The following is a 144,179-nucleotide window of genomic DNA, read 5'->3' on the forward strand; positions in this document are numbered from 1 at the left end:
TTCCTTTCCTTTCCTTTCCTTTCTCTTTCTCTTTCTCTTTCTCTTTCTCTTTCTCTTTCTCTTTCTCTTTCTCTTTCTCTTTCTCTTTCTCTTTCTCTTTCTCTTTCTCTTTCTCTTTCTCTTTCTCTCTCTCTCTCTCTCTCTCTCTCCCTCTCCCTCTTCCTCTTCCTCTTCCTCTTCCTCTTCCTCTTCCTCTTCCTCTTCCTCTTCCTCTTTCTTTCTTTCTTTCTTTCTTTCTTTCTTTCTTTCTTTCTTTCTTTCTTTCTTGGCCCTTTCTTTACTCCTCAGGTGATGTATTTACCAGGTCCTGCCTGGTTTCATGGTTTCTGTCCCAAGGCCCCCCAGCTTTCTTCCCATGTGTAGACTATCCCACACAGCAAATCTCTGTGTGAACGGTTTCACAAAAGACGTCTGGAAAAGAAATGGCTTAAAATGCTCCATTGCAGTGTTCTGGCAAAAGAACTAATTGGCATTTTTATTCCAAAGAGGAAAAATTGCCTAATGACAAGAATCAGTGAGTAGTACCACCCATGCAAACTGCTCATTCTTGTCTCAGCTCAAAGGCCTTAAGTGGAGGGAAACGGCCCTTGTTTGCTCAGTGTTTTGTGAGGTAGAGTCGGGCTAATGCTGTTTAAATTCTGCACACAGGCCAATTAAAATCACTAAGCACTTCTATCCTTTGGAGGTTGTTGTTCCATCTGTTTTTTTTTTTTTAATGGTATTTTATGCTACCTAAAATGCACTTAGTTAAACCTCCAACTCCTGTCACATTAAAAGTAGAAAATGTGACAGGGAATTTTGCAAAGCCTTTTGCACAAGTATTTACTATAAATTTGCTAGAATATTTAAGAGTTTTAGGCATCGTTGAAAAATTGGCTAATTTTCTGAATTGAGTGGAAAGTAGATGGCTGTGATTTGGACCTTAATTCATCCAGTTGACAAGTTTTGGAAGTCAAAATGCCACATAAGTAGTCTAGGAGGAGAGGAAGGTTTTGTAAATAAGAGTAATGGAGGTGTGGTTTGGGTGAATGGGAATGACCTATGGTACTTTGGGAAAACCACGTCTTTGCTCACATGTGCTGACTTGATCTGTTTAATTTGATTATTTATAGCATATGAGGACTAAGTAAAGATATGCCTCTGCAGGTGGTTTCCCTTTGTGTGGCCTCTTCCTTTATCTTTGGCCCATGCAGGAGCCTCTCAGATATGAGGCGTGGAATAATGTTCCAGCTGGTTAGAGGATGCCATGAAACATGCATTTTAGGTGACAAAATGTGTCTTTGGTGTTTTTGATTCACACTGCTTGGGCTTTGCCTTCCCTTCAGTGGGTTCCTAATTCATGCTATTCTGTTGTCAGATTGATGGTCCCGAACAAGCTACTTTACATGTCCATATATGCTAACTGTTCTGGATATTAGTCTAAACTCAACATCAGTAAATCTTGGAAGCTGCCAGTGCTGGCTCTTGTTTATTCAATTTTTGGATTTATTCCTGTGTTCCTATGGAGGGGCTGGCCACTTCTTATCCCTTCTCTCTTACCAGCTGTTCTGAGATAAAAGCAAGCCTGGCCCTTGGATGTCCCCAAAAGATAGGCTTGGCCAACAGTCTCAGTGTGCCAATTAAGGAGGCAAGAAATAGTAAGAAGCAGAGAGAGAAGGAACAGGTAAGGAGATCCAGCAACTCCTGGAGCTTTAGTTTTACACAGAAGTGTGTGTGATGAAGCAGGCCCGGTCATGGTGTAGTCCTTGTAATCACTGTTCCCTCATTGTCTTCTCTCTGGTCTCACCTGCAAGTTGTCAGAACTGTGTGACATCTCTTTCTGGAAAGCTTATTTCTCCTCTGTCTAACACCAAGGCTACAGCCTTTCTCTTTCCCAAGCATAAGTTTCCTAGGGAAATCTTAGTCCTTTGGGGTGTACTTTTCCATAATCTGAAAGAAGTATATCTGTTTAAAACATCTTGTCTCCTGCTAGGATTGTGCCATCCCTCTCCTGTACTAGAATACAACGCTTGATATTCCAGCCATATTCTGTATCCTCTCCTGCTTTGTACAAGGCCTAGTGGAAAGGGTGGACGGAATATTTGTGTTGAACACAGGAACTAATTTCAAGTTGAAGAAATACACCTGAGGGCTTGATGCTAACAGCAGACCAGGTTGTTCTCTCTATCAACAAGCAGAGGATGGTGCTGAGTATCTACCTGATTCAATTAAGCCATTGAGAAAGGACAATTAGAAATTTCAGTAACATTTCCTCCCTGTTGGCATAACCTAGGACTTTCCTCTTTGATACTTTCCACTGCCTGTGGTTTTTTTTTTGTTTGTTTGTTTTTTCAGTGCAACTCTGAGAAAAGAGTGGCTTTACATAATATAAAACCAGCTGCTCCGCCTCATCCAGAAGCGCCTCTTAAGTGCCGGTTGCACATGGTGCTACGTGAGGGTCTCTGAGAAAAGGATTATGCAGCCTCAGCAAACACATGCACCAACAATAGAATTAAACTTTTCAGTTCCCATGAATGTTTCTCCAAGTGTTTGGAGTCTTAGGTTGGTGGTGGTACTTGGGATGAGAGCAAAGGGGGGGGGGTGCGTACTGGGTCTTGCTTCCATATGCAGGAGCTGGGTAGAGCTTTGTTTCCTGTGGAGTTGGCTTTCTTCTCACTAAAGCAAGCATGGTGCAAGTGGCAATGACCTGAGAGTGTGGCTTCTCTGGACTGCCAGAGAGTGCTTCCCTAAAGTCTTCTAGGTTGAGATGTCATCTATAAAATGATTTTACCATAAGAATTTCATTGTGTAAGTTATGAAACAAATAGAGATGGATATGATGAAACATCGTAGTCCCAGTACATGGGAAGCTAGGGCAGAAGAAGGTGCCTTTGTAGGCTACATAGTAAATTATAGTCTAGCTATGTAGTGACATACTGTCTAAAAAAAAAAAAAAAAAAAAAAAGAAAAACAAAAAACCGTATTTGTGCAGGAACTACAATTAAGGGGAGAAGGTAGTGTCCTCATCCATTCAGAAATCCGTCCCAGCTATCCTCTGTAATAGGGGTACTGATTAAACCCTAGGGATTTGCTGTCAAAGTTCATTGTTTGCCCTCTTGGAGCTCACCTCCTGTGTGTGTGTGTGTGTGTGTGGGGAGGGGTGACTTCTAACTAGAATAGAAGCCTGAAAACTAGAGCAATTGCAAACATTGTGGCTGCTAAGAAGAAAACAAAGCCAGGATTGTAAGGGGCTTCTGGAGAGACTACTTTCCTTCAAATTTGTGTTTTAGTTAATAGCACCAGGAATTCAAGTTTTAGACCCGTATTAGGTTTAGCTTAGTGATAGAGTAAAATGAAAGGAGCAAGCAGCAGGTTCTGGAAAGTTCATCCTACACCATCAGAAAGGAACAGAGGAGTTTGGATCAGGCTTTGAACAGCCTTGAATGGCTTGAAGTTGCAAGCGCGGTAAATTGCCATTTAAGGGAGATAGATGGTCATGACAACCAGTTTCCAGAAGACAGGATGCATTGTTTCTGGAGGTGGTGGTGTTTCAGGGACTTGAGAGCCCAGCATGAATTCCTGCTGGGCAGATATGTGCACAGTCAGTGGAGCTCAAGGTATTGTCTGTGGTAGTGAATTGCTTTCCAACCAGAGAATTAATGATGAGTTCTCAGTGCTAATATTGATAACACTTCATATTTTAGTTTCTTGCCATTCCCTGCCCCCCCCCAATGCCTTGTTCTTGCATATGACAGAAAATGCATCTGGCCCCTTTCAATATGGTGACCTCCACTCCTGCTTATTTCCTGAAAAGATATATCTCATGTAGTCTAGGCTGGTCTTAAAGTCATTGTGTAGTCGGAGCTGGCCTTGAACTCCTGATATCCTTGTCTTACCTCCCAAGGGAGGGAATTATTAGTATCCACCACCATGCCTGGCTAAAAGTAAGTAACGTTTGCTGGAGTTTTTTAGAGTAAAGAATATCACTTCAAAATTGCTTGAGTGGTACTGCTCTTTCACTCTCACCTACTGGGAAGAACTATAGGTGAGAAAGGAGAAAGTCAAAATGACCTTTAAGTTAGTCAACAGAAGCATGAAACACTTGCATTCTAAGCACCTTGTCTGTTTTTGCTTCTTCATTATTTCTTCCAAAACATGATATATAATACAGTTTTTGTCAATGATTATAGTTTTCTGAACAATTGTATGTGGTTTTGACAACTGCTGCTGCTACTGATATTACTACTACTACTACTACTACTTCTACTATGACAACGACTACTACTACTACTACTACTACTACTACTAGTAGTAGTAGTAGTAGTAGTAGTAAGACAGTCAGTCTCTCTATATATCCATGGCTGTTACAGAATTCAATACATTGACCAGGCTGGCCTCAAAATCACGGAGAACTTGCATGTTGCCCCTCTGCTAGTATTAAAGGCATGTGACACCACACCTGACTTCAAGGTCAGGTTGTAAAGTTGATCGTCAAGGCCTAGAAAACTTACTAGGAAGTTGAGACACAATCTACTGTTTTCAAAAGCACCTCAAAGCAAAAATACATCCAGTAAAACACGTGTGTGCCTGTGTGCGTGTTAATGGAGTTTGGAAGAGCTCACTACATCTCAGTGAGAGAAAGACCGGTGAATGAAAGAGTTAAGAACAGGGGCTAGGCAGGGCAGGGTGTCTCACATCCTAATACCAGTACTTAAAGAGATGAGGCGGGAGGATTGCCATGAGTCAGAGACCAGCCTGAACTACACTATGAGTTCCAGGTCGCCTTCCACTACTACGCGAGACTCTGTTTCAAAAACAAAACAAAACAAACCCAAAGCAAAATGCCTAACCCAGTACTTCTACCAACAAAAAGTTAAAAACAGATCCAAATGAGGTCAGGAGAAGCAGAGGCAAGGGCTGCACAGAGCTGTCAGACCCGCTTCTGGTCCCCTTGCTTGGTTTCAGAGTCAGCCAGTGCAGGGTGCATCAGCTCTTTAGTTCCCTTTAGTAGGCTTCCTCTTCTGATTCCAGTTTTAGAGCTATTGGCTTGGCAGCTCCTTTACATACAGTTGAATGTTTTACTCACTAAAGGGATATATATCAAAGGGACCATTTCTGTGCCTGTCTTCATGAAAGGCCAAGTGTGGACAGACAAGATTGGTGCATGGAAGTGCATCTTTTCTCGGCAGAGGGCTAAGAACACTTAACGTGCCATTATTGGAAAAATAAAAGAAGACAGAACAAAATAAAAACTAACCTAGCTAGACTTAGAAACTTTGCCATCCTTTCAGTTGTGTGAGGAATAAATGAAATTGTTTCCCCCTTGTGATTAGCTGCAAGGTGTGCATTAAAAGACAATAGTTCCGCTCAAAAGTTGCTTTAAGAGAGCTTTTTGTTCTTGGACAATAAACATCCTAATGAAAACCAAGCTATATGCAAATAAAGCCATTTCTGGTTTTTTTTTTTTTGAAATCATGTTTATAAGCACCACAAATACATTTCAATTGATAAAGGGAGCAGTAGGTAAAAATGTGTCCTCAAATCCTTCCTGCTCACTACCGACATACACATATTTTTTTCTAGTACATTGCTCAATTGTGAAATGTGGGAGAAAGCATGCAATAAACATTTTTTGCAGCAAATTTTAGTAAAATATCTGTAAAAAGAAGTCCAAATATACCAATGTTGAATATTACAATGTATTTGATTAATTTTTTCTTCTTTTAATACAAAATTGTCAGATAATCTTGTCCTGCAAAAATACTACATTTTAAAATTCAGTGTGGTGCTATCAGGCACCCCCGGTCTCTTCGAGCTATAAGTGGTACTGGGCTAGTACTGCTTGTCAAAATTTAATGAGAGGGCCCGTTCTAAAATAATTGAATTTTCATATCAGAACGAACCAGGATTACTCAGACAATGAAATTGCTGAGTCCTGTACTGTTACCAGCAAATACCTTTTGCTTTGCTCATGAAATCAGTATGTAAATGTTCAGGGTTTGTATTTAAGGCATCTTAGGCATTTGGAGTTGTAGTACTAGCAATAATTTCAAATGGTGCCGGTGATAAGTAGCTGGTTTTTTATAATGTTCAAAGTGTAATTTGTTTGGTGAATCAGGATAAGCATTTGGTTTATATTTTATATAAATGTTAATGCATTTGCAGTTTAATTATGTTTCTTAACTTTTAACGTTTCAGAAGTCAAATTTGAGGACTGGTCCATCAGATTGTCTTGCTTTCATAACATTCTGAAAAATGGGAGCACCCCCCAGGCAGTGAGTTTAAAAGTAAGAGGTGCTGGGGAAGTTGGGAATGGTATGTTTGGGGAGCCAAACCAGGAGCACTGATGATGAAGGAAGTAGGAGAAATGCCATGCCTTAGGTGTGTCATCCCCATTCCTGCCCTGAGAGCCCTCCATCAACAGAAGGAAGACACCTCCACCGAGTGACTAATTTATTTCTTTTATGAACGCTGAGTTGGAGAGCACCTATTGAATAAAGTAGTATAATTAAAAAAAAATTTAACCACGGTTCCTGTAACGCTGCAGTGATTGAGGGTACCAGAAGAGAATAAGAGCTCTCTCTACTGTAGCAGAGAAAGTTGCTTTAGGACATGTTATTTTCCATGATACTATTTTTAAAATGATCTGCAGATTATTAGCCTTTATGCAAATGCATACTCAATCAAAAGTTAGCTCTGTAATTTGCCAGTGAAAGCAATACTTGTCAAATTCATTTTTTCCTATGATATGGCTTGGTTTAGTTGAGAATATTGAATAATGCAGCTTTAGAGGCAGAAGAGGCAGCCTTTATTTCCTTTTTATCACAGGGCATAGGGGTGGTCAAACAACAGCCTATGAGCCAAATCCAGCCTGCTGACTACTTTTATAAATAAGCCTCCTTGGAACATAGTACAGCTCATTTACTGTGGTGATTTCATTTGTCCAGTTTCATTTCTGTTGCTGCAATGAAATAGCCTGAGCAAAATAGACTAATGAAGAAAGGATTTACTTCCTCTACAATCCCACGTTGCCATCCATTAGTGTGGGGAAGTTGAGGCAGGAGATTGTATCATCATATCTCGAAAAGCAGAGAAAGAACGACTGTGTGGATTCTTGTTTGTTTCTCCTCAGTTCCATTTCTTCACTCGGAATCCTGTCCTGGAATACCTGTATAGGGAATTTTGCATTTCACACTGGGTTGTATCTTCCTGCATTGTTTAACCACCAAGACAATCCTCACAGGTATGTCTACAGGCCAATCTTATCTACACAAATTCCTCATTAAGACTCTAGACTGCTGTTAAAGAGTACTGACTGCTTTTCCAGAGTACCACATTTCTGTTTCTAGCACTGACAAGCTAGCCCAAAATAGTCTGTAACTTCAGTTCCAGGGGAGATGAGGCCCTCTTCTGGCCACCTAAGATCCCAGGTATACACTTGGACATATACACACATTTGAGAAAAACACAGAAACAGAAAACAAAAAAACAAAAAAAAAATAAATAAATGACTTTTCTAAAATACTCTTCTCTCAGATACTTCTAGGTTGTGTCAAAGTTGATAGAGAATTGTAGCCTGCATAGATGGTGCCTTGAGGTGTTATGGTAGAGATGCTAGAGCAGGGAAAGTCTTAAATGTGCTTGCAGTCCTGATTACAGTAGATAGCCTTAGGATTGTCACTTCCTGATTTTCATTGCTGGTGGGGGCTGTGATCACAGTCAACACCTACTGAATGCCAGACTCTTTGGAACACTTTACAGTTGGACGCCGGCTTATTCCTCATAGCAGCCTTTTATCACAGCACTGTTACTATCTTCTTTTTATATGTGAACAGAAGGAAGCTCCGAGAGGGTAAGTGATGAGCCCATTCTCATTTGTCTTATGTGTAGTAGAATTGAGAAGTTTAGCTCAAGAATTTTTGTTTGGTTAGATAATTTTTCAAGTATATATAGAAATAAAAAAAAGAGAATACTGCATTACTAAGTAGACATCACTCAACTTCAGTAAGTAGTAGCATTTTAACATTTGTGTTTTCACTATTTTTCTTCCAAGTCTTCCCAATATTTTAGATCTGTAGAACAAATCAATATCATATCACTGCATCTACAGACATTCCATAGTTCATTCCCAATGGATAAGGACTTGAACAATAAATGGTGTGTCATTTGGATGTATAACAAAATTCACAGTAATTCCATAATATCACCTGTAGCAGTCAAAATTATTTTTTTTCCTGATTGTGTTACAGTTTTCTTGTGACCACTGGTTTGTCTAAATCAGCATCTAAGCAAGATTCATTTATTGCATTTGCTAATTAATTATCTAGCATGGCTCTTATAATAACATAATGGGTTTCACACTATACTTCTTTTACTTCTACTAATTATTAAAGACACAGGCTCATAAGAACTGTGGAATGACAGTGTTTCTTCAATTGCTTCTTTTTGGTGTACCACAGTCTCTCTTTCTCTACTATAGATCTAAAAGACTGATAAAATCGATTCACATGAAAGGGTGCTGTGTGCTTCCTCTTACATTACCTCAAGAAGCACAGAATGACTGGTTATCATCATTAATGTTACTGGAGTTTTGGGGTCAAAGCTGAAACTCAAGCAGCCTCAACAAGCCAGGCTTAGCCTCCTGTCCCCAACATACTAATAAAAGATACAACTCATAGTGAAAATTAAAGATTTGTTTACCATGGCCACATTGGGAAAAAGAAAAAAATAAGGGAGTCTCATTGCCCCAGATCCATTTTCAAGGGCTCTGAAATGAAGTTGAGGTTTCAGTAATGGGCAAGAGAATGGTTAGAAATTTTACCTCAGTTGCATGGTATGTGCCTAGCATACACAAAATGCTATACTTGATCCCTTGTTTATAATAAACTGGGCATGGTACATGCCTGTAATCCTAGTACTTGGGTAGGGAGGTGGAGGAAGGAAGATCAGATATTCAAGGCTATCCTTTGTTAGTGACTTAAAGTTAGAGGCTAGCCTGCAATACATCAGATGCCCAACTGAAAATGACAAACAGCAACAGTAACATTAAACATATGTGTATATAAATATATATGTAAACACATATACACACACTATGCACATGTATGCACACATATATACATGTGTATTTGCATGTATTTATGTATATATACATATATTTAAGCACACACACGATGTGTGTGTGTGTGTGTGTGTGTGTGTGTGTGTGTGTGTATAAAACAATGGAAAAAGAGCCGTGAATTTGTAAGAGAGCAAAGAGGGATTTAGAAGAAGGAAATGGAAGAGGGAAGTAGTGTAATTATATTATAATCTCAAAAATTAAGTAAATAATTAAAACCGTTTTGTCTTAATTAGTTGAAATTCTTCCAAGCAGAACTCCACCTTTTCAATTATTTGCTTACCTTATCCTAATGTGCAGTTTGTTTAGGAGAAACAAAATAAATATTTATTTCTCAGCTTTTTGATTAAGATTCATTGCCTTATTTTAGCAACTTTGGGGAGTAACTAAGGATAATACTATAATTAACAAACAACATAAACTGTGGATTCAAAAATACAATTTGCTTCAGAAATGAGAGTAAATAATTTTGCCATTAATACCATTGTGGCCTGTGAGAGTTACATGTTAGCCCTTGGCAAAGTGTACTTGCTCTGTGGCACAAGGCATACATACCCTGGCCATCAGGTAAACTTCATTTCTCAGACCGAGAATCAGATGTTTCTCTAGAAGTTTCCCTTTACAAAACAAATCTCTGTGAAGTAGAATGGGAATTGCAACCCTGGTCTGCCTGAGAGTTCTGTGTGATGAACATAGTAGAAGATGGATGCACTTAGGTCCATCAGTGAGATTTCAAGTGAGTTTTAATAATGTCTCGGTAGCTAAAGTGCTTGTGAATCAGCTAGGTCCTAATTCAGAGTTCTTTCCCAAGGTTTTGACTCAAATTACTGGCATCTTTTGGTATAAAAGTGTATGGCCTGAAGAGTCTCTAAAGCAAGCAACTGTCAGACGAAGCTAAATTTTGGAAGCCTATGGATTGTGTATGAAGACTCATAAGACTCAGGAAGTAAAAAAAAAAAAAAAAACTTACAAGTCACAGACAGTTAACAGAAGATTCACAGTGCTCTTTCCCAGGGTTATACTGATATAGAAAAATCTCAAAACATAGAATTGGTTTTATAAAGGGCCTACCAATAGAATTTTTTTAGGAGACATTAAATCACAGAAGTGCAATTTAGCTAAAGGAACGCTGCCTCCTAAATACCCCAAAGATAAGTAGTGTGCTAAGTGGCTTGTTAGAGATAAGTGAAATTGAAGATGCTAGGATGTAAATGTTTACTCACTAGGATTGATAAGCCATTCCGTTCTGATTCCTATGACAAATGAGATAGCACTGACTATCCATTAGTCCCTGATTCCCATATACCAAAGACATACCTCTAAGAGCAGTTTAGGGTGGGCAGTGTAGGCTCATAGACATCATTAATTTCAGATCTGTCATTAAGTACCTTATGCTTTTATCAGAGAAGACATAGTTCTGTGAGGTGGGCAAGATGACCCTGTGTAACAACAATCCAAAAAAAAAAAAAAACGAGAAAAAGAAAAAAGGATTAATACCAGTGTACTTAAAAAATAATTCTGGTCTGGCATGGTAGCATACACCTTTAATCCCAGCACTCGGGAGGCAGAGGCAGGTGGATTTCTGAGTTCGAGGCCAGCCTGGTCTACAAAGTGAGTTCCAGGACAGCCTGGGCTATACAGAGAAACCCTGTCTCGAAAAAACCAAAGGAAAAAAACAATTCTGCCAATATGTGATATCTTTGCTGTATAAATCTATTAACTGCTTAGGCACCTATACTTATAGTTTCCCATCTCTGCTTATATTTTTTGAAGTATAATGTAGGGTAGAGACTGGAAAGAGATTTAAGCATGACAGTGTACGTAAAATGTATAAGCCTACTATGTTTATAGAGGAAATCTTATGTTGGAGGTCAACTCTTATTTAGATATTAGCCCCAGTCAGCAAGGTGCTTAAGGAAGCTTTCCTTTGTGTTTAAGAGCGTGAAGTGATTTCTCCCTGAGAAGGCATAGTATTTCTATAGTCATACAAGTGACAACAATTGCCAGGGAAAGGAGACTCTCTAAACAGCCAATCTACTTGCAAAATATATAGCTAGTTCCAGGGAAGCAAATTTCCTGAGTCATCCCTCAACTGGGGTTGGCATTTTGGTGAAGCAATTAGGTGCCTTTGAGTCAACCATATTCCTATAACTTACCCCTGCTCCAACCTCCTGCATGTACCACCTGAAACCCACTGGGTAACTGGAACGGGTTGTTGTTCTGTACTCATTGACCTATCTAGAGTGAATACATTTTCATGTCTACTAAGGAAAAATCACACACACACAAACACACACACACATACGCACACGCACACCCAGGTACATAACATGCTTGTAGGTTTGTTTGTTTCTGTTTTGAGACAGGATCTTCAGTAACCCAGGCTGGCTCATGTTTACTCCTTAGCTGAAGATGATCTTGAATTAATTTCTGATCCTCCTGTCTTTTCCTCTGGAATACTGGGATTATGGGTTACTCTAGATGCAACTTAGTGCCTCTTGTGTGTTAAGCAACCAGTTTATCAATTGAGCTATATTATATCTCTAACCTCCTGGTATCTTTTTGTTTCCCCTCTCCTTTGATCTTCAGATCTCTTTTCCTCTATTTATCTTTTATTTTCAAAATGAGAATCAAAGGTTCTAGCACTTTTCCAAGGTCATAAAGCTAGTAAGTAGCAGAACAAGGATACACACTACATTCTTACAACTTAGCATCTCTTCCAGCACATCAAGAAAGTAACCCAGACACTATTGCATAGGCCAGCAAGATTTTGCTGAAGAGACCTGATATAGCTGTCTCTTATGAGGCTATGCCGGGGCCTAGCAAACACAGAAGTGGATGCTCACAGTGAGCTATTGGATGGGTCACACGGCCCCCAATGGATGAGCTAGAGAAAGTACCCAAGGAGCTAAAAGGAACTGCAACCCTATAGGTGGAACAACAATATGAACTAACCAGTACTCCAGAGCTCTTGACTCTAGCTGCATATGTATCAAAAGATGGCCTAGTCAGCCATCACTGGAAAGAGAGGCCCTTTGGACTTGCAAACTTTATATGCCCCAGTACAGGGGAACGCCAGGGCCAAAAAGTGGGAGTGGGTGGGTAGGGGAGCAGGGCGGGCGGGGGGGGGTATAGGGAACTTTCAGGATAGCATTTGAAATGTAAATAAAGAAAATATCTATTAGAAAAAAGAAAGAAAGTAACTGCCTCCTAGGATCCTAGGATGCTGTCTTTAGATAGACCAGCAGGGGAGGTCATTTTAAATTTCTCTGCAGGGGTAGCCAAAGGCTTTGGACCATTCTTTTTAGAAGCTAAAATGTTCATTTTCTTCAGTAGCTTTTAGGTGGTCAGACAGAAAGCCCAAAGTGTGGACTTGAGTGCCTCTTATTTTTACCATTTCTATTGCCCTTCATTTCTCCTCACAGCTTGAATGTGTGAGTTGTTTGAAGATAGAGAAGGCCTGATTACTCTCCTTGTTTCCTTTGCTATATGATGGGACGCTGTCAATGCATTTCACATTAGCATTTACTTAGCCGAGAAACACACGGTTTTTACTGGCTCGCATACCTATTAGGACATAAACATTTTTTTTCCCTCAAAACTTCTTCTGAATTGATTTCATCAGTCATTTTCCCGAAACATTAAACCTGGGGGAAATAACACTAAGAAAAAGTAAAACATGAAATGGAAAATATATACGTGAAGTAGAAAATGTCTTCTACTAACTCCAGGATATCTAAATTAGACCTCAGAGGAGGAATTATGGGGTGCTTTAAGGTCTTACACATCCCTTTTTGTATTTATAGTTTAGGCAAATGGAAGGAAAGATAAGAATGTCTCCATCATATATATCCTAAAACTTATATGAGAATTCACATTGGAAGACATAATATTTTTTTGTCTCATGGCTGCGGCACAATACTTAATACATTCAACTTAAGGGGAAAAAGTTTATTTAGGCTTACAGTTTGGAAGGCACAGTCCATCATGGTGGCAAGAGCTTGAAGAGGCTCGTCACATTATATTCACAGACAAGCAGAGGGTTATTGATGTTGATGTTCATCTCACTTTTCTCTGTTTATACAGCCCAGGGTCCCAGATCATGGAATGATTCTAATCACACTTAGGATGTGGCTTCTCAGTACATCCAATCTAGACAATCCCTGTCAAGCTGATAGTATTAACCATCATGGAGAGCAAGCATTTTATCCTCCCCCAGTGCAGGCACCTTTCATGCTCAACACTTACCAGAAACCTGGAATTAGAAGGACTGGGTTTGGTTTTGACTTTACCCTGATGACGTTCACCCTCAATCTTTCTGCACCTCTAACTTTTTACTTCCCAAAGGAGAGCAGAGATGGTATGTAGCCCATGCAGCCATGAGAATTGGTGGGATAACAGAATGTTTAGCACAGAGTATGACGAATAAGATTCCTTTAATGGTGGTAATTCTTCTATCCTTAATAATCAATGCCATTGTTGTTGATCATCATCATCATTACTACCATCTCATAAACGTGTGGATTATAGGACCAGAGAGCTAGATAGCTCAGCAGCTCAAGCTACTTGTCACACAAGCCTGATGACCTGAGCTTGACTGAGAGAATGATTTCACAGATTTCTCTGTCCTCCACATAAGCACCATGGCATGCATATCCATGTGTATCATTCACACACATGCTAATAATAAATGCACACAAGCAGGATAATAACTATAGCATAATATAACACAATTATCTAGGCTTTGACCTAGGGTAGTATAAATCAGAAATAATATTTGGATTTTCAATCTTGTGTCGTTGATTTTTTTGTGTGTGAAAAAATTGTGTGTGTTTCCTTAATAATGAACATTCAGGTAAACCTGCCCCCATCTGTATTCTTAAAACAAATCCCATAAAGGAGTATCTGTTACTCCCCTTCTAGGGTTTCAGCATCATGCCCAGTGTCCTTTGTAATCTTCTGTGCAATAATAACTCTAATGCCTCTTCTACATTTCTTTTTTCCTTCTTTCTTTCCTTTCCCCTTTTTTCTTTTATTTTCCTTTCTTTTCTTCCCTACTTGCCTCCATCCCCCCCTCTGTCTCTCTGTCCCTCTGTCTGTCTCTCTCCCTCCTTCCCTCCCTCCCTCCCTTCATTCTTTCCTTCTTGCACCTTCCAAGAAAGCTTTTACCCTTACACTCCATTAAAAGTGTTGTGGTCAGGGTCATCAACAGCTCTCACCTAACTAAATCCTTCTTGTTTGGTTGTTTTGTTTCTCTTTTCCCAACTGGCTGCTCCTTTTTCTTATCTGCTTCTGGATCCAAAACACTGGGCTTAACTATATTTATTACTTGTGTAGTATATTTTTCCTTTCTTTTTATAGACAGATTATCAGGAAACCCAGGCTGGCCTTGAACTCACTTGAACTGTAGCAAAGGATAATTCCTGATTCACCTGCCAAAGCTTTCCAAGTGCTGGGATTGCAGCACACATCAGCACATTCACCTGGCTTTGTTTGCTCTATTTTATTTCAGTTAGTACCTGACTTTAAATATTGTTTATCCTTCCCTTTCCTCTCGATATTTACAGGATCTGGTTTTGTGATTATAGGTCCTAATATGTTGGGAGTGTGCCATTTGTGCTTTTTGGCACACTTCTGCCCCTTCCAAAAGAAGCCTTTGGTTTACCTTCTGCTTATCTCCTAGATCCAGATTCCCCTATAGAACTCTTTCGTGAGTAGAATGTGTCTTTAAATGTTCCCCAGTCAAATGCAGTGGCAGTGTAAAAATATTTGTGTATGTCCTCAGATGTGGCATTGTCTTAGGGTATCCATTGATGTAAAGAGACACCATTACCAAGGCAACTCTTATAAAGGACAATATTTAATTGAGGCTGGCTTACAGGTTCAGAGGTTCTATCCATTATAATCAAGGTGGGATCATGGCAGCATTCAGGCAGGCATGAGACTGGAGGAACTCAGGGTTGTACATCTTGTTCTGAAGGCATCCAGGAGAAGACTTGTTTCCAGGGAGCTAGGAGAAAGGTCTCAAAGCCCATGCCCACAGTGACAAAAAAGTACTGGGTATAGGAATAGTTACTGTCTTTTTTTTGGCGGGGGGGGGGGGGGATTCAAAGTCGAATAAGACACAGTCCTGAAGTAGGCATATCTTTGTCAAATGAGACACCTAGACGCACATTATGAGGGAGACAAAACTGTGTACAGGAGTAGTGAGGGGTGGATAGTATGATCATAGTACTTAGACAAATTAATCACTAAGCTCTTTTCTACTACCTTGAGTAGGCATTCTTACACCTCTGAGCCTCAATTTTCCTACTGCAAAATAGAGAAGACAGCATTATCTATTTCATAGGGGTTGTCTCTATAACAATTAAATGGATATAGTAAAATATATGATGCACTTGAAGGAAGTATCTTTAGGAAATCCATTACTGTGTACAATTAATTATGATGTCAATAAAATACAAGAAAGGATTAGATGACATAACACATGTAAAAGAAGAGCACAGTAAGGACCTGATAAATGATAGCTATTATATCTTACTTGGAGAAGACATCATATTACACTTGATCCTTCTGCACTAGCATGGGTGGCATAGGGTCTTCCGGTAGATCTCTATAGATATTCTTATGGTTGGATCTTTGGTTTCTGCTCTTCTGTTCAGAACTGTGTTGCCCAACATCCCCCTGAGATTATGTGTTTCCTAATAGAGGGACTTAAGATAGCAATGAAGAGTAGATAAATTATCTCAAATTAAAACATTGTTTTTAAAAAAGTAGATAGGACCTTAGGGACAGCACTTGGGATTATCCTCTGCCTTCCACACTCATGTGCACAAGTGGCTACCTGCACTCACATGAACACAAATATGTATACACATGCACACAAAAATACAGGTAGTTTTATATTGACTGCATGGGGAAATGATATTTTAATAAATGAAGCTAAAGAGAATATCCTCACAATTTCATTTGTCTGTTTGCTTCCGTGTAACAACTGGATGATGCTAAGATTCATATGTGCCCTTACTGCATGTATAATTCATGTAGATCAAGTCTGATTGACACCACTGCCCTAACAGTAGCCTCGTCTCTACATTCTTCCCTTTAGGATTTGCTGAGATTCTCTTTATTCCTACTGTAGATGCCTCTTCTGCTTTCCTTCTCTTACCAGGAGCAGAGAGATCTGTCCTTCATAGTCGGCCATGACAGACCTGGACGTTTTATGACTTTCACGTTTTAGAGTGGGTTTTCCTCCTTGCTATCCTCATAGTTTTTGCTTTATCCCTATATCTTAGCATGGAACACATTGGCTTCTAGTTAGAATAGTTATAGGTCTCCCGTCACTGCTCTGTTGTAAATTCCAAGATGGCCCACGCTATTTCTAATTTGCACCACTTAACGGTAACCACAGTACATAGCAAGGGCTGAGTGCTTTTCAAGTACCACAGACACATAAAAATGACTCTCAGGCTTGGATTCCGTGGGCTTTTTACTCCCATCTACAGTTTCCAGTTTCTTCCTGAGATTTTACTCATGGTTGTTCTTCCTATGCTTGCAGCCAGCCTCTCGATGCAGCCTCTTGGACTCTCTGTGGTATGTAATCTGTCCCATGTGAAGCATAACAGATTTAACCAAAACCTCTGGCATGCCATGTGGATGGTATGTTTCATTGTGGGATTGATAATCTCCCTTGAGAGACACCTGGCTATATGACCAGTGTGTAGAGAGCAAGGCCTCTTGCCTTGGTTGCAGAAAATTTCCTCATCTGCTTTTTGGTGGGCATCCTTCCAAATTTATGGGTGATATTGCCATGTTATTTGTGGTGAGTAAATGATGCACAGAAAGCAGAGTGGGTAGATTATACTAGATGTGAGTTTCCTAGCAACATCATTAACTACGCTGGACCACCATTCAGTCAGCTCTGCCTCCTGTGGTCTGATACCATGGTGACACCACACTCTCTCTCTGGCCACTCCGTAAGCCTTGCACTTACTGAGCTCTGTCTTCGGAGGGACTGGGGAGATAGATCACTTAACAGTGTGCTGCTAAGATGCTAAAATGGATGCCAACTTTCTGCTTTCTTTTCTTTTCCCCTGAGGACTTTGACTGTGTACTGGTGTGATTTGTTTCCTGGGGATGGACAGACTTGTGACCTTTCTGGCTTATAAATATAGAACCTTTGATAAAGTACCTCATGTCTCTGACCATTATGTCTGAGACTAAAAGACTTTCTAGAATGGTTTTTAAAAATTCTAAAGGATTCATTTGTCTCAGACGTCCTCAAGTTTTATAAGGTTTCACAGTCCACACTGAAGTCCCTCTACTGTGCTCTAGTAAATGTCAAGAAGTTTTTGGTATGGGTTTGTGAAAAGGTCTTTAAACATCATTATGTCTGCTACATTCTTCTAACCTATACCTGGACTGCAGTGATTGTAACAGCTGAAAGGGTCTCAGTGCTACACCAGGCCAGTATGCCTAAGTCATAAGTTAGGGCACCTGTGTTTTCTACCACAGTACTGCTCTGTTCTGCTATCAGAGACGTCAGGGTCTCTCTGTCTCTGTCCCTCTGTTCCTCTCTCTCCCTCCTTCCTTCCCTCCCTCCTCCCCTGCCTCTTTCCCTCCTTCCTCCTCCCCCTTTCTCTTTTTTCTCTTACGCTGGTGACATTGCTCCAGGACTAACAATCCTCTGAGAGAAAGAAAGTGATATTATTAGAATGATGTTCTCTCTTTTTCCAAACTAAGCTTGGAACCAGAGGATTTCCAGATCCCTTTACAGCACAAGGTTTCTTTTTTCAAGAAACCACTCAGGCCCGAAAACAGCATTAGCATGGGCACAAAATTCTTTCCTCTGCCTGTGGTTCTCTTATGGTACTCTGAAAAGAATCCAAAGTTGGAGTATTTGGCTTGTGGCTTCCTGGCTAGAAGACACCTTGTTCTTAGAGTGTGGGATTTCCTGTACATTTCTGGAGTAGTTCCAGGTGCTAGGTGCTTTGAATCCCACCTTGTTTGTCTTTTCAACATCTCAGTATTTTATGTCTTGCCTATAGGGTATAAGGTCATTCTTGGAACATCTGCTAACTAGTCCCTGTCACATGCTTTCCCTCTTTCTTTCCAAAATAACATCACTTGTGTTTTTATAAGTACCTGTTATTTCAAGTGTTGGTCATTTTAGCCAACAAGCTAACTGTGGGGCGGGGCTTAGCATGAATGTAGGAAGGTAAGGGGTGTGAAACTGGCTAGCATTTCTACATTAGAATTGAAAATGTGTGAAAGATATTGTAATATTGCAAAAAGCAATTGGTTTTGGCTTAAACTGGAACATAACTTTTGGGACTTGGAGGTGAATTAGTCTTTAAATTTTTTACTAAAGCAATTAATTGCTCTGCAGTTTCATTGCTGGACATTACATATTTGAACTCCCAAAATTTTAGTGTTGAACACTTTTTGTAGTTTGTTGTGAAGTCTGTCTTGAATGAGCCTTCAGATTAGAGTTTGAGATCATATTAACCACTCTAAAGTAGGATCTTCTATGAAGTTCATTGCCTGATCTCTTCAGAAACTCTTCAAAGTGGTGCCTTCCACGGTAACATCACGTGTCATGAGAGGTTTTTCAGAATTTAAAGTTGAAATCCATTACAGTTAAACATGGTCCTAGATTCTGCCCTCTGTAGCTATATAAAACACTTTCTCTCCATGACAGCTCTTGACATTTGAAAAATACCTCTGGTTAGGCCTCTGCCTTTGCCCCATCGCTCTCTCTCTCCCTGCCTCCATCTTCTCTTTTTGTTTTCTTTTTCACTAGGAGGTTCACTCTGCAGGCCAAGCTGGCCTGGAATCTTCTCTCCTCCCTCCTCAGCCTCCCGAGTGCTAGGATTACAGCACAAGCCACCAGGTGTAGCTCTTCTAAGTTTTAGGACGGTGGGTATGCTCTGAGAAAAGCCTGTGCCTAGCATCTCTTATGGTTTGGACCCCTTTGAATGTTGATACCTTACCTAAGGTTTTTCAAGATCCTGCCAGAGGCTAAGAACAGCAATTGGTAGGCACTGGGTTTCTCAGGATTCTTTACAAGAGCAGTGAGGCCTCCAGTAGGGCTCTGGGTGAGCAGGTGCTTGCTGATGGCAAAGTTCTGTGTAGCAGCAGTATCTGATATATATACATATATGTATATGTATATGTATATGTATATGTATATGTATATGTATATGTATATGTATATGTATATGTATATGTATATGTATACGTATATATATACTTTGTGGTATGATTTTTTAAAACTAAAATTGTTTTAAACTGATTCCTTAAAACCTAAAAAAAAATTTACACAATGTTTCTGGGATAACTTTGTAGGTGGATTATGGCTATTGGCTATGGATCTTGCCCAATATTTCAGATCTTTTCAGTAGGTTTTAAATTTTGCTTAAATCAGCAATAGTCATTTTTGTTTACTTGTACTTAAGAAATCTGTATGGGACTAATTTATATTGTATATATTTGATTAAAATCCTCATGCCTGTGACAGTAACAACCACTAACCAAAGTATACAAGCTATCTGATAATACGCATTTGATATTTTTGAACCCAGCTTCAAGGCACATAAGTCCTGTAGAGATGCTGTAATAAAACACAGTTTAGATGACTTACCAAGAGAGACTGATTTTTCTCTGGTGGCTAGATATCAATTTTAAGGTATTAAAATAGTTGATATCTTTTTGCCTTTTAAAAATTGCAAATATATTTCTATTTTTATACATTATCATGATTATGGTTTCCCCTCCCAGTTCCTCCCCACCTCCCCTTCCCTCTGGATCCACCCCTTTCTGTCTTTCATTAAAAAAGAGCAGAAACCAACAACCAAACATGACAGAATAAAATATAATAAAATCAAGTACAAATTATCATACTGAATTTGGACATGGTAACCCAACAGGAGGAAAAAAGTCTCGAGAGCAGGAACAAGTCAGAGACCTTCTCATTCTCACAGTCAAGAGTCCCATAAAAATATGAAGCTAATAGCAATAATATATCCATAGAGGACCTGGTGTAGACCCTTTTAGGCCCTGTGCTTGGTGCTTCCATCTCTGTGAACTCATATGAACCTTGCACAGTTGATTCAGAGGGCCGTCTCTTGTCCTCCATCCCCTCTGCTTCTTACAAACTTCCTGTTTCCTCATCTGGATTCCCTGCGGACTGAGGGGAGGGATTTGATGGAGAATTCTAAATGCTCTCTTCACATAATGTCTGGCTGTGTGTGTCAGAATCTGTCTCTATCTGCTGCAGGAGGAAGCCTCTCTGATGATGACTGGATTAGGCACTAATCTGTGAATATAGCAGAATAGCATTGGGAATTATTCTATTGATTTTTTTTAAAGAATAGTATAATTTGATTGTATCCTAGGTCTCTCGGCTACTAGTCTCTGGTTCATGGCTACACAAGCAGTGTAGGGTACGGGTTCCTTTTTGTGGAGTGGATTTTAAGTCAAATTAGACTTTGGCGGCTGCCCCCCCCCCCGTCCCCAGTTCTGTGTAGGAGATTGTGAGTCAAAGGTTTTGTGGCTGACATGAAATTTGCAGGCAAATGGATAGAACTAGAAAAAAAAAATCATCCTGAGTGAGGTAACACAGACCCAGAAAGATACACATGGTATGTATTCACTTACAAGTTGAAATTAGCCATTAAGTAAAGGATAAACGAGCTACAATCCATAGGCCCAGAAAGGTTAGGTGTATTGGCTTGTATACGTTTGGCCCCAGGAGTAGAAAGGTGTGGCCTTGTTGGAGTAGGTATGTCACTGTGGGCTTGGGCTTAAGACCCTTACCCTAGATGCCCGGCAGTCAGTCTTCCACTTAGCAACCTTCAGATGAAGAGGTAGAACTCTTAGCTCCTCCTGCACCATGCCTGCCTGGATGCTGCTATGTTCCTGCCTTGATGATGATGGACCAAGTCTCTGAAACTGTAAGCCAGCCCCAATTAAATGTTGTACTTTATAAGACTTGCCTTGGTCACAGTGTCTGTTCACAGCAGTAAAACCCTAACTAAGACAATAGGTAAAGAGGAGGTGTCTAGGGAGGACATGTGGATCTATCTCCCTGGGAAGGGGAGATAGACTAGATTTTTATGGGCAGACTGGGAATGGGTAGGGGATGGAGCATGTTGGGGTGGGTGGGTGGGGTGTCAGATGGTCAGAGAAATGGGGTGGAGAGAGTACAAGAAGAGACAGCTGGAATTGGGGGGCTTTGGGGGGAACATTGTGGAAACCTAGTGCAGTGGAAACTTCTTGAAATCCATAAAGGTGACTCTAATGAGGACTTCTAGTAATGAGGGGTATGGAGTCTCAACTGGCAATCTCTTATAGCCAGCTAGGGCTCACAGTGACTTCTTGCCCAAGAAGATCCCATGAAAATCCTCCGAACAACCCAGGCTGTTGCAAATACAAAGGGTTGCTCTCCACAAACTGAAAGAGGAGGCTGATTGCGGAGGGCAACACCCACACAACTCACTGAACATGCAGAATGTGAGCTGGTACTTACATGGAGCCTTCACGCCTACGTTCTCGCCTCTTTGCTATGGGGAGGTTCTCTTCAGGCTAACTAAAAAGGAAACATGGACATAGTGGATATCTTATGAGGTCTCTCACTGACTTAAGGCAGCACTGTTTTCACTGGTCTGTAGGAATATATGCCTGTGTTTGAATTTCATTCTTTATGAGGATATCAGCTTTGTTGGCTAGTTTTATATCAACTTGGCACAATCTAGAATCATTGGGGCCAGGGAACTCTCACTGGAGAAAAATGCATCCATAAAGTTTGCCTGCAGGTAAACCTGTAGAGCATTTTCCTAATTAGTGATTGCTGGGTAAACAACCAGCTCACTGTGGGTGGTGCCATCCCTAGGCTGGTAGTACTAGGATCTATATAAAGGTAGGTTAAGCAAGCCATAGGAAACTATCTAGGAAGCAGCACTCATTCATAGCTTCTGCATTAGCTCCTGCCTTCAGGTTCCTGACCTATTGGAGTCCCTGTCCTGACTTTCTTCATTGGTGGACTATGATCTGTAGGTATATGGTAAATAAATCCTTTCCTCCCTAAGTTGCTTTTGGTCATGGTGTTTCATCACAGCCACAGTAGCCCTAACTAAGACACAAGTTGATACCAGGATAGTGGGGCATTGCTGTGACAGAGCTGACTGTGTTGCTTTGAGGAGGATTGTGGAAGGACTTCAGAACCTTGAACTAGAAAATCCATTGGGTATTGAGAGCTTAGTGAGTAGTTCTGAAGGAGCTTGGAAGATAAGAATGTTGAGAGTAGTGTAGACGATGGAGGACTGGCTTCTGAAGTTTTAGAGAGAAGCACAGACTCTACCAGGCCATTTAGGTGAAGAATCTGTGGTGTCTGCCCAGCTGGCTGAAGAGTTTGCTTTGGTTAACAAACTACCAGAACCATTAAAGTTAAACTTTTGTTTTACTAGGACAGTTGACACTGGTCATCTGGAGCTCAGAAATTAGCAGTGATTAAGAAGAGTCCAACATCATCGTGATGAAGTCATTGAGAAGTGTTTCCTGAAAGTCAGCACACAGAAGCTGTGTTCTAGAAGCTGCTAAGGTTGTTATCTTGTTCTGGCAGCTGAACTTGGCAGTGTAAGAGTCACTCAGGTGGTAGTGGTTTTGAAGGCATGAAGGAGTCAAAGAGATGTAGCTGAGGATTGGCAATGAGAGAGGCCATTGGAGAAGGTGCAGCTGCTGAGGAGCAGTTGAAGGCCCAAGATTGAAGGAGTCATGCATAGAAGTTGAGGCTTGGCACTGTGAAGAGAGCCCAGGAGAAGCTACTGGTGCATTGCACCCATGTTGGAGCAGTATTTTGGAGATGCCAGTACCATGGGATGACTACTAAGAAGAGCAGCAGCAGTGGGGTGGAGCCAGCCTAAGCTTAAAAGAAAAAACTGTGTGCACTGCAGTGGGTAGAGCTGGAGAAGTGACCCAAGTCCCTGGAGGAGCCCAGGAGATGGTGAGTAGATCCTAGACATTAAATAATGTGTTATTTACACTGTTGGGAGTATGGGTTTTGCTTTGATATGATTGTGACTGTTGATATGTTCTTGCCTGTTGAAGTCAGAAAGTATTTAACTTATTTTTAATTTTTATAGGAATCCACAATTGAGAAATCTTGAATTTTTAAAAGAGGCTTTGCATTTTCAAAGAGACTGGTTATTTTAAAGGGACTTTAATGTGTTTGGATTTCTAAAGACTGGGGATCTTTTAAAGTTATTCATGGTTTTATTTGTTTTTTTTTTTGTTTGTTTTGAGAAAGGGTTTCATTGTGTAACAGAGCCCTGATTACCCTGAACTCACTTTGTAGACCAGTCTGGCCTTGAACTCACAGATATCTGCCTGCCTCAGCTTCCAGAGTGCTGGTATTAAAGTCATGAGCCACCATGCCTGGCTGTTATTTATGTTTTAGATGTGAGATCTTGGGGATGATTGAGAAAGCAACATTTGTGGCTTAACAATTGATGTGTTTGTGTGTCAAGTTGACAAGGGGGTCAATTGTGCTGGCTAATTTTATGTCAACTTGACATAAGCCAGAGTCATTTGGGAATAGGGTATTAAAAGCGAGAAAATACTCCCTTCAGACTGGCCTGTGGGCAAGACTTTGGTGAATTTTCTTGATTGATGACTGATGTGGGAGAGCTCAGCTCATTGTGGGAACTGCTATCCTGGGCTGGTGGTCCTGCATTCTATAAGAAAGCAGGCTGAGCAAGCCATGGGGGAGCAACCCAGTATGCAGTACCCTTCTAGTGCCTCTGCATCAGCTCCTGCGTCCAGGTTCTTCTCTTAGATAAGTTTCTGCCCTGATTTCCCCCAGTGATGGACAGTGATGTGGAAGTGTAAGCTAAATAATCTCTTTACCAGTTGCTTTGGTCATGGCATTGAGGCATTTTATCACAGGAATAGAAACCTTAGCTGAGACACCAGCTGTACTGGGTTAGACCTCACCATCAGTGTCTTACCCCTTGTGTTCAATTATGGTTAAATAGTAAGGCAACTGGGGGATGGATAACTTCAATGTATAAATTTGAGACTTAAGCAATTAAGCCCCCTCATAACGCAACACTTTATAAAAAGGAAGATAACTTAAATTTATTTATTTCTTTTCTTTTTCTTTTTTATTAGATATTTTCTTTATTTACATTTCAAATGTTATCCCCTTTCCTAGTTTCCCCTCTGAAAATCCCCTATCCCCTCCTCCTCCGTCTGCTTCCCACCTCCCCTCCCATTCCTGGTCCTGGCATTCCCCTATACTGGGGCATAGAGCCTTCACAGGACCAAGGGCCTCTCCTCCCATTGATGACCAACTAGGCCATCCTCTGCTACAAATATAGCTAGAGCCACAAATTCCATCATGTGTTTTCTTTGATTGGTGGCATAGTTCCAAGGAACTTTGAGGGTACTGATTAGTTCATATTGATTCCCCTTCTATGGAGCTTCAGTCCCCTTCAGCTCTCTGGGTATTTCTCTGGCTCCTTTATTGGGGACTTTGTGCTCCAGTGGATGACTGTGAGCATCCACTTCTGTATTTGCCAGGCAATGGCAGAGCCTCGCAGGAGACAGCTATATCAGGCTTCTGTCAGCAGGCTCTTGTTGGCATCTGCCTAGTATCTGGGTTTGGTGGTTGTAAATGGGGGGATCCCCAAGTGGGGCAGTCTCTGGATGGTCATTCCTTCAGGCTCTGCTCCCAACTTTGTTTCTGTAACTCCATCCATGGGTATTTTGTTCCCTATTATAAGAAGGAACGAAGTATCCACACTTTGGTCTTCCTTCTTCTTAAGTTTCATGTGTTTTGCAAATTGTATCTTGGGTATTCTAAATTTCTGGGCTAATATCTCCTTATCAGTGAGTGCATATCATGTGTGTTCTTTTGTGATTGGGTTACCTCACTCAGGAGGATATCCTCCAGATACATCCATTTGCCTAAGAATTTTATAAATTCATTGTTTTTAATAGCTGAGTAGTATTCCATTGTGTAAACTTACCACATTTTCTGTATCCATTCCTCTGTTGAGGGACATCTGGGTTCTTTCCAGCTTCTGGCTATTATAAATAAGGCTGCTATGAACATAGTGGAGCATGTGTCCTTATTACAACTTGGAACATCTTCTGGGTATATGCCCAGGAGAGGTATTGCTGGATCTTCTGGTAATATTATGTCCAATTTTCTGAGGAACTGCCAGACTGATTTCTAGAGTGTTTGTACCAATTGCAATTCCACCAGCAATGGAGGAGTGATCCTCTTTCTCCACATCCTTGCCAGCATCGGCTGTCACCTGAATTTTTGATCTTAGCCATTCTGACTGGTATGAGGTGGAATCCCAGGGTTGTTTTGACTTGCATTTCCCTAATGATTAAGGATGCTGAACATTTTTTTCAGGTGCTTCTCAGCCATTCGGTATTCCTCAGGTGAGAATTCTTTGTTTAGCTCTGAGCCCCATTTTTTAATGGGGTTATTTGATTTTCTGAAGTCCACCTTCTTGAGTTCTTTATATATTTTAGATATTAGTCCCCTATCTGATTTAGGACAGGTAAAGATCCTTTCCCAATCTGTTGGTGGCCTTTTTGTCTTCTTGATGGTGTCTTTTGCCTTACAGAAGCTTTGCAATTTTATGAGGACCCATTTGTCTATTCTCGATCTTACAGCACAAGCCATTGCTGTTCTATTCAGAAATTTTTCCCCTGTGCCCATATCTTCCAGGCTTTCCCCCACTTTCTCCTCTATAAGTTTCAGTATCTCTGGTTTTATGTGGAGTTCCTTGATCCACTTAGATTTGACCTTAGTACAAGGAGATAGGAATGGATCAATTAGCATTCTTCTACATGTTAACTGCCAGTTGTGCCAGCACCATTTGTTGAAAATGCTGTCTTTCTTCCACTGGATGTTTTTAGCTCCCTTGTCAAAGATCAAGTGACCATAGGTGTGTGGGTTCATTTCTGGGTCTTCAATTCTATTCCATTGGTCTACTTGTCTGTTGCTATACCAGTACTATGCAGTTTTTATCACAATTGCTCTGTAGTACAGCTTTAGGTCAGGCATGGTGATTCCACCAGAGGTTCTTTTATCCTTGAGAAGCGGTTTTGATATCCCAGGTGTTTTGTTATTCCAGATGAATTTGCAGATTGCCCTTTCTAATTCATTGAAGAATTGAGTTGGAATTTTGATGGGGACTGCATTGAATCTGTAGATTGCTTTTGGCAAGATAGCCATTTTCACTATATCAATCCTGCCAATTCATGAGCATGGGAGATCTTTCCATCTTCTGAGATCTTCGATTTCTTTTTTCAGAGACTTGAAGTTCTTATCATACATATCTTTCACTTCCTTAGTTAGAGTCACACCAAGGTATTTTATATTATTTGTGACTATTGAGAAGGGTGTTGTTTCCCTAATTTCTTTCTCAGCCTGTTTATTCTTTGTGTAGAGAAAGGCCATTGACTTGTTTGAGTTAATTTTATATCCATCTACTTCAATGGAGCTGTTTATCAGGTTTAGGAGTTCTCTGGTGGAATTTTTAGGGTCACTCATATATACTATCATATCATCTGCAAATAGTGATATTTGGACTTCTTCCTTTCCAGTTTGTATCTCCTTGATCTCCTTTTGTTGTCGAATTGATCTGGCTAGGACTTCAAGTAGTATATTGAATAGGTAGAGAGAAAGAGGGCAGACTTGTCTAGTCCCTGATTTTAGTGGGATTGCTTCAAGTTTATCTCAATTTAGTTTGATGTTGGCTACTGGTTTGCTATATATTGTTTTTATCATGTTTAGATATGGGCCTTGAATTCCTGATCTTTCCAAGACTTTTATCATATATCATCAGGATGGGTGTTGGATTTTGTCATATGCTTTCTTAGCATCCTATGTGTTTTTTTCCTTTGAGTTTGTTTATATAGTTTATATATTTATATTGTTTATATAGTGGGTTACATTGATGGATTTACATATATTAAACCATCCCTGCATCCCTGGGATGAAGCCTACTTGATCATGATGGATGATTGTTTTGATGTGTTTTTGGATTCAGTTTGTGAGAATTTTATTGAGTATTTTTGCATCGATATTCATAAGGGAAATTGGTCTGACTGAAGTTCTCTTTTTTAGTTGGGTCTTTGTGTGGTTTAGGTATCAGAATAATTGTGGCTTCATAGAATGAATTGGGTAGAGTACCTTCTGTTTCTATTTTGTGAAATAGTTTGAGGAGAATTGGAATTAGGTCTTCTTTGAAGGTCTGATAGAAGTCTGCATTAAACCTATCTGGTCCTGGGCTTTTTTTTTTTTTTTTTTTTTTTTTTTTTTTTTTTTTTTGGTTGGGAGGCTATTAATGACTGCTTCTATTTCTTTAGGGGATATGGGGCTGTTTATATTGTTAATGTGATCTGAATTTAACTTTGGTACCTGGTATCTGTCTAGAAATTTTCCATTTCATCCAAGTTTTCCAGTTTTGTTGAGTATAGCCTTTTGTAGAAGGATCTGATGGTGTTTTGGATTTCTTCAGGATCTGTTGTTATGTCTCCCTTTTCATTTCTGATTTTGTTAATTAGAATGCTGTCCCTGTGCCCTCTAGTGAGTCTGGCTAAGTGTTTATCTATCTTGTTGATTTTCTCAAAGAACCAGCTCCTGGTTTGGTTTATTCCTTGAATAGTTTGTTTTTGTTTGTTTCTACTTGGTTGATTTCAGCCCTGAGTTTGATTATTTCCTGCTGTCTACTCCTCTTGGGTGAATTTGCTTCCTTTTGTTCTAGAGTTTTTAGGTTGCTGTCAAGCTGCTAGTGTGTGCTCTCTCTAGTTTCTTTTTGGAGGCACTCGAAGCTATGAGTTTTCCTCTTAGGACTGCTTCCATTGTGTCCCATAATTGGGATATGTTGTGGCTTCATTTTCATTAAACTCTAAAAAGTCTGTAATTTCTTTCTTTATTCCTTCCTTGACCAAGCTATCATTGAGTAGAGTGTTGTTTAACTTCCACATGAATGTTGGCTTTCTATTATTTATGTTGTTATTGAAGATCAGCCTTAGTCCCTGGTGATCTGATAGGATGCATGGGATAATTTCAATATTTTTGTATCTGTTGAGGCCTGTTTTGTGACCAATTATATGGTCAACTTTTGAGAAGGTACCATGAGGTGCTGAGAACAAGGTATATCCTTTTGTTTTAGGGTAAAGTGTTCCATAGATAGCTGTTAAATCCATTTGTTTCATAACTTCTGTTAGTTTCAATGTGTGTCTGTTTAGTTTGTTTCTAGATCTGTCCAATGATGAGAGTGGGGTGTTGAAGTCTCCCACTATTATTGTGTGCAGTGCAATGTGTGCTTTGAGCTTACCTAAAGTTTCTTTAATGAACGTAGATGCCCTTGCATTTGGAGCATAGATATTGAGAATTGAGAGTTCATCTTGGAAGATTTTACCTTTGAGTATGATGAAGTGCCCATCCTTGTCTTTTTTGATAATTTTGGTTTGGAAGTCGATTTTATTCAATATTAGAATGGCTACTCCAGCTTGTTTCTTTGGACCGTTTGCTTGGAAAATTGTTTTCCAGATTTTTACTCTGAGGTAGTGTCTGTCTTTGTCCCTGAGGTTGGTTTCCTGTATGCACCAAAATGCTAGGTCCTGTTATGGACCCAGTCTGTTAGTCTATGTCTTTTTATTGGGGAATTGAGTCCATTTATATTAAGAGATATTAGGGAAAAGTAATTGTTACTTCCTGTTATTTTTGTTGTTAGAGTTGGGATTCTGTTCTTTTGGCTATATGCTTTTAGGTTTGTTGAAGGATTACTTTTTGCTTGCTCTTTTTTTGTTTGTTTTGTTTTCAAAATTAAAAAATATTAGATATTTTCTTCATTTACATTTCAAATGCTATCCTGAAAGTCCCCTATACCCTTCCCCTGCCCTGCTCCCCAAACCACCCACTCCTGCTTCCTGGCCCTGGTATTCCCCTGTACTGGGGCACATAGTCTTTGGAAGACCAAGGGCCTCTCCTCCCAATGATGGCTGACCAGGCCATCTTCTGCTACATATTCAGCTAGAGACACAAGCTCTGGGGATACTGGTTAGTTCTTGCTTTTTCTAGGGCATTATTTCCCTCCTTGTGTTGGAGGTTTTCCCTTTATTATCCATTGAAGGGTGGGATTTGTGGAAAGATATTGTGTGAATTTGTTTTTGTCGTGGAATACTTTGGTTTCTCCATCTATGGTAATTGAGAGTTTTGTTGGGTATAGTAGCCTGGGCTGGCATTTGTGTTCTCTTAGGGTCTGTATAACATTTGTCCAGGATCTTCTGGCTTTCATAGTCTCTGGTGAGAAGTCTGGTGTAATTCTCATAGGTCTGCCTTTATATGTTACTTGACCTTTTTCCCTTACAGCTTTTAATTTTCTATCCTTATTTTGTGCATTTGTTTTTCTGATTATTATGTATTGGGAGGAATTTTTCTGGTGCAGTCTATTTTGAGTTCTATAGGCTTCTTGTATGTTCATAGGCATCTTTTTCTTTAGGTTAGGAAATTTTCTTCCATAATTTTGTTGAAGATATTTACTGGCCCTTTAAGTTGAAAATCTTCATTCTCATCTATAGCTATTATCCTTTGGTTTGGTCTTTTCATTGTGTCCTGGATTTCCTGGATGTTTTGAGTTAGGATCTTTTTGCATTTTGCATTTTCTTTGACTGTTGTGTCTATGTTCTCTATGGAATCTTCTGCACCTGAGATTCTCTTTCATCTCTTGTATGCTGTTTCTGATGCTCACATCTATGGTCCCTGATTTCTTTCCTAGGATTTCTGTCTCCAGTGTTGTCTCCCTTTGTGATTTCTTTATTGTTTCTACTTCCATTTTTAGATCCTGGATGGTTTTGTTCAATTCTTTCACCTGTTTGGTAGTGTTTTCCTGTAATTCTTTAAGGCATTTTGTGTTTCCTCTTTAAGGGCTTCTAGCTGTTTACCTGTGTTTTCCTGTATTTCCTTCTTAAAGTCCTCCATAATCATCATGAGAATTGATTTTAGATCCATGTCTTGCTTTTCGAGTGTGATGGAGTATCCAGCATTTGCTATGGTGGGAGAGTTTGGTTCTGATGATGCCAAGTAACCTTGGTTTCTGTTGCTTCTGTTCTTACATTTGCCTTCTGCACTTGATTATCTCAAGTGCTTGCTGCCCTCAATATATCTGATTGGAGCCTGTCCTTCCTATAATCCTGGTTGATTCAGGACTCCTCAGAATCCAGCTTTCTCTGTGATTCTGTGAACCTTAGATTCTGCCTGTGTCAGATTTCTTGGCAGTCAAGCTTCCTCTGAGACCCTGAGACCCTGGAATCCTAAGATCCTGGGCGTGTTACAGAACCTGAACGTGGTGTCTCCTCTGAGGACTGTGGGGCTGTCTGGTGTATTTGAAACCAAGGTATACCAGTATAGATCAGAAGGAACCCGAGCCTCTGGTCAGGCAGGGCTCCCATGTCCTTGCTCCTGTTGTCACAAGCCTGTCACAATTGGTTTGGAACAGATGCTGTGTTCCACTCACCAGTGATCCTAAGATCGTGTGGAGAGTCCTCTGGGGACTGGGGACTGAGTTTGTGCCCAAGGTGACCCAGAGCTTGCGCCGACTGGAAGGTTATTTATTTATTTTTATAGTTTGTGTATGGATACTTTTGCCTGCATACAACCATGCCATGTGCATGCAGTATCTGTGGACATCAGAAGAGGGTGTCCACAGTTCCATATAGTGCTGAGAACTAAACCCAGATCTTTATGCGAGCAACAAGTGTTCTAATTACTAAGCATCCCTTTTTATTGCTATATTTCATATTGTTGTTGGTGTTGCTTCAAACTATATATAGCCATGCCCACAAGTACCATTTCACTCTGCTTTTGCGCTATTTGCAATTATTATTTTGTGGCCTCTAAAGCTGTGTTTATATTGTTAGTTTACAGTTCTATTCTATGGGGTTGCTAGGAGAGGAATTTGTAATTTCTACAGGAGGGTAATACAAAAGAGAAAAGCCTTGGAAGATGTCTATAGCTCCAAATGTTTTTGACTTCAAGAAGTGTAAAAATTTCAGGGCACACTACAGAAACAATTTGCATGAATATTTGTGAACAGTTCCATCGAGTCTGACCCCTTGTCTAGATGGATCACTGTCTGGATGGGGATTGAGTTTGTGATACAGTTACTCATGTGCTACCATCCAGGACATTAGCATTTTAGGTGTGTTCTAAAGATTGATAGTCTCTGCTTTACTACTGTCACACTATATGTCTTAGCTACTGTTCTGTTGGTGTAGAGAAAACCATGACCTGCCCAGCAGTGGTGGTGCATACCTTTACTCCCAGCACTAGGGAGGCAGAAGCAGACAGATCTCTGTGAGTTCAAGGCCAACCTGGTTTACAGATTGAGTTCCAGGAAAATCTGGGCTACAAAGAGAAACCCTGTCCAAAAAAAAAAAAAAAAAAAAAAGCAAAAAAGTATCAAAACAAAATACCATGAACAAAGAAACATAAATAGGAGCATTTAGTTGAGGGTTTGTTTATAGTTTCAGAGGTTTAGTCTACTATTATATTAGGAAGCAAGCCACACACAGGAAGACAGGCAAGGTGCTGTTATTTAGCTGAGAGCTAATCTGATTTGATCTAAATCTGATCTGAAAGTTCCAGACAGACAGGCACACACAGAGGCACACAGAGACAGACAGGCAGGCAGGCAGGCACACTGAGACAGGCAGGCAGGCAGGTACACACAGACAGGCAGGCAGGTAGGCACACACAGACCGACAGGCAGGCAGGTAGGCAGACACAGGCAGGCAGGCAGGCACACACAGGCAGGCAGGCAGGCAGGCAGGCAGGCACACAGAGACAGGCAGACAGACAGACAGACAGACAGACAGACACACACACACACACACACACACACACAGACACACACACACACACACACACAGACACACACACACGGCAGGGAAGACAGAATGAGAAACAGAGACAGTGGCCTTATGTGGACTTTTGAAACCTCTAAGCCTACCTCCTATGAGATACCTTCTCAACAAGGTCTCACCTACTAATCATCGTCAAATAGTTCCACTCACTGGAAAACAGACAAATATCTGAGTCCCTGGGGGCTATTCTCATTCACACCTTCACACTTTATAAGAACATACACAGACAGGCTAACAGACAGACACAATTCATTTTGGAAATCGTGTCTATGCCTATACATTATGTTTATTATCAAGCTTGGTCATCTGCTTCATAAGTTCTTCCAGAGGATCAGGTTAGACTGGGTGAAGTTTTTTTTTTCCCTTAATCTTTGAAAATCATGTCTGAATTGAAATCTTTGTGCTCTTTTGTAGTATCTGAATTGTCAGAGCCTGCTGATTGTCTTTGTTTTCCATCAGTTTTATTAAAATACAATGTGTATATTAAGTGGTTCATATTTTAACCATTTTTTTTGCAAAGTACACATATTCTTCTAACCAGCACTTCAAACACAAGACATGCTTATCACTGGAAAGGCTTCTTTATCTCCCTCTATTTCTGCCTTCCCCTTGGAGTGTCAAATTAACTGCTGACTATACTATAGATTACCTTTTTAATATATTGCTAGATCCAGTGTGCCAGGGGCTGGAAAACTTTTGTTTAAAAGGAACTGTACAGCTTGTAGTCTTTGTGTCCAGATCCCAGTTCTCAGCATAGTATTGCTGTATATCAGAAATTCCTCCATCTTATTGAGTATTCAGCTCTCTGGGTGGAGAATGGAAAGGATTCATTTATCTGATGATGGGCATTTGCATTATTCTCTACCTTTTGGATATTATGAATGATGATGCTCTAAACACTAGTATACAGACAGACAGGCACACAGAGACAGGCAGGCAGGCAGGCAGGCACACAGAGATAGGCAGGCAGGCACACAGAGACAGGCAGGCAGGCACACAGAGACAGGCAGGCAGGCACACAGAGACAGGCAGGCAGGCACACAGAGACAGGCAGGCAGGCACACAGAGACAGGCAGGCAGGCACACAGAGACAGGCAGGCAGGCACACAGAGACAGGCAGGCAGGCACACAGAGACAGGCAGGCAGGCACACAGAGACAGGCAGGCAGGCACACAGAGACAGGCAGGCAGGCACACAGAGACAGGCAGGCAGGCACACAGAGACAGGCAGGCAGGCACACAGAGACAGGCAGGCAGGCACACAGAGACACACAGGCACACACAGACAGACATCTTTAATGCTGTAATTTCGCTTTACTTGGATTCAGTACTTGAGAATACAATTACGTTTTATGGTATTAAGTACACGGCCTAACTATTTTCAAGCTAATAACAATAATTAATCTCCACCACCAGTGAGAGGAATTCTAGTTATTCCATTTAGTAACCGTTCTTTAACTCTTTACTGATCCATCTGATCATGGTTTTAGTTATTCCCTTGTGACTAATAAGGTTTATTTCTTTTAAATAAAAATTACATTTATTTTATTTGTGTGAGAGTGAGAATGTGAGTGAACATGTGTGTGTGCCTGTGTGTGTATGTTTGTGCACATGCATGTGTGTTTGTATTTATGTATTACGTGTGTGTGTGTGTGTGAGTGCATATGTGGGTGTGTATACATCGGCATGTATGTGTCTGCACATTCCACTGTCAGAGAAAAGCTTTCTCTTTCTACCATATGGATCCTGAGGAAGGAACTCAGGTTATCAGGCTTCTCACCAAATGCCTTTACCCATGAGCCATCTCTCCCACCTCTTCAGCCCCTAGTCTCTATGAGTAAATTGTCTTCTCATTTAATTTACCTATTTTCTCAAGAACTACTTATTTATGTAAGTGTGGTTGGTTTTACATGCAGTCGCAAGAAATAATATAGTCCTTTATTTAGTTTTACCAACTAGTACCATATAAAACCGAATAATGAAAACTGGGATATCAACACTGCTGCAATCAACAGGCAATGTTTCTGTTGCTCAGAAGGCCCCTCCCACTGCTCTTTGCAGTGTTTTCTACTCTCTCTCATTAGTCCTAGACTTTTTGTCTTGGCCTGTGTTGGATCACCTGAGCCCATGCAAAGGTGAATGAAGATAACTAATCCTGGGAAGTTTTCTTTTAGCCTCCATAATGTGCTATGGCCTGTGTACCCACATGTGCACATCACACAATATAGACAAAATTGGAACCACTGAGCTGGCTCAGCTGGTAAACGTACTTGCCATCAGCCATTGCCTGGAGTTTGATGCCTAAGATCACATGGTGAGAGGAAGTAATTAATTCCTACAAGTTGTCCTCTGGTATCCACATGCTCACTGTGACTCATATACATATATGCACATACATCGACAAAAAAATCTGAAATTCAAAGTTTTTTTTTTTTTTTTATGTGTGCCTTTTCATGTTCTCAAGTTCTGATTTCTTTTTAGGTCATAAAAATATTTTGAATTTTACTGAATATTTCTGTGGAAAAGATTGTAGCTTGTCTTTTAACCAACTTTCTGTTTTCCCCACCCCCTTGGAATCATTAAATTAGCACACACAAATTACACACAGTATGAGGTTCTATCTTAGGTAGTAGTGCCTATACATATCATGTTATATCTAAAGTAATTTAAGCACATATGTCTCCTCAAACATTTTCATTGTCTATACTCCATTGTCTATGGTTTCCTTATCTATAGTAGCCATAGCATGCAATAGCACGCTGAAATGTCTTATTCCTCTATAACTATAATTTAGTCTCTGTTGAGCAGCTTTTCTCCATCTCTCCTCCTCAGTGCCCCCAACCTCTGGTACACATTGGAAAATTTCCATGTAAGATAATAATTGAGTTTCAGCTGTGTATTTCAATCAACATTAATAATACCATTCAGAATTATGTATAACTGAGAAGAAACTGAAAATTTACTTTTTACCTTTACAATCTATAATCTATCTTTATTGTGTATGTTCTATATGTGTTTATGTGTGTGTGTGTGTGGGGGTCAAACATGCATTGTGCACATGTGAAAGTCAGAGGACAGCTTTGACGAGTTAGTTCTTTCTTTCCACCCATACATGGGTTCGGAGGATTGAACTCATGTTACCAGGCTTGCATGGCAAGTGCCTTTACCTGCTCGGCGGCCATGACAGCCCTATAATGTATCTTTAAATAAAAGCCATTATCAACAGTTAATTTGCTTACTAACTTCTAGTAGAGGTAAATAACTGCAGGAATGGAAAGCAATCATCCAAAATTACCTAGACTTACTCATCATCCCACGCACCCCCACTCGTCATTCTAAACACACTCAAGCAAAGAGAACATATTTTCTAGAGATTATTCAGTAAATTGATTTTCTGAGCTAGGAGTAGCAGCCACATTTCCCTACTGCCAAATGTTTCTAGATCCTTTATGGTTTCTCCATGGGTCTGTCTGTTTCTCCTCTTGCCTTTGTGTATTTGTAAACACCATGGGTTTTCATTTTCTGTTTTACGGGATGGAGTTCAGACTGTCAATTATGCTATAGAAGTCCTTTACCGCCAAGCTACATCTATAGCATTTTCAGATCTATGTCACAGAATGTGTCAATTGACTGTAATGGACATAAGTGGTTGATAGATTCCTACAAAAGAAAATAAATGGGATTTGTGGCTCCATTTATCATCAGACACTATGGTAGTTTTCTTCACTCTAGTTGGTATTTATCATCTCATGAATACACTGCAAGTTCTTGAGAGCACCTGCATACATTGTTTCTTTACTGTTTGAATACATGATTATGTCATAGGTGTTTTCTTGATGTCTCTACCTTCTAGGCTTCTACTGTGGAGGTGTGAATGGAGACCTCTCATAGGCATATTTGCACACTTGCTTCCCAGTTAGAGCTGCTGATTAGGAAGGTTATGGTACCTTCAGGATTTAGAGCTTTTCTCCACAAAATGCATCATAAGGGGCAGACTTTAAGTACTCAGACCTGATGCTATTGGCAGTTTGTTCTTTCTGCCATCTTTAATATGTGATTGCTTAGGGTCCTGCTCCCATTGCCATGCTTCCTGCAATCAAGATGGATTTTTCGCTCTCTGGAATCATAAGTTTAAATAAACTCTTTCTTCAATAAGTCACTTTTGGTTATGATGTTTATCACAATAGAAAAGTGGAAAATACACCTTTCTGGTGTCTTCAGCTTATATGTAACTCTATTGAGAGATTAGGTATATCTTGTAATTGGCTAGCTTGAGTTTAAGGTGTTATTGTTTATGAATCTTCTGTTATATACCTTTATTCCTAGAGTTGGGTCTATTAGGCTAGGTATTTAGCCTAAATTCTGTTACTTACATGTTCAGAACAGAAGTGTTTCTTGGAAGCCTGATTGCTTTGGAGGATGGATATTGACTGTTTTTACTGTGTCCTCTTGCCAAGCAACACATTTTGTGGAGATGAGCCTCATACTTAGGGCCCAAGATTTTTCCAGCTCTGCCTTTCTTGGTTCATGAGTTTACTTGTGAGCACGCCCAAAATATGTTCCACTATGTTAGCACTGAAGGAGTCTAGAGAGAGAAATGCAAATACCAGAGTTGAGATTACTGGGAAGCGGGATCTTGTTCAAGTGTGAGGTAAAGAAGGCTTCTATGCAGATGGCATGGTTTCAAGGATGTCTGGTAATCCTACAAGCCATCACCTCTCCTCCTCCACCAAGGAATGACTTTTGTTAATTTTGAGGACACTAAATGAGAATGTTTCTGTATGGAAGATACCTCTCTAGCTTCTATTCTTTATGTGAAGTATTGAACCTTCATTATGAATAGAAGAATGGATACTAGAGAACACTGTTCTTCTCAGCACTCTGTACCCATTACTACATCCTATCCACACCCGTATTCTTATGGTGTATTCTGTTCTCTATGGGGTACCTGTACTTCTCCATTATCATGGATGGCTGCAAACTTGTATGAGTACTTCATCTGTTCATATCCCAGAATTGATACGCTCTTTCCGGACATACATATAAAATGAGCTGCTAAAGTTAATACCAGTAGAAAGTAAGAGTAGAAAGAGAATTCACCTGTAAGCTCTGAGATTCTGTCCCTTCTTCTCTACTGTTACATACCTTGACCCTTGATACCCATTGCCAACTGCTCCCCAGTTTATAGTTTCCTTTGCTGTAAATCTTTTTGTTCCATCCTATCCATGCTCCATGGCTACTCCATTCCTGCCTTATCCCAGGCTTGAGAGAGAAGTGTTTTGACAACTGAGTTGTTATCATCCTGCTTTGAAATGAGTTTTAACTATATCAGGGATAGAGAGTATCATGTATTTTAAGGGATACCAACCCATATCTGGCCCTTAACTTATATTGCTGATATGTAATGAACATTTCATCAGGTGTATACATAGAGATTCTGGAACTATGGCTAGAGAAATGAATTACTAAATTAGACACAGAAAAGCTTGCAATAAAGAATGTCTGTTTAGAGTTCTTCTGAACCTTTGTCCCCTGAGAGTGATTCACTCAGTCATGTGTCTTGCCTTTTATGCCCAGTTGTATTTCAGGTTTGGATTTTCTTGGTATCACTTAACTCAATTTCTTTAAAAATCTATTTTGTAATAAAATCTATTTATATGTAAACTTAGACCTTTTCTTGTTTGCCATAGAAGAATCCTCATTTATGTGTCAGCTGAAGTATGGGCTTTTATCATTTTGCTAAGAGGCAAAGAGTTACTAATATGGTCTCTTAGTCCTAAAAGAGTTTAATACTTCTTTGCTTATCTTTGATCAACTTAGTTATAGGACTCTAATTATATAAAAAATGTAACTATCATAATGTCAACTACATTTAACCTTCTTGATATCCCATGATTCTTTGCACTAAGGGCACAAGGCCAGGTCTTTGCTGACTGCTTGATAACTGAATGAGTGATTATTCTCCTTGTTAATAGACAATGATATAGAAAACTCTTCCATATGTACAGAATATTAATGAGAAGCTGCACAAGCTGAGATAAGACTATAAGATGCTGCAAGCAATCACTTATAAGAACATTATAAAAAATATTACTCATCAGGGATGTAGCCAGCTGGGGGGTCTGTGTGTGACGAATGAGGAAGAAAAAGGCTAGACATATTTAACCCACATGAATGACTGAACCATGTACAAACAAAAATATTTCTTCCATGGTTTCTGATATTCAGTTTTTTTTATTTAATTATTGTTAAACAAACTTTGTAAGATGATGTCATATTTTTGAAATGTGAAAGGAAAACCTGCCCGTTTCTCTATTTCTGATTCATTCTGTGCCAGGCATAGTGTGTCACAGATTTGCCCTTCATGAAAAATGACAGTCAGATGACTTCCGAAGAAACTTTGTGAATCTCAAACTAGCCTGGTGTGTGTGTGTGTGTGTGTGTGTGTGTGTGTGTGTGTGTGTGTGTGTGTAAAAAATTAGGTTTTTTTCCCCCAATTTTGTTTGTGCTTTGGAATATTGTCTCTAAAATGAAAAATCAGAAAAACCATTCTTCTGGTCTATATTTTTGGATGATATTATAAAAGGAAGGGAATTGTTCATTACATATTGTTTATTCTCCCATTCATTTCCCTTGGGCTCTGTATGTAGGATTTTTTTGAGGCAGGTCTTCTCTTCTACTCAGAGAATGTCAGAGATCATGCCATCCAGGTTTTCTCAATTGAGTAGCCTAGAGACCATTTTTGAGGCAGAAGAAATGATCCACAGTGTCAAGTGATATCAGGGAGCTATTAAAGTAAGTGTAAAATAATATAATAGATAACAGAATATGTAACATAAAATATAATTATGTAGTTTAAAGACGTAAACATAAAGCTAGTTTGTGTATGCTCCATGTACTTAGAACATGTGTGATGAAACCCTTGTCTTAAACCTTGTATACAGAGATTTTGTTTAGCAAGAACATACCCTTTGTCTCAAAACTTCCATCTTTGAATGTTTTTTTTAGTCTCACTATTGATAAGTATAATATTCAATGTAGTTTTCACTAAGCTATTAACACAAGTACAAACATGGCCAGAAAAAAATAATAGAATGGTCATAATTGATCAGAAGAATATACCTTTGGGATTTTTAAAAATAAATTACCAGAGAAATGAAAAGACAAAATTAGAGTATTTTCTAATAGAAAAAACATTCAAATTATTAACAATGGAAAAGTAGTGCTGGAACCAAAATTCAGAGATCATTTCTTGTTCCTTAATTTAGTAAATTTCTTAGAAAGACCCACTGCCCTTATTTGTATGATTTTATATTTATCACACCCAAGATGAAAAGAGAATAATGCTACATGTCATACTCTCTACCATAACACTTCAAGTTTTATATCCCTTAATACCTGGGAAATTTTCTATCCACTGTTAACTGTCGTTTTACATAAAGCTCTCCTGTTTTTGAGACGTCATTTTATTTTATGCTGCTACCATAGTATTCATTCATTTTACCAAGAATAGGAGTTAGTAAGGATGTTTCTGAAGAAAAGAAAAAGGTAGAAAAAAAGACTGGCTAGTTTAATTAACAGTAAGTTCTCAGATTGGTAAATATCTAGAAATGTTTTGATTTTAATATTAATTACTTGATTTCATAGGTTGTTAGTAATGATTTGTGATCAAATTTTATTTCCTGAAGATAAATGGTTAAACCAATAACTACATTGCCCTCTGGGTCTCATTTTTCCATCGTGTGTAAGTTGGGACAGTGTGTGAAATTATCTCTGGACTTTCAGTTCTTTGGTGGTGGTAGCAGTGATGTGTGTGTGTTTATGTGTTCCGTTTGCTTTGAGTCATTCTGATGTCCTAAATTTCAGAGAGAAGTAGAGTATTATATCATGAGGTACATGGATTCCAACTTTACTGTTTCCCAATTTTATACTAAATTCCTATTTCATTTAACTGTGGTGTTTTTTTTTTTTGAGACTCGGTCTCTTCTTTATTATGTAGCACTGAGTGTCCTAGAACTCATTAAATAGACCAGTCTATTTTCAAATATTACATGATACCCATTCATTCTCTCTCATATATATATATATATATATATATATATATATATATATATATATATAATTTGTTTGTTTAAAGACAAGTGCTCTGGCTGTTCTGAAACTTGCTATGTAGACCAGGTTGACTTTGAACTCACAGAGATTGCCTGTCTTTGCTTCTCGAGTGCTGGGAATAAAGGTGTGCACCACTATACCTGGCATTCATTTTTATTTTAATATGTTATTTGCAGGTTTGAAGGAAGACCATGATGCACATGTAGAATGCAGAGGGAAAGTGCAATGATATCTTTTGTTGTCGCAACTGAGTGGGTTTTGCGCTTTTGCTTACATGATGCCAAGAATGGTTGATAAGTATTTGAAAGGTCCATATGAAAACTGGAGGGCATTCCTGATTGGGAAGATGCTGGCTTGATAAACCTAGAATATGTATGAAACACTAAAAAGCAAGGAAACAGTGGGGAGTTTGGAGAAATACAGCAAGACTTTTGGAGAACTGCTGGGGTGTAAAGATCTTAAATGGTGGCAGGAGAGTTTGAACTTGACAGACAGACAGTCAGGAACTCAGCACAGTGTTCTGCTTCCTATGTATAGATGTTCCCAGCTGACCATCAAATAATAATGGTCACACTCAGCACCAATCAGGTAGGTTTGTTTTGTCCATACTTAGGTAACTATGTGATGTTGTCCTCTTAAGAAAAAAAAAACAAGCAAACAAACAAAACTACTTGGCACTATGTTCCCTATTATCGACTGCATTTGAAAAAAAAAACCAAAACACTTGTATTATTGTTCCCTCATCTAAAACATGAGGCCATGGCAATACATTGGTTACTCATGATACTCATTTTCATGTCCTTCTCCCTTCCTCTCCAAACATGCCCCATGGATAGTCTAATCTCATCACTGAAATGTGTCACAGCAGCGATTATCTCCATATGTGGAAGTGAGACAATGTCTATAGCTTGGGGAAGGACACCCCATACATCATTCTCCCTCCAACTTTAAAAAAGATTGTACTTGATTTCTAAAAGACTTTCATAGATCTGACATTCTGATTTATAGGTAGATTTAGCTCATGGAAAAAAATTGTGGATTTTAGAACGAAAATTATAGGAATTTCTCTTTTTCTTTCTTTTTGTTATTGTGGTCATTTTGGCTGCAAGTACCAGCATACTCGACTAGGAGTGACTGAAATATTAGGAGTACCTTATTACTCATATCCTCAGAGGGTGCTTTGAAGATTATTTAATTTAGTGACTTAATAGTGTCATTAGAACCTCTTAAAATGTCTCTATGTTAGAATAGGAATGTTGACACTGTCTCCTTTTTTGGCTGTGGGATGGTCACAGCATCTCCAGTCATCACATGTGTGTGGGGCAAGGGGCTGGGGCTGGGAAGTATGAGGCATGTTAAATGGAAGCCAAGAGAGGGCATCCTCTCCAGCCTCACTTTTGTTGTTATGGTTACAGAGGAATCCATCTCCCCCCCCCCTGACCCCAGCTAACTTCTTGAAGCTTCTCTTTGTCAAAAATATGAGACAGTTATACAGTCCCTTCTTAGCTGCAAGAATAAATTAAAATGCTGCAGGTATCTGGCATATCCAGCTTCTATAGTAGGAGGTGGTTTTGCCTGCATGGGAGACAGGGGAGGAGAATGGACATTGGGAAAGCAACTAATAGTGCCTGCCACACATGTCCCTTTTCTGACACTCATCTTAAGACTACCCGCTTCCTTTATGTAGCTCTGGCTAATTAAAGCTGAGTATTTAGCATAAATCAGGGCCTTTGTGAATTATCTGAATAATTAGTGTCATTGTAAGCATAGGGCGCTTATTTTATTTCATCTAAAAGTTTAATGATAAATGGTCTTCCATTGCCCAAAATGAGCTGCTCTGGGGCAGAAACTGGATTTTTTTTTTTTTTTTGGATTTGGCTTTAGGAGAATTACTTAGAATGTACAGGGTTTGTGATAAAGAGCAGCTTAAATTCTCATATATATTTTTTTTTTGCTTCAGAAATCTCTATCAACTACCAAAAATAAGACCAGATTAAAGAGGTATGTGAATATTTAATGCAAAATTAGGACTGTGTTGCTAAAAATCAGAAAGACTTTAGAGCTATGACCATGAATAAATTGTGAAATATCAGCTACAACACTGACCTAAAGAAGCTTTTCTGTTTCCCCAGCAACCTTGCACAGCATTAGCTTGCTTCCCTCTGAGTAAATTAAATGTGATTTTCAAGTACTACACTTCATTATTTCAGAAATCACAATACCTTGCAGAAATAAGAACATTTCATAAATCATATTGGAGTTTATTTTTAAGCCAGAGTAGAGACTTATTTGGACATTTTCTCTTAAATCCTCTAAATTTCCCAGTACTTATAAATTATCTTTATGATGAGGTGGTAAATGGGACATAGAATGCTTCATTTGCATAAAACAGATTAGTGATTGCCCAACTATATTTTTCAAACAGAGAATAAGTGCCAGGGCCATGAGAAAGATAAAGCCACATCTCAAATGAACTACCTAAGTTTATGATCAAAAGCTATAGACAATAAACCAACTACCCATTTTCTCAAGTACAGCTCTCACTCATGCAGCAGATCATGTGGAGACTATGTTTTCCTAAAGTTGGGGGACATATATGTATTACACAGATATGCACATATCCACATATATTCATTCCATATTGTATTATACCCGAAATGTTTTTGGAGAAATCATTATTTTTACAGTTTAACTTGTCTTCACCAATGTCATTGTGGATGCTGAAAAAATAACTTAAAATGAAAGTGACATAATTTTGTTTTTTAAACTATTAATAACAAGTTAAAAAGTGTCAGGTTTGCCTGTTTGTCACTGTCATTTTACTTTGCCCATTCAATTCATATCAGCGAGAAGCTAAACAAGTAATTGGCTGGCTTCTTTGCTAGATTTTGAGTAACAAAAAAGCAGTGGCTTCATAAAGTTTGGAAAAGTTCCTTCACTTTCTATTTCTGTGCAATAATTTGAGAAATATTACTCTTTGTTCTTCTTTGAAGGTCTGGTAGAATTCTGTCCTGACTCTATTTAGCTCCCCTTTTTACCCTGGTTGGGAGATGTATAATTACTGCTTCTATTTCATTAGGGTTAGTCTATTTAACTTGTTTGTTTCATCTTGATTTAGCTTTCATAGGTTGGATATATCAGAAAATTAATCTATTTATTTTAGGTTTTCCAGTTTGATGGAATACAGATTCTTAAAATATGTCCTTAGGATTCTCTGAGTTTTCTTGACTTCTCCCTCTTCATGTCTAATTTGAGTAATTTGGAACTTCCCTTTGTCTTTTGGTTAATTTCGCTTAAGTTTTCACAATCTCGATGACTTTCTCAAAGAACCAGTTCTGTATTTCATCAATTCTTTGTATTGTTTTCCTTTTGTTTTTATTTCATTGGTTTCATCTGTTTGCTTATTCCTCACCATCTGCTGTTGTTTGAGTAATATTTCTTCTTTTTCAAGAGCTTTCAAATATGTCAAGTTATTAATATAAGTTCTCTATGTGTCTCTGTCTCTGTCTGTCTCTGTCTCTTCTCTCAGATGTAGTCATTAAGTGCTATGCATTTGCATCTTAGAACTGCCTTCATGTATCCCAAGGGTTTGGGTACGTTTACATTTTCAGTAAGTCCTAAAAAGTTTTAAATTTCCTTCTTGATTTCCACCTTGACCAACTTTTCGTCATGTTGTGAGCTGTTGCATTTCTATGGGTTTGTATCCTTTTTGCTGTTTTGGTTGTTGTGGACACCCAGACTTAATCGTTGTGGTCAGATAAGATATGGGATACTATTTTAATTATTTAATTTGTTAAACTGTTCTTTGTGTTCTAATACGTGGTTGGTTTTAGAGAAAGTTCCAGAAACTGGCTCTAAGAAGGAATTATCCTTTAGTGCTTGGGTGGTATGTTATGCAGATGCTTGCCAGGTCTATTCGATTTAAGATGCTATTTTATTCCAGTGTGTGTCTGTTTAGTTTTTGTATGGATGACCTGTGTAGAGTGTGTGTTAAAGTTATCCACTACCACTGTGTTAGGGTTAATATGTCATTTTAGCTATAGTAGTGGTTAAAAGAAAAAAACTTGGGTGCCCTTGTGTTTGGTGCATAGATGCTAGGAATTGCAATATCCTCTTAGTGGTTCTTTCCTATCCTATCTTTTCTGATTAGTTTTGGTTTTGAAGACTATTTTGTCAGGTATTACGATAGCTATACATGCTTGCTTCTTGGAGCCATTTGCTTGAGTTATCTTTACCATCCTTTTACCCTAAGTTGATACCCTAACAATATCTGTTTTTGGTGGTGAAGTGTGTTTTTTGGATGCAGCAGAATGATGGATACTGTTTTCTAGTCCAGTCCATTAGCCTATGTCTTTTTATTGGTTAGATGAGACCATTAATATTGAGAGTTATTAATGAGCAGTGTTATTTTGTTGTAGTATGCTTCTTTCCTCTCCTTTGATTGTTCTCAGATTATTTACTTATTGTTTCCTCATGCATAAGGCTAATCTCTTCAGATTGAAGCTTTTATTCTAGTGTTTTCTGTAGAGATGGATTACTGGATAGGAACTACTTCAATTTATTTTTATCATAAAACATTTCTTTTTCTATCTATTGTGATTGATAGTTTGTTGGGCACAGTAGTATGGTGTCTCAGGGCTTATGGAACAACCATCCAAGCTTTTCTAGCTTTCAGTCTTTATTGAACACTTTGATGCTACAGGTTAGAGAAATGTCTCAGTGGCTAAAAGCATTGGTTTCTCTTGCAGACAACATGGGTTCTGTTCTCGGCATCTACACAGTGGCTCCCAGCGGCTCACAGCTGCCTGTAAATACTGTTCAAGAGGATCTGATGCCATCTTCTGACTTCCATAGGCACAAGGCATACATGTGTCAGACAGACATGAAGGCAGAATCTTCATACATTAAAAATTAAGATATAAAATAAAAAAGGTCAGATGCTATTCTAATGGGCCTGCCTTTAGATGTTACTTGATATTTTTCCCTTGTGGCTTTTAATGTCCTTTCTTTGTTATGTTTTGATTATTATGTGTCATTGGCATTGATAGTTTCTTTCCTGCTGCTCCAGAACTATTTTTAAGAGACAAATAGGTAAGTTCAGTTGTTCTACATTATTTTCCAAAAAAAAAAATATTTTTGTTTGAATAAAACATAATGTCTCACTCTGGTTTTATACAAGTATAACTATTTGGTCAATTTGATATTCTATTTGCCTCTTATTGGTTGGCATCTCTTTCGTTAGATTGAAGAAAATTTCCCATGATTTTGTTAGAAATATTTTCTGTGCATTCAGAGAAAGCAAGTGATTTTTTTTATAAGCACCTAGTTTAAAAACAAATAGATAAAGGAGGGCTGGTATGAGCATGAAAGACTGTCACTGCTTAAGAAGACAGTTATGCCTCTGCCTTCTTCATTCATAGTGTTAGGCATTTGATAGTGCATTCTCTTCCTACCCCATGTGATGAGTTGTGGATACTAGAGGAGATTGGTTGTCTTTATTGCTTTCTACTTCACTCCCTGAGACAGGATCTTTCATTGAACCTGTAGTTCACAGATTTTCTGCTAGACTGCCTGGGCAATACCCACCTCCCCCCCCATCCCCCTGCCGATCTGCTTGTCTCCATACCCCTTATGTACTGCCATCATTGGGGTTATAGAAGCATGCAGTCATGCTCATCTTTGTTAATGTGGATGTTGGAGAGCCAAAACCAACAAGCACTCGTATGTACTGAGCTTTATGTACCTCAGGCTTTCTACTTTGAGATATTTCAGCTAATATTTGGTATTTGGCCAAGGATATCGGACAGATGACTTAGTGCTTAATATCCCAGATACTTATTTTTTTCCGCACTCCTACTTCTTGCTACTGATTTCATGGATAACTTTTGATCATTTTTTAGCTCATTTCTTTTGTTGTACAGCCTGACCAAACCCACATTTCTCAGAGTGTTTGCTGTAAATAAGTTTCCTGCTGACCTATTTTGGGCTTTTGTTGAGTGCTTCATGTTCCTTCTAACCACAGATAAATATTGATTTTTTTTTATTAGTGAAGAGATGATTTCTCCACCAACTGGCTGAGCCCGTGAGTCCTTGACATGGCTCAAACCTAACTAGCCTAAGCGGGTCTCAAATGAATCCTCCATCTTTAAATATCTGATAAAGCAAGTTTGATTATCAATTATCTCAGATACAGATGATTGTCTTGAGTCATGGCTTCCCATAACTAGAGAGATCATTTAAATTTATAGTACTTAGCAGACAAGGAGACCACCATTGCTATTCTGGGTCAGAGAAACTATTTCCTCTCTCTTCTACTTTAACATTTTTATTTTTATTTTACCATATGAGTTCCCAGAACATGGATTTAACTCAAAGTGATAAGGCTGCTCAGTTATGGGACACTTTAGTATATCTGCATATATGTTGGAGGTATGAGGTAGATATTCAAACATAGGATTAGGGCCCATGTTCCAAACCAGTTGAGGTCAACTCACTGTATTATGATCTTATTGTTTAAAGGTGTAGGGTCAATATGTGACCTTTTTCTTTTAAAAAAGAAACAGACTTTTTCTATGTGTGTGCATATATGATATGTATATATTGAGGTAAGAGGATAACTTTGTGGAGTCTGTTACCAGGCTTTCCCAGCAAACTCCTTTACCAGTGAGTCATCTTGCTTACCCCTTTGCCTTAAAAATTTATTAAGGTATAATTAGCCAAAATCTATCTATCTATCTATCTATCTATCTATCTATCTATCTATCTATCTAAGGTACACAATACAACACTTAAATACATGTATATATTAAAATAATTATGACAAGTATTGAAATATCACCTCACACAGTTGCCATTAGCATGACATTTAATTGTCCAGTAATTCAAACTCAAGCCTTCTGTGAAAGCTCTCTCATTTAAAGCATGAGTTGGATAGGAATCTTAGTCACTGTTCTATTTCTGTGAAGAGGATGGGTGTCTTAGTTACTGTTCTATTGCTGTGAAGATGTTATGACCAAGGTAACTCTCATAAAAGGAAGCATTTAATTGGGTCTTGTTTACAGTTTCAGAAGTTTAGTCCATTATCATAATGACAGGGAGCATGGTGGCGTGCTCGCAGGCACTGGAGCAGTAGCTGAGAGTTACATCTGCATCCATAAGTAGAGAGAACCTGGGCCTGCCTTGGGCTTTTCAAACCTCACAGCCCAACCCCAGTGACACACTTTTCTCCAACAAAGCAACCCCTCCTTCAGTAAGGCCATACCTCCTAATCCTTCTAAATATTTCAAAGAGTTTCATTTCATGGTGACCAAGCATGCAAATATGAGCCCATGGGGAGTCATTCTTATTCAAACCACAACTATCATAAAAGAGTTACATACTACTGGCCATAAGTTGAACAGCAAGAAAAATCATGTTGTGCATGGCACATGTAAGTGTTTTGCTGAGAGGGTATTTTGGAGAGCATAGGCTAGTAGAGTAAGCAAGTTATTCTACTCACAGAGCCACATGGGTATGTTTTAAATGTCGAGGAACAGGGATTGTAAGATCCTTATCTAATATATCTATCTTAGAGATGTTGTTATATATTGTTTACAGAGCAGCTGAGAGACTCCTAGTAAAACCTGCTTCTGCCTGTTTGGGAACTATTTAAATCCTACTGGTAATGTCAAAAGTAAATTTTAGATATGAGAAGTTCCTTTGAAGCTGGGATAATTAGAGAAGGTTTTGGAGACAGACTAGCATCTGAACAAATACAAAGTGGGAGAGATTAACTTAGAAGCAACCTATGTGAAAAATCATAGTCAGGATTTTAGTATTTTTGCATCCATGCATTAAATGCTTGTATTAGAACTCTACCAGGGTCTTTTATGTGTGGGAAGCTAGCTAGGTGCTAGAGATAAAGAGAAGAATCAGGCATGGTCGGTCCTGGAGATGTTGAGAGTTTAGCTGAGAAAGATATGTTAATGAATAGCTGTCAGAATCCTGAAACCATTCTTTGGCAATTTTAAAGGCCTGAAGGACAAGGCCCAAGTCAGCATATAAAAATTTTGAGTCAGTCTTGTGCCACAGTCTGAGGTTCAAGTTCAATGGGAACACTGTCCAACATTTTAAATTGCATATACTTTTTTTAAAAATTAGGTATTTTCCTCATTTACATTTCCAATGCTATCCAAAAGTCCCCCATACCCTCCCCCCCCCCACTCCCCTACCCACCCACTCCCACTTTTTGGCCCTGGCGTTCCCCTGTACTGGGAGATATAAAGTTAATTGCATATACTTAATCATCTATGAATTAAGCATGTAACATATGATTGCCTAATAATTCACTGCAGCTTTACACTTTAAAGATGACATTCATAGCTTATAGTGGTAAGCATAGGGTGACATCCGTGGGCTGGAGTTTATCTTTGTAGTAGTAAAGTACCAGCCTCTGGATTCCATGGCCAACATTTGACTTCTTTTAAGTTGTGGTTTCTTCATCTATAAAATAATAATAAATAATAATACTAAGACCTCATGCATAAGGAGAGACAAAAATGACACAGCATGTGTGTAATGCTTAAGACAATACTTGACAGTTGATTTGTAATGAAAACGATTTAGCTGTTCTCAGTGAATAATAGAGACTGTTGATAAAATGTTTTTGAGAATATGACATATTACTATTGTGACTATTTGAATTCTTCCATTAATGTCTAAGGTGAGAATCCTGCCCTTCATGTGCAGTGCTATGGAGGCTCATTACTACTTTTACCCACATTGTGGGGTTGATGGCTATGCTATTTCATTTCATGTTGCAGGGGGCATTGACCCATTCAGATACTTTTTCCCTTAAGAACACACACACACACACACACACACACACACACACACACACACACACACAGATGGTTATAAGTAGTAAATATGCATACTATAACTTTATGCTTTTAGTTGATAACAAAGCTTCTATTTAATTTGTACTCTTAAAATATTCCATTTTTGATTTGTCCAACTTGAAAGCTCAAGAAAAACAAATATTTCAGTCTTCTCACCCACCCCCCCTTTTTTTCCGAGACAGGGTTTCTCTGTGTAGTCCTGGCTGTCCTGGAACTTACTCTGTAGACCAGGCTGGCCTCGAACTCAGAAATTCGCCTGCCTCTGCCTCCCAAGTTCTGGGATTAAAGGCCTGTGCCACCACGCCCAGCTTCAGTCTTTTCTTAAGTCTTCCATCCAAATGATCAAAAATAGGCCTATGGAAGAATTTGAAGCACTAATCTCTCACTTTAGGAAGAAAGAAGTGAGGTAATGTAGACAGGTATGGTGACACATGCTTGCAATCCAAACACTTGGGAGGTAAAAGTCAGACATTCACTACAAGTTTGAAGTCAGATTGAGATATATAGTGAATCCTGGACTAGCCAGGACTAAGTTGAGAGATTCCGTGTTAAATTTCACCAACAACACAAGGTAGTGACTATTGTCTTAGGAATATACACCGCCTCTAGTTTCTAATTCTACAGTGCAAGAGATGCCACCTTCAAGTTTCATAGGTTATTTATACTAATGTTTATCACTTTCCTTTTTGGGAAGATAGTGGTTGGGTTAGTATAAACATTTGGCAAATAAGCTTCTTTTAGTTTTAAATGAGCACTGAAATGGAAAGTGGGCATTGTATTAGTCAGGGTATTACTACTGTAAACAGACACCATGACCAAGACAACTCTAATAAGGACAACATTTAATTGGGGCTGGCTTATAGGTTGAGATTCGGTCCATTATCATCAAGAGGGGAGCATGGCAACATCCAGGCAGGCATGGCGCAGGCAGAGCTGAGAGTTTTACATCTTCATCTTAAGGCTGCTAGTGGAAGACTGGCTCCCAGGCAGCTAGGACAAGGGTATTAAAGGTCACACTCACAAGGCCACACCTACTCCAACAAGGCCATGCCTCCCAACTGTGCCACTCCCTGGGCCAAGCATATACAATCAATCACAGGCATACAGATTCATTTATAAAATAACTCAATGAAGGTTTATTCTAGCACCTTTCCCAGCAATGACTCTAAACTTTTTATTTCCCTCCTATAAAAAGGAATGAGATGTTAGCACACATCTTTATGCACTCTGGAGGCAGAGGCAGGAGGACCTTGGTGAGTTCAAGGCCAGCATGGTCTATACAATGAGTTCTAGCACAGTCAGAGCTATAAAGTGAGACCCTGTCTCAAATAAATCAAAAGTAGCTGGAATATAGTGTGGCTTTATGTGACTTAATTTCAACCCTCTATACGTTTTTATACCTGTTCAACTTGTATGTTCAGGCAAATATACTAGCAAAAATCTAAGAAGTTTTAACCCTTTAATCTTATGGGAATGGATAATAAATCTTTCAGGCTTTGAATAAACAGAATTTCTAGCCAAAAAGTCCATTAATCATATTGGTATTCGGGTTTTTTTTTTCTTGCCAGCCTGCAACTTTGCTTGGATTTGCAACCTTTTTTTATAGTGCTATATAGCTCTGGCTAGCCTGGAACTTTCTATGTCAACCAGGATAGCCTAAAATTCACAGAGACCTACCTGCATCTACCTCTTGAGTGATGGGATTAAAGGTGTGTGCCACCATGTTGGGCTAATGAATAGTCTATAAAGGCAAATATAGTGTGGAGACTTAGAACTTTAATCGTGTCTGCTTTTAAAATGCTCACTCAGATCTCGTCATTGTATTTAAGTGGAGAGTTGAGGTAACTGTAAGAGAGGGGAAATGTCCTATTGTGTGTTTCAATTATTGGGTTTACAGGCTTGCCTAATTCTTTCCTTGCAAGTCAGTTTTCCAAGATTTTCTGGTTGAAGGCCCAATTTTTTGTGTAATAGCTGAAGCAATCCTCTATGCTCTGAATTCAGCATCTTCCTCAGCGTCCTTTCAATTGTTTGCATGTGTGAAGAAATAACACCGAAGCTCATATTAGCTGGCTACATTTTAGGTAAAATTGTGCTTTAATGACATTTCAGCAATGTATACGAGGAATGCCTTAGCATGTACATGAAAAATAGACAATAGAAAAAAGCGTGAAGCACTTGGGAAGCTGAAGCCGAAGGATGAAGGATTGAACTCCCTAAGATGTCTGTTGGGAGTCTTGAACGTCTATTCCCTACCTTAACAGGAGGAAAGATATTTTGAACTAAAAATACCTGACTTTGGCATATATTCATCTAATCCTTGAGCTGCCTGCCCTCGGATGCTGCTTCGTTCCTCCAATTTCCAAGGACGGTTTAAAGATTTGGAAATCCATAAGGATTAACAAATGCATTCCTTCCTGTCCATTTCTTATGTCCGGTTACCTAAACTGTGCAGTGAATGCTACAGGAAGGGATCGCCACAGAGAAACAAATGTTAAAGTTAATATAGTGCTAAGTCTATATGACAGGTAACAGCTAGCTACTTAATAGATCAGCAGCAGGTTTTGGAGGACGGCTCTCAGTGCACATTAGCCCAGCAGTCAATTTCCTGTTGGCATTTTATTATGAGATTTTCTGAGGGGACAACGGCTAAAAAGATTCCAGTACTCCAAACAGGTGTCTTCTGCTATTGTGGCCTGCAATTATTTCTTTTGAAAATGGACTGCACTTCTTCAATGTGAAGATGACAGTACTCCAGAAATGTATTGATTGAGAGTATTAAAAATAAGGTCCTCAATTTTTGCATAGAATAGCAGGTGAGTGGCTGAGTACTCATCATGAATGGGGCCTGTGCTTGTTGAGTAGAATAGCGTTTTGTTACCTGGACCTCTTTAATTATTGTATCTCTGTTGCGGTTATTAAGTACAAAATCATTATCTTATTCTTTTGCTTGTCTTTTTAAATTTGGTCCCTTGCAAGGTGGTCTTTTAGTAGGACACCAAAACTACAGAGTGATGGGGGCAAGATGCCTGACTCCTTTAGGAGAATCTAGACAGGCACAGGGTTCTTCCCCCTGCCCCCCACCACCCCGCTTCTCTTTGAGTTGCACTTTGGTCAAATAGCAGGGGATTTCAAGTTCTGCTGTACCATCCATATTGGGGATTTAGGTGAATCCACTTCAGCACCTTAGCTAGTCATTCCAGAGATCACTAGGTTGTACCTGCATAGGGTCAGATCTTTGAGAAATGAAGGGGTAGTTACAGCTCCTCTTCTACCCACAAGGAGCTCATCAACAGGAAAACTAAACACATCCCTTCCCATCCCTGCATAAGAGGCATGCACTTTGCTGAGAGAAGAGGGTTGGGGGATGCAGAGTTGTTTGGGGACTTAGCTAAGGCTGAGGAAGATGTGGAGAAGCACTTCTGGGTTATGGAAGGACTCTCAGATATTTCATTTTGGAGACATAGGACAGTGGAGAGCTTGGAATTTGTGATCTTTGGGCTAGTACCCAACTCCCTGCTGTGTTAGTCATTGCACCTACCAATTGCACAGGGCTGTAGTAAACATCTCATCCAGCAAGAATATGCAGAGTGCTTCCTAAAACTACAGAGTATTAGGCTAGTATGATATATGTGTTTGAGAGTTTTGGTCAGAAAATGCAGATTTAAATTACCAACCAAATGAAGGAATAAAAGCCCACGCAAGTGTAGTTCAGGGGCTTTTTCTGTCAGGCCTTACATGACTGGCTTTCTTAGATTTTTTTTCCTGTTGCTGCTTTTCTGTGCCATCATCCTGGAGGGTGACATGCTCCCTCAGCTTCAGTTGAAGTTCTCTTTTAAAGAGACCACTGTTGCTCTTCCCTGACTCTGTTAGGTTCTTGTACACAATATCTCTTTCTGAGCCCTAAAGTTTGACTGAGGAGCCTGTCAGTTTACCTGGCTTTCTTTAGTCTGCCCCTGAGGGATGCTTTGGGGATGATGGGCAAGCAAGGGTACAGGCCTGTTCTCTTTCCCTCCCTCCTAGGTCAAGTCGCTCACCATAAGGAAGAATGGAGAGAAGGGATATTTTAAGATTTGTTTTCTAGTGCTGCGAATGATCTCAGGTGGGAAAATGCTTGCCTTACATGCAAGAATTCCTGGCTTCAATCTCTGCACTTCATGAATAGTCCCAGAACCACAGAAGTCCATAAAGTAAGTGTTGTCGTACAGGCCTGTCATTTCAGCATTGAGAAGGTGAAGGCAAGAGGATCGATAGTTTAGGGCCATTCTTCCCTATGAGTTCAAGGCCAGCCTGTGCTGTGTAAGACATTTTCTCTAACAAAAAAAGACAAAAAAGAAAGAAAGAATAGATCGATTCCAAAGTTTTGAATGTGGGTTCTTTACCAGATTTAGTCTGAAAGGCTAATCCTAAAAATTTTGGTTATTGTTTTTAGTGTATCAAGTAAATGACTGTGGAAATAGGGTTAGGGTGGAGGGAGGGACACTGAATACAAATTGATTAAATGATGGACAATGTGGTCATTTTACCTCAAGCTCTGGGGCTTTTGTTAGAGAGCAAGCAGTGATTTGTCCTGGTATTTGAATACCAGCTTTCAGAAGGATCCTAAGTCCTCAAGGAAAGCGAGTCATGGTCTAAACAAAACCTGGGACATGCTACTGAATAGCAATAAAGGCTATAGCTCTTAAGTATAAACACACAGAAACGCATCCAGAGGAATAGCTGCTTTATTCTCGGTCATTTTTACATACTATGAAGATTCTGAGTGGCATTATTTGGCAGGCAGTATTATTTAGAGGCAGGTGTTAGACATGCAATTATCATAAAGACTCTATGTGGAGGATGACCACATGATACAAATTTATCTTTATTCTAATATAGTTCCCAGATTTTTTTTTCCTGACAAATTACACTACACTTTATGGAAATGTAACATTTTGTATGAATGGGAAAGATAGGCCTGGTTGCATGCTAATGAGGGAGACAAAGTAGCCTCTTATTTGCAACTGGCCCAGACCTTTCCATTAGCAAATTAAAATCTGTTCAAATTTATTTACTAATATATTAGGAGAAGCTTCAGGCTAACCCCTTGACCTGTATTATATAGCAAACAACTGTAGCAGTGAAAATAATTAACAGCATGGAATGTACCTCCTGTTTATTTCTTCTTCATGCCCAGGGGTCAGCCGTATAGTGGGTTTGCCATCTGCATTTGGTTCCAAGGGTATATTTACTTAAAAATTATCAATTATAGTTTTAAATAGCTGCCCTTAATTGCAGTCTTCTTAGTCAAGTGTGATACATATCGTATATGTGCTTTGTGTTTGTTTGTGTATTATATCACCTGTTTCTGATCAACTCTGAGCGAAGCGTATTCATTTCAAAATAATGTCTCTGGAAGCCTGTTGTGGTGTTTGTGTTTATTGCACCATCCCCAAAGCCATGGCTTTGTTTCTGCTCATTTAGTAATACTGGCTGATTAGGGTTCATTCTTTCTATCCAGGAGAGCCCATCTTTCAATTATTATGTAGAGCCTTGAGAGGAAGGATGGGGCTGCAAAAGGGTCTGAAATCGGCAACATGAAAGTCAAAGCCCGGCCTTTCTCTCCTCGGGAGAAAAAGTAGAATGGGCTTTGCTGACCTCTGCTGTCTGCTTTTTAGGAAATAGTGGTTTTACTGGATGCACGGTTGTTTAGAAGAATTCTTGAATGTCCTCGTCATATTCTGCCAAAGCTAACTATGTGTTTTTGAGGCAGCGTCACGTGTAACTCCGGAGAGAGAGAACTCCTATCTGAGGATGACTTTCACTGCTGATGCTGACTTCATTTCTCAATTGCTAGGATTATCTTTGGGTGTACAACATCCTACTACGTTTTATATAACGCTGGGGGATAGCATACAGAGCCTCATTCTTGCTGGGCAAGCATTCTATCACCTGAGTAGTGTCCCCAGTTTTGACCATAATTTTTGAGCAACAGAAGTGATGACATTCCAATTATGATAGCAAGTGCACACAGGCAGTACCAAGAGGATATGGTCTGTGCCAGTCTCATCCAAGATCTCAGGAGCCAAATCTTTCACAGGTAAAATTTTAAACCAGTGTCAGGAATTTCACACTATTCTTTTGGTATAATGGAAAAATCTTTTGTTACAAAAATTCCAAAAATCCTGGACATTTATATTAATATTTGTATTGGGATCATTTTATGCTGAGAAAGACATTGCAGTAACAATGAGGCGTCAAGATAAATGTAGAAATGAAATCTTAAATTGTATGAGCAGAATCGGGGAAAGAGCAGTTGGGTGAATGGGAAACTAACCTGAGAGACCTACAGAACCACAGCACCCACCCTTGTGCTCCTCAGAAGCAATTGTAAGTCAAGACAACAAAATGTCATGACCAGTCTTGAGTGAATTCTCTCATCTTGGTGACTCTGCAGTCCTATGTGACAAAGCATTAGGCTAAGAAACTTTGATCTTGATATATATATATATCATCCAGGAGGCAGAGATAGGTGGATCCCTGAGTTCAAGGCCAGCCACATCTACAGCATGTATTTCAGGACATCCAGGACTACACAGAGAAAACCTGTCTCAGAAAATAACAAAGAAAGAAAAGAAATTTTGACCTTAGCTACTTGAACATAGTCCTATCACCCACTAAGGACTGGCGGAGCTCATTTTCCTGTGTGTGTGTGTGTGTGTGTTTTTTTTTTTTTTTGCTTAATCCAGCCTGGACCTTGCTCTTTGCATGTGTAAAGTGGAGACAACAGTTTTTCCGTTGTGTCATGGGTATGTTATAATGATCCCACCAAAGCCATTGGCTATACAACAGGGTCAATATATCCAGAACTGCAGATTAAAAGCTTCCAAGAAATCATTTAGCCTTTTAATGAGCCTAAAGTCAGAGGTCCCAAGGTGCCAAACACATGTACCAGCATCCTCAGCCTTTCCCTACCTGCCTTTCAACCTCTGCCTTACAAACCTCTAGCCAATGTCTTTTTTGTGTTTCTTTTTTTCCTTCTCCTGTGATCATGCATTTACCTCCCCTGAGACAGTGTAGACAGGGTCTCAGATGCCTCAGCCTCTAATGATGGCTCAGTTAATACCTGGGTCCTGTATATAATGCATGATTTGGAAAAAAGTGAATTGTTTTCAAGTTTTATGTTTTGAATTGTTTTCCAGTTTTATGTTTTCTTAGTCGAATAATTTTTTAAACAGTTACTGTGACTCTACTATACTATTCTTTCAACATAATATTTTTGTTGGTTACTTGGGAATTTCACATAATGCACCCTGATCACACTCACTTCCTAATACTCTCGGGTCCACTCTCCTCCAACCCTTATGACCTCCTCCGAAAAAAGGAGGAGATGGAGAAATCATACGAAGTCCAGTTTGTGTTGCCCATACACCACTGGAGCATGGTAAAACTTCAAGTGACCTGCTGCTCAAGGAAAACTTAGCTTTTCCCCACCCCCACCCACACATATTGGGAAAAGAGATACACTTCAGCATCCTTATCACAACTTTTAAGAGTTCTTTTCAGGGCCTTACTGCCAAGGCTATTTCATTTAGGGGGTGGGTTAGTGTAGTGGGGAGAGTTTGTCACAGAAGCCTTCTATGTCTCTCATTCTCCACTGTGAGTCTGTAATTGTTGATACCTCTGCGAAAGTCACTTCCTTGTCCTTTATGGTCAGTGGGAGCATGGACCATGGACATCCACAAGGCTTCTTGTTTCAGCACATACCATGGACTCTGGTGGCAGTACAGACTACGGACATCAGCACAGCCATCTGCTGTGCATGGGCGTCAGACACTATCAATAGCCTTCTGCGGCCAGCACAGGGCACACACATCAACCTGGTCTCTGGACAACATAGGCTATTTACACCATATGACACCATATGATCTTCTTTAGAAAACGGAAACTAAAGTATATAGAGGGCACATAGAAGAAAAGCATTTTTCATAATTATCATAGAATTTTTGCATTAAAAAATACCATTCAATGCCTAGGAATATGACTTAGCCATTAAAGTGCTTGCTGGACACGCATGTGCATCTTGAGTGTGGATCCCTGGGCCACATGGTAAAAGCCAGTCATAGTGGTTGCGCTGCTGCGGCTTCACTGTATCTTCCCTGTTCCAATGACTGCAATAAAAATGTTTTGATACTTTTATAGGGCATGCATGTTGCTATCTTAATATTAATATCTTAATATTTTTCTAAAGACTAATCTTACCCATCTACTTGCGCCAGTGAATGATTAGATTGATATTTTCCAGTGTTAGGAAGAAAATTAGATTAGATTAAGATAAAGCTCTAGAAAACGAACTCTTCCAAAGCATGGTCCAGCCTTACCATGGTTTGTATCCTTCAGTATATTAATACAGTTACATTCAAGTAAGTCCTTTTATGTTTCTTTCTAGAGATTATTATTCTGAAATCCTTATGTTTTATTAACATATGTTGATTTTGTATATTAATGTTTGGGTCTGGAGTAATCTCCAAAGGCCTGTGTGTTAAAAGCTTGGTGCACAGCTTCCAGCTATTGGGAGGGTATGGAATCTATAAAAGCTTGAGCCTGGTAGGAGGTCTTTTGGTTACTGGAGGAATGCCTTTGAAGGAGGGAGTGGGACCTGGCCCTTGAACTTTTTCTGCTTTCAGATCTTGGCCACAAAGTAAGTGCCTGCTCCACCACATGCTGCTCCATGATGTCCTGCTTCATCACAGTTGCAAAAGACATCAAGGCCAATTGGCCATCAACTGAAACCTTCAAACAGTACACATTCACTGTCTCTGGCATTTATATAGTAAGGGAAGGCTGATTAACACAATGGGGTACCATGTGATATTTCTGTCATTGTTATTGGTATTGTTAAAGAGTTTGACTAGTTCTTGAATGATAGGTCAACTTTGGATTTAAGGAACAAATATGACACAAGTGAAGACTTACTGAAGAAAATAAAAAATGTAGTGCTGAGAGGAAGTGTTAATTATGGGCAGAGAGGTTACATACATATCTCTGATAAATTTCTCTGATAACACAAGCCTTACTGTTTTGGTAGGGCTATTATGGTCGTTTTTGAAATGTGTGAAATGTGAAAATGAGTCTTTTAGTCTAAGGCAAAATACGTAGAATTTATTGAGAACCATGCGTTAGATGAACACATTCTGCCACCTTGTGGTCATTCTCGGGTATGTGCAATGTAATTCCATCACACTAGAAAGTATACAAATTGTGCACAGATTCAAATTGTTATGTTATGGGTACCACAATGCAGCCGCCTGGTTTTACATATGATGGAAGTGAGACCCAGATAGAGAATGAGCCCCGTTGAAGCTCACACAGATGCTTAGCAACTGAGCTGGGATCTCTTTATTTCTGATCAATTCTTTTTTTTTATGTTGTTAGGGCATTTTTATAATTTTGGAAATATGGGAAAAACAAAAAGACATTTGTAATAATTTTAAATTCTAGAGAATCATCTGCACATAATTTTAGGTAATTTCTAAGGCATTTAAATCATTGTGTTTGTGTGTGTGTGTGTGAGAGAGAGAGAGAGACAGACAGAGAGACAGAAACAGAGAGACATGGGGTTATATTTGGGGATTGGGAGGGAGGTGCTTGCTGGCTGCTATCTGGGTACTCCTAATGTTGGGCAACTTCTGAGACCTATTATATTTGTGCATTCTGCTTCAGTGAGTGAATCTCTGCCACTCGCTGAGTATCTAGGACTTTGGATATTGTTGAAGCCTTTTGCAGAGTTTTCTTAATAGTCTAAGAACATCTAAGTGTGAGTTAATGGATGTGCATATCACAGCCATTGGAAGTGTGCCTCTGCCTCAATGCAGTGATAGATTAAAAAAAAAAAGCTGAAGTCAGTGGTCAGTTTCATTCAGTGGATGAAAACTTGTCAGGTATAGTGTCTTACTCAGGTTTTCTATTCCTGCCCAAAATGTTATGACCAAGAAGCAAGTTGGGGAGGAAAGGATTTATTCAGCTTACACTTCCACATTGCTGTTCATCACCAAAGAAAGTCAGGACTGGAACTCAAGCAGGTCAAGAAGCAGGAGCTGATGCAGAGGCCATGGAGGGATGTTACTGGCTTGCTTCCCCTGGCTTGCTCAGCCTGCTCTCTTAGAGAACCAAGACTGCCAGCCCAGAGATGTTCCCACCCACAAGGGGCCTTTCCCCCTTGATCACTAATTGAGAAAGTGCCTCACAGCTGGATCTTATGGAGGCATTTCCTCAACTGAAGCCCCTTTCTCTGTGATAACTCCTGCTTGTTTCAAGTTGACACACAAAACCAGCCAGTACATATAGTCTTTTTATTTTATCTTTTTAAATTTGTGTGTATTTATTTGTGTATGTGGGTATGTGCACATTTGAGTGCAGCTGCCACTGGAGTTCAGAAGAGGGTGTCAGAGCCCCTGGACCTGAACTTGCAAGTGGTTGCTATTTATCTAGTGCAGCTGCCTGGAACTGATTTCTACTTCTCTACAAGAACACTAAGTTCTCAACTATGGACCTATTTCTTTTCAGCTCCTACTTTTTATTTCTTTAAAATGTGTGTGTGTGTGTGTGTGTGTGTGTGTGTGTGTGTGTGTGTGTGTGTGTTATGTCTCTGTCTATGGCTGTGTGGGTGTTGATTCTCATAATAGATTAAGGGAGACCAACCGAAATGTGGCCAACATCTCTGAAAGCAGCCCAAATAAAAGGACACTGAGGAAGGAAAGGTTTTTGGCATTGGTTGGTATGAATTCATGCTGCAGGGCCCACTGGCAGCTGCTGACTATGTTAATATGAGCATTCTAGTTATGAATCCATTCTGACTGTCCTGTTCTAGTCATTGACAATGGATGACTATTATCAACTGTTGTATTTCTACTTGCTAATGTGCCTCCACACTCCATTTTATATAAGCATGTTGTCGAATTTTGCTGTTCTTTTTTGAGATATTTTGTGTATCTGCTAAATTTTTACCTAAATTTTAGTATATGTGCTGCTGAAGAGAGCACTTACCTAAATTTTAGAGTCAGCTTATCAAATTCTGCCAGAAAAATATGTATGCTGAGAACTTAGGATTATATTAATCAGTCAGTTTGAGGATAATTTCTATTGAATACTAACTTCATGGACATCTATACTTTGTCTCAGTATTACTTTGTTGTTTTAAACTTTTGATTTTAGTTTTATTGCATTCTGATGAGAAAAGATACATAATTTCAATTTATCTGAATTTGTTAACATTTAAAAACATATTTTGAGTAAATAGACTTACATCACATTCTTCTTTCCCTTTTGTACCCCAACTCCTCCCGGAGAGCTTCCCCCTTCAAAACCTGCAATACCTTTTGTTTTTTATGATATTCTTTAAAAACTAAAAAAAAATTAATTAGATATTTTCTTTATTTACATTTCAAATGTTATCCCCCACCCCTAGTTTCCTCTCCAAAAATCCCCTAACCCTTCCCCCTCCCCCTGCTCACCAACCCACCCACTCCCACCTCCTGGACCTGGCATTCCCCTACACTGGGACATATAACCTTCACAAGACCAAGGGCCTCTCCTCCCATTGATGGCTGACTAGGCCATACTCTGCTACATATGTAGCTGAAGCCATGATTCCCACCGTGAGATTTCTTTGATAGGTGGTTTAGTATCCGGGAGCTCTGGGGATACTGGTTAGTTCACATTGTTGTTCCTCCTATGGGGCTACAGACCCCTTCAGTTCCTTGGGTCCTTTCTCTAGCTCCTTGTGCTCCATCCAATGGATGGCTCTGTGCATCTACTTCTGTATATGTCAGGCACTGGCAGAGCTTCTCAGGAGACAACTATATCAGGCTCCTGTCAGCAAGCTCTTGTTGGCATCTGCAATAGTGTCTGGGTTTGGTGGTTGTTTATCCCCAGGTGGGGTAGTGTCTGGATGGTCATTCCTTCAGTCTCTGCTCTGAACTTTGTCTCTGTAACTCCTTCTGTGGGGATTTTGTTCCGCCTTCTAAGAAAGGATGAAGTATCCACACTTTGGTCTTCCTTCTTCTTGAGTTTCATGTGTTTTGCAAATTGTATCTTAGGTATTCTGAGTTTCTGGGCTAATATCCACTTATCAGTGAGTGCATATCGTGTGTGTTCTTTTGTGATTGGGTTACCTCACTCAGGATGATATCCTCTAGAGCCATCCATTTGCCTAAGAATTTCATAAATTCATTGTTTTTAATCACTGTGTAGTACTCTGCTGTGTAAATGTACCACGTTTTCTGTATCCATTCTTCTGTTGAGGGACATCTGGGTTCTTTCCAGCTTCTGGCTATTATAAATCAGGCTGCTATGAACATAGTGGAGCATGTGTCCTTATTACAAGTTGAGCATCTTCTAGGTATATGCCCAGGAGTGGTATTGCTGGATCTTCCAGTAGTACTATGTCCAATTTTCTGAGGAACTGCCAAATTGATTTCCAGAGTGATTGTATGAGCTTGCAATCCCACCAGCAATGGAGGAGTGTCCCTCTTTCTCCACATCCTCACCAGCATCTGCTGTCACCTGAGTTTTTGATCTTAGCCATTCTGACAGGTGTGAGGTGGATTCTCAGGGTTGTTTTGATTTGCATTTTCCTCATGACTAAGGATGTTGAACATATTTTTTAGGTGCTTCTCAGCCATTCAGTATTCCTCAGTTGAAAATTTGTTTAGTTCTGTACCCCATTTTTAATAAGGTTATTTGGTTCTCTGGAGTCCAACTTCTTGAGTTCTCTCTCTCTCTCTCTCTCTCTCTCTCTCTCTATATATATATATATATATATATATATATATATATATATATATATATATATATATATATATTAGATATTAGCCCCCTATCTGATTTAGGATTGGTAAAGATCCTTTCCCTATCTGTTGGTGGCCTTTTGGTATTATTGACAGTGTCCTTTCCCTTACAGAAGCTTTGCAATTTTATGAGGTCCCATTTGTTGATTCTTGAACTTACAGCACAAGCCATTGGTGTTTTGTTCAGAAATTTCCCCCCTGTGCCCATATCTTCGAGTCTCTTCCCCATTTTTCCCTCTAAGTTTCAATGTCTTTGGTTTTATGTGGAGTTCTTGATCCATTTAGACTTGATAGTAGATAAGGTAAGAGTTGACAGTTCTGCTGCGCCAAGGAATGAATTGTAGGCATGATTTTTGGATACATATTTCCTGCTAAAGTAAAAGCTATTTGAGTTGAGTGATTAAGATGGTCTGTCCACGAAGTTGTTCTTCTACTGTTTCAATGAACAATGGTTCTGCTTGGAGGGTGGCACAGATGTTAGATGAGGGTAAGATTCTGGTTCATTGGCTGTGATGATTTTGAAAAGCATTCATCTCAGAATAAGAGTAACTTATAAAGTCATTTTCTTCAAAATTGATACAATAATTATAAATATCAATATATATATAAATACCTTCTGTCTCACTCTTTGTTGTTCTCTTACAAGCCACCTCCCAAATTAATTGTCTACATTTCTTTCGGCTGTAAAATAATTTTGAAATATGTAAGCTGTTCTGAAAACCATAGTGTAGTGTAAAAACATCAAATAAACAATCCTAATAGAGAGGCTGAGATAGGGGAAGCATGATTTCAAGATCATTATGTGGCATACAGCAAGACCCTGTCACGTACAAACAAGCAGAAGGTGTATATGGAGTGTACAATATTGGACCTGTTTCTCCCAATACCAAATTAATGAGACTACAGGATGATAGCTGACAAATTTCTAATTCCTCATATTTTTGAATTTCAATCAATTAGGATATATTTGTAATATTATTTTTCACATTAAGAGATATTAAGGAGCCGGGCAGTGGTGGCACATGCCTGTAATCCCAGCACTTGGGAGGCAGAGACAGGCAGATTTCTGAGTTCAAGGCCAGCCTGGTCTACAGAGTGAGTTCCAGGCCAGCCAGTACTGCACAGAGAAACCCTGTCTTGGGAGAGAGGGAGAGAGGGATATCTATATCTATATCTATATCTATATCTATATCTATATCTATATCTATTTATCTATATACACACACATATATACACACACACATACATACATACACACACATATACACACACATACATACATACACACACATATATATATATACACACACATATATATGTATATATGTATATGTATATATATTAAGGAAAAGTGGTTGTTACTTCCTGTTAATTTTCTTGTTAGAGGTGGAATTATGTTTGTGTAGGTTTGTTGAAAGATTACTTTTCTTGCTTCTCCTAGGGTGTAGTTTCACTCCTTTTGTTGGTGTTTTCCATCTATTATCTTTTGTAGGGCTGGATTTGTGGAAAGATATTGTGTAAATTTGGTTTTGTCATGGAATATCTTGTTTTCTCCATCTATGGTAATTTGAGAGTTTTGCTGGGTATAGTAGCCTGGTCTGGCATTTGTGTTCTCTTAGGGTCTATATGACATCTGCCCAGAATCTTCTAGCTTTCATAGTCTCTGGTTAGATGTCTGGTGTAATTCTGATAGGTCTGCCTTTATATGTTACTTGACCTTTTTCCCTTTATGCTTTTAAAATTCTTTTTCTGTTTAGTGCATTTGGTGTTTTGATTATTATGTGACCAGAGGAATTTTTCTGGTACTGTCTATTTGGAGTTCTGTAGGCTTCTTGTATGTTCATTGGCATCTCTTTCTTTAGGTTAGGGAAGTTTTCTTCTATAATTTTGTTGAAGATATTGACTTGCGCTTTAAGTTGGGAGTCTTCACTGTCTTCTATACCTTTTTATACTCATGAAAAGTGACCTCCAGCCTCTAGCATGAATTAGTCTAGTCTCTACCTCATTGGAATGACCAGTATCTTATAATATAAATTTAAAAATCAGTAAACATTTATCCTAGATTAGAAGCTATTCATTTAAATTTTAAAATGTTGGTTTATATGAATTTTATCACTTATACTCACAATAGCCCCATGGAGTAGGCAGACCAAATATTCTCTATTTTTCTCATTTTGTAGACTAGCAACTGGTGAGAGAAAGAGCACTCAACTAGTCATGCTGGAGTGGCATCTAAAACCTCTACATGTGCAAGCCACACTCAAATATTTATGTTTTGATTTTCCAATCCACACTATGACTGACTTCCTTCTCTTAGGCACTACAAGTATAGGGGCAAATAAAAAGTCCTTCTGTGCAAACTCCCCAAATCAAAGGTTTGCAGAAGGAGCAGATTGTGATAGTTAGTCCCATACCCAGGTCAACCTGACACAGGCCAGGGTCATCTGGAAAGAGGAAGATTCTCCTCTATCAGATTGGTCTGTAGGCAACTCTGTAGGGGTTTTGTGTGTGTGTGTGTGTGTGTTTGTTTTGTTTTGTTTTGTTTTGTTTTTTTAATTAATGGTTGTTTGGTGGGTAGACCCAGGTCACTGGGGCCAGTGCTTCCCCAGGGCAGATGGTCCTGGATGGTATACAAAAACAGGCTGAGCAAGCCATGGAGAGCAAACCAATGAGAAGCACTTCTTTACAGCCTCTAGCCTTTATGGTTCCTGCCTTAGCTTTCCCCAGTTATGGACTTTTACATGGAAGGGTAAGTCAAACAAAATCTTCCCTCGCCAAGGTGCTTTTGGTCATGGTCTGTATAACAACAGAAAAGGGCAAACGAAAACAATGATTCCAAACCAGAGGCCATTCAGTGACCTTGACCTAAGGATGCATTTGGACTAAAAACTTGAGCAAGATTATCTGAAATAGTCATTGCTAAACATCAGTTTAGACTAAATGCATAACATTCCTTTTAGAAAAATCATTAGTCTTTAAACAGTTTCATGTTTCAGAAAAAAAAAAAACAGAGTAGAAAGTGCACTGTACTGTGATTGCCTGCACAAGACTGGCACACAATCAAGTCAGTCAAAATTACTGCATGAATCGAGGAGGGGCAAGGAGCCCTCACTCCTAGTTGAAGAGTTATTGACAGTTGGTGGCTGTTAACAGGGGGGAAGGAGTCAACTTTCACCCCTAGTTGAAGAGTTATTGGCAGTTGGTGGTGTTAAAGGGGGGCATGGCCCCTAGTAAGTTAATCATGTTTTAGTGGATAGTCCAACAGTGCACATGGGCAGCACTAATTTGGATTTTATGTGCTGTCATGGCTAGAGAGCTCATTGCTTTTAAGCACTGAATAATATTCCATTGTCTGGATGTACCACAGTTTCTTTTACATTTCCTCACTTATACTTTTTAAACTGAATTGTGGCAACTCTCTGATAAACATGTGACAGCTGCTTCAAACGTTTATGTGAAGGGTTGTACCTGGGCATAAATTTTTAAATTCATCTGGTTAGCTTCCAAGTGTATGATTGCTGATCCATATGCCAAGGCTATGATCAGCTGCATAAGATATCACTGAACTGTCTCTCCAAGTGCTTACACCATGTTGTTTTCTCAGCAACAATGAAAACAAAGTTGGTATTGCTTCATAGTCTCACTAGGATTGCTGTTGCTCACTCTAGTAGGTGCTCTGCTGTATAACATTGTATTTTCATTTCCCTGATGGCACGTGGAGTGGAGTGCATTATATTCTACCTGCAATGTTAGGAAATTAAATATACAGGTTATATATAGTAGACATAGATAAATCCCAACCCTGGGTTTGTGTGTGTGTGTGTGTGTGTGTGTGTGTGTGTGTGTGTGCGTGTGCATGCTCGTGCTAGTAAGGTGTCCATTCAAATCTTTTACCTGTTTTATTCCACTTAAAAAAAATCAGGTTAGTTAGACTGCAATCCATAGAACCAAAGAAGCCAGATAACAAGAAGGGTCAAAGGGAAGATGGTTGAATCCTTCTCAGAAAGGGAAATAAAAAAGATATCCAGTGTGGATGGAGGGAGGGAACTGGGTGAGAGAGGGAAGGGGAAGAAGTTGGGGGGGGAATCATGTGTAGGGAGAACAGGTGAATAGAACTTGGTGGTGGGCAGGTAGAGGGCATCTCTAAGACCTGTTATCTGGAGCCATCATAGGACAAGCTAATAATTAGCAGGTGATCTTCCTGAAATAATTTCATCTCACATTAAAATCTATGATGGAACTCCGGTCAGAGGGAAGGAGGGAAGGCCCTAGGGAGTCGATGGAGATGACTCTGAGACTCCTAGCAGTGGGGAATATGGATCCTGAAGTGGCCACTTCCTGTAGCCAGGCAGGACTCCCAGTGGAGAAATAAGGACAGCAACCCACACACAAAACCTTTGACCCAAAATGTGTCCTGATTATAAGATGTACAGGGACAAATATAGAGCAGAAACTGAGGGAATAACCAACCAATTTCTGAGATACATCTCATGTGAGAGAGCCAACCCCTGACACTATTAATGATATTCTATTATGCTTGCAGACACAGGTCTAGTGTAACTGTCCTCTGAGAGGCTCCACCCAGTAGCCAAGGGAAACAGATACAGATACCCACAGTCAAATATTAGATGGAGCTCGGGGAATCTAGTGGAAGAGTTGGGGGAAGGCTTGAAGGACCAAAAAAGGAGAGGAACTCCATAGGAAGACCAAGAGAATCCACTAACCTGAGACTAAAGCACAAACCAAAGAGCAAGCACAGGCTAGACTTAGGACTCCTGCACATATGTAGCTGATATACCTCTTAGTCTTCATGCAGGTTCCCCAACAACTGAAGTGGGGACTATCCCTAACTCTGTTGCCTGTGTGTGGACCCCATTCTCCTAGCTGGGCAGCCTTTTCTGGTCTCAGTGGGACAGGATGTGCCTAGTTTTGTAGTGACTTGATGTGCCAGGGTGGGAGTAAGGGCTTCATCCTTCTCAGAGGAGAAGGAGAGGAGGGAATGAGAGGATGATCTGTGTGACAGGTACTGGGAGGAGGGAGGATGCTGATTTGGGGGTGTAAAGTGAATAAATAAATAAATAAATAAATAAATCAGATTATTTTCGACTCTTCAGTGTTCTTTGTAAGCCACACATGATGGCACATGCCTATAACCTCACTTTATGGAAGGCAAAGGAAGGAGGATTGTTACCACTTCAAGGCCAGCCTGGTCCACATGGCAAGTTATGGGCTAGCCAACAAGGGCTACATAGCAAAACTCATGTGTATGTTGAGGGGAATTTCAATCTCTGTGTAATAGTCTCAGACATATACGACACATTTTTTTTCCCAGCCTGAGTTTCTGGTGGAGTTCCTAAAAAACATTTTATGTCACTGTGAGCCTGGTTCCTGAGGTGACACAAATTTGAACTGTATGGCACAGAGGTTGCTAGAGACAGTGTGAAGTTCTCCACCTCTGCTCTAAACCAGTGCAAGTCTCCTTGAGGCCCTCTGGCATTGCAGTTGGATGGGGGGGGGGTGCATGGAGCACTGAACAAAGCAGGCAGAAGCCTTTTCTATCTTCTCTCTGCTTTGTACTTGTGGTTGCTCTAACAAATCACCACAGCAATATAAGCATGGTGTGTTCTGGAGGGCAGAAGTGAGACACATCACTCAGATAAAGTTAAGGATTCTGCACGGCCGCACTCCTTCAGGAGTAGTAGAGGCAATCTGTCCCCTGGCCTTTTCTAACATCTAGATGCTACTGAACTTCCTGATCACACCCTCTCCATTTTCATAGACAGCCAGGCCAGGCCAGGCTTTTTCAAGTGTCAATTTTGACACAGACTGTCTCCCTCTTATACTTTTAAAAACACTTACAGCTATGTCAGGACACTTGAAACTTCCAGAATAACCTCATCTCAAAGTCGGTTGATTAGCTTTGGTTAGCTTTTCAGAGCTGTGACAAAATACTTGGGGAAATTAAAGGAGAAATGATTTATTGAGGCTCATCCTGCCCACGGTTCAATCCAGGCTCACTAGGCCCAATGGTATCTTGACCTGTGGTGAAGCAAAAATTCATGGTGAGAGGGAAGCCAGCAAGGACAGAGAGAAAGGAGGAAGAGGCAGAGGGCAGGAAGGGAGGAAAAAGAGAGGGCAGTGACCTATTTCCTACAATGTCCCCCATCTTCCAAAGTTCCCCCAAGCTCCTGGTAGCCCATGCAGCCATGAATCTGAGAATAGAATAAGTCCATTGGTGAGGGCAGAACCCTGATAATCTTATCACCTTCCAATTCCCCACCTCTAAGCAATGCTTCATTGAGGACCAAGCCTTTCACAAACAAGGTGGGTTGAGGTTGGGAGTAGGGGCAGTTTAGATACAAATAAAACCAACTTTAATTCTGTCTGCAACCCAATTTCCTCACTTTGTTACAGGTTCTGGAAACTAGGACCCTGTGGTTGTTTGAATAGGAACGGCCCACACAGACTTATGCATGTTTCAGTCTCTTCCTGCTTGCTGCAAGACATAGAACTCTCAGCCCTTTCTCTGGCACCATGTCTGCCTGCATGCTGCCATGCTTCCCACCATGGTGATAATGGACTAAACCTCTGAAACTGTAAACTAGCTTCAATGAAATGTTTTCCTTTATGAAATAATTGCCATGGTCATAATGTCTCTTCACAGCAGTAAAATACAAACTAAGACTTGTATAGATATTTTTGGGGATCCATTTTATGCCTAACACAGCCCTCTAGAAATGTTTCTTCATCTGAATCTCTTTTCTAAATGGCCATTATCCATGGTTCTGATAGTGGACAGAAGGGACAGATGGAACACGTTGATATTCTGTGTTACAAAGATCCTCGTACTCCATATTATGAAAAGGAGTCAGTGTATACACATTGTTAGTTCTGAATTAACCCCCCCTCACCCAGCTCAGATGCCTCTGGAGGAATAGAAGGCTGACAACAGCAGAAATTAAATCAACTCATCATCTTAACAACAGCTTGAGCCCCAAAACACTGAATAAGAAGCATGCAAGGCTGCTATGAACACAGGACTCTGGAAATCAGTCTGGCGGTTCCTCAGAAAGTTGGACATAGTATTACCTGAGGACCCAGCTGTGGATACCCGACTCGCCAGCAAGGAGGACACCACAACAGGATTCTTCTGCACACGTTTATTGGAAGAGCTTGATAGCTAAGGCGAAAGACCCCAAGCCCCAAAACTGGCACTGCTTATATGCACTCAGCCCCCATCCACTCACGGCAGGCCATGCCACCTCACCAGGCACTCATCTTCAGCCAATCAGGGTGGCAGGGGCATGTCTCCACCAAATATGGACTTGTTTACACCGCCAGCATCATGGTGCACCTGCACAGCTCTCATGATGGTCGTGGCTTATTTTCAGGTGTATGAGGAAGTCAGGTGCAAGTCATAAAACTTAGCTGCAGTCCCGGGCAGCATCTTGGGACTGCTGCCACACCTGCTCCTCACATCTCCCCCTTTTTTCTTTTTTGGCAGAGAGAATGTCTGTCTTAGATTGCCCCCTGTGGCAATGCCCCTTACCTGTCCTTGGGAGACAAACCATATTGGTTTGATCCCTGTCTTAGGTTGGTGACACGCCCAGGGAGTCTTATCCGTCATTGACTACTTCTCTATCATGCTAAGCCACACTTGAGGAGATTGTCCTGTCTGCATGCAGCAGGTACACCAGAAGGCCAGGACACTGATTAGTCTATGGCCCAATTTTGATTGCTGCAAGCAAGCAAGCCTCATGGGTGAAGGTAGAGGTCTGATCCCCAGTGTGCAAGCATAGGGGCCCTACACAAAACCATCCCTTGGGCTCATCACCCAGAGAGGTCTTGGCCAGCTCCCGTGTCGTTTTTCCTGGGGGAAGGGAACTAGGACACTGAACCTTCATGCAATCAGACGTGGCTTCCACAGGATGCCAACAGCAAGCTATCCTCTGTGCAGTGCTTAGCCTCGCAACCCATGGTATAATGCAGCATTATTTCTTTAGAGCAGCAAGCCAAATCTGAGGAGATTATCCCGCCTCCACTGCGGCAAAGGCCTGTGCCACCATGGCAGAAGTGCAGACCTACACACACTACATCCGACACATACACTAAACACACAACACACACACTATTACAAGCATACATCCCAGGGCTCCCATCAGCCCTGAGGCAAGGGATCAGTGCAACTACCATTCACCCCACATAACAACCATACATATAAGCAGCATAGAAAAAAGGCAATTGTAGTGAAGCATTAGATGTAAAGAATTGTGGAAACACTTGAATGCATCAATGGCATGGGTTTCAGGAACACAGACATAATTCCCCAAAGTAGCTCTTCAGTTCTCACTAGCAGGAGCATTCCTAGCCACAGGAATATCCACGTCCTCATAGCTCTGGTTGTTTTGAATTGCTCTGGTCAGCCGTTCTGGGATGCACAGCTGTTGTCGATGATCCTGAGGAAATACAAACAGACCCTCTTGCCCAAACCAATTGAGAGCGCTCCTCTCTCACCTGATTCAGCGCCTCATTACCTCTCTGGAGTTCTGCACCACAACTTTATCTTCTATGCAATTTCTCACTAACTTCCAGACCAGCAAAACCCCTTTTAGTAAAACCCCATTCCTCTGCAAACCTCAATTCCCAATGGTGCTTGGTGCAACTTGTCCCAAAACCGTGAACCTTAATGTCTCAATCCTTCCCTTTCCTTTCCTTTCCTTTCCTTTCCTTTCCTTTCCTTTCCTTTCCTTTCCTTTCCTTTCCTTTCCTTTCCTTTTTTTCTTCCTTTATCCTTTTGTCTCTTCTTTTCCTTTTCTAGTTTTTGTTTTCTGCATGCTCCTGCTCTTTCATCTTTCTCTGTTTCTGACATACTTTCCTGATGTTCCTGTAACAGTCTTTGTCCCTCTTTTCCACAATTCTTTTTTTTTTATGAATAATTCTTTTTTTTTAATTAGGTATTTTCCTCATTTACATTTTCAATGCTATCCCAAAGGTCCCCCATACCCACCCACCCCCAATCCCCTACCCACCCACTCCCCCTTTTTGGCCCTGGCGTTCCCCTGTACTGGGGCATATAAAGTTTGCATGTCCACTGGGCCTCTCTTTGCAGTGATGGCCGACTAGGCCATCTTTTGATACATATGCAGCTAAAGACAAGAGCTCCCGGGTACTGGTTAGTTCATATTGTTGTTCCACCTATAGGGTTGCAGTTCCCTTTAGCTCCTTGGGTAATTTCTCTAGCTCCTCCATTAGGGGCCGTGTGACCCATCCAATAGCTGACTGTGATCATCCACTTCGGTGTTTGCTAGGCCCTGGCATAGTCTCACAAGAGAGAGCTATAACTGGGTCCTTTCAGCGAAATCTTGCTAGTGTATGCAATGGTGTCAGCATTTGGAAGCTGATTATGGGATGGATCCCTGCATATGGCAGTCACTAGATGGTCCATCCTTTCGTCACAGCTCCAAATTTTGTCTCTGTAACTCCTTCTATGGGTGTTTTGTTCCCATTTCTAAGAAAGGGTAAAGTGTCCACACTTTGGTCTTCGTTCTTCTTGAATTTCATGCGTTTGGCAAGTTGGATCTTATATCTTGGGTATCCTAAGTTTCTGGGCTATTATCCACTTATCAGTGAGTACATATTGTGCGAGTTCCTTTGTGATTGGGTTACTTCACTCAGGATGATACCCTCCAGGTCCATCCATTTGCCTAGGAATTTCATAAATTCATTTTTTAATAGCTGAGTAGTATTCCATTGTGTAAATGTACCACATTTTCTGTATCCATTCCTCTGTTGAGGGGCATTTGGGTTCTTTCCAGCTTCTGGCTATTATAAACAAGGCTGCTATGAACATAGTGGAGCATGTGTTCTTCTTACTGGTTGGGACATCTTCTGGATATATGCCCAGGAGAGGTATTGCGGGATCCTCCGGTAGTACTATGTCCAATTTTCTGAGGAACCGCCAGACTGATTTCCAGAGTGGTTGTACAAGCTTGCAATCCCACCAACAATGGAGGAGTGTTCCCCTTTCTCCACATCCTCGCCAGCATCTGCTGTCACCTGAGTTTTTGATCTTAGCCATTCTGACTGGAGTGAAGTGGAATCTCAGTGTTGTTTTGATTTGCATTTCCCTGATGATTAAGGATGTTGAACATTTTTTCAGGTGTTTCTCTGCCATTCGGTATTCCTCCGGTGAGAATTCTTTGTTCAGCTCTGAGCCCCATTTTTTAATGGGGTTATTTGATTTTCTGGAGTCCACCTTCTTGAGTTCTTTATATATATTGGATATTAGTCCCCTATCTGATTTGGGATAGGTAAAGATCCTTTCTCAATCTGTTGGTGGCCTTTTTGTCTTATTGACGGTGTCTTTTGCTTTGCAGAAGCTTTGCAATTTTATGAGGTCCCATTTATCGATTCTTGATCTTACAGCACAAGCCATTGCTGTTCTGTTCAGGAATTTTTCCCCTGTACCCATATCTTCGAGGCTTTTCCCTACTTTCTCCTCTATAAGTTTCAGTGTCTCTGGTTTTATGTGGAGTTCCTTAATCCACTTAGATTTGACCTAACTACAAGGAGATAGAAATGGATCAATTCGCATTCTTCTACATGATAACCGCCAGTTTTGCCAGCACCATTTGTTGAAAATGCTGTCTTTTTTCCACTGGATGGTTTCAGCTCCCTTGTCAAAGATCAAGTGACCATAGGTGTGTGGGTTCATCTCTGGGTCTTCAATTCTGTTCCATTGGTCTACCTGTCTGTCACTATACCAGTACCATGCAGTTTTGATCACAATTGCTCTGTAGTACAGTTTTAGGTCCGGCATGGTGATTCCACCAGAGGTTCTTTTATCCTTGAGAAGAGTTTTTGCTATCCTCGGTTTTTTGTTATTCCAGATGAATCTGCCGATTGCCCTTTCTAATTCGTTGAAGAATTGAGTTGGAATTTTGATGGGGATTGCATTGAATCTGTAGATTGCTTTTGGCAAGATAGCCATTTTTACAATGTTGATCCTGCCAATCCATGAGCATGGGAGATCTTTCCATCTTCTGAGATCTTCTTTAATTTCTTTCTTCAGAGACTCGAAGTTTTTATCATACAGATCTTTCACTTCCTTAGTTAGAGTCACGCCAAGGTATTTTATATTATTTGTGACTATTGAGAAGGGTTTTGTTTCCCTAATTTCTTTCTCAGCCTGTTTATCCTTTGTATACAGAAAGGCCATTGACTTGTGTGAGTTAATTTTATATCCAGCTACTTCATTGAAGCTGTTTATCAGGCTTAGGAGTTCTCTGGTGGAATTTTTAGGGTCACGTATATATACTATCATATCATTTGCAAAAAGTGATATTTTGACTTCTTCCTTTCCAATTTGTATCCCCTTGATCTCCTTTTGTTGTCTAATTGCTCTGGCTAGGACTTCAAGTACAATGTTGAATAGGTAGGGCGAGAGTTTTTCCACACTTCTTATCCTGTATACAAGCCCTAATTAGTTTCCAAAGCAGACGAGTGCCTGGTTTCAGTTTCCCTTCCCAGCAAACACACTCGTGCCCTGGACCATGGTAATTAAGGCAATATCACAGAATCAGGACTACTATAAAGATGACTGGAATGAGACAAGCAACTGTTAGAGGGTCTACTCCAAAGGGAAGCATACCTCTCAGAGACTTACGTTATTTTTTCCCCGTGATGCAGTTCTGAATCCTCCCTGTAACGGGGTCTTCACTCATGCCTGAAGATGTTTCATTCCTGAGTTTCAGCACCACTTGTGGACCCCGACTCACCAGCAAGGAGGATGCCACAACAGGATTCTTCTGCACATGTTTATTGGAAGAGCTTGATAGCGAATGTGAAAGACCCCGAGCCCCAAAACTGGCACTGCTTATATGCACGTAGCCCTCATCCACTCACGGCAGGCCACGCCACCTCACCAGGCACGCAACTTCAGCCAATCAGGGTGGCAGGGGCATGTCTCCACCAAATATGGACTTGTTTACACCGCCAGCATCATGGTGCACCTGCGCAGCTCTCATGATGGTTGTGGCTTATTTTCAGGTGTATGAGGAAGTCAGGTGCAAGTCATAAAAGACTTAGCTGCAGTCCTGGGCAGCATCTTGGGACTGCTGCCACACCCGCTCCTCACACCCAGCTATACCACTCCTAGGCATATACCCAGAAGATGCTCCAATAAGGACACATGCAATAAGGACACATGTTCCACTATGTTCATAGCAGCCATATTTATAACAGTCAGAAGCTGGAAAGAACCCAGATGTCCCTCAACAGAGGAATGGATACAGAAAATGTGGTACATTTACACATTAGAGTACTACTCAGCTATTAAAAAGAATGAATTTATGAAATTCCTAGGCAAATGGATGGACCTGGAGGGCATCATCCTGAGTGAGGTAACCCAATCACAAAATAACACACACAATATGTACTCACTGATAAGTGGATATTAGCCCAGAAGCTCGCAATATCCAAGACACAATTCACAGACTACATGAAGCTCAAGAAGAAGGAAGACCAAAGTGTGGATACTTTGGTCCTTCTTAGAAGGGAAAACAATATACCCATGGGAGGAGATAAAGTGTGGAGTAGAGACTGAAGGAAAGGCCATCCAGAGACTGTCCCACCTGAGGATCCATCCCAGATACAGTTAACAAACTCAGACACTACTGTGGATGCCAACAACTGCTTTGCTGACAGGGGCCTGATATAGCTGTGTCCTGAGAGGCACTGCCAGTGCCTGACAAATACAGAGGTGGATGCTCTTGGCCAAATATTGGACTAAGCACAGGGTCCCCAATGGAGGAGACAGAGAAAGGACCCAAGGAGCTGAAGGGGTTTGCAGCCCCATAGGAGGAACAACAATATGAACCAACCAGTATACCCAGAGCTCCCAGGGACTAAAACACCAACCAAAGAGTACACGTGGTGGAACTTGTGACTCCCGCTGCATATGTGGCAGAGGATGTCCTTGTCGAGCATCAATGGGAGGAGAGGACCTTGGCCCTGTGAAGGCTCAATGCCCCAGTGTAGAGGAGTGCCAGGGCAGGGAATCAGGAGTGGGTGGGTGAGTGGGGGAGCAAGGTGGGGATGGGATATGGGGCTTTCAGAAGGGGAAAGGGGATAACATTTGAAATGTAAATAAAGAAAATAATAAAAAAAAGCATGCAAAGGATGACAACAATGGGATATCACAGATCTGTGGCTGACTACCTGAGCTCCACAATTCCTGACTACTTTTGTCCCTCCTCCTCCATACATTATAAACCAGATGGACACTAAAGAGGGAAGGATGCTTTGGAAAGATCTGAATCTGCTTCTTTTTTAGATTAGCAGCTCTCTAGTGCAATTAAAGGACTAGTTGAAGGACAGATGGATCTGACTAAGAAAGGGAAATAGAGCACTTAGTTATGGGTGCATGAGACAGGGTGCTGGAATGGAACATGAGGATCAAGTCTGTAGAGGAAGGGCAGAGAGGGAAGAGGGAGGAATATGGGAAGAGACATAACTAAGGGCCATCTTATGCAAACCTAATACAGTAGAAGTTTCCTAAGATATATACATATATGAAGGCGATCTAAATGAAATCACCAAATAGCAGGGGTGACATCTCCTGTTATCAAATAAAGATTTCAGTACCAGCATGGGTTACATCTAATTGGGTTGTTGAATAAAAAGGCCCCATGAGAAACCCTAAATAGTCAAGGCTATTGCCAAAACTATAGGTTGAAGTGGAAACTTCTAGTTCTTTGGAAAATTAGTTATATCAAATGATGTTTTGCTGGAGCACACAGGTGAAAGAATGTTTTCCTGAAGCAGACATGGTGAAAGGATGTTTTGCTGGAGCAGACACAGGAAAGAAAGCTTGATGAAAGAATATAAATATGACTCTACAGACAGTGGGAGACGAGCACTGAGCCTTGGTTTGATTTGTTCCATCTCACATTTTTTTTTTTTTGCTTCTGACATGTATGTATTGGTTTACCCTACATAGCATTGTGAATTCAATTTGTGATGATGCTGTCATTGAGAAAAACTCACCCGAGTATTGCTCTCCAGGTTCCTGCAGCAGCTTGCCGCCTCAGGCCAGTTGGCGAGACTGGCTGTTTCTTCAGGATTGAACTACAGCTGCTGTTTCGTGCCTACTGTTTGCCTTCTGAAAGGACTGGACTGAAGCTGTTGTACCTGGTGTTTGCCTGCCTAGAGGACTGGTCTGCCAGTGCTGAGTCACATTTGGTGTTTTCTATGGGACTAAACTGCTGCCAAAGAAGATCAAGCTTGCCCTCAATGAACTATTGCTGAACAGGTGCACTTCCCTGACATCCTAATAACGTTTCTCTTCCACTACCTCTGTCGGGTGGTGGTCTAGAGGAGAGGTTGAATCCATATTGAAAGTAGGTTGCAAAATGTATATGCCTACAATAGGTTGCAAAATGTATATGCCTACAATAGGTTGCTCTCCACAAACTGACACTAAGGTCCCATGGCTGAAGATAACACCTACATAACCCACTGAATGCCTAAACACGGAGAAGTCTGGCTGGTGCCTACCTAGAGCCTTCACCCCTACATGCTAGTGTTCTTGGTACCAAAAGGTACTCTGCATACGAACAAAGGAGAAATATGAACACCAACCCACCTATAAACCCTTCCATTTACAATAGTTTTCTGTATTCAAGGATATGCTAGGGCAATGGCAGCACAAAGCTTGTGGGGGTAACTAACCAATATCTGATCTGACTCAAGGCCACTCCATGAGATGGAATCCATGCTTGACCCTGCTTGGGTGACCAAGAGTCCGAGACTAGATCGTGCAAAGACCTAGGGTGAAACCAAATAATACCGTTCTACTTAAAGAACATAGTAATAAAATTACTTCTAATGACATTCTGTTATACTCATAGATCAGTGTCTTCCTCAGAGAAACTTCTTCCTGTAGCATATAGGAACAAATATAGAGACCCACATCCAGAAAATATACAGATAATAATATACGGACAATATACAGAGACCTTGGAACACTCAGCCCTAAACATGATGCTTTCCATCAGGGTTCCAGGCTCAGGGAACCCTGAGGAAGAGGCAGAAGAATATAAGAGCCAGAGGGTGCGAATATTTCTTTAAGTGCTTCTTGGCCATTTGAGATTACTCTGTTTAGATCTGTACTCCACTTTTAAAATTGAGTCATGTGGTTTGTTGTTGTCTAGTTTCTTGAGTTCTTTAGATATTTTAGAAAGTAGTCCTGTTAGATATAGAATTCGTGAAGATCTTTCTTATTCTGTAGGTTGCCGTCTTGTCCTATTGACTTTCAAAACCTTTTCAGTTTCATAAGGCCCCATTTATTAATTGTCGGTCTTAGTACTTGAGCTATTATACTGTTCAGTAAGCTGTCTCCTGTGCCAATGCATTTAAGGCTCTTCCCCACTTTCTCTTCTATGTATCTGGTTTTATGTTGTCTTTGATCCACTTGGACTTGAGTTTTGTGAAGGGTGATAAATATGGATCTATTTGCATTCTTCTACATGCAAACATCCTGTTACACCAGCGCCATTTGTTGAAGATGCTGTCTTTTCCCCCCATTGTGTGGTTTTGGCTTCTTGGTTTTGATCAAAAATCAAGTGTCCATAGATTTGTGGATTTATTTCTCAGTCTCCGATTCAATTCCAATTATCAGCCTGTCTATTTTTATGCCAATACCATGTAGGTTTTTAAAAAATCATCTTTGCTCTGTAGTATAGATTTAGAGATGGTGATATCTCCAGAAGTTCTATTACTGTTCTGGACTGCTTTAGCTATCTTGGAGTTTTATTTTTCCATGCAAAGCTTGAGTATTGTTCTTTCAATCCTTAGCTATCAAGGAAATCCAAATCAAAACAACTGAGATTTCATCTTATACCTGCCAGGATGGCTAAGATAAAAAATGCAAGTGAAAGCTCATGCTGGTAAGGATGTGGAGTCTTGCACGCGCTCAACTGGCCAGGAAGAACGATGCTGCAACAGGATCCTTCTGCACACGTTTATTGGGAGAGCATTGATTGCATAGGTGAAAGAAGAACCCCGAACAAAGAAAATGATGCTGCTTATATACCCCTCCATGTGACATGTCAGCTCCTGATTAGCTGCTCACTCATCACCCCACTACTATGCCCCGGGATGGGCAGTGACTTGGCACGAATTTACTCTTGCACCTGCGCACATTACTTGTTTACCAGTTAGGCACAGCGGAGGCTCGTGATGGCAATTGCTCACAGCTCTCCACATCTCCCCCATTTTATTTTATTAAAACGCAAGCCACTCTTTAATGGATGAAGATAGAGGTCGAATCCCTAGTGTGCAGAAATAGGGGCCATGTACAGGATTAGCTCTTAGGCTCACAGGCTTTTACCCAGAGCACCCCTGACCTGCTCCCGTGCCGTTTTTCTTAGGGGAGGGACACTTGGACACTCAACCCTCATGCAAATCGACTTGTCTTCTAGGAGTGCCCAAACCTCTGAGCGACTCCTATGTGGTGCTTAGCCCAACAATCCATAAGAGTCAACGACCTACTCACTCGTCCCTGTGCAATGAGTCTAGCCTCTAGGGGTGCAAGAGCTGAGTATGGCCTAAGGCGAGCTTTAATTGTTGAGTCTCTCTCATTTTCCACAGAACCGAGGAGCGCAAGAGCAGAGAACTCAGATGTCAATTAATTCTTAAGCATGGATAGCCAAATTTCAGGGGAGGCCCCTTGTTCAATGGCTGCAAGTGCTTGAGTGATAACGACCTTGTCACGGTTTTGTTTTGGGTTCTGAGCTTGCTAACCAACCAGAGCATGGACACAAGCCCACAGCAGATGGCAGCAGCAAACAAAATTACCCCCACCCATTCCTTAAAGTAATAAAAAGCAGAGGTAAAATTGCCAACAATGATGGATGCTATTCGAGTTCCATTAAGGCTTAAAATCTGGCGTTAGATGTAAAGAATTGAGGAAACACCCGAATTTGTCAGCGGCATAGGTTTCCGGAACACAGAGCTCTTCAGTTTTCACTAGCGGGAGCACCTCCAGCCACAGGAACATCCACGTCCTCACAGCTCCACCTGCCCTGAATTGCTCTGGTCAGCCTCTCCAGGACCTGCAGCTGTTGTCGATGATCCTGAGGAAACACAAACAGACCCTCTCTCCCAAACCAATTGAGAGCGCTCCTCTCTCACCTGATTCAGTGCCTCATTGTCTCTCTGGAGTTCTACAACACTGTCAACACCGTTGGGCAATGATTACACCAAAAACAGACAATAGACAGACAGGGAATAAAACTTGGGGTCTCAAAGGGACACAAATATCCTATCCAAAGCTAAAAATATCTCCATAGGAGCCAGAGCAGGATGTCTCCTGTTTTTATTCTGTCCCTAGGAGAGCTCTAAAATAACTTTTTTTTTTTTTTTTTACTTATTTTTCTACGCGTGCCTTCTTTTTCATTTCTCTCTGTTTCTGATATGCTTCCCTGGTGCTCCTGCAAAAGTCATTGCCCTTCCTTAACAGCTAGCTCACATTTCTTGTCCTAGATAAAGCGTCCTTGAGGTACTCACTTATCTACGTGAGGTTCTTAGCCCCAAGGTCGATCCACAAGTTTATCTACACTTGCTTTATGATCTTATGTGTCTGCCGAGCTACCCCCAGCAGATACACTCGTGTCCAGGGTGATGAAAAATTAAGGCAATAGCATAATATCAAGGCTAAGAAAGAAAGCAAGCAACACAACCCCAATGACAATTACCGGACCTACTGCATAAGAAAGCATACCTCTCAGAGACTCACATTAATTTCCTTTTACTTACGATTACCCCTGTTCCCCAGCTGAAGAGTTCTGAATCCACACAGTTGAATCCTTCTCAACAGTCCGTGTTGCGGGAACACTTCATTACCACCGTTCCCCAGCTGAAGAGTTCTGAATCCACGCCGGATCCTTCTCAACAGTCTGTTTTATGGGAACCTTTATCAACCACTCCTTCCCAGCGATGCAGTTCTGAATCCTCCCTGTAGCAGGGGGTCTTCACTCGTGCCTGAAGATGTTTCTCGTCCCGGGTTTCGGCACCATTTCTTGCACACGCTCAACTGGCCAGGAAGAACGATGCTGCAACAGGATCCTTCTGCACACGTTTATTGGGAGAGCATTGATTGCATAGGCGAAAGAAGAACCCCGAACAAGGAAAATGATGCTGCTTATATACCCTTCCATGTGACGTGTCAGCTCCTGATTAGCTGCTCACTCATCACCCCACTACTACGCCCCAGGATGAGCAGTGACTTGGCACGAATTTACTCTTGCACCTGCGCACATTACTTGTTTACCAGTTAGGCACAGTGGAGGCTCGTGATGGCAATTGCTCACAGCTCTCCACAGTGGAGCAAGGGGAACTCTTCTCCACTGCTGGTGGAAGTGCAAACTTGAACAACCACTTTGCAAGTCAGTATGATGGTTCCTCAGAAAACTGTGGTGCATTCTCTCACAAGGACACTTGCTCCACTATGTTCATAGCAGCTTTATTCATAATAGCCAGAAACTGGAAACAAATTAGATGTCCCTCAACCAAAGAATAAAAAAATGTGGAACATTTACAGCTATTAAAAATAATGACATCATAAAATTTTCAGGAAAATGGATGGAACTAGAAAAAACAAACAAACAAAAATAACCCATGCCAAGCAAGGTAACCCAGACCCAAAAGAACATGCATGCATGGTATGTACTCACTTATAAGTGGATATTAGTCATAAAGTACAGGATAACCAACCATGCTACAATTTACAGACCCAAAGAAGTTAAGTAAGTTAAGCTTATGAGAGAACAAAAAGATCTCTCTGGAAAAGGGAAACAGATTTCATGGGTGGACTATGGGACCGTTGGTGGTGGGAACAGATGTGATCAGGTGGGACAGGGGGAGGGAGAGAGAAAATACTGGGAGAAATGACTGGCACTGGGGACATTTCAGGAGTGAGGTGGAAACCCAGTGCAGTGGAAACTCCATGGAATCCATGAGAGGAACCCTAGCAAAGACTTCGAATAATGCGGGACACAGAGCCTAAACCTTCCATCTTTTGTAACCAGACAAGGGCTCAAGTGGAGGGATTGGGACACCAACTGAACCACAAAACCTTTGACCTACAGTATGTCCTGCCTGCAGAGTGTGTTGGGGCTAATGTCTAGCAGAATCCTCATCAAAGATGCAAAAGACACTTCATCTGGATGCAGAGTCCCATAGCCAAACATCAGGTGGAGCTCAGGAGGTCCTGCAGAGGCGGGGAGGAAGGATGAGAAGAACCAGCGAAGTCAAGAACACCAGAACGATAGAACCCACAGAATCAACTGATGAACTGAAATGGTCTCTCAGAGATCAGAGAGCCTGCAGGTATCTGTGACCTAGGCCCTATGCATATGTTATGGCTGAGTAGCTTGGTGTTCTTATGGAAATCCTAACAGTGGGGATGACTCTTTTGCTATCCTCCTACTGGACTGCCTGGCCCAGCCTTGACATGATGGTATGTGTCTGGTTGTATTGTAGTTTATTATTCTATGTTTGGTTGATGTCCCTGGAAGGCCTGCTCTTCTCTGTGAGAAGGAAGGGTGGATCTGGGGAAGGAGACTGAGAGGAGGAGAGAGAAGGGAAATTGCAACTGGGATAATATACGAGAGAAGAATAAAGAAAAAATAAAAAACGAGCCAGAGAGGATGGAGGATATCCATGGATCAAGGCCTTCTAAACACAGCAGGGTTGGCACACGTGACCTCACAGAGACTGTGGCAGCAGGCACAGGGCCTGCACTGGCCTGAAGCAGATAGGGTCCTAGAGCTGAAAGGAGAAGTGGACATATGTTACTATCCCTAACCCAGACACTATGTCCAACTGAAAAATCAAAATTAGTTTTCTCCACCATCTCACCGGGAAGACAAACTACCCTTAAGGGTACACAGCATGCCCAGCAGGAGATGCCAGTGACCATGAACCCAGCAGCAATATCCTGATTTTGGTGGTTCCTTGTCTCATACTGCTACATCAGAGTTTTGTCTTTTTGTTTTAAATCTTTATTACTTGTTGTTATTTTTGTTGATTTTTTTCTCATTTTACCCTACAGGTTCTTTGTGTATATATAATGGTTTCTGTTTTTTTTTTTGTTTTTATGGGATTCCCGAGTGTGTGATCAAGTGGATCTCTGTGTCTTTATCTGATTTTTGTGCCTTTTCTTGGGTTCTTCTCCTTGTTTGCTTGTTTTGTCTTATTTCTATGTATTTGTTTTGTTCTATCTTACTCTATTTTATTTTATTATTATCCCTTAGAAGCATGAGTGTTTTCTAATGAGGGAGAGAAAAGGTATGGATCTGGATAGGAGGGGAGGGAAGAAAATTCTGGGGGAGTCATGGGAGGGTAAACGGCAATCAGGATATATTATGTGGAAAAAAATCTATTTTCAGTAAAAGAAAAAATAATTAAACAAATCCCATTCCTCTCCCTGTGCACTGGCCTAAGTGGGGATAGCCTGCTGAGCTATTCTGCTGATTCTCAAGCCTGTGCTCTGCAGCTCAGCCTCACTCTGGAGCCTTGTCTTATGCACTCCCACTTTTCCTATAGGTGACTTTGTTCTCCACGGGCTTCTTTCCCTCCCTAAAGCCCACTGTTTTCTGGTCTAATCGCTCACAAGTTATCCATTCTTTCTCCTTTTTACAAACAACTCTCACACTGAACAACAAATGCCACACATGAGGTTTATTGGGAGGGGAAAACTCAGGAGACCCCCTTGGCTGCCTCTGCTTGGGAGAAAAAATATCAAAGAACTGGGCAGAGCACAGGGTTTATACAGGGTTTCTTGGGGGTTGAGGAGAAAAGCTTTCCAGAGTGGTCTGGGATTGGAGGGATTATGTGGTCTGACAATTACAGCCCTTAGAGAAATCTGGGGGATGTGTCCAGGTCACTTTCCTGCCTTGGTAATTACAGCTGTTTTAGCCTTTATGGCCTGGCTGCTGGAGCTCTTCAGGCAGGGCCTGGCCACTTGCTTACATTGAAAGTTTATAAAGCATATAAAGTTTACAACGAGAGTCCAGGGAAGCTTGAGGTGGTATGAACAGCCAACACATACCATGTAGACAATGGCAGACATCCTAGAATTCTTTGTAACAGACACTCCCATCTTCAGATGGAGTTGTCCGAGTAGCAAATCTTTTCATCCATTACAAGGGCAATGTAAACACCTACTGCAGCAGTAAGGCATGTCAGTTTATATCACATGGGGATCAATTGCTCCTGAATGTGCTAAGTTTAGTTTTAATTACATGTCTCAGCACCTACAACAGAAATGATCCAAGTACTCCTTTAAAACTCATCTATGGTTTTGTGGTTTCTCTGTTTTGGTACCAAGCGTTGTGTTAACTTTTCCTAGAGAGATGAAAAAAGGTCTGTTTACCCCAGATAGAGCACCAATGACAGACAGAGAAATGATTCCAATAATGCCTAACTTACTGGACCAGTGAATTTAGTTGGTATTACTTATGGGGGGTATGGGCAACTTATGAGTGGCTATCTCAATTAAAAATATATATATGTCTCTCACTCTCTCCTAGCAACTGTTAACTGCCTACATATTTTCAGGGACAGGGGAGCTCATGAGCCCCTCCCTCCAACAACTGTCAACTGTCTAGAACAATGTGATTCTCAACCTCCCTAATGCTGTGACCCTTTAATACAGTTCCTCATATGGTGACCCCCTAGCCATAAAATTATTTTGGTTGCTACTTCATACAATTTTCCCACTACTACAAATCATAATTTAGATGTCTGTGTTTTCCAGTGTCTTTTGGGGATCATGACTCACGGGCTGGGAACTGCAGGAATCTCCAGGAAAGCCTGGCGAGCCCCTCCTCCCAGCACCTGCTAATTGCCTATACATCTCTTGGGGTTGGGGCCTTGTGGACCTAGCCTCGCCTTTCATGATAGAACGCAAATGGGCCCAATCTTGTGCAGGTCCTGTGGTCAATCACATCTGTTGATAATTCAAGAAGGCAATGGTCATGCCGTGCCTGGAGGACAGCATTCTCTAACAACTTCATGAACATACCCAAAGATTTACCTTATTACTGTGTTTGATGGTTCTTAATCAAATCAATGTGGCACTAAAAATTATCCATGACATTTTCTTTTCTGGAAGGTCCCTCAGCTTATTCTTCTTTTGATGGTGGCCTTATCCCACTATCTCTGGAACATGTCTTTCTGGGAGGAGTTTCTGATCTGATACAAGCTGTTCAAGTAAAGCTTATTTTATGTTACTGGCTTCCACAGATCTGTCTCTTCCCTGATCCTCAAAGTCTTACCACATAACCCAAATAAAGCAAAGATTTCTACTGTGCATTCTTTAATCTGCTTTATACTTTCAGTTGTGATGTGTAACCTGAGTCCATGATCCATTCTCACTCTTTTATTTTCAAAGACTTAGTTTTATTTAAATTTAAAAAAATCATGTGCATGCATGAAGTGACTAAATTTGGGGAGCCAATGAACAGGAGAAGACTAAGGCTACAAACATGGACTTACATTAGAAGGTTTGAGAAAGAAATGTGTGCGGCTACTACTGTCTATCCTCCCAACAAAGAGCCATCTGAAACGGACCAGTTCATCTGCTTCCTCACAATAATTATCTTATTCTCTCCGTGTGCTCCCATGTCATAATGTAGCCCTTAAATATACATACATACGTTATTTAACAAATAATAATGATGATAATAATAATATGTGTATGCATGTGTGTGAGTGAGGGTACACGTGAGTGTATGTATCTATGAAGCCCAAACAGGGTGTTGAATCATCTGGAGCTAGAGTAATAGACAGCTGTGGGCCACTGTGGGAACTGTAAGAGTAGTATGTGCTCTTAACCTGAAACACTTCTCTAGTGCATTTTTGATATATCAAAAGTATGTATTAAAATTTATAGAAGCTATAGACTCAGCTGATATAAAGTCTAATCTTTCACTTGCAATATTCCTTTGTATTTTTTCATAATCAGTTCTTCATATGTATGCTATTACATATGTTACATGTAGGTATATTTCTAGGCTTTACTGTATTGATACATTTCTATTATGTTATTTTCATATTCTCCTGTATTATGGTGACTTTATAATAAGTTTTGTAATTTCTTCAGCTTTGTCCGCCTTTAAAAGTTATGTTCTTTTTGTGAACATTGTCTCCTGCAATTTCCTGTTTGTGTATGTTTTATACTTCTGAGATTTTGATTAGGACTAAATTTGATTCATGTATGAGGAGAATGTGTGACTTTCCTGACAACTGAATGAGGCACAATTCTTTGAGGCACAAGTCTCTTTTAATTTAGATCTTCATAAGTTCATTTCCACAATGTTTTGTAATCTATGATGCCCTGAGTTTCTAAGTATTTTATTAGGTTTATCCTTGTGTTTGTTCGCGGTAGACTTGAGATTAAGAATCATGAGAAAAGGTATTTCAATGCAAAGTTTTGTAGACCAAGTTGGCCTGTTGAAGTGACAATGATTGTCGTGATGACTTTAATTAAGGTGGGAAGAGATGCCCACTATGGGTGGTGTCATTTCCTGAGCTGGAGATTTTGGATGGTGTAAAAGTGGAGAAATCTAGTAGCGCAGGAGTGTGGCTACATGAATTGACTGCACTCTGCTCTTGACTGTAGGTGCAATGTGAATAGCTGCTTCATGTTTCTGCCACCTTGATTTCCCTACAATGATGGACTATAACCTAGACCTATGACCCAAAGAAACCCTTTCCCTTTAGGTTGCTTTTATTAAGGTGTTTAATCATAGGAACAGGAAACAAAACTAAGACAATTCCTTAGTATATCATGTTTTTAATCTCATTTTTAAATTTTGGCCCTTTTGCTTTCAATTTCAGATTGTTTTATTGCTGTTCTATAAAAGTAGAACTACTTATATATATTAATCTTTTGTGACTCTTATGGAGTTCAATTGTTAGCTTGAGATATATTCTTTGTTAGAGTCACATAGTTGTCTGCATGGACTATGGGAAGTTTGACTTTGCCCTTTTTCTTTCCTTGTTTCATCTGCTACCAAGTACACTGTTAGTCAAACACCCTGTTCCAATAGTGTGAACCCAACAGTCTTTCTGTTGTAATTTCCTGCATGTTAACAGACAACACAACTGGCACACAGATTTCTAGCTTGTCTCTTTTCCCTTGTGACTATAATACTACTCAAGCCTCAATGATGGGCTTATTGAGGTAAACAAGCCCTTCAAATTGTGGTCTGGACTAGATTTTTCCAACCTGTCAACTCAATTCAGCAAAGTCTGACACCTTAAAGGCCACGAATTCAGACTGGAAACAAGGGCAAGGGAACCTCAGTGAGTGAGGGGCAAAGGATTGGTATGAGAAAGTTCCCTACTGCTAAGTAAGATGTGACATTATTAAGGTATGTGAGGAAAAAAGGTTAAGGGAGAAGTAGAACAATTCACATCTCCACAGAGATTTATTTAACTATGGCCATTTCACCATGGATGATGTGCCCCCCCCCCCCCCCCCCGCCCCGAGTAAGACTTCGAGTGAATTGAATAGAATGTATCACTTGCAATGGCCCACCATGAGAAGCATGGTGAGTGTTAGTTTGGAAGACTCTAAGAGTGCTAAATAGATGTTCTAGTTCTCCAATAAGACTACACATCTTCCTTACCCACACAGGGTATTCAGGATGATATTCTGTGCCTTTAAGACCTCTCCCTCCTGGGCTTGCTGACCTAACAATGTAAGGGTGTGGTCACTCATTGTCTGGGAAGGGGTATACATATGCCAGTTCAGGAAGGCTAAGGTCTGCTATGCGGTGCTAAGATGGGGAAGGGGGCATCTAAGATAACACCAAATTCAAAAATCAGACAGTGCAGCACATGTACTCAAAGATAAATAATAGTACAAAAGGAAAATATATCAGCACCAAACCAAATGAGAAATCTAAGGTGAGCTGAGCTATATAAGTCTTCTCTGTTGTTGCCTTTGAATCTTTCCATCAAATATTCAAATATTCTCTCTAGCCCTTACCTGCTTAGCGCACACACACACAGACACAGACACACACACACAGACACACACACACACACACACACACACACACACACACACACACACACACACTGACCTAACCCCTTCATTTCCTATTAAGTTCCCGCTTCTGTCTCTCCTCCATCTTATTCTTCAAAACCTAAGTCTTTTTGTTTTCTCTGTGGTCTTTCTAGGTATCTAGTCATCCTACAAAGAAGAAGAGAGGAGAAATGGCAAAATGTACATCAGAGAGAAAGCCTCCGTCTAGAACTATCACAAGTGCATCGAAAGCCAAGAGGGGAAGGTCCCAAAAATCCAGCCAACAACACCCAGAGAGAAATTAATCTTATACAACCAAGAGACAGAGGAAGACTTCACCACCTCTGGGGGTGGGGGGAGAAGTAGATAAAAAGCTACTTGGGCTAGGTCAGACTTTAAGAAAATAAACATCTGGTTAACTATGAAGTAAATTATTACACCAACTAATATTCAAACATGGTAAAAATAAAATCAAGCCCACAAGTAAATGTTTGTGTCTGTGTTCTCTGATGGTGTGTGTTTGGAGGGAGGCACAAGTGTGGGAAAGGAGGGAGACATGGATGTGTGCATGGAGTGGTCAGAATGATTGTTCCAATTGAATCAGTCTACTCAGTTTGACAAGGGTCAGGTTAAGACATGGAGCTGATCTTGAACACCCCGGGAAAGATGGCCATGAGAATGAATGGAAATTGCAACTGGCAGGATTGGGGAGTTGGGGGACATCTTGAAGTCATGCCAGAGACATGAGATAGGGAAGGTGCCTGAGAGTAAATGGGGGTGAACTTAGCTAGGACACACAGCATTGGGGATATGGAACCTGAAGAAGCCACTTCCCGTAGCAAGGTAGGAACACCAGTTGACAGATAAGGACACCAACCTACTCACAAAACTTTTGACCCAAAATTTGTCATGTCTAAAAGAAATGCAGGGATAGGGGATGGAACATAGACTGGAGGAAAGGGCAACCAATAACTGGCCCAACTCGAAACTAATCCTGTGGGCAAAAACCAATCCTTGACACTATTAATGATACTTTGCTATGCTTGCAGATAGGAGTCTAGCAAGCCTGTCCTCTAAGAGGCTTTACCCAGCAGCTGACTGAAATAGATACTGACACCCACAACCAAACAGTGGATAGAGCTTGGGGACTCTTATCGAAGAGTTGGGGGAAGGATCATGGGCCCTGAAGGGGATAGGAAGATCAACAGAATCACCTAATCTGGACCCTTGGGGCTGTCAAAGTCTGAACCACGGACCAAAGAGTGAACACAGGCTGGACCTAGACACACCCTCCCCTTGCACATATGTAGCAGATGCACAGCTTGGTCTTCATGTAGGTCTCAAACAACTGGAGCAGGGGCTATCCCAAAATCTGTTGCCTGTTAGTGGGATATGTTCTTCTAGTTGGACTGCCTTTTCTGGCTTCAGTGGGAGAAGATGCTCCTAGGCTGGCAGAGACTTCATGTGCTTGGGTGGGGCATACTGAGGGGGCCCACCCTCTCAGAGGAGAAGGGGAGAGGGAATAAGGGAGGATTGTGGAAGGGGGTGACTGGGAAGTCGGATACTGATCAGGATGTTAAGTGAATGATGATGATGCCGATGATACCGATGATGAAGATTACGATGATGACATGAAACTGAAGACAAATGTCACCTGGAACATTGTGTTCCACAGGGGAAAGAGAGGATGCTATTTCTGTGCGTTCATGATGGACCATGAAGCTCCCTGGGGTGGGAAGTTGTATATGCAGCAGTAGCCTTCCCCAAAGCAATACGCCGGATAATGGCTTCTAAGACACTCATTTTGATTTTGTTGCATCCAACAGTACAATCATAGGCAATGAAAGCCTCTCAGAAGAATCATCATCTTATTATTATCATCACCAATAGCACAAAAATAATATTTGGTGTTCTATATCCAACACTGATTTGGCCACTTTCTTGTTAAGACAAATTGCAAAGGAAAAACTGGCTTCCAAGGATGTGGAAGTAGAAGTGGTCAATTTTATCCTTGGTGCAGGCAGTGAGAGGAGTATACTTGCATAATCACATTAAGAACCAACATAAGCAATTACCATAGACAGAGATGTGGGGAATTGCAGGCTGGTCTCCAGTCGAGCTGAGGTCTGAACCCCGATGGTCATAATTCACACACATGACACGGTAGGCATTCCCTCATGCTCCTGGAACTCTGACCCCTGCATAAGGGTACCACCTCCCACAGCCCCCACAAGAGAAGCATGGTCAGTAGTCATGTAGGCAATGGCCCAAACTTCTGACCTTCAGCCTAAACTCCTCCCCAGTTACCTAGCAACAGTGAAGACCATAAAAAGGGGTGCTCAGCCCACACCTCACTCTCTTATTCCTTTGTCCTCTCACCTCTCTCTTCTCTCACTTCTCTCTCCTCTTCCCTTTCTCTTTGTCTTCTTCTTTCATCTCTTCTCTCTCTCTCTCTCTCTCTCTCTCTCTCTCTCTCTCTCTCTCTCTCTCTCTCTCTCTCTCTCTCTCTCCTTTCTACCTTTTCTCTTTCCCCTGCATTCCTATAATAAAGCTCTAAAACCATAGAGTCTCTGCTCTGCTCCTTCAAGTTCCACTGTGCACTCTGGTCAGTGTTGGGAACTTCTTCCCTCTTCCCTCTCTCCCACAACCCTGGTGGCTTTAGTAAAGCAGCTGGTGGGGGGGCGGGGGTCCCCAGGCAGGGCTTCCCCTTGACCATCCCCTGAAGAGTGGGATAGAGGAATGCCCACCCAGGGATGAGTGGATAGGGTAGATAGCAGCCTTCCCATGCTTGACTGACCAGAGAATAGGGAAACTCTGGCGGGGTGTGGGCATCATTTTCCTTCTGTTCTTCCCCAGGGCCCCAGGCCCCCCCTTCTTTTTATTTTGTTCCCAACACAGAGAAACCAAGATATTCCATGATAAAAATAAATTTACACAATATATTTCCACAAATCCAGCCCTACACAAAGGATACTAGTTGGAAAACACCAACACATGGAGGGAAACTACACCCTAGAAAAAGCAAGAAGTAATCTTTCAACAAGTCTAAAAGAAAATAGCCACGCAAACCTAATTCCACCTCTAACAACAAAAAGAACAGGAAGTAACAATCACTTTTCCTTAACATCTCTTAACATCAATAAACTCAATTCCCCCAAATAGACATAGACTAACAGACTGGATACATAGACAGGACCCAACATTTTGCTACATACAGGAAAACACACCTTGGTGACAAAGACAGACATTACCTCAGAATAAAAGGTTGGAAAACAAATTTCCAATCAAATCGTCCCACGAAACAAGCTGGAGTAGCCATTCTAATATCAAATAAAATCAACTTTCAGCCAAAAGTTATCGAAAAAGATAAAGGAAGGACACTTCATACTTGCCAAAGTCAAAATCTACCAAGATGAACTCTCGGTTCTGAGCATCTATGCTCCAAATTCAAGGCCACCCACATTCATAAAAGAAATTTTACTAAAGCTCAAAGCACATATTGCATCTCATGCAATAATAGTGGGAGACCTCAACATCCCACTCTCAGCAATGGACAGATCTTGGAAACAGAAATTAAACAGAGACATGGTGAGACTAACAGAAGTTATGAAACAAAGGTATTTAACAGATATCTATAGAACATTTCATCCAAAAGCAAAAGAATATACTTTCTTCTCAACACCTCACAGTACCTCCTCCAAAACTGACTGTATAATTGGTCACAAAACAGGACTTAACAGATACAAGAAGATTGAAATAATCCCATGCCCCCTATCAAATCATCATGGACTAAGGCTGGTCTTCATTAAAAACAAAAACAGTGAAAAGATCACATACACACAGAAGCTGAACAATGCTCTACTCAATGATAACTTGTCAAGGAAGAAATTAAGAAATTAAAGACTTTTTAGAATTCAATAAAAATGAAGGCACATGAAATCAAAACTTATGGGACACAATGAAAGCAGTGCTAAGAGGCAAATTCATAGCTCTAAGTGTCTCCAAAAAGAAACTGAAGAGAGCATACACTAGCAGCTTGACAGTACTCCTGAAAGCTCTAGAACAAAAATAAGCCAATACACTCAAGAGGAGTAGACAGCAGGAAATAATTAACCAAATAGAAACAAAAAGAACTATACAAAGAATCAACAAAATCAGGAGCTGGATATTTGAGAAAATCAACAAGATAGATAAACCCTTAGCCAGACTAACCAGAGGGCACAGAGACAGCATCCTAATTAACAAAATCAAAAATGAAAAGGGAGACATAACAATGAAATATATCATAAAATAATTATTCAGTGTGTTGAAGACTAACAGTTGAAAATATTAAAATCATGTTCTACAAACAAACAAACAAGAACCAACATAAGAACATTTATAAAATTTTCTATGCCTCTCAAAAATGATAAACTGAAAGATTTGCAAACACATTTAAAATATTAGTCATGATACTGTCCTTGACACAAAGTAGAGAACATTTCTATCACCATAGGGATACTTCACACTGCCTTTAAAAATTTTTATTTTATTTTATTAGATATTTTCTTTATTTACATTTCAAATGCTATCCCAAAAGTTCCCTATACTCTCCCCAAGCACTGCTCGCCTACCCACCCACCCACACCCACTTCTTGGCCCTAGCATTTCCCTGTACTGAAGCATATCAAGTTTGCAAGACTAGGGGCCTCTCTTCCCAGTGATGGCCAACTAGGCCATCTTCTACTACATATGCAGCTAGAGACACGAGCTCTGGGGGATACTGGTTAGTTCATATTGTTGTTCCACCTATAGGGTTGCAGCCTCCTTCAGCTCCTTGGGTACTTTCTCTAGCTCCTTCATTGGGGGCCCTGTGTTCCATCCTATAGATGAGTGTGAGCATCCACTTCTGTAATTGCCAGGCACTGGCATAGCCTCACTCAAGAAAGCTATATCAGGGTCCTTTCAGCAAAATCTTGCTGGCATATGCAAGAGTGTCTGGGTTTGGTGGCTGATTATGGGATGGATCCCTGGGTGGGGTAGTCTCTGGATGGTTCATCCTTTCATCTTAGCTCCAAACTTTGTCTCTGTAACTCCTTCCATGGGTGATTTGTTCCCTATTCTAAAGAGGAATGAAGCATCCACACGTTGGTCTTGCCTCTTCTTGATTTTCTTGTGTTTTGCAAATTGTATCTTGGGTATTCTAAGTTTCTGAGCTAATATCCACTTATCAAGAATGCATATATAATGACTTCTTTTGTGATTGGATTACCTCACTAAGGATGATATCCTCCAGATACATCCATTTGTCCAAGAATTTCATAAATTCATTATTTTTAATATCTGAGTATTACTCCATTGTGTAAATGTACCACATTTTCTGTATCCATTCCTCTGTTGAGGGACATCTGGGTTCTTTCCAGCTTCTGGCTATTATAAATAAGGCTGCTATGAACATAGTGGAGCATGTGTTCTTATTACCAGTTGCAACATCTTCTGGATATATATCCAGGAGAGGTATTGCTGGATCTTCTGATAGTACTATGCCCAATTTTCTGAGGAACAGCCAGATTGATTTCCAGAGTGGTTGTACAAGCTTGCAATACCACTAGCAATAAAGGAGTGTTCCTCTTTCACCACATCCTCGCCAACATCTGCTGTCACCTGAATTTTTTATCTTAGCCATTCTAACTGGTGTGAGGTGGAATCTCAAGGTTGTTTTGATTTGCATTTCCCTGATGATTAAGGATGTTGAACATTTTTTTCAGGTGCTTCTCAGCCATTTGGTATTCCTCAGGTGAGAATTCATTGTTTAGCTCTGTACCCCATTTTTAATGGGGTTATTTGAATTTCTGGAGTCCAGCTTCTTGAGCTCTTTGTATATATTAGATATTAGTCCCCTATCAGATTTAGGATTAGTAAAAATCCTTTCCCAATCTGTCGGTGGCCCTTTTGTCTTATTGACAGTGTCTTTTGCCTTACAGAAAATTTGCAATTTTATGATGTCCCATTTGTCAATTCTTGATCTTACAGCACAAGCCATTGATGTCCTGTTTAGGAATTTTTCCCCTGTGCCCATATCTTTGAGGCTTTTCCCCACTTTCTCCTCTATTAATTTCAGTGTCTCTGGTTTTATGTGGAGATCTTTGATCCACTTAGACTTGAACTTTGTACAAGGAGATAAGAATGGATCAATTCACATTCTTCTACATAACTTCCATTTGGGCCAGTACCATTTGTTGAAAATGTTGTCTTGTTTGCACTGGATGGTTTTAGCTCCCTTGTAAAAGATCAAGTGACCATAGGTGTGTGAATTCATTTCTGGGTCTTCAATTCTATTCCATTGGTCTACCTGTCTGTCATATTACCAGTACCATGCAGTTTTTTTTTTTTTTATCACAATTGCTCTGTAGTACAGGTTAAGGTCAGGCATGGTGATTCCACCAGAGGTTCCCTTTATTGTTGAGAATAGTTTTTGCTATCCTAGGTTTTTTATTATTCCAGATGAATTTGCAAATTGCCCTTTCTAACTCAGTTAAGAATTGAGTTGGAATTTTGATGGGTATTGCATTGAATCTGTAGATTGCTTTTGGCAGGATAGCCATTTTGACTATATTAATCCTGCCATCCATGAGCATGGGAGATCTTTCCATCTTCTGAGATCTTCAATTTCTTTCTTCAGAAACTTGAAGTTCTTATCATACAAATCTTTCACTTCCTTAGAGTCACACCAAGATACTTTATATTTGTGACCATTGTGAAGGGTGTTGCTTCCCTAATTTCTTTCTCAGCAAGTTTGACCTTTGTGTAGGGAAAGGCCCCTGATTTGTTTGAGTTAAATTTATGGCTACTGCACTGAAGTTGATGATCAGGTTTAGCATTTCTCTGGTGGAATTTTAGGGATCACTTATATATACTATCATATCATCTGCAAATAGTGATATTTTGAATTCTTCCTTTCTAATTTGTATTCCTTTGATCTTCTTTTGTTGTCTAATTGCACTGGCTAGGACTTCAATTACAATGTTGAATAGGTAGGGAGAGAGTGGGCAGCCTTGTTTACTCCTTGATTTTTTGTAGGATTGCTTCAAGTTTCTCTCCATTTAGTTTGATGTTTCTTTTCTGATTTTGCTAATTAGGATACTGTCCCTGTGCCCCCTAGTTAGTCTTGCAAAGAGTTTATCTATCTTGTTGATTTTCTCAAAGAATAAGAACCTGGTTTGGTTGATTCTTTGTATAGTTCTTTTTGTTTACACTTGGTTGATTTTAGCCTTGAATTTGATTATTTCCTGTCTTCTACTCCTCTTGGGTGAATCTGCTTCCTTTTTTTTTAAAGAACTTTCAGGTGTGCTGTCAAACTGCTCATGTATGCTCTCTCCAGTTTCTTTTTGGAGGCATTCAGAGCTATGAGTTTTCCTCTTATTGTTGCTTTCATTGTGTCCCATAAGTTTGGGCATGTTGTGGCTTCATTTTCATTAAACTCTAAAAAGTCTGTAATTTCTTTCTTTATTTCTTCCTTGACCAAATTATCATTGAGTAGAGGGTTGTTCAGATTCCATTTGTATGTGGGTTTTCTATTATTTTATGTTGCTATCGAAAATCAGCCTTAGCTCGTGGTGATCTTGTAAGATGTATGGGATTATTTCAATATTTTTGTATCTGTTGAGGCCTGTTTTGTGACCAATTATATTGTCAGTTTTGGAGAAGTTACCATGAGGTGCTGAGAAGAATACTTTGGTTTCTCCATCTATGGTAATTGAGAGTTTATATCCTCTTGTTTTAGGATAAAATGTTCTATAAATATCTGATAAATCCATTTATTTCATAACTTCTATTAGCTTCACTGTGTCTTGGTTAATTTCTGTTTCCAGGATCTGTCTATTGATGAGAGTGGTGTGTTGAAGTCTCCTACTATTATTGTGTGTGGTGCAATGTGTGTTTCAAGCTTTACTAAAGTTTCTTTAAAGAATGTGGATGTCTTTACATTTGGAGCACAGATGTTCAGAATTGAGAGTTCATCTTGGTAGATTTTACCTTTGATAAATATGAAGTGCCGCTCCTTGTCTTTTTTGGTAACTTTGGGTTTAAAGTCGATTTTATTCAATATTAGAATGGCTACTTCAGCTTGTTTCTTGGGACCATTTTCTTGGAAAATTGTTTTCCAGCCTTTTACTCTGTGGCAGTGTCTGTCTTTGTCCTTGAGATGGGTTTCCTTTATGCAGCAAAATGTTGGGTCCTGTTTATGTAGCCAGTCTGTTAGTCTATGTCTTTTAATTGGGGAATTGAGTCCATTGATATTAAGAGATATTAAGGAAAATTAATTGTTGCTTCCTGTTATTTTTGTTAGATTCTGTTCTTCTGGCTATCTTCTTTTAATTTTGGTGAAGGATTACTTTCTTGCTTTTTCTAGTACTTAATTTCCCTCCTTTTTATGGATTTTTCCCTTTTTGAAGGGCTGAGTTTGTAGAAAGATACTGTGTGAATTTGGTTTTGTCATGGATTACCATCTTTGGTAATTGAGAGTTTTGCTGGATATAGTAGCCTGGGCTGGCAATTGTGTTCTCTTAGGGTCTGTATAACATCTGTTCAGGTTCTTCTGGCTTTCATAGTCTCTGGTGAGAAGTCTGGAGTAATTCTAATAGGTCTGCCTTTATATGTTACTTGATCTTTTCCCTTACTGCTTTTAATATTCTATCTTTATTTAGTACATTTGTTGTTCTGATTATTATGTGTCAGGAGGAATTTCTTTTCTGTTCCAGTCTATTTGGAGTTCTGTAGGCTTCTTGTATGTTCATGGGCATCTCTTTCTTTAGGTAAGGGAAGTTTTCTTCTATAATTTTGTTGAAGATATTTATTGGCCTTTTAAGTTGAAAATCTTCATTCACTTCTACACCTTTTATATGTAGGTTTGGTCTTCTCATTGTGTCCTGGATTTCCTGGATGGTTTGGGTTAGTATCTTTTTGCTTTTTGTGTTTTCTTTGACTGTTGTGTCAATGTTTTCTATGGTATCTTCTCTACCTGAGATTCTCTCTTCTGTCTCTTGTATTCTGTTGGTGTTGCTTGCATCTGTGACTCCTGATCTCTTTCCTAGGTTTTCTATCTCTCAGGCTTTCTCCCTTTGTGATTTCTATATTGTTTCTAATTCCATTTTATGTCCTGCATGGTTTTGTTGTTTTCCTTCACCTGTTTGATTGTGTTTTCTTGTAACTGTTTAAGGGATTTTTTATTAGGTATTTAGCTCATTTACATTTCCAATTCTATACCAAAAATCCCCCATACCCACCCCCCTACTCCCCTACACCCCCACTCCCCCTTTTTGGCCCTGGCGTTCCCCTGTACTGGGGCATATAAAGTTTGCAAGTCCAATGGGCCTCTCTTTGCAGTGATGGCTGACTAGGCCATCTTTTGATACATATGCAGCTAGAGTCAAGAGCTCCGGGGTACTGCTTAGTTCATATTGTTGTTCCACCTATAGGGTTGCAGTTCCCTTTCGATCCTTGGGTGCTTTCTCTAGTTCCTCCATTGGGGGGCCCTGTGGTCCATCCAATAGCTGACTGTGAGCATCCACTTCTGTGTTTGCTAGGCCCTGGCATAGTCTCACAAGAGACAGCTATATCTGGGTCCTTTCATCAAAATCTTGCTAGTGTATGCAATGGTGTCAGCATTTGGAAGCTGATCATGGGATGGATCTCTGGATATGGCAATCACTAGATGGTTCATCCTTTCGTCACACTTCCAAATTTTGTCTCTGTAACTCCTTCCATGGGTGTTTTGTTTCCTATTCTAAGAAGGGGCAAAGTGTCCACACTTTGGTCTTCGTTCTCTTGAGTTTAATGTGTTTAGCAAATTGTATCTTATATCTTGGGTATCCTAAGGTTCTGGGCTAATATCCACTTATCAGTGAGTACATATTGTGAGAATTCCTTTGTGATTGGGTTACCTCACTCAGGATGATGCCCTCCAGGTCCATCCATTTGCCTAGGAATTTCATAAATTCATTCTTTTTAATAGCTGAGTAGTACTCCATTGTGTAAATGTACCACATTTTCTGTATCCATTCCTCTGTTGAGGGGCATCTGGGTTCTTTCCAGCTTCTGGCTATTATAAATAAGGCTGCTATGAACATAGTGGAGCATGTGTCCTTCTTACCGGTTGGGGCATCTTCTGGATATATGCCCAGAAGAGGTATTGCTGGATCTTCCGGTAGTATTATGTCCAGTTTTCTGAGGAACCGCCAGACTGATTTCCAGAGTGGTTGTACAAGCCTGCAATCCCACCAACAATGGAGGAGCATTCCTCTTTCTCCACATCCTCGCCAGCATCTGCTGTCACCTGAATTTTTGATCTTAGCCATTCTGACTGGTGTGAGGTGGAATCTCAGGGTTGTTTTGATTTGCATTTCCCTGATGATTAAGGATGTTGAACATATTTTCATGTGCTTCTCTGCCATTCGGTATTCCCCGGGTGAGAAATCTTTGTTCAGTTCTGAGCCCCATTTTTTAATGGGGTTATTTGATTTTATGGAGTCTACCTTCTTGAGTTCTTTATATATATTGGATATTAGTCCCCTGTCTGATTTGGGATAGGTAAAGATCCTTTCCCATTCTGTTGGTGGTCTTTTTGTCTTATTGACGGTGTCTTTTGCCTTGCACAAGCTTTGCAATTTTATGAGGTCCCATTTATCGATTCTCGATCTTACAGCACAAGCCATTGCTGGATTTTTTTGTTTCCTCTTTAAGGGCTTCTAGCTGTGTACTTGTGTTTTCCTATATTTCTTTAAGGGAGTTATTTATATCCTTCTTGATGTCCTCTATCATCATCATGAGAAGTGATTTTAGATCTGAATCTTGCTTTTCCTGTGTGATCGTATTGTATATCCAGGACTTGCTGTGTTGGGAGAATTGGGTTCTGATGATGCCAAGTAACCTTGGTTTCTGTTGCTTGTGTTCTTATGCTTGCCTCCTGCCATCTGGTTATCTCTAGTGCTACCGGTCCTGGCTATGTCTGACTGGAAGCCTGTCCTTCCTGTGATCCTGATTGTGTCAGAACTCCTCTGAGTCAAGTTGTCTATGGGATCCTGGGATTCTGTGATCCTGTGATCCTGAGATGTTGGGTGTGTCCGAGCTCCTGTGAGTCAAGCTGCCTGTGCGTCCTTAAGATCCTGGTGTGACCAAGTTCCTGGGATCCTGGAATCCTGGCATCCTCTGATACTGGGCGAGTTAGAGTGCCTGGGAGTGGAGCTTCCTCTGGGTATTGTGGGACTGACTGAGGATTTTGTGCTCAAGGTCTGCTCAGGGTTCTGACCCAGACAGACCAGAAGGAACCTATGCCACTGGTCTGGCAGAGTTCCTGTGTGCCTGGGTCCCGCTGGTCCCAGTTACTTCTGGTGTTGAGGACAGAAGTTGAGTCCTCCTCACCTCCTCACCTCTGATCCTGGACACATTTGGAGGACCTGGGAGTGGATCTGCCTCTGGGTGTTGTGGGGCTGGCTGCAGAGTTTGCGCCCAAGGTCTGCTCAGGGCACTGGCCCAGACTGGAAGGCTGTCTTAAACTTTGATATCCTGAATTTATATATATGTTTATATCATGTGTGATCTTTTATAATAATAAAAACATATTAAAGTTTTCAAATTTTTCTTGTGTCTACTTTGATTATGCCAGTATTTTTTTTATATAGCTAACATAGGGCATTAGTACATTGAGTGATTATTTTTTTATTTAGAATGAACTTACATTTTTTTGGAACAAAGCCTGATGGTTGTGGTATATGGTCCTGTTAAATGCTGCAACTTCTTTTTGAGAGTGTTTGACTGAGAACTTTTTCATCATGTTGATTGATTTTATTCTTAAAATGGTTTTGGCTTTGATGTCAGAGTGAGACTGGTCTCATGGACTGTATCAGGGTATTAGGATGCATTTTATCTATTTTTGGAAGAGTTCGTGCAGAACTTCTGATTCTAAAAATGTTTCAAACTTATTTGGCTCTGAACTTTTCTTTAAAATTACTAACTAGATCTCTTTTCTGGTGATAGATCAACATGTTTTTAATTTATTGTTTAGAAACTTACATCTTTCCTTTCCTCCTTCCTTTTTCTTTACATTTTAAGATATATATATATATATATATATATATATATATATATATATATATGCATGAGCATTTTGCCTGTATGAGTGTCTGATCACACGTGTGCAGTATCTGCAGAGGGCAGAATTTTTAGATTAACCTTAAAGGATGGCACAGGAATAGCCAGGCAGGTACTGTCAATTCTCAAGTGTGGTAGTGATTATTCCCAGTTTTGGTGGTAGTGCTCCTGAAATGTTTCTAGTCAGGGTAGTTTGGCCATGATGAGTTCTCTTATTTTTCTGGTTCTTTGGAAAGGACTTTACTTCTGCAATTTATTTTTGAGTTTTTACATTCCACTTATTTATTTACTTATTCATTCATGCATGCATGCATTCATTCATTCATTCCTTTTTTCATTGGGTTCATATGTGTGTGTGACTGAACTCAGGTCATCAGGCAAGGTGTTAAGTGCTTTTAACCAATGAGCCATCTTACCAGGCACCCTCTCCCTCATTTTTGAAGGATACTTATGCTGGATATTAAATTCCTGTTTAGAAATATTTTTCATTCAGGAATTTGAATAATCTCCCTGTTGTCTTTTGGCCTTTCAGTTTTCTGCTGAGAATTTCCTTGCATGATGAGACTTATCCCTTTCTCTAGCTAAGCATAGCCTTAAACCTTTCTTTACATTTTATTATGGTGTGTATTGCACATGTGTGTGCAGGATGCACAAGGATGGCAGGGGACATCTTGTGAGAGTTGGCTCTCTTTCTACCATATGGGTTCTTGGGGTTGAACTCTGGTTACGCTTCTTGATCTGCTGAGCCATCCAACTGCTCCCGTGACCTAGAATTTCTCTTCTGTCTTTTGCCTCTTAAGTACTGGGACGTCAGGGAAACGCCACCGCACTAGATGTGGTTCTAGACACGAAGGGTAGTCAAATATTTTACCAGCTCAGCTACTACATGCCCACTCTTTTTTAGTACTTATAATATTTTGTCCACAACCTGCCTTGAAGTTTTTAAATTGAACTTTGTTAGGGTCCTTTGGGCCTCTTGGAACTGCATGTCAGTATTTCCTTGAAGATTTGGAAAGCCACAACAAAATAGGTTTTTAATATATTCCCCTTTTCCTTAACTTCTGCAGTTCTCTCATAAGTAAAAAGGCTTTATTTTATTTTATTTTATTTTATTTTATTTTATTTATTTTGGTTTTTCGAGACAGGATTTCTCTGTATAGCCCCGGCTGTCCTGGAACTCACTTTGTAGACCAGGCTGGCCTCGAACTCAGATATCCACCTGCTTCTGCCTCCCAAGTGCTGGGATTAAAGATGTGTGACACCACCACCCGGCAACTTTCTTTAATTTTAAATTTTATTTTTCTTATCCTTTTCCATCATTATTGTGTACGTTGTTTAATTTGGTATGCTTCTCAAGTTCTGAAATTCTTTCCTGTCAGTGCCCAAGTGTTCTATTTAGTTGAGGGGCCTCTTGAATTTTTATATAATTTGTTCAAGGTTCCAAGATGCTTGATTGGTTCTTTTCAATGAATTTTCATCTTGTGGACGAATTACTCATTCACATGCTGAGTTGTTTTCCTCATCTTTGTATTCTTTATCTGTGTTGTCTTCATCTGTTTTGTATCTCAGTGAGTTTCCTTGGAAACACCATTTAAAATCTGTTCTGAGCATTTTTAGATTTCCTTCAAACTCCTGCCTCTTTTGGAAGAATAACTGTTCTATATAGGTGTCCTGTTTCCTGTATGTCTGCCTTGATGTCTGTGCTTTTATTGTGATTTTCTTTCTAGTTTTAGGAAATGGAGTACTGAAACTAAAGAATATATGAGCCCTTTGCCCATCCCCAAGGACAAACTTGAGTGACGTTGAAACATTTTGCACCAGCATCTACAGTTTCTAGATCTTATCCTACACATCTCTAGCCAGTGCAGGAGTGAGTAGAGGCTGTTGACCCCTTTAATGTGTGGTTGACCATGTTCCAGAGCAGGCCAAGAGGAGTTGGGAAACACAAACTGGACTTTTCGGGAGAGATGAGGGAGACAGGGGAAGACAGAGACAGGGGGAGGGGAAAGATGGGAGAACATGAAGTTAGGTAGATAGAGAGGTATCAAGCGGATCAGTTCTTACATCTGTACCACTCCATGTCTTAGGTAGCAAGCTTCCCAGATGCCCTTGCACATTCATTGTTGAAACTGAGGAACTTTAGGCTTTGTGTCACCACTGGTGGCTGCAGAGTCAGGAGAAAACCTCCCTTAAATCAGGCTAAGAGAGTATGGGTGTCACTAGAGTGTGGGTGTAAACAGGTTTTGCAGCTGCATTCTGGAGCCGTGGAACTCAGCCCTAGTCCTGGAGTATCGGGGCTGCAATATCCATCCTCCCAGCTCCTGATGCAGTGTTTGGTGTGAAATAGGGACCTTGATGTATATATCTCATTCTGAGGAGTTGGGGAAAAGACATCCCCTAGATCACAATAGATCTAAGGCCAGGGTTTTTCTCAGCTTTTGGTGCACAGAATGGATTTGGATTTTATAGTGTTAGCTCTGGTTCTAAAATGCTAGGTTAGGGATGACATCTTCAAGGTTCCTTCTCCCTACTCTCCAGGCAAGACAAGGTAGGTTTCAGGCTTCTTGCCATGGCACCTGCTGAAGCTACTAAACATTGGAGGGGCTATGCTCTATCTAGCCAGACTGTCATTGGAACAAGACTCTGGCAGAGCCCATAGTTCTCCTGTCAAACAATAAGCCATGATGACAGCTACCAGTACCTCTTATAAGGGAGTTCAGCCTCTGAATGGTAAACAATATCTGTAATGATCCCCTTCTTTGGTTCTTCTAGTCACCTTAAAAGCAAATTCTTCGAAGGCTGCTGATCCGAAGGTCGTCCAAAGACAGGCACCTGGGCTCTAACTGTGGTTCCTCCATCAAGGCAGAGCCATCTAGCCTGTCCTTGGGCATTGATGCCATCAACCACCACAGCTCCAGAGGCTCATCGGACACCAGTGGTGGCTTTGGCATGGCCCTGGGCACCCATGACACCAGTCTGGACTCACTGCCTATGTTCGCAGGTGTGGGGCTGGGAAGCAACCCCTTACTGCAAGAGCTAAGAGGACTGTACTAGTGGTATCATGGAGGACTCTGCCATTAAGTGTGAGTACATGCTTAATGCCATCCCGAAGCACCTGTGCCTCATGTGCAGGAACATTGCCTCTGGCTACCACTATGGAATGGCCTCCTGTGAGACTTGCAAGGCCTTCTTCAAGGAAACATTGAGTATAGCTGTCCAGCCACCAACAAGTGTGACCGGGTATGTAGAGGCCAACAGAAGTACAAGGGATGGCTGGATTCAAAGAACAGCCCCTACCTGAGCCTACAGATTTCCCCACCTGCTAAAAAGCCATCGACTAAGATTGTCTCATATCTACTGGTGGCTGAGCCAGACAAGTTTTATGTTATGCCTCCCAGTAATATACCTGAGGGAGATACCAAGGCCCTGGCTACTCTCTGTGTAGCCAGTTCACAAGCTTGTGGTCTTTATTAGTTGGGCCAAGTACATCCCAGCCTTCTCCAGTCTGTCACCTGGGGACCAGATGAGTGCCTGGATGGAGATCCTCATCTTGGACATCATGTACCGCTTGCTGCCCTATGATGACAAACTGGCATATGCTGAGGACTGTATCATGGATAAGGAGCACATGATGGGACTGCTGGAGCTTTACTGAGCTATCCTGCAACTGTTACACAGGTACAAGAAGCTCAAAGTAGAGAAGGAAGAGTTTGGAATGCTCAAGGCCTTGGCCCTCACCAACTCAGATTCAGTGTACATTGAGGACCTGGAGGCTATGCAGAAGCTTCAGGACCTGCTGCATGAGGCACTGCAGGACTATAAGCTGAGCCAACACCATGGGGAGCCATGGAGGACCAGCAAGCTGCTGCTGATATTGCCCCTGCTGCCACAGACAGCAGCCAAAGTCTTGCAGCATTTCTACAGTGTAAAACTCTCCCTGGAGATGCTGGAAGCCAAGGTATGATGTCCCAGCACATACATGGATGGACACGATCCATGTGGAGTCTTCCACAGCCACCAGCCTCGACATTTTCACACCTGCATCAGGGCTCCGAGCTGTCCCAGAAGAAGGGGTTTCTTGCTTCTTGGCCATGTACAGACTCCTGGAGGCAGCAGGTGGGGAAACAGGGATGGGAGGGTGGGGATGGGGTGGGGAGCTCATCAGTCACCTGCATTTTTTTGGTATTTTTTTCTCTTCTCCATGGGCAGTGCTAAGGCTTGGGTCAGGGCTGACTTCTCTTAGGACTGGAAACCACCAGAGGAAGCATACTGGAAGAATAGATACATACTGGAAGGAAGCATACAGGAAGGAGATAATGGATCTCTCAAGGGATCCATTTCTGGACCACCCCTTATTTAGGACCTGGAGATACCTGGATGGGCGGTGCTTAGTGCCCAGGACCTGAGAGACTTAGATTGGGTGCTCCTGAAGGGGTTGGTGCCACTGAGGTCAGGCCCTTGAGGCAGGAGGTCTCTGTGGCCTTTCCTGAGGCTCTGTACCTCCTCAGTCTAGCTGGCTCCCTCCCCTTCCCCCTTTCTTCTTGTTCCAGTACACACAATTCTCCGTGGATGATCCTGCAAGAGTAACCACACCCAAACCCATAAGAAGCCCCTCCCCTGATTCCTGTCCCTACTTCAGTCAACTGAGGTAATTCCAGGGCATGTACCTAGGAACTCACTGGCATAGAAAAAAGTTTGGTCCTGTACCCACTGCTCCTTGCCTACTGTTTCTTCTTCTCCTCTTGGGCATGGCCAGTCTAGAAACCCATGGAAAGGAAGGAGCTCTAAAGGTTCACCTTGGCCCCTCCCTTACCTTATGAAAAGCAAAGCTTTGTACCATAGGCATTTTAGGCTTTGTACCTCCTGGCATTTGCAGGAGGTTTTTTGTAGCCCTCCTAGGTCAATTCTTGGCAAGACCCTGCAGTCTGGTTGTCCTTTCTAAGTTGCAATGACACATCCCCTCTATTGCTGGGCCTCTCACTATCCTACACAATATCCTAGACACCAACCTAGGCTGCTGACCTTTAGTGAGAGTCCCCCATGTGCCCTTTGATGGGGCCAGGTCCTGAATTTTCTATAGGTTTCTAGACTGGCCATACCCAAGAGGAGGAGGAACAATGGGCATGGAGCAGTGGGTACAAGACCCAACACTTCTGAGCCAAGATAGATAACACTTTTGTATTAAATTGGGATAACTCTTAGGGGCTGGACTTAGTGGTCCTAGCCTCTGAAAACTACCCCCAGCCACACTATTTGTGTGCCAAGAATTGTGGGAAAAGGGGTGTCACCTAAAATTTCACCTAGTTCTCAACACTTCTTCTGGGTCTCTGGACTGCACCAGCAAGGGTTGGACAAACACCCACAGCTGCCTGAGTGAACACTGCTTTGAAGCAGCAGCAGTTAGATAGGCAGCCTTGGCTCCTTGGCTTACTAATGCAAGCACTCCAATATGGGACGCTTGTCACCAGAGGTGACAGAGGATGCTCACCTGCTGTTCCTAGAGAGAAACCATTTTATACAAGTGAAGAGAATGGACCAGTTGAATGACAGTTGAGAAGAGAATGGACCAGTTGAGTGACAGTTGAGTGCTCTGTGGAAAATCTGGGTCTCCTGGGCACCTGGAGTCAGAGGGTACAGCATACTTGTTCAAAGACTAGCCACATGAGGGACATCTGTGAGGCCAGGGTGCTCAAAATAGGAAAAATTGAGAGTCCTCCATCCACTACCCACCTCCCCCAGTCAGAGCAAAAACCCAGGATATCTTCCATATCCATTTCTGGAACCCATGGAGAGGAGACCTCTCTTTGCAATTGTGTATTCAGATAAAGGTTATTTGAACCCAGAAATAAAACATAGACAACCTTGTAGAGGAGATGCTGGTTAGGATTTCTTTCCCTTGTTCCATAACCTTTCTGAAGGTTCTGGATGGTTTTGTTGTGCTTCCCAGTTTTTGCATCCATAAACAGTTGACTTCCCAGGGACACAACTTGAGAAATAAGAGACTCTTATTTAGGGATCCAGGGTCAGAGCCTGTATTATCTATGCCTGGTTCTTTCCTCCAGACTTGACTACCCATGGGAAACAGGTGGCAGGCAAGGATGACAGATGTGTGACAAGGAGACAGGAGGGCCCAGAGTCCAAGCCCATGGAACAGCACCAAAGAGAAGCACTATATGGAAGAGATTGCTTTATTGTCTGATAATGATGTTGTGGCTGAAATGACTTGTGGTGTATCTATTTTTTAACAGGAAGACATTTGTGCTGCTCTACTTTCCTGTGCTATGTCTTCTCCCACAGCCCCCATGTAAACCACATGTCCTGGGATTATCCCATCCAGTCCCTTAGATCTGAAATCTAATAAATAACAAAAGGTCTGATGAATTAAAAAAAAAAATCAAAGTCCCTAACTGGACTTTAAGCCTACAAGAAGTATGGATACTGGCCTATTATTATTTTGTAGGATAGTGTCTGTTCTTACCTGAGGATGTATCAGCATTTGGTAACAGCTTAGAGAGAGTCAGTTTTCTTTTACTGTATGGTCTCTGGTACATTTTCCATGTTTCAGGGCAGGCCAAGAATAGCTAGGCAACACAAATTGGACTTCATGAGAGAGATGGGGGTGAGACAGGGAAAGGGGAGGGACTGGTGGAGGGTGGGGGACATGAAGTTGAGTAGATAGGGAGATATCAGGAGGATCTGATAGAGTTGGAAGAAGAATGAATATGATCAAAATACATATGAGATCCTCAAATTAATAAAATATTATTAAAAAAGAGTGTGTACACACACACACACACACACACACACACACACACACACACACCTATTTGTGAAAGTACACATGGGTCTGCATGCTGAAGCGGGAAGAGAGCTGAAGTTCCTCATGTAACTGGGCTTATGGGTATCTTTTTAATCTCCAGTTCTCTGAGTATGATCTGACTTGCACATGTGCCTAGTTTTCTAGATTACCAAGGAAGTCTAATAGCTTATCCAAGCCCACAATGGTGGATTTGTTTCCCTGTCAAATTTAAGCTGATATATTGCCAATTCCAGTATCATTGTAGCCTCAAATAACTGTGCTATTGACCTTCCCTGACCACTTAGGTATGACACTGAGAACCGATACTGTGTTTGATGGGTTTTTTGTTTGTTTGTTTGTTTGTTTGTTTGTTGGGGGGGTTATGATCTTTTCCTAATGTACTCTACATCCAGTCCCACCCACAGCAGAGCTGATGTTTGTTTATGTTCATCCTGCTTTGTTACAGTCAATGAGATAAGAACAGGGTGAGGGGGTATGATGAGCTCAGTTTCAAAACCTGCCAATCAATATCTGGTACTTCTTCCTTTTTCTTTTCCTTTTTAAACATTTTTATTGGATATTTTTTATTTACATTTCAAATGTTATCCCTTTTCCAGGTCTCCCCTTTGGAAAACCCCTATCCTGTCACCCCTCCCCTAGCCTCTATGAGGGTGCTCCCGCACCCACCTACCCACTCCCATACTCCCACCCAGGTATTCCCCTACACTGGGTGCATCAAGCACCCTCAGGCCCAAGGGCCTCTCCTCCCACTGATGTACAACAAGGCCACCCTCTGCCACATAAGTAGCCAGAGCCATGAGTCCCTTGATGAGTATTTTTTGGTTGGTGGTCCAGTCCCCGGGAGCTCGGGGGAGTCTGGCCAGTTGACACTGTTGCTCCCTTCATGGGGCTGCAGATCCCCCTAGCTCTTTCAGTCTCTTCTCCCACTCCTCCACCAAGGACCCTGTGCTCAGTCTAATGGTTGGTTGAGAGCATCCACCTCTATACTTGTCAGGCTCTGTCAGAGCCTCTCTGGAGACAGTCATATCAGGCTCCAGTCAGCAAGCACTTTCAGGCATCCACAATAGCGTCCGGGTTTGGTGACTGTATAGGGGATGGATCCCTAGGTGGGCAGTCTCTGGATGACCTTTCCTTCAGTCTCTGCTCCACAATTTGTCTCCGTATTCCCTCCTGTGAGTATTTTGTTCACCTTTCTAAGAAGCACTGAAGCACCCACATTTTGGTCTTTCTCCTTGGGCTTCATACGTACTGTGAATTGAATCTTGGGTATTCTGAGATTTGGGGCTAATATCCACTTATCAGTGAGTACATACCATGTGTGTTCTTCTGTGACTGAGTTACCTCACTCAGGATGATATTTTCAAGTTCCATCCACTTGGCTGTGAATTTCATGAAATCATTGCTTTTAATAGCTGAGTAGTATTCCATTGTGTAAATGTACCACATTTTCTGTATCCATTCCTCTGTTGAGGGACATCTGGGTTTTTTTTTTACAGCTTCTGGCTATTATAAATATGGCTTCTATGAACATAGTGGAGCATGTGTCCTTCTTATATGTTGGCGCATCTTCGGGGTATATGCCCAGGAGTGGTATAGCTGGGTCCACAGGTAGTACTATGTCTAGTTTTTTGAGGAACTGCCAGACTAATTACCAGATTGGTTTTACAAGCTTGCAATCCCACCAGTAATGGAGGAGTGTTTCTCTTTCTCCACATCCTCTCCAGCATCTGCTGTCACCTGAGTTTTTAATCTTAGCCATTCTGACTGATATGAGGTAGGATTTCAGGGTTGTTTTGATTTGCATTTCCTTAATGACTGAGGATGTTGAACATTTCTTTAGGTGCTTCTTGGCCATCTGAGTTTCCTCAGTTGAGAATTCTCTGTTTAGTTCTGTTCCCCATTTTTTTTTTATGAATTAGGCACTTTATTGATTCCTTGATGGTGCTGTATGATAAGAGTTACAAGCATTAGACTGCTGGGTGTTCCGGTTCACGTAGTAGTGCTGTACAAATATCCTTTCATAAACAAGCAATCTGAGGCACAAATGAAATACAAGGACAAGGGTTCTGCCTTCAGAACCAGGAATAATCATCACTTCCCATTGCTGGTAACTTTTGTGTAGGGTGGAAGATACCAAGACTCACACATATGCACATCCACATATGGCTAGTTCCTGCATAGCCCATATGCAGATAAAGACGTGAGAAATCAGTTGTACTTGGGTAGAGTGTTTGGTTTTGGACCCTGGGACAAGGGATTGAGGTACGCATTTTACATATCAGAGCAGACCTGTCCTCCACGTTCTCCCAGCATCCCTCAGTCCTTACTTGGCATATCCTGACCCCAACCTTGAACTTTTTAGCCCAGGGGTTGGGCTGTCCTTCCCCCAGAGGCTCCTCCCTATTTAATTCAGATATCTGTCTCTACCCCTGTGTGTGTGTGTGTGTGCGTGCGTGTGTGCGCCAAATGTGTCTTTTCTCCCCATCCTACCTCCAATGGCAATTCCCCTGGGCTCAAACCTTGGGGCCAGTGTCTGTTCCCTATTTTTAATAGGGTTATTTGGTTCTCTGGAGTCTAACTTCTTGAGCTCTTTGTATATATTGGATATTAGCCATCTATAGGATGTAGGTTTGGTAAAGATCTTTTCCCAATCTGTTGATTGCTGTTTTGTCTTATTGATAGTGTCCTTTGCCTTACAGAAACTTTGCAATTTTATGAGCTCACATTTATCGATTCTTTTTTTTTTTTTTTTTTTGGTTTTTCGAGACAGGGTTTCTCTGTATAGCCCTGGTTGTCCTGGAACTCACTTTGTAGACCAGGCTGGCCTTGAACTCAGAAATCTGCCTGCCTCTGCCTCCTGAGTGCTGGGATTAAAGGTGTGCACCACCACGCCGCCATTTATTGATTCGTTTTTTTTTCCATTTTTTATTAGGTATTTAGCTCATTTACATTTCCAATGCTATACCAAAAGTCCCCCATACCCACCCACCCCCACTCCCCTACCCACCCACTCCCCGTTTTTGGCCCTGGCATTCCCCTGTACTGGGGCATATAAAGTTTGCAAGTCCAATGGGCCTGTCTTTGCAGTGATGGCCGACTAGGCCATCTTTTGATACATATGCAGCTAGAGACAAGAGCTCTGGGGTACTGCTTAGTTCATATTGTTGTTCCACCTATAGGGTTGCAAATCAAAACAACCCTGAGATTCCACCTCAGGGAAATGCAAATCAAAACAACCCTGAGATTCCACCTCACACCAGTCAGAATGGCTAAGATGAAAAACTCAGGTGACAGCAGATGCTGGCAAGGATGTGGAGAAAGAGGAACACTCCTCCATTGTTGGTGGGATTGCAAGCTTGTACAACCACTCTGGAAATCAGTCTGGCGGTTCCTCAGAAAATTGGACATAGTACTACCGGAAGATCCATTTATTGATTCTTGATCTTAGAGCATAAGCTATTGGTGTTCTGTTCAAGAACTTTCCCCCTGTGGTCATGTGTTTGAGGCTTCTCCCCATTCTCTCTTCTATTAAATTCATTATATCTGCTTTTATGTGGCAGTCCCGGTCCTTGATCCACTTGGACTTGAGCTTTGTACAGGGAGATAAGAATGGATCAATTTGCATTTTTCTACATGTTGACCAACAGTTGAACCACCACCATTTGTTGAAAATGCTGTCTTTTTTCCACTGGACAGTTTTAGCTCCTTTGTCAAAGATCAAGTGACTATATTTGTGTGGGTTCACTTCTGAGTCTTCAATTCTTTTTATTCCTTATTTTATTTATTTTTTATTAGATATTTTCTTTATATACATTTCAAATGCTATCCCAAAAGTTCCCTATACCCTCCCTCCACCCCCTCCCCTACCCACCCACTCCCACTTCTTGTCCCTGGCATTCCCCTGTACTGGGGCATATAAAGTTTGGAATACCAAGGGGCCTTTCTTCCAAGTGATGGCCGACTAGGCCATCTTCTGCAGCTAGAGACATGAGCTCTGTGGGTACTGGTTAGTTCACATTGTTGTTCCACCTATAGGGTTGCAGACCCCTTCAGCTCCTTGGGTAGTTTCTCTAGCTTCTCCATTGGGGGCCCTGTGTTCCATCTTATAGATGCCTGTGAGCATCCACTTCTGTATTTGCCAGGCACTGGCATAGTCTCATATGAGACAGCTATAACAGGGTCCCTTCAGCAAAATCTTGCTGGCATATGCAATAGTGTCTGGGTTTGGTGGCTGATTATGGGATGGATCCCGGGTGGGGTAGTATCATGATAGCTCTGTAGTACAGCTTTTAGATCAGGGATGTTGATTTCCTGAAAAGCTCTTTCATTGTTGAGCATAGTTTTTGCTATCATGTTTTTTTTTTTTTTTGTTATTCCAAATGAATCTGAGAATTAATCTTTCTAACTCTTTGAAGAATTGAGTTGAGATTTTGATGGGGATTGCATTGAATCTGTAGATTGCTTTCAGTAAGATGGCCAGTTTTACTATATATATCCTGCCAATCTATAAGCATGGGAGATCTTACCATCTTCTGAGGTCTTCTTTGATTTCTTTCTTCAGAGACTTGAAGGTCTTGTCATACAGATCTTTCACTTGTTTTGTTAGAATCACAGCAAGATATTTTATATTGTTTGTGACTATTGTGAAGGACGTTGTTTCCCTAGTTTCTTTCTCAGCCTATTTATCCTTTGAATATAGGAAGGCTACTGAATTGTTTGAGTTAATTTTATATCTGGCCACTTTGCTGAAGTTGGTTATCAGCTGTAGGAGTTTTCTGGTGGAATTTTTGGCGTCACTTAAGTATAACATCATATTATCTGCAAATAGTGATATTTTGACTTCTTTCTTTCCAATTTGTATCCCTTTGACCTCTTTTTGTTGTGTGATTGCTTTGGCTAAGACTTTTATTACAATATTGAATATTTAGGGAGAGAGTCGGCAGCTTTGTCCAGTCCATGTGGGATTGCTTCAATTTTCTCTCTATTCAGTTTGATGTTGGCTGCTGGCTTGTTGTATATTGCCTTTACTATGTTTAGGTATGGGCCTTGAATTTCCGATCTTTCTAAGACTTTTTTTTTTTTTTTTTTTTGGTTTTTCGAGACAGGGTTTCTCTGTATATCCCTGGCTGTCCTGGAACTCACTTTGTAGACCAGGCTGGCCTTGAACTCAGAAATCTGCCTGCCTCTGCTTCCCAAGTGCTGGGATTAAAGGCGAAGGAATGTTGAATTTTGTCAAATGGTTTTTCAGCATCTAATGAAATTATCATGAGGTTTTTTTCTTTAAGTGTGTTTATGTAGTGGATTACGTTGATGGTCCATATATTGACTATCCCTGCATCCTTGGGATAAACCCTACTCGATCATGGTGAATGACTCTTCTAGGATTCAGTTTGCAATAATATTATGGAATAATTTTACACTGATATTCTTAAGGGAATCTGGTCTGAAGTTCTCTTTCTTTGTTGGGTCTTTGTGTGGTTTTAGTATCAGTGTAACTGTTGCTTCCTAGAAGGAATTGGGTAGTGTTCCTTCTGTTTCTACTTTGTGGAATAGTTTGAAGAGTATTTTTATTAGGTCTTCCTTGAAGGTCTGATAGAATTCTGCACTAAACCCATCTGGTCCTAGGCTTTTTTTTTGGTTGGGAGACTTTTAATGACTGCTGCTATTTCTTTAGGGGTTATGGGACTGTTTAGATGGTTTATCTGATCCTGACTTAACTTAGGTATTTAGTATCTGTCTAGAAAATATTCTATTTCATTCAGATATTCCAGTTTTGTTGAATTTAGGCGTTTGTAGTAGAATCTGATGATTCTTTGAATCTCCTCAGTTTATGTTGTTATATCTCCCCTTTTTCATTTCTGATTCTGTTAATTTGGATACTGTCTCTGTGCCCTCTGGTTAGTCTGGCTAAGGGTTTATCTATCTTGTTGATTTTCTCCATTTTTAGATCTTGGATGGTTTTGTTCAATTCCTTCACCTGTTTGGTTGTGTTTTCTTTAAGGGATTTTTGTGTTTCCACTTTAAGTGCTTCTACCTGTTTATCTGTGTTCTCCTGTATTTCTTTAAGGGAGTTATTTCTGTCTTTCTTAACACCCTCTATCAGCATCATGAGATGTGATTTTAAATCAGGGTCTTCCTTTTCTGGTGTATTGCTATATCCAGGGTTTGCTGTGGTGGGAGAACTGGGTTTTGATCATGCCAAGTAGCCTTGGTTTCTGTTGCTTACGTTCTTGTCCTTGCCTTTTGCCATCTGGTTATCTGGTCTTGTGTTAACTGGTCTTGCTGTCTCTGACTGTGGATTTTCCCTCCTGCAAGCCTGTGTGTCAGTACTCATGGGAGACCAGTTCTCTCAGGAGAAATTTGGTATGGAGAGCTGTGACACAATGTCAGCTCTGGGTTGCAGACAGAAACTGGAAGGATCCTGTCTCCAGCTGGTCCTTGGTTACTGTGTCCTGATGGCTCTGGGTAGGTCCCTCAGAGTAGAAGTTGTGATCTCAACTGTGGTCACAGGCCTGTCAGTACTCCTGGGAGACCAGCTCTCTCCCAGTGATGTTTGGGTATGGAGCACTGTGACACAGGATCAGCTCAGGGCTCTGTGGCACAGGATCACCTCTGGGCGCAGATGGAAACCAGAGGGATCCTGTTCAGGTACTTTTTCTTATATTAGTGCTTGTCAACGTGGAGTGTGCTTCTGGGGAATTGACGTGCAGCCTGGTGCAGTTGTTTTGGTTATCTCCGTTCAGCTTCACCGCTGTCCCACAGAGAAGATTTTCTTTGTTTCCTACTCTATCAGAAAATTTCACATTTCACTATTCTCTGTGAGTCCTTTTATTCCTTCCTCTGCTGTTCACTGGGACAACTAAAATATTTCTTCCTTACTTAATGTTTTCCATGAGTTCTTCTGGGTTTCTATGACACTAAGAGCGAATGTGCTTGCTCACATGCATCCTATGCATCAGGCATTAATCTGGTTTCTTAAGAATGTACTCACAGAAGAGTTCTTGATTATACAGCCTAACTTTACCATCTATCTCACTATAATATACAGTCTCAAACCCTAATCCCAGATAACAGTCACAAGGTCCCTTGGAGATTTCCAATACACTTTTGGGAAATTATCTTGGTTTTTGTGGTTGTGTTTTTATTTAGTTGTTGTCTTTTTGTTTAGTTGTTGTTGTTGTTTTTTAACTTGTCAGGCCTATGTTGGAAGCTTAACTAAGCTATCTCTAGTGGGTAGAGAAGGTGAAAGCAATCTCTTGGGGTGGCAAGGGCTTTCTTCTAAGCGAGAAGCTTGTGCAACACCCTTTAAGAGCAGCTTTTCCTACAAGGGAGGGCTGGTCCAACTGGGCAAGCAGTGTTTGAGGTTGATGGGTGCTTTAGAGCCAACATCTTCTGGGACATCCAGGCATGGTCGTCGCATAGCTCAAGGTCTTTGTTACAAGAACTCTGCCTTCATATAGCGACTCTTGCCTATTTTTAAAAAATAAAACTGATCAAGTCAACTTATTAAAATAGTTGACTTAGGCATCTGCGTCGGTCACTTCTACCTCTACTCCAAGCTCAATACTGATGGGAAGAATCTGTAACAATCTCCGAAGGACTATGATAGTCAATGAGTCACCTGTAAATTCTCATTTGGAAATGATCCCATGTCTTGGAACCTCACCACAAGATGTTTTCTCCTGTAGTGATTCTTAATGTCTTGTAGGCATGCCCACAGATCCTTTCCCTTTCAGATTCTTTTCCTTTTTGCCTCTGATCAAGTCTACACACACTTTCTCCAGTGACTTCATGTTGTGGGTGGTGAGCGTGAATGAGTTCGGTGAATTGTTACCACAGGTTCTTTCTGGTATCTGTAAAAGCTATAGCTGCAGTGCAGCTTCCTGACTGACTTGTTTCTCACCAGGAGCAAACATCCGTGAGTCAGGATGGGAGCAGACTGAACAGAGGTCCACTGTACGCACCACCACGTCTCAGAAAGTGATCTTTAATTGTGTTTCTTACCCACTGCAGGAGGTAACAATTTCTCCTATAAATTACCACCAATTTCATTTCACACCTAGCCATTAATTGCTTGTTAGAGGTCCATAGTTTCTGTTTATCTCTCTTTGGGGGTATCACAATAATTTGTCAATAACAACTAACTCTCCTCCTCTTCTTCGATTACCACACCTGTTGTACAAATACTTAAACCAGCTCAGTGGCAACAGGACACTTTTATGCAAGGACAGTCATCATGTTAGCACTAAGGAAATTCACAGCTGTTGAGTCTTGACCTTGTGCCAGAGATTGTGTTCCAGCTAATAACCAGGCCGCTAACCTCTTCCTAAACTGGAGAAATGACTGAGCTACTTCAAAATTCCCATCTTAATACCATATTTCTCAGGCTGCTTTGTATCAGATAAGCTGTTCATAATCCTCAAAAGTGGGTGCCAAGATGGGAGTGGACATGGAAGAACACCTTTTATTTATTTTGAGCTTTGCAGTCTTTTTGAGATAATAGTTTAATCAGCCTTCCTCCCTTTCTGTCCTCCAACACCTCCCACATATCCTTCATGCTCTTTCAAATCCATAGCCTCTTTTTAAAATCAATTACTAGTTCATGAATATATATTTGTGTATGTATATATATGTATATACATCTCCAGTTGGGTCTATATAATGCTATTTGTATGTATGTTTTTAGGACTGACCATTTGACACCAGATAACTAAGTGATGTGACCTTTCCTGGAGAGGACCATCTCTCCCACAACCAGTTTTCCTCAGTTGTCTATAGTTCTTTGTGTAGGGCTGAGGCCTATGGAGCTTTATCCTTCCAATTTGACATGGTCACTGGTTTCCACCTTGATTTGTTCATGTGCCAGTAAGACTTTATAGGTCCTGATGTTTTTATAGGATGATACTAGATCCTCCCTGATCCTCTGGATCTTACATACTTTCCATCTTCTCTTTCACAGTATTCCCAAAGCCTTAGGTGTAGGATTTGTTGTATGGATATATCTACTGGGACTGGGCTCCACAACTCTGAATACTGATTGGTTGTGGTTTTCTGTAATAATCTCCATCTATTGCAAAGAGAAGTTTCCTTGATGAGGGGTGAAGAATAATACTTGCCAATTTTCTAAAAATGATGCTTAAAATATTTTCCATTAGGTAGTACATGGACTATCTATTATAGAAGACGTTCATTTTTTTTTTTTTTTGTCTCTTGGGTCCCTTATCTATTCTTTTGTATACCTTGAATTGCCAAAAAGGTAATCAATGTATGTCTTAATGTGTCTCAAAAGTGTGCTCTTCTATATAAATATGTTACTTTATATTTTCTGAATTAGATATCTAAAAGTCAAGAATGTTTTTACAAGAGTATGCTTATATGACCAACTTTTAGTTTTATGAACAGAATATTTACATTATAGGAATATGTTTAAAATAAATGTGTGTGTGTGTTTTTTTTTACTTGAGTGAAATGTTTTGTCTAATATTTCCTGAGACTGTTGGGGTACATGTATATACCTTAGTGTTAGCTCAAGTTTGTCTATCAGATGAAGGCAGTTGACAGGTAGGAAGAGGTGTACTGTCTGTGATTTCTTGTCAGAAAGAATACATTAATGTGGATGGTTACTAGAAGTGTTTTGTCTATAAAAATCAGTTTAATTTCAGAACCCTGTTTTAATCAGACAGGCTACAAAAGAAGCAAGCAGCTAAAGAAGCAGTTTATCCTATGGATAACTTGAAGTGTATCTACTACCATAGGCATGACTTCAAATACTTTTTGTTGTTACCTTTGAGTTTATTAGTTTACATTTAGTTCTCATCTAACTTTATATCTGATACTCTTAACTAGTGGATTGTTTATATGAAAGAATATTTCTGTGGACACATCCTTGTCCACCTATTTTCTTCTACTGCTAATAATGGAAATTTAACATTTTCAAAGAGTTGAAAACATCACTAAAACTATTCTACCAGATATATGCATATATCTATATATAGATATGCGAAGGTATAGTAATAAATTTTAACTGTGAACCATTGTATCTTAACTATGTGAAAGTTTTATTGGACAGATAAGAATTATTTTGTGAGTCTCTTATGAGTGAAAATTCCTGGGAGAAGGAGGCAAAAAATTATAGTCAGTCCTCAAATATCTGTGTCAGTAAGTAATCCTATAAAGGGATGGCCCATAACCAGTTCTGTTGGATGTGGAAATGGATAATGGAACATTGTAAGTTTTCCCAACTTGGTGAATTCCTTAACTCTATTTGATTTGTATAATAGTAATTTTGACCTAGTTTACTTGTATTCTAAGAGTTACAGATGAGAAGAGAAAGAGGCCATTCCAGAAGCATGCTAGCTGTCAGAAAGAATATGTCCTGTATAAACATTGTTAAAGATACTTAAGAATTGGGTAGGCATCCTCACTTGAGCCCTTCGGTTTGTTAACCTTGAGTTCTGTGGATTGTATCCTGGGTGTTCTGTACTTTTTTTTTTCCGGATAATATATGCTTATTAATGAGTATATACCATGCATGTCATTTTGTGTCTGAGTTACTTCACTCAGGATGATATTTTCTAGTTCCATCTATTTGCCTGTAAATCTCATGATTTCCTCATTCTTAATAGCTGAATAGTATTTCATTGTGTAAATGAACCACATTTTCTGTATCCATTCTTCCATTGTGGGATATTTGGGTTGTTTCCAGCTTCTGGCTATCACAAATAAGGCCGCTATGAACATGTGCCCCTGTGGCATGGTGGGGCATCTTTTGGGTATATGCCCAAGAGTGGTATAGCTTGATCTTCAGGTAGACCCATTTCCAATTTCCCGAGGAACCTCCAGATTTATTTCCAGAGTGGTTGTACCAGCCTGCAATCCCACCAGCAATGGAGGAGTGTTCCTTTATCTATACATCCTCACCAGCATGTACTGTCACCTGAGTTTTTGATCTTAGCCATTCTGAGTAGTGTAAAGTGGAATCTCAGGGTCATTTTGATTTGCATTTCCTTGATGACTAAGGACTTTGAACATTTCTTTAAGTGCTTCTCAGCCATTCAAGATTCCTCTGTTGTGAATCCTCCATTTAGTTCTACACCCCATTTTTTGACTGGATTGTTTGGTTCTTTGGAGGTTAGCTTCTTGAATTCTTTATATATATTGGATATTAGCCCTCTATCCGATGTGGACAAGTTAGGGGCAGAGGAAGGGAGGGAACTGGGTGGGAAAGGAGGAGCACAATCAGGTATTGGGGGTGGGGAAACAGGAGTTAAGCCCTGAGGGCCAGCAGAAAGAATGAAAACAGGCAACCTTGGGAGGTAGAAGCTGTGGTGACTCTCTAGAATGTACAAGAGACCTGGGAAGTGAGACACACAGGACTCAAAGATGAAACACCCTACAGTGGGGAGAGGGAAACTGTAGAGTCCACTTCTAGTAGAAAGATAGGGCATCAAGTGGAGGGATAGGGTTGCCATCCCACAGTCAAAAACTCTGATCCAGGATTGTTCCTGTTTAAAAGATCTGCACGGACAAAATGGAGAAGAGATTGAGGGTAAGAAGGGCCAGTGACTGGCCCAACTGGAGATCCATTTCAGGGGGAGTCTCCAAGGCCTGACACTACTACTGATAGTGTCACACAAAGGGGCCTATCATGACTGCTCTCCAAAAGACCCAACTAGCAGCTGAAAGTCATGTGCAGATACTTAGACTCAACCAATAGGCAGAAGCTGCTGACCCCCGTGGTTGAATTAGGGAAAACCTGGAAGAAGGTGAGGAGGAGGGTGACCCTATTGTCAGACCAGTAGTCTCAACTAACCTGGACCCCAGAGATCTCTCATACACTGAGCAACCAGCCAGGCAGTATACATTAGCTGATATGAGGTCCTCAACACATATACAACAGAGGACTGCCTGGTTTGGCCTCAGTGAGTGAAGATGCACCTAACTCTCAAGAGACTTGAGGCTCCCGGGAGTGGCGAGGTCTGGTGGAATGCGGATGGGGGTGGAGGACATTCTCTTGGAAAAATGGGATGAGGAACTTTGGAGGTGCAGACCGAGAGAGGATAATGACAGGACTGTAAAAAAGACTAAGTCATAATCATAAAAGAATTGGGTAGGCCAAATAGGAAAACCATGAGAGAGGTTTCATTTTCTCATTTAAGAATTGAGTGATCAGGAAATACTGTACTTAAATTTTATTTTTAAGACTTTTATTACAATGCATTTATTAAAATTAAATTCTAGATTTATTTCATTTTTATGTGTTAAGTTTTTGCCTGCATGTATGTATGTGCACCATGTATGTCTCTAGTGCCTGTGGAAATTAGAAGGAAGTATTAGATTCCCTGGAACTAGAATTAGACATAGCTGTGAACCATTACATAGGTGTTGGAAACCAAACATAGGCCCTTTGCTAGATCAAATGCTCTTAACCATGAAGCCAACGTCCCAGCTCTAATCTATTTAAAATTTAGAGATTGCTTTTTTTAAAGTAATCTTATCCTTAACTTGATGTTTACAGCACTAAGTACATAAAAATGCATCTTTGAGTAAATTTAATTAGTGCCTATCTAGGTCACCTACATGTATAGATAATCTAGAAATAAACATTTTAGCAATATTTTTGAGTAACAACGCTCCTTTTGGTTTCTTTTTCATTTACACTTACTTGTTTGAAGGTGATCCTGAAGTGTCTACATACATGGTATTTTGGTTGGTTTTAATACCCGCTTGCTGTACTTACTAATACACATGACAATATGTTCTCTTTTTTTCCTATGGAGTTTACAACCACTCTGGAAGTCTGTCTGGCTGTTCCTCAGAAAATTAGACATAGTACTACCCGAGGATCCAGCAATACCACTCCTGGACATATTTCCAGAAGATGCTCCAACATATAATAAGGACACTTGCTATGTTCATAGAAGCTATGTTCTGGCTATGTTATAATAGCCAGAAGCTGGAAAGAACCCAGATGTCCCTCAACAGAGGAATGGATACAGAAAATGTGGTACATTTACACAATGGAATACTACTCAGTTATTAAAAACAATGACTTCATGAAATTCGCAGCTAAGTGGATGGAACTTGAAACTATCATCCTGAGTGAGGTAACTCAGTCACAAAAGAACACACATGGTATGTACTCACTGATAAGTGGATATTAGCTCCAAAGCTCGGAATACCCAAGATTCAATTCACAGACCATATGAAGCTGAAGAAGAACAAAAACCAAAATGTGGATTCTTCAGTTCTTCTTAGAAGGGTGAACAAAATACTCACAGGAGGGAATATGGAGACAAAGTGAATATCAGAGCCTGAAGAAAAGGCCATCCAGAGACTGCCCCACTTTGGTATCCATCCCACATATAGACACCAAACCCAGACACTATTGTGGATGCTAAGAAGTGCTTGCTGACAGGAGCCTGATGTGGCTGTCTCCTGAGAGGCTCTGACAGAGCTTGACAAATACAGAGACAGATGCTCTCAGCCAACCATTGGATTGATGAAGGATTTGGAGAAGAGACTGAAGGATCTGAGGGGGTTTGCAGCCCCATGTTTGAGCAACAGTGTCAACTGGCCAGACCCCTAGAACTCCCAGGGACTGGACCACCAACCAAAAAATACTCATGGAGGGACCCATGGCTCCGGCTTCATATGTGACAGAGGGTGGCCTTGTTGTACATCAGTGGGAGGAGAGGCCTTTTGGCCTGAGGGTGCTTGATGCAGCCAGTGTAGGGGAATGCCAGAGAGAGGAGGCCAGAGTGGGTGGGTGTATGTGGGAGCACCCTCATAGAGGCAGGGGGAGGGGGGATGTAATAGGGGGCTTCCAAAGGGGAGACCTGGAAAGGGGATAAGTAAGTGGTTTTAATACCATTGAAATGTAAATAAAGAAAACATCCAATAAAAAAAAAAGCAAAACCAAAATAGAATAAGAAATAAATGTGCTTCCTCAAGAAATTTTTGACGGCTGGAGTGTACTGCTCATATATAGCATCTGTTCACTCCATTCTTCCTGCTTATGGCGTTCTCCATCATGCACACTTTGTAAAACTGTTTAGCTTGATAACACATGTTGACTGAAACAAGCATGCCCACAAGCTTGATTAAACCAAAAGTTTTACCAAATGCCCTCAGAAGTTCCACAGCTGCTTCTGATAGGGTGCCACCATGGCTTCCCTGTTCTCTCAACTACTAAAATTTCAACTAGAGATGCTTGCTTGCTTCGCGTGATGACATATTTCAGGTGGAGAGGTAGGAAAAAAGTCAATAGGTGGTAAGAGTGGCTTTTAACATGTTTGAACCAAGTAACTTATATGTCAGTGTATTTGTATTTATGTTCATATATGTGTATATGCATTATAAAATGTCTAAGAAAATATTAATTACATGTGATGAACTATGAGTGTGGAAGCTAGAAGACAACCTATAGTATTGTTCTTCAGGGGCTGCCTACCTTCGTTTCTGAGACAGTTTCTCATTGGACTGTGGTTTAATGATTGAGGGAGGATGGCTAACCATTCAGCAATAGGGATCTTCCTATTTCCACATTCCCAGCAGGAGAATTACAAGTGTGATTCCAGACCTTGGCTTTCATTAGGCACTGGGAATCATATTATCATCCTAATGATTGTGGGGAAAACATGCTACCTATTGAGCTATCTTTCCCCAGCTTTTGATACATATTTAAAAAGACATTAAGAACCATACTAATTGCCCATTCCACATTTTTGATTAATAGTGAGCAGAAATATATGAGTACAAAATATATTAGTTTTCATCATCAGGATCATCGTTCAGTGGCAGTTAATTAATGCACACTCACTTAATCCATACAAGTTGCTCACTTGACAGTGTATGGTATTTACCATATATGTATATACTGCAGAAAACATCTGTCAGGAAAATGAGGTGGCTAGCTGTATACACACTTCTTAAGGAAGAACTCTTCTATGTAGAATTACTGCTTAAATAAAAATAAAAGTTATTATAATTTTAAATCTGCTTGTCTGTAACATATTCATTCATTACTTTGCTGTTCCCATAGGGGGATAGAATAAGAAATCAAACATAGCTAATGAAATTAGAAAAACAATGTTAACTAATTAGAGAAGAACTGAAAATAGATTTTGCAGCATTATATAAGCAAATACAAATTAAATTCCCACGGGGCATTTCTTTTTAATGTCATTTGTCTTCTGCTTCAAGTCAAAGGTCCTCTCCCCTACAGTGTAGGGAATTTGAATTCTCAACTCAGCATGAACATGCTAGCAATGTATTTAGCAAACAGAATTAAATCGTGATTCATGAATGAAGATGCATTTATTGTCTCAATTTCTGTGCCACTAAAAGAGAAATCGTAGGACAATTCTGGTCTGGATTTTATAAATCCACATACTTTTTTTTCTCTTAAGGCAAGGTTTTTCAATGTAGCCTTGGCTGTCCTGGAACTTACTCTGTAGAGCAGACTGGCTTTGAACTCAGAGACCACCTGCCTCTGACACCTGAGTGCTGGGATTAAAAGTATGTGCCACCACTACCCAACTAAATATTAATTCTTTATAAACTATAATATCTTAATGAATTATTTGAAAATTTCATATATCTATACAATGTATTTGTGTGATATTCACCCCAGCTTCTCTAACTGTCCCCAGATCTACTCTAAGCTTCCCACTCCGCCCCCACTTTGTGTCTTTTTCTAAATAAGTCACATTTAATCTAGTGTTTAGCTTATAGCATGTGATCTATTACCAACTCTCTAGGTTTTAGTCTATGAGCTAATATTCCTTACTTGTGCCCAGAATTTAAAACTAAAACAATATTATAGTTGGCATGATTTGAACAAGAGAGCAAGAGGCTACTTAACTATATTTATCTTTCATTTCTTCCACTTAACAGTTTAAGTTGACCTTCCTTTGTCTACCTTTCTTTCTGCCTCTTCACCAGTACCAGTGGAGATGGCTTTAGCAAATAGAAATTAAAAAAAAAAAAAAGCCTCGAGGTTTATGCTCTTGATAGAAGGGCATGGAAAAAAATAACATGGGCTTATAAAGCGAGTGCAGAAAATAGTTATTCTATTATTGAGGTGATAAGTGGATTCAACATTACAGTCCTCTGAGTTTTCAGTATATTTGAATAATTTCATTTATAATAGTACAATAAAAAGCCCACAACCTGGGACCGGATAGATGCTCAGCAGTTAAGAGCACTGGCTGTTCTTCCAAAGGACAATGGTTTTGTTGGGTTCCAGGAGAGAAAACAAGACAGAAGTAAACTGTCACAAGTGGTTGAACCTGTGTGTGTGTCTCTATCTATCTTTAACAAAGTGACTTACTACAGAGATCATACCGGCCTACAATTTGCTATGTAGCTACCCTAGTCTACCATCAAATTCTCCTGCTGTGATATTGTGTGCCACATGCCCAGCTTAGCAAGCTGTTGCATATTTAAATTGTAAATTCAGATGGTGAAAGGGACCTGGTTCAAGAGAGTAGGAACTAGTCCTGAAATTCAGTCGACATTCTCTTTTTGTGTGCCATGAGTCTAAGGTCCATTTAAGTCCACAGATAATTCTCATTTCTAATGTCCCCCATAATATGGAGTATTTGTTTAAACCAAAGAGAGGTTTTCCTTCAATGTGCCTAGAAAGTATTCTTTTCACTAAATTTCACAAAGATTCTGGGTAGGATCATAGTGGTTATGTTGATGACTGCCAGACTCATGTAACATACTGCTCCTGGCAATGAGTGTGGGTATCCATCTTATCTCTTAACTTCCTGTAATGTTCCAAGAACCTTTAGGGATAGTTAGTGGTGAAGATCCTAGCTAAAATGCTATGCTGGTGGACAGTGGAGGGTAGAGAGATGCTAAAGATAGGGCTGAGAGATGCCTCGAAGGTTAAGAGCACTTCTGCTGGGGTGCTCTTCCATAGCTCCCGAGTAGTAGATCCCAGAGAACCACATAATGGCTTATACCACCGTTAATGAGATATGGTGCCCTCTTCTGGCATGCAGGCACACATGCAGGCACACATGCAGGTACACATGCAGGCAGAACACTGTATACATAATAAATAAATCTTAAAAATGAAAACAAAGATTTAGAGAGGTGAAAACATAACTTGGTCTTATCAAGAAGCATATGCATAAATGTTAAATGTAAGTAAAATTAATGTTATATATTCCAGTTTTAAGTAGAATAATTATGTCGTACTTAGAAAATTACAATGGAGCATATAAAGTTTGCAAGACCAAGGGGCCTCTCTTCCCAATGATGGCCGACTAGGCCATCTTCTGCTATATATGCAGCTAGAGACAGGAGCTCTGGGGGTACTGGTTAGTTCATATTGTTCCACCTATTGGGTTGCAGACCCCTTCAGCTACTTGGTTACTTTCTCTAGCTCCTCCATTGGGAGCCCTGTGTTCCATCCAATAGATGACTACGAGAATCCACTTCTGTATTTTCCAGGCACTGGCATAGCCTCACAAGAGTCAGCTATATCAGGGTCCTTTCAGCGAAATCTTGTTGGCTATTCACATTAAATCTTTTATGTTATTGGACTTCCTAATATTTTTCAATTGAAATTTTGTTTTTATTTGATAAGTGTGCAAGTGCATATACATGTGTGTATGTTTACCCATGGGTGTCACAGCTTGCTTGTGAAAGCCAGAGGACAACTTTTGGGAGTTGAATCTCTTGATATACTGTGGGCTTCAGGAAACAAACTATGATTGTTAGTGCTGTTAGTGCTGCTAGCTGCTGAAATGTGTCACTGGCTCACATGAAATGTTTTTCATTATTAATAATGATTCATAATTTATTGTAGTTTGTTCTCTGCTCTTGTTTAATACACATTGGAAAGCTATTTTCTGGCTTGAGAACTTGAAGAAATGCCTGAATTTTCATTAGACAGTCAGAAATTCAGGGTCAAGGAAGGAAGCCAGACTAGAACAAATGAAACGTTATTGCAAAACACATGAAGCTCAAGAAGAAGGAAGACCAAACTGTGGATAATTTGGTCCTTCTTAGAAGGGGAAAACAAAATACCCATGGAAGGAGTTACAGAGACAAAGTTCAGAGCAGAGACTGAAGGAATGTCCATCCAGAGACAGCCTCACCTGGGGATCCATCCCATAAACAACCACCAAATCCAGACACTATTGCAGATGCCAACAAGAGCCTGACGACAGGAGCCTGCTATAGCTGTCTCCTGAGAGGCTCTGCCAGAGCCTGGCAAGTATAGAAGTGGGTGCTCACAATCATCCATTGGTCAGAGCACAGGGTCCCAAATGAAGGAGCCAGAGAAATACCCAGGGTGCTGAAGGGGTCTGATGCCCCATAGGAGGAACAACAATATGAACTAACCATTATATCCAGAGGTCCCTGGGACTAAGCCACCAATCAAAGAAAACACATGGTAGGACTCATGTCTCTAGCTGCATATGTAGCAAAGGATGGCCTAGTCGGTCATCAATGGGAGGAGAGGCCCTTGGTCCTGTGAAGGCTCTATGCTCCAGTATAGGGGAATGCCAGGCACAGGAAGCAGGAGTGGGTGGAGCAGGGGGATGGGGGAGGAGACAGGGGGTTTTAGGAGGGGAAACTAGCAAAGGGAATAACCTTTGAAATGTAAATAAAGAAAATATCTAATAAAAAAGAGAAATGTTATATTACATATAATTTATTTCCTCTTTTATTTTTTGGTGATACAGACTTGCTGGATATATAGTTTAGGCTGACCTGGAACTCATGATGGAACTCATGATGGACCACATTGACTTGGAATTAGACTGACATCCCAGGTTCTGTCTCTTCAGTTCTGGGATTATCGTGTTTTCTCTTCATGAAGCTGAATAAATATATCTTTAGCAAAGCCCTATTTTCTGAATTTAATAATTTTCCTTTGAGATTGATGTTCAAAGACCAAGATCAAACAGAAAAGAGCTTTAAAAAGAGCCGTGTTACTTACAAGTGGTCTGTTCTATAGAAGCATTCTCTACCATCAAAACACAAAAAGCATAGCTTTTTTTTTGTTTGTGATACTATTCTCAATAATTGGCACATGGAATAAACCTACCTGCCATTTAGGAGAAAAATGAATGAGGGATATATGGAAAATATATATAATGCAGTACTAGTGAATGAAATACTATCTTTTTCAAGGGAATAAAAAGACTTGGTGGGTACTGTGTTGCCAAAGTATGCTAGATAGAAAGACTATGTCATATTTTCTCTCTTGAAATTAGAAGAGGACCTAATAGATTAAGAAAGGGGCCACTTGAAGCAGGGAAAGGAAGATGGGAATTTTGAAGGTAGGTGAGAAGTGATAGAACTAATTTACTGTATATATATATTATGGAAATGCCATATTGAAGAAATTCATTTGCCTGATTAATATGTTACTCAAATACCAAAAGAAATGAATTGCTTGTTTCTACACTAAACAAAAGAATTGTAATATTTAATAGGTCATTTGTCAAAGTTAGCATTTCTTGCAAATCTTTCAGTCATTGAAACAGGATTTTATTACTTGATGGTGCATTATAAATATTCATCATCTGATGGTCAGTATGAAAAGCTTTCTTTTATGGATTACTAACTCCTTAATTCCATTAAGTGTATAAAGTCTAACATCATAATTATTTCACAGTTATTTTAAGAATATTTTTTTTCTGTGTTTAAGATTCATCCCCTTTTTCTTTTAAAATATTTCAAGGTCACAGAAAGGTTGAGAGAGTAACACCTGACAGATTTAGCATCTTTTTACTGTATTTTCTGAAACACCATGGAGCAATCTATAACTATTAGTTTCTTATCTCCCAGTACTTCATTATATGTCTTATAAGAACAAGTCTTACATCATGTATTATCCTACCAATGACTTTTTACATAAATCCAAAATTAGCTGTAGACTGTGTCTTCCCACTATCTACAGAATATCAGCTAGAGCTGTTTGATTTTCTGGTTACACTCTAAACTCATGCATCATTTTCAATTATGTCTTTTTAAATTTTAATCTAGAACAGCTTTTCTACTCACCCTGTTTAACATCTAACGACAATATTTTGAAAGTTTCACATTAGTTGTAATGTGTTCTAATGTTCCACAATGTGCATTTTTCTGATTGCACCTTCATTTTCAAGTACATCTAGATTATAGTGTTGGCAAGGACACATCTCGGGGCACACCCCCATTGGAAGACATACTCCAACTTACCTGATTATCAGTACGAAGTTTAATTAACTAAGTTGTATGTCACATATCTCCATTGATAATACTTCCCTGTTTTGTATTTAATCAGATCACCTGTGGTACTTTGCAGTTCAGTAAGTTTTCCCAACATTTCCCTAAGCACTGTTATGTGCTGACACTGCTTGTCTAAGCTAGTGATTATTCTGGTGTTTTCTGGGGGGGGGGGATTATTTACTAATTGTATCATTCCTTATTCTTCTCCTATAAAGAAATGATTTACCTGTCCTTCTGCAGGCTTTGCAAATCACGGTAAATGCAGGACTTCCCTTCTTCAATGTTTTGTGATTTACTACCATCATGATTGTGCTTTATGATGAAGTGAAATAAACTGCCCAGTGTGGTAGCTGTCATTCTAGCACTCAGGAGGAAGGTAGGGTTCATCCCAGTCTGGGTTACATAATGAGACTGTCATATTTCTTGCTACACTGGAACTGAATTTGACCAGTAAAGTGCCTTAACCCTTTGTCTTGTACCTTATTGCTGTGTGACCACCATAGTTTGAATGGTTTTCTGGTTTCGCATATAAGCAAACCTTGTACTTTTCTTGAACCAAATGTAGAATCAGCTGTTTCTTCAGTAAATTGGTTTGTATTGGTGATAAATACTATTTAGAAACCAATATCTGAAAAGTAGTAAAAAATATTAAACTAAATTGTCAGGAATTTCCTTCCTGGCAAAATAAAGAAGCCCTTTGTGTAATATTTTAAATAGTCATTCTTAAATGTACAGATTTTTAAAAACAAAAGTGAAAAACTAAAGCTAATTATAAAGGTAAGGTACTGAGATGTGCACATTTATATCTTCATGTTAAAAAGCTAAATATATTATTTAACTTCTTTCCTTATTTCCTCTACCTATTGGTAACTCATTATTTGGGCTGCAATCTTAAGACAAATTTGCTTATGAATGTTATTTAAAGTTAATTCTAGTATTTTATAACCTATTTGGATTATTAGATTGGAAAGTTTTGGAAGGAACGTGGACTATATTCTATTTATTTTTCAAGTTTCTGTTCCCAAACTGTCTTGAGCCAGGGTGAGTCAATCTGTTTTTACTGTGGAATGCAATTTGTACCATAATTTTTTCTGTAAATGGCTTCTTACTGAATTCTTCACTCACTTTCCATGTTACTTACCCAGAGGAGAATGTATATTAAGCAGCAGAATAATAGTGATCCTCAGCAGAAACTAGACCTTGTCAGTGTTCTCTAATGTCTAATAGGACTACTGCGGGAAAAGTGTATTAATGCGAGAATGTTGCTAGGAGACGGGAGAGCCAAAAGCCCATGATGTTGTGGGGGTTCCACTGGAAATTAAGGTAATTTAAGTATGTTCTGTACCAGAAGTTGAACCATTAAATTCTGTCCTTTGATGAGCATATGAATTTTAGCGTGCAGTGTTTAGTATGATCTAATGTCTGGGAGGATTTGGGAAGAGAATCTTGAAGCATTACATTTCTTGCCTTTGGGCGAATCCCTTCTTCACAGCGCAGTTTATTTTCAAGAGGCTGTTGCGCTGCTGCTTTTCCCTCCCACTCCTTCAGTGCGACAGCTTCAGAGCTGATGGAGAGACAGAGAGCACGCAACTGGTAAGTAGCCGAGAAAGCTCTCCTAAAATAGTTGCTAAGGCTGATTTTTTTTATAAGCAAGTGATGCATTTTGATGGAATAGAACAGCATAGAACTGTGTAGGAATTTGTTTAATCTATAGCACCAAGAAAATGGAACAGATTCTAATTCTGTGGTCACGTTCCTAGTTTAAGGCTTGCTTTCTAAATGGTGAATGACTTGGTAGAAGGAAATACAGACTACGCATAAATTGCGAATCTGATAAGGTATCTATCAATACAAGATTTATTGAAGATATTAAAATGATATTTCAGCTTTATGATGTTTGAATTAGACATAATGAAATGATAGTTATGACTCAGTATTCAAGGAGTTCTCGGATCTGGTTTGTTTTCTTGGTATGTGGTGAACATACGGAAAATATTTTGCAGTGGAGGATAGGCTACTGTATTCCACTTGCTTTTAATTAAGAAGATGGTGCCGTGACATGTTTGTATAGGAAAGGAAATGAAGAGGGCAGACTGTAATAATATTAAGACTGGTTGCTTTGTAGGAGAGATGAACGTGTATTGAATTGGGAAGATTAAAATTTGGTTGTAGGGTGAAAAATCATGAAAAAGAAGTAACAAATATTGTGACTGTGCCTTCACTTGTAAAATCCATTTGCTTTTTGCATGTCATGTTGTACAATCGATAGAATATTCTCGGTGATTTTCTTTTCTTTTCTTTTCTTTTTCTTTTTTGAAAAGGAATGTGAGAATGTAGCAGAGATTCCTATGGATACAGCATTTCTGTTTGCTTCTCAATATCCCTGAAATTGTGTGTGCTCTTTATGCTGCTTGCTGTAAGAAAACAGAAAATGAGATGAAGTCATATAATTTTAAATGTCTTGGGAGTTCACATTGGTTTTGACAACTGACCCGAAAGGAATAATAATAATAATAATAATAGGCTAGGTAGATTGGCTTTTGAGCTAGATGACAAAACTGAGATCATAGGGGAATATGAGCATGAAAAGGCTTATTAGAGTCATTGAAAATAAGCCATTCCCCAAGTTGAACATGTCTGCTGGGGGTATGTTTTGCAGGAAAGGGAACAGCGTGTTGAAGGGGGGGGGGGCATCAGCAAAGCACTGCGGCAAAGAGTGACTGACGCATCCAGGGACATGTGATCATTCTCTGGTGTAGTGAAGAAAAATTTCCAGGACTCCATCTTGTATAAGAAATTCTATACATTCTAACATGCAAATAATGCTGGAATCATGCTGTGGTGAATAAAGAGTTAATCGTGTGTAATCTTCCATTGCTATTTAATCTTTGCTTTTTATTGTCTTTGTTCCTAGACTTAATTCTCTGCATTCTCAGAGCTTTTAATATGTTTATTAAAATATCTTTTTAAAATGTTAGTTCTCCCTTTATTACAAAAACACAGTATTGTACAGAATTTGGGAAAATTTAAAGGTGACTATAAAGCTTATGTACAATGCCTTATATAACCTTAGCCTAATTGCTATCAGTCCCTTTTCTCTGTATATACACAAAGATATGCAGAGAAATGTATATTTAATACAAAATAAAGATTAGATGAGTCTTTATTTTGCTTTGTTCATTAATTATATATTGAAAACAGTTTCTTATCTTTTAAGACATCCCACAGGAATGTGCTTAGGGAATGTGTAGTTTTATCATATGGAGTATTACTGAACTCCAAATAATGAAGGTATAAATGTGGTTTTTTTGCTATTATAAATGATTTAAGAAATCTGTTTCCATATAAATCTTTGTATGCCCTTCTGTTCTTTTCCTTCTAGGAAAAAATCAGACATGGAATTCATGGATTAACTGGTATGAATCAGTTTCAAGTTTCTTCCCTTCTTGCTTAATTTGTTTATCATATGTGATAAAGACATCATTTTCAAGTCATTATTTGATTATTTAGTTTTGTCACCTATGATACTGATTTTGGGAGCATTTTATTGCCTTTTATTTTAAAATATCTACATCTGTCGGTTGATTTTTGTGTTTTCTTTTTTAGGGTATTTCTCCACATATATATTCACCTGTATTTTCTCTAGAAATTTAATCAATTTATTTTTTTTTTACAATTAACTCTGAAATTTGTATAGAATTCATTTTAAATGTATGGTATAAAATAGGATCTAATTTTGTGTTTTTTCCAAATAGGTCACCAATTGTTTCAGCATTGCGTATTGAATAATACAACCTTCTTCCACTGCCGTGAAATGTCAACAGCTGCTCTCCCACTAGATAGGGCGTAGCTTTCCACAGGTCGGCCATTTTCTTTCTATTCAAGATGGTTACATTCCACAATAGTACTTTTACCTTCTTGCCACATCATGCAGCCTGCTAAACCATTGTGTTTATATATTTTACCTTTCAAGAATCCTAGCTGTATACAGTTTAGAACAGTAATTTTCAAATAGGGTATATATATATATATATATGAACATAATATATTTATTCTTAAGCAAGTATATATCTTATATAAAACTTAAATATATAGAACTCATATATACATATATGTATATATTTAAGAGAGTTATAGATCTTTATTTGTTTATTTATTTATCTATTTATTTTTACAAATTAGAAGTTGGGAAATCCAATGACATAGAACACTGTTCCAGGTGTTAACTGTTTTTTTTTTTTTTTGATGATTCTGACATTCCAGTTGTGTATTTAAAAGGAAGTACTGAAGGGGTTAATGCAAAATTTTTCTGTTCCTCAAGTATTCAGAGAGTTAAAGCTGTGTGAATTTGGTTCCTGGAATTCTCTAGAGGGAAATAAGAGGGAAATGTAAGAAATGCATGAGATGCAGAAATGTTTTCAATTATGTTGCTGGAAGTAATACGATCTCGGGATCTAAAGGATGGAGGGTAAGTCTCAATACATGCTACCACTGTCATTATATCTTCAAGACGTGAAAACATCGCTGTGGTCCATCTCTATTTACTGCAAGCAGAAGGGTCAAGACAGAAAACATAGAGGCTTTTAGTAGGAGGTAAGTTAAACAGTAACAGAAGTATTTGACAGTTAAAAATCACCTGCTGTTCTCTGTTTCACCCTTTACTCCATCCCAGTTCCATCCACCCACCCACCCCCTGCCTATTGACTTCTAACCACAGTCACTGGTCTTTTCTGATTTTGGACAGAAAAAGAGGGTAAGTATCAGGTTGCTTTCTTTGCCTGCTGTTATTGCAAGGGACTCTTTTGGCTCATAGACACAGCTCCAGTCATTTCCTGACTTGCCATATTAGGCTGTGATTTGTTTATGACTGGAGTCTGGTTTCCCTGGCAACAGAAGCTCACCAGGGCATGCGCATTGGCTCATCTGCAGTGGCAGAATGCGGCTGTGGGGCCTTGGGGAGGGATCCCCCCCCCCCCGCCTCCACACCCCCGCAGTGACTGGAAGAGGTATTCTACAGACGTCAGTTTTTCTCTTCTTAAACTGCGACTGTTAACTGCAGATAAGCATAGCATTTTTTTAAATCCTCACAATACTTCGAGATTTCTCCCTTGTTTTCTCTCCTAGCACAGCCACAGTCAATAGGTTCACCAGTGATCATGACGTTTTTCCAGTTATTATGGAAAATATCCCTAGGGTCCAAAGGGATCCTTATAGTGTGGCTATAGAAAACAAATGGCCTAGTTTCAAAGCTCCATCTCTTTCTTGATAGTTGTATGAAATTCTTTAGTCATCCTGTGTCTCAGCTTCCTCAGCCATAAAATATGAATAATAACAGCACATTTAGAAAAATGTTACATATTAAACATTAAAAAGTATTCCTTATTGTTATTTGTAGATGTCAAAAAATTATGTGGCACAGACTGGTGCCTGCACTGTACAGCCAATGCTGAACAAATTACAGACACAGGCATTTAACCCTACAGAATGCAGACACCTCACATAGCCCACAGATGACCTACAGCAGAGTGTTGCACTCTCCTGAGGCTCATTACTATATACCATAGCAAAAGAATAGCCCCTTATCACATGGACACCTTCCATGACATTAGGCTCTTTTAGATTGCACACAAGTTCTCTTCAACACAGAGGCCAAGCTAAAGGACATTTATTAGAAACACATGGTGCATCTTACCTCACCATGAAGACATTGTCTGTAACAAAGAGAAAATCTCAACACTATAGCTCATCTCCACATCACACGGACTCTATCCAGAACACACAAAAGTATATAGACTTATTCTGTACAACATAGATTCTTCCAAAAGCATATAACTTCTCCTCAGAACATGTAAGTACTCTTCAGAGCAAACCTCTCTCCACAGCAAAACCGTTCCATTAAGATAAGTACTACTCCCTATGTCTGCTTCACCAACTGAACTCCTGACAGACGAAGTTCTTGTGAAACAGACTTCCCTCACATCATACCCTTGCAAGAACATGCAGCCTTACCCACAACACACATCACACACAACTCATATCATGGAAACCTTCATCACAGAAGAGACTATCCTCAGCACAGCATCACTCTATAAAATGCAGACTTCCTCCCTGAACACAGACATACAACCTAGCTCAAATCCCTTGCCATGACAAGCAAACTCCTCCAAAACACAATCTCTGCCATCTGACAAACATCATTTCATTAGGACAGAGGCTTATTTTATACTCTACAGTCCCACTGTGCACTTTTAGCCCATGCAACACAGATTAAGTTTATGAGTACAGAAGACACTACCAATGGCTCTGAGCTCTGCTTACAGTACCACATAGCAATATAGAAGTATAACCCGAAGCACATAGATCATGCCTTGTTAAAGAGGATTTTAACTTAATACACACATGTATCCTACAACACAAGTTCATCTCATGATGAACATACAGTGCAAACATACAGTACAAACATTTGCCACATAGACAGTCATTTGCTCCACAACTTTCAAATCTCCTTCCAAATTTGCAGAATTACTTAGAAAGTACTCAAATTCCCCTCGCTACCCCAATCACAAAGGTGATCTACAATATTCACACTCATCCCACTATACAGATGTAAACTTCATGTGAGCATATCTCAGAACACAGCATTCCACTGTCACAAATGCTCAGAATTCTGTAGTAGCAATGCATTTCCTATACATCATCATCTTTAAAAAGCAACACTTCTTGCCATGGCTTTAGTTTAGACACATGCTCCCAAACACATCTGAACCTAGTTTTTAAGTGACTCTCACATTTATCACAAAGCACACGGGCAGTTTCACTGTTGTTTATAAAACGGTATATGCCCAGTCATGTATAGACCTCTATCAGAATGCACAGGATCTCCTATTAGTATACATTCTTTCCTTAAAACTCACATAAATAGTCCCAAACAGTGACATGCACTGTTTGACACAGATTACGCTTATGGTACAGAAGACACCCCCAAGCTGCTGAGGTCACAGACTTACCCTATAATATACTCAGTCACAACATATGTGTCTTAAAATTTATAGATATACGCATGAATGCATAGATTTGTTCTATGTTGTGCAGAGTTACCTTATTACACTTTATAATACAAATAATCACCTCCTATCGTGCAGATATATAGTATATATATTAACTCTACTTTGCATCATAGAGGGCAGACATGCTTTATCATATCATTGAGCTACAATTCTGGCCTACAGCAGAGATACAGCCTGGTATCCATTAAGAGCAAGGCCTCTGGACCCAGGCTTCCTGGGCTTGCCTCCTGATCCCATCTTTTACTAATTGTATCGCCACAGGTAAGTATTTTTCTTTGTTCTTTAGTTTTCTCGTCTGTAAAACAAAGGTGACAATAGTAGTTACTTTGAAGAATTACCATGAATAAAATAAGAAAAGTTTAGCTATGTTTAGCATAATACAATGTCTGCTACCTGGAAACTGTTAGATTTGTTATTTTTCATTTCAATCACCTACAACCCCACCAACAACCCCACCATTGTTACTGAAGCAAAAGTGCTTATTTTAAGTATCTACAATAATCTAACAATAGAGATTCACCCTACAGTACAGAGATTAGCTGTAGACCATAGCGAAATGCTCTACTGCATATGGACAATACTGCACAATACCTTATACCCTATAAGGCACAGACAGCACACTAAACTAGATGCTACTCACAACATAAAAATTTACAGTGGGATTAGGGAACATAGCCAGCAATGCATATGATTACTTCCTATGTATACATTATCCTGACAAACACACAGACTATATGCATAACACCCAACTTTACCCCATTTAGCAGAGATCTTTAATACAGCAAACATATACATAGCACGAACTTATAATTATGTACTGTATGACAAAGATCACATTATATACACATACCTCTTCCAAAGTGTGTGGATTTCCCTGCTTTTTACAAATGTTTGTCTAAATTCCCACTCCTAAATTTAGAGTGTCACATTTTAATGCAGAGCCCCTTAGAAAACCACATTTACTCACTCATATTTTATGCTCAATTCATAAACAACCATATGCTTCACATTGCATTACTTGCACTTAAATCTGATTTACTTTAATGTATTCCCATATACATGATCATATATTATATACTACATAGATTAACTTAAAAATGTAAAATAATTGTGTGTTTATGAGTATCCTGCCTGTGTGTATGTCTGTGTAGCACGTATTTACCTGGTACCCACAGAGGCCAGATGAGAGCTTAATTAAGATTCCCTAGATCCCAAGTTAAAGACATTTGTTAGCTACCCTTCAGGTGCTGGGAATCAAATATGAGCCCTCTGCAAGACCAGCAAGTGCTCTTAATCACTGTACCTTTTCTCTAGTCCCCAGGTTAGCTTTTTAAGGCCTACAAATGTCCTATCAAACATAGCTATCCTAAGCACTGATGCTCTTAAATACACTACAACTGTATCACATGACAACAGCTACACAAAGTCACAATCTTTAAGTTTGGATTTAAACAACTAAACTCAACACAAAGGAAAGATGTGCTTACAGTACAGAAAACCCATCCTGCTGTGCCCAATGTGGTGCAAAGTGAAGACAAGCCTCAGCCCACATAAGCTCCAAATGGAGAGCACAAAACTTGATGTCCAAAATTTAGACCCACTCTCTAGTACAAAGCTTAAACTCAGAGCTCCAGTTACTTAGGGTGGAATCCTTAACACATCAATATTATTTTTATGATACAAGAAAATTATTTTGACCTCTCTGTGTTTTTTAACCTATAAATTTAGGATAATAATGATTCCTGTGTTGTACAGCTCTTAAGAGGAACAAATGAGTTAATGGTTATAAAGCTTTTATAACAGTACCTGGTAAAGAATTGCTATCATTCGTGTTGTCGGTGCTGTTACTGTTATTATTATGTACACACTGGACAATAATGGTAAGATTTAACCTAAAACAGCAGAAACAGCTTCCTACACACACACACACACACACACACACACACACACTCCTCCATAAAGCACATAATCTTATCACAACTTATACTTTGACTACTACATCTGTATTAACCATACTTAGCCTATAACATCTAGATGTACCTACCACATAGTGTCTACATAGGATTCATACACAACATATCACTTAGGCATACAGTGCAGAACACACACAGCAGTGCAAAAATATAGAAGTTCATCCATGTAAAAACTCATCTTGTGAGGCTCTTACACATGCCATACTATAGATGTACATATGTGCAGCCCAGAATACCACTTTAGCTCTACAACTCAAATAACTCAGCTTAAACTCCTCAAAGGAATCCACAGCACATATATATTTCTCCAAAACACAAAACTCACCACACACCATAAGCCTTGCTACAATGAACAGTTTAGCTTCATAAATCACAGAATTAAGGCTTGCACTACAACACACAGATTCTTCCTAGTATCCAACTATATTGTTCTAGTGAAATACTGACTTATCTCCACAATAAAATGCATCATAAACACCAACATATTGGACAACATACATTAACTATCTCACAATGCTCATGTAGCCATTCAATACAGAGAACTATTTCAGCTCACCCAGACATTGCTTATATCATGTAAATTGACTCTTGGCTGCCAGGAAGTCAGTCCCCTGTAATCAATAGAATTTCATTACAGCATACAGATTAGCAACACAGAATAACTTCATTTTACTGTAACTTTTGTTATGGAAGTATATTCTATAAAAGACACAATGCACAGGTATGTTCTATAGTGCTCAGGTGTAATACATAAGATCACAACATACCCTGGAATGACCAAATACTTACACTATACAAAGTTACACCCTAAATATGCACACATAAGGTGTTTACTATCACCACATAGGCTGCCTCGACAAAATGCTCTCTTATTGCTACAAAATCTTGGTTCACATCAGAAGAAACACTAATGAATATGAAAAAAAGCAACAAGGCACAGAACACTCTACTTCAACCAGAAAATATTCCCACAACACACAGAAACTGGACAAAGGACATAATATCTTAACCCCTAGCACCAAGAATCATGTGAAACACAAAGACTGACCTGTCACACCCAGCTTGGCCCACTGTCATCCTTACTCAGTAGGCTCACTCCAGAAAATCTTGATAGGAATGTACAGGCATAGCCTTTAATTATTCCTAAAAATAATGGCTGGTCTCTGAAAATATTTTCCTCACAATGCGAACACTTACAGATACATAGAAAGTATGCATAATTCATAGACATGTACAATTACAGATGTGCTTCACAGTACTGAATTGCTATAACACACTTTATACATGCTTCTATGCAAACAGAATCATCCCATGAGAATGAAACTCACATCAGGAAAACTAGAGTTTTCCTCAAGTGTTCTGGATTTGTCCCATATGTAAATAATCTCCAGATAACATCTACTAGCCCTAAAACATAGGCTCAGGATAAAAAGTACCAAGATATAGCTGAGCAGTGAGTGAGGATGTAGTTCAGTAGGTATTCAGGAGGCCCTGGGCTTTCTCCACAACACTGAATAAAATTGGGTATGCTGTACCTGTCACCACAGCACTCCAGAGATGGAGAGAGGAGGACTAGAAGTTCGAAGTCGTCCCTGGCTACATAGCAAGTTCAAAACCAACCTGGAATGTGTGAGAGATTGAAAAAAATCAAACCAAACCAATTAAACAATAAACCACAATAATAACCACAAAAAAGGACTGGGAAAAATACACATAAAGTGCTATAATGTGTAGACATGACCTCTTCAACACTCACTGTAGTGAACTAACAGGTATCACCATGAGACATGCTGACCAATATAGGAGATTCAGAGTTGTTCTATAACATGCTTGCCATGCGTAGTCAGAACTATCAGATATTAGTCAAACACTTCCAACCAACTAGACTTGCTCTCCTTTCTCTACAAAAGCTGGGTTCATCCATGTCTAGCAGCCTAGAATTATCTTACAGAATGAGGTAATTTCTCACAGCCTAAACACTACTCACAATCTGCAAACTGACTACAAACCTCAGCCCTAGAAAAGTCTTATATTTACTACATAAGATTAGAAATCTTGGACAACATCCCAAAATGGCGTTCAACTAGCTTCATGTACATACACTGTGCAATATTGCCATTCTGTTTGTGAGAGATATAGATAAATGACCCCGTGGTATCAAATTTTCCCATTACACCCAGACTTATCCCCTATCAACTAAGAAGATACCTTGCACACTGAATATAAGCCAGCAAAACTCAGGCTGCCCCCATAAACCAGACATTCATTGTTCATTCTAGTCTTACAACAGAACGTACAAACTACCCCCTCCCTAAGATAGAAAATGTCCTCATCTAACAAATGTTATTCCTAGTGCAGGCAGTTATCAAACAAAGAAAGAATTGACACTTTAACAAAAAAAAGTTCACATCAAAATAAACATAAAGGGTTGAAACCAAACAGAAGAATCTTACTTGAATTTAGACACCAGTACTCTGCACTACAGAAAATCACACAGGAAGATTCATGCTGGTCTCACAATATATAGACACAACAACCACACATTTCTATGCCTCAAAGACACAGAATCTCCTCAAAACATATACATTCACTAAAATATATTTGGACCAAGACAGCATCCAGACGATTACCCCAATACATAAATACTGAAGCATAGCAAAGAATCCTGTATTCAAACTGCATAGATATGTTTCACCACTGGAAGGTTTGTTGGTAGATGTGTTGCAAATTATGCAGACTCTCATGTCATTCAGACTTTAGGCAAGAATCTGTAGTTACTCTAAGTCATAAAGACAAAACAAGCACAGATGGTGAGGGTGAGAGAGATCAGTGGCCAATCATTAATGCAGAGATCAAGGGCATGAGGTTGGTCTCTGGAACCTACACAGTGAAAGGAAAGAATGGACTCCCATAAATTGTCCTCTGATCTCCACATATATACTGTGACATGTTTGTGCCCCCTTCCACTAAAGTAAATAAATGGTTTGAAGAAATACTCAAGCAGGAGCACTCAAACATCGATGCAACATCATGGTATGCTCTCCAAACAAGTTCTTAACTTCACCAAAGCCTATGTTTTAAGGCACAGATGGTGAGCAACATACACAAGCCACATAACAAATAATCCATGAAACCTAGAATTGCCTCATAATATCCAGACTTTCATGGTGTCATTTTGATTTATCCAACAACACTGCTTTATATACAGAAATGAATCAATATGTTGAAGCATTTATAAGATACATGTTGCAACATGGGGTGTGCTCCACAACGTAGACTTTATATGAGGATAACACTTGGCCCAAGAAACAGAGAGACTTTGGATACTTGGCATTGAAATATAAGACAAAGATCACCCTGACAATGTCAGACTTTCTGTATAACTTCCACAATGGCCTTTAATAACACACATGTCTTTAAAACCACTTACCATGGCCTAAGAATATACAGATATACCCATATGTCATAACACATGGATACTCTTAGACTATATATCCACTCTATATCACATGGACTTTCCCTGCAAAATACACTCATAAACAGCAAGCCATGGGTCTATCACACCAAATAAAAAGTCAACCCCTACATGCTCTTATCATATGCTTCCCAAAGTTTTACTGAACACCTGTACTCAGAAAACATAAATGTAACCCATTATGAACAGAGTATAACAGGTGGATTTTCCTTCTTTTACATACTAATTCATAAGTAACACTTATTCTGTAACACCAGACATACATTCATAGGCAATATTCAAATAATTGAGAACCTTGCAATGCTACAGAACTCTCCCTACAACATGAAGAAATGTGACACACCACTCCAATTTGCACACAATCTGGTGTATGCAGTTTCTAAATGTTCTGTGTATGTCTTATGATACAGTCTCAAAATACAGATTCCTTAGAATCATATAGCATAGCATAGCATAGCATCTTAGAAACTCTTCTCAAAACATTCACTATAACAGGCAGACACACAGCCTGTATTCCTGTCTTCAAACATACAGATTTGCCTTCCCCTACCTACCTTTTGGCCATCAGTTCTAAGATATTTTACACAAAACCCACTTGCTAGATGGGCATTGTGTATACAAAGGCTCTAAGTTCCTTCACCAGCACCTCAAACCAAGCCATAGCAATAGCAAACTCCAAACAGGATCAAAGGAAGTAAAAACAAAACAAATAACCCCCAGAACAAAACAAAAACAAAAAAATCAGTCTTGCCTCACAATGCATAGAGTTTACCCAAATTTCAAATTTGTTCTGCAAAGTATGATGTTTCATCCCTCTACTAGTATGCAGAAACTTGTTACAAAGCAGGTACCTACTTCCTATGTATCACAACCATTAGAGTGCCATATAAATAGACACTCACCACAGCACCAAGAAACACTGTACTACATCCTGTATTGCCTGAGTATATGAGTACTGTAATGTGTAAACTCTTTCAGAACTACTGCCCTATCTATCCAGTAACAAAACCAACTTAATAGTCCACACACAAGTTTCATTACATGAGACTACCAGCATATGGTGCCATCATAGCATACAACGTTATCTTAAAGAGGATGACGTGAAGTTCTGAGAGGAGCATGCTGGGGGAGTTTGAGAGAAGAAGCGGCGTCATATATGAGTGTATTTCATTGTATGTATGTATGTATAAAATAATACTTAAAAATAAATTAAAAATAGTCCTACCTCCAAGTGTGGAGATTTTCACTAGAATGCACCTGATATTCAGGTAGATTTGCCTTAAAAGACAATCATGATTCAGAGTACTATAAAAACACCTTATAAGATCTGCAGTGAACCTACGATGTCTATCTAAATTTATCCCTTGACACTTAAACATTACCTATAAATCACGGGTAAGTTATACAATAGAAAAATCTCTGTATAATAAACAAATATACTCTATAACATATAGTTACCCTTCTAGCCCCAAACATATAGCCTATCTACAATTTGTCTTGGCACACAAAGCAGACATATATCACAATGTATAGACTAGCTCCACAATACATAGATGTAGAAATATGATAACCAGACATAGCCTATGACAGAAAAACATTCTGATAAACAAAATTGAATTCACACGTACAGAGTTTCCTCAAAATAAATGTAATTACTCTGTAATATAAATGCTTTATAAGGAGAAGGTATGTTTATCCACACAGAACTGCTGTAGGCCTCAGACTTGGCCCATAGAATAAATACCTATGGCATGCTCTACAAACGACTCACCAGTCATGCCCTTTACACACAGTCTTACCCTACAAACACTCTTGCTTCATCTGGGCAGATGCCGTAGTATACATGCTCCCTCCCAGCACTACCCTGGCAAACTTTCCAAACAAAAGATGCATTTCACAATGTACAAAATACTTTCAAAGTTCATGGACACACCCCACAGTACCACAGTTGTCATATTTTCAGAGCTTCCTATGTATCTAGACTCACTCAGACACGCCCAGGACCAAATCACAGCCCATATCAGATTGTCTGAAGATGCAGACTTCCACAACAGTCATACTCAAAAATGCAAAATTTCCTTACAGCTTTACATCATGCTACATCAGTATGTGATCTGAAATCTACAGGATATGCATAAAAAGGATCCTAATATACAAGTAGAAAGACATACTCACTACAATGGACAGATATCAAATCATACAAACTCAATCAGCTAATATGTAACAAAAAGGCTCACAATTCATGACACATTCAACTTCATAATGACACACAAAATTGTGTATTAATTTCAGCTGAACTTACATCACAATTCATGACACATTCAACTTCATAATGACATACAAAATTGTGTATTAATTTCAGCTGAACTTACACTACATAGCAAGGACCTATCACACCCTAAACTTATACTTATTCAGCCAAATTCTTTAGAATCCTAACAAACCTCATACCATATCTATAATTTATATATTGTGGACTTGTGTCATGATATGCAGAACTGGAATAGACCACAACCACTAGAAATGTTATACTATGTGCAGGAAGAACCCCACAGTTGAGGTACTTCATCTCTATTAAAACATAGAAGAGTTTTACATAATGCAAACATAGTTAAAGTACAAAGCTTAGCTTTTTTTCTAACAAAATTTTTGGAGTCAATGTATAAACTCCAAAATATGGATCTGCCCTGCAACATGAGGACATGTTCTAGAGTCAGGAAACATCACTGCCAATGACTTGAGCAAAGTCATGAAAGCTATGGCTGCATTCAAACTACATTAATCTTACACCAAATGCACAGTACTCATAATACACAATTCATAGAGCCAACCTGCAATCTATTGTATTACCTCAGCTGACTGCACTTGCCCCCTTTAAGTAACTTCACATGTCACACACATACCTCATTAGGCATAGACTAGCACAACAAATTCCCTCAGAGAGTCTACAGCTTAACTATCTTTTCAAATGACATCATTATTATTTAGAACATTTAGAACCATCTTTCTATCAGGAAGCTACCCCATAACATGAGTATTTGTTACTGCAAACTCTAAAATACAAAGGGACTGCCTACAACAGAATTATTCCCTTTACCACACCCAGACTCACTTCACCTTATCAGACTTGCCTAACCATACATAGAGATACACTGATCAGTCCAGAAATTAACCTCACTATGTGCAGCCTAGTTCTACAGTTGTCTTAGACTCACACACTAGGCATATAGAATGATAGAGAAACAGAAAGCAGTGCATAGAGACATGTAATCCACAGCATCCATTTAACATCATATAGTAACTTGTCCCACATTTGGCATACTCAGATTCAATTCCCGAGACAAAACTACTTATACTACACTGAAACTATAACAATGTCCAATTCTTTATATGTTAGTATTCATATGCTTCCAGTCACACAAACACAGAGGCATACTTGTGATCAAATGTATAAACATGCTCATGTCTCGTATGCAAAAAGTTCTGTTCATCAGTGGCGCACGCCTTTAATCCCAGCACTCGGGAGGCAGAGGCAATTTCTGAGTTCGAGGCCAGCCTGGTCTACAAAGTGAGTTCCAGGACATCCAGGGCTACACAGAGAAACCCTGTCTCGAAAAACCAAAACAAAAAACATGTAAATATACATGTACACATATAAATGTACACAAGTCATGACATGTGAGTATGCATATATCAATAAGACAAAAATAGATCAATGAAGAGATTTATATATGCATAGTAATTTATTAATGAGAGGTTTACTAACAGTTACATTAATCAAAGATACATAGATATGGATACATACATCTATGAAAATGTAATTATGTAAAAAGACATACAGACACAGATACAAGGTTGCTTACAAAAATGGATGCAGACTAACACTTATATTATTAAAGCAACTCATTCAGATTAATAAGAATATGCTAAAGTACATGGATATCCAGAAACAGATTCACAGAAACCCAGGCATGTATAGAGAACCAGAGTTGTACACACCCATATCCATATATAGGGATGGCACAAAAGTGTGTACAGAAGCAGAGGTGTATAAACAGTCTTAAATGTGGGGAGTACAGTGAACCAGTTTACAACTCCATAGTGATCCATAAACATATACCTATACAAGCACAGAGATATACAGATACACTCAGAAGCATCTGCATCTATTAAGTTTGTGTTCATAGACATAGAAAATGTGCAACCATATTGAAAGTATACAGAATGCCTTCAAAGATATACACTTACTCACTTTTGTAGTCATATGTATAATGCAAACATTGATGGATATTTTTTACCATAGGGGCAGATACAAAATAAATACGAGGACCAAGAAATTCATTCTATAGGTGTCTATAATTCCCATACATACTAAGTTTTCACATTTTAGATGCTTACCTAGAGACATAAATATTGACATATATATGCATGGATCCAGTCTTTGTTATATAAATGCATAATTTGCATGATGATGTGTCTACATAGGTGTTCAGATATTCACATGGACATATATGTACACAAATATATAAATAAATAAATAAATAAATAAATAAATAAATAAGTAAGTACTGGAGCATACATGTAACAAGTTAGTAGATATGTTAAGAGAATTACTGGCAAGAAAGTAAAAGTACACTTATGCATACATGTCCAATGTATACACAGATGAATGGACACAGGGAGGTTCACACGTATGAACATAGGTAGTCAGCAAAGCATGTCCACGCAGATAACAAAGCCTACATTATATGGTTAGATATGTGAAGATATAGATATCAGGAATGCAGATGCAATCCTATAGGCTTTTGTACCAGCTTGGATGGAGATACACTGAGAATCTTATAAACATGTGCACACAGCACTTTACAAAAGCACTTATTTATATAGACAAAATTAAAAGTGCAGATATGCAGTGATACCCTATATTCTTAAACACAGAAGATATATACATATATATTTAAAAGTAAGAAAATACACAAAACACATTTGCAACTATGTGCAGATTTGTGACTGCAGACATGTACAGATACTTCCTTTCTTGTTAACATTTGCACGTGTTGCTGCATATACACATACTCTATCACAGTGCTCTACATGTGGTCTCCTAAGCTTTTAATGGTATACAAATTTTATGCATATGTCAAACAAATCAATACTCACATAAAAATATATATCACCAAATGGGAGTATGGATGCATGCTACAAATAGAAGCAAACCTGCATATACACAGACACATGTGGATTTACATTGTTAAAACAGACTTCGAATCACCTATATACATACAAACTTTTGAAACACACTCATGTGTTTTAATGTGTCATTGTGTTTTTACCTCCTTCTTTGAGAGCAACAAGTATCAATCCCACTTAGCTGATTATACCATATGAATGTAGGTGTGGAAATTACCAGAAACATCTCTAAGCATCTTTTGGACAGATGAATTGCACACACACTTACCTATTTACAGAGTCATAGATATAATTCATATGGAAGCATAGAAATAAATAAACGTG

The 144,179-nt window shown here is 40.0% G+C and overlaps 2 long non-coding RNA genes and 1 pseudogene across 2 annotated transcripts in view; all 3 read left to right on the forward strand.

Annotated features, from left to right (window-relative positions):
* Nucleotides 1-23,012: 23,012 nt before the first annotated feature.
* On the forward strand, nt 23,013-87,389 carry Gm14664 (predicted gene 14664). The gene is made up of 3 exons (NR_155291.1): nt 23,013-23,099; nt 53,061-53,227; nt 87,119-87,389. It is a non-coding gene; the product is annotated as a predicted gene 14664 (long non-coding RNA).
* On the forward strand, nt 101,888-105,470 carry Gm14663 (predicted gene 14663; annotated as a pseudogene).
* The window catches only part of Cdr1os (cerebellar degeneration related antigen 1, opposite strand), a 23,083-nt gene continuing 6,600 nt past the window's right edge, over nt 127,697-144,179 (forward strand). The window contains exons 1-5 of the long non-coding RNA NR_030706.1: nt 127,697-127,743; nt 129,533-129,566; nt 129,906-130,010; nt 130,661-130,743; nt 133,331-133,478. This is a non-coding gene — a long non-coding RNA (cerebellar degeneration related antigen 1, opposite strand). The remainder of the gene's footprint in view (nt 127,744-129,532; nt 129,567-129,905; nt 130,011-130,660; nt 130,744-133,330; nt 133,479-144,179) is intronic.

This window comes from Mus musculus, chromosome X, assembly GCF_000001635.26.
Source record: "Mus musculus strain C57BL/6J chromosome X, GRCm38.p6 C57BL/6J".
NCBI lineage: Eukaryota > Metazoa > Chordata > Mammalia > Rodentia > Muridae > Mus > Mus musculus.